We start from the raw sequence: 127,365 nt of genomic DNA, 5'->3' as shown, positions 1-127,365 counted from the left end.
GGGGGGGGGGGGGGGGGGGGGGAAGCGGTCAACGCACGAGCCGCAGAAATTGTTGCGCCGAGACCCTGGCACAATGCGAGCCGGTTAAATTATTACCGTTCTCCGCGCTGACAAACAACGAAATTATTATACGGTTCCAGAATAATTATGCGCGGTCGTCGAACGATATGTTCGCGAGCTAATTCGCAGACAATCGAGAAGAAGGGACTATTATTATATCACAGAAAGCGATCATATTTTTAATTTTTATATTTTTATTTTCCAATTCATCCCAGCCTCGAATTCTAGGATATAAAAATGATCGAGATTAATAAAAGTCCGAAGTCTCGGTATTAATTACTGAGATCACTGTTTAATCGGCGAAGTTTTCCCGGCGAACGCGTACTGTTAATTTAATTTAGCGGCATTGTTAGCCTCGCCAACTATAACTCCGAATTTAATGATCGCGAACGCTATTGTAATGTACACAACAATGCTAATAATAATAACAATAATAATAATAATAATAATAACGACATTATTACATCACAAATAATGACGACTGTACCGGCACAATAGGCTAAGCCAAACAATAATCTCGCTCTAAATATTTAATATCGATCGCGCGTAGCTAATTACAAAGAACCCTTCGAATTATTTATCGAGCGAAGGATCTTCGCGCGTCGGCGACAGAACAGAGAAGTAAACGAATTAATAAAAATTTTGCCGGTAATATTTAATTCAGTCTTCGTTACAGATAATCCGCGTGCTAAATTATTCCCTTCGTTTCCGACCGTCTGTGAAATAATTAACAGACGTAGGAATTTACTTAAACAATTCAATAATGGACTCGCTCGATCATAATGCACGTTTGCTTGAATAATTCGCCGATGAATTTGTACTTAAATAATTTAAGGACGAGCGTGGGTCCGAAGGGAACTGGCTCGATTTTGAGACTCAAGTTCGTTAGAATAATGGCGCGCGATTCTTTGGCCAATGATAATTAGCTCTCGCTCCAGAAACGGGGCGTCGACCTTTTTCCCACGTTTTCCGAAAGAGAGGTAAAAAAAAGAATAGGGGGGGAAAAGAAATTCAAGCTCCTCGGACCGCAGCGAAAACTTTCCAATCGGATTATCGGGAGGCCGTCTTTTCCCCTTGAACGAGATTCCGGTTTCATGGTGGCCGGTAATCTGGTTTCTCAAAAAATAAACACGCTCTCCCTTTCCCCCGTCGACCGGGATCGATCTATCGATCATCCCCCGAGCGGAATAAGGTTAAGGAGAGATTCGTGTGCAACGGTGAAAGTGCATCGTACGCGGGTATCGAACGATCGACGAGCGTTCGCCCATTTTTTTCCGGCGATATCGTGGAACTTCCGGCCGAGTCCGATCGACGAAACCTATCTTTTTTTAAAACACGGCCGACACGTTGCAAAACACGGGAGAAATAAGTGGAAGGAATGCAAAGTAACTTTCAACCTTGAAGATATTAAATACGACCTTAATCGAAAATCCTCGATTCGTTCATTACGGTTCAAAATCCTGGAACTTTCGCGAAAGTCGCGATATCGGGATGGAACTTTTTTTAAAGTCAAGCTAAAACATTGCGGAATAATGGAGGAATATTTATAAAAAGTCAGGAATACGTTTCGACTTTTAAATCTTTTATCGAAGCGGACCTTTCTTGAACTGTCTCGCTAATTTATCTTGTTTGAAATAATTATTTTCAAAGCGACAGAGTTTCGGTAATTTTTATTATTATTTTTCCCTGATTATACAATGTTTCAGCTGCAGTTTAAAAAAGATTCCGTCGCTCTATCTCTCCCGGATCGAAAGTTCCGCGATTTTAGCGCGGCTCAAGGATACCGCCGATCTGATCGCGAACTCTTTCCCCCTTAACGCCACCGCCACCTTTTTCCCCGCCGTTTCCCAGGGATTTTCCCCGATACCCCGGAAAGATCCCGCGAGATTGTCGCCGGGGGTGGAACGAGTGGTTCGTGTGCCGGCGCATTACGATAATTGTCGGCGGTTCCGCGTCGTTATTCGTCGCTGTTACACACCGCCTATGCCACCCCCGCGCGGGGGGTGAACAACGCGGGGACGCGGCGCCCGTTCGAAAATGATCGATAGCTATGGGATCAACTACGACACGGCCGGCACTTCTGCATACTAATCAGTTTATTATTTAATTGTCGTTTGTTTAGATTCGATTAGCATTAGCGGCGCGGAGCGAAACGAGTGGATGGCGTGCGTCGAATCGCTGTTGCCCCGGCGTACGAGAGAATCGTCGGCGCGATTGCTGATCTCGTGTCGCTCGAAATCCACTCGCGAAATGCTTATACTGCAATTTTCCCGATTATTATTACTAGCAGAATTTATTCATCATTTGATACGAATTTTAATAGTATTTTCTTTGGAGCTAGATTTTTGTTGAAATTAACGCGACGATGTCAAAACGATCCTAACTAAATGTATGCGACGATTTTATGAAGAAGGTAATTTGTTTCGAGAGAGGGTAGCTTTCTAAAAGTTATCGAGCAGACTGATGTTATTCCGGTACCAGCCAGAGTGGTGCAACAATGAAATTTCGTTGCATCGTTGGACGTGCGTCGCGCGCGGCACGGTGCCATCGCTAATAATCGATGAAGATTGCTTACCAGACAATCGTCGCGCGAGATTGGTGTAAGCAAGTGTTTTCCCATTAATTTAGTCTATACCGTCGATGAAGTCTGTTTAGAACTACCTCTAAGTACTCCTAAATGCTCGTTGACACCGTGTAGAAGGGATACGCTGATAATTAGCAATCGATTGCGCTCACTTCGCGCCCGGCGAAGAATGGAGGAACACACAGTATCATACTTATCGTGCAGTCTATTAATAGTCCCGATACCGTATACGAGGTCAAGAAATTGCAAGATTCGGTCTGATTCGCCGGGAAAAAACGAATTTCCGATCGCGTAGGGGGAAACTAATCTCCTATCCCCCGATGTTCGGTTTAATTGCCGGCGTAATTAAACGGTCGTTCGAATTTTTATCAGCCGTGTACCTTGGATCCGCCGCACAATTAATCTCCGGGGACGAGGGAATTCGTTCGGATAAGAGTTTGTTCTAATAAGAATTAATTCGAATAGGAATTAATTCGAATAGGAATTAAATCGAATAGGAATTAATTCGAATTGGAATTAAGTCGAATAGGAATTAATTCGAATAGGAATTATTTGAATAAAAATTAATTCGAATAAGAATTAATTCGAATAAGAATTCATTCCAATAGGAATTAAATCGAATAAAAATTCATTCGAACAAAAATTAATTCCAATAGAGAGCTCGAATAATTTACGACGATTAACGAATGATCGTTATTCGATAAAAAACACTTAATTCGTACAATTATCATCGAGAAACAATTTTAGGTTTTAGAGCGAGACTTGATTATTCTTCTTTCCCATCCAGACGAACAGTCGTTCCTTGTTTTTTTTTTCAATGGACAGATTTCAATTAGCATCTAATTAAGCATTTGTCGTCCTGGACGTACAATCAAAGATGCCCGACCCGGTTCTCAAAGAAATGTTTCGAGGCATAGAGAAAACTGATGTTTTTGTTCTAACATGTCATTAGTCTGTTTAAAGCAGGATTTAATTAAACGTCATCCTCTTTGGACTCGACGCGACTCTCGACGAAACAGATCTCCTCCCCTCCCCTCCAAGACATAAAGCAATTTTTTGTTCTAAGCAATCAGTCGACCGCGGCGCTTTATGGCTCGTAAAAGTTTCAACAAACGGCAGAATATACCGTTCAATCAATTTTAATGCTGCCGCATTTTTTATATATTGAAATCGCCATTGTGGAAAGCGGAACAACGCTTTCTTCTTGATGTTCCGCCGAAATAAAAAATCGTCTATCTATTTGCCGTTTGGGGAAATATGTATATCAATTTCTAATTACATTATTGGATTATATGAATATTATTATAAAAATATATACTGAATTATCAAAGCTTGACGCGCAAATAAAGAGATTTTATTTTCGGCGAAGTATGGCCCGACTTTTGACCGACCACCAAACATTCACCCTACCATTATATATAGAGACCATAATCACCCCGGAATTGATTTCGAACAACAAAACCTCGGACAGTGAAATAGAAAATAATTGAAATAAAAGACCAGTTCTATCCCGCGCGAATAAATCCGTGATTTCCGGTGTCGGGGTCCCGGATGCAATTAATCAGCGTCTTAAAATCCATCGATGGAGTCGAAGCCGGCGGGCGGGCGTCGCGTCGCCCCGTCTCCCCCGCCCGAGAAACAAGAAGTGCCGCCGCGGAGCGCGGCGGTATGGAAAAAAGGAAGACGCCGAGGCGCGAAAGCGTCGCGGTAAAAAGAGTATCCGGCGAAGGCCGAGGCGTGTTTCGCCGCGGTGTCGGCTCGGCCATCCCTCTTGCGAAAGCACTGACCACGGGCAACCCGCGCGGGGCGGGGGGGGAGGACGCGACGCGAAAAGAAGCGAGGAAGCGCAGGCGGAAAAAACGAGCAGCTCGAGTAGGAAGAAGCTCGCGGCTAGGGGAGCTCGAAAGAAGAAGAAGACTAAGACGACGACGACGACGACGAAGAAGAAGGCGAGGAAAAAGATGAATAAAACCGTAGAGAAAGATAGAGCGAGGCGAAAGAGTCGAGGCGGCCGGAGGATCGCAATAAAAATAAACCGCCAACGCTATCCTCGGCGTGCATATCTGTCTCCGGGCTGGTGTGCGGGGGCCCCCGTGCACGTGCACGTAGCCCGCGATTATGTGTGCGCCGGGGAGGGCCGGCCGGCGAGGGGAGGGTGTGGATGGAGAAGAGAGCGCGCAGCTCTCTCGCGCTCGGGACTCTCCTCGGGGTCTCAGAAGAAGCGGAGCAATGAAAGAAGAAGGTGCCGGTGCTGAAGGCGGCCAGGGAAATAAGAGGAATAACGAAAGAAGCAAATAAGAGTCTCTCTGTGCGCCTCTTCCTCTTTTCTCCTCCTCCTCCACGGCCGGCTACCACAGACCCCCCTGGCGGCCCCCTCCCCCCTCCTCCGTCCCCGTTCGCGTCATCTCGGCATCGCGCCGCTTCGAGCGCGTAGCCTCCTCTTTCTCTTCTTGGTTCTGGGTTAGCGGCTGCGAAGGCGGCTCGAACGGCGGGGGTAGGCGGGAGGGAGGGAGGGAGGGAGGGAGGGAGGCAATGAGCAAGAAGGCGAGAACGGGACCCGCGGAGGAGGGAAAATCCTCTAGCCATCGCGCGGAGAGAAAGACACACCGGCGTGCACACACACCGCGGGAGAAAGATGGTCGGGCACCGAGACCGGAGACTCGCGGAAGCGAGACCGACCAACAGAAAAACCGTAGGACCAGACGGAGATAGAGGAAAGTCTGACAGGCCTTGGCTGCTGCTGCCGCCGCCGCCGCCGCCGCTGCCTGCTGCGGTGGTTCGCCGGAGCAGAGAGCGGGCCGCGTTGCCAAGTCTCATTTGTTTATCATAGTTCGCCGGCCTGGACTCTGCTATCCGCGGAAAAATCGCGAGTCCCGGTCTACGGGCTCATCCACCATCCCCTAACTCGCGCGGGGTCTATGGACCTAGCCACGGTAGCCCAGAGTCCTAAAGTCTCCACCAGCAGAGTATCAAAGCTAATCACCTTTTTATCCTATAGTATAAGATTTTGACGCAAAATGAACATTAATTTATATTGCAACCATCAAATAGCAATCCATTCTACCATAAATGCATAAAAGCTCAACTCGACTAACGAGACTCTAGCTGCCGAGGTGTAAGGGTCTCTCAGGTGACCTCGAGGGGCACCTGTGGCTGGTTAATGCAATCTTAAAGACCTCGCTCGTGATCCATGCGACGAGGATGTTAACCCTATCGATGATAAATGTGGGAGACCGACTGCTGTTTTCGGAATCGATAGTTGATCGTAGCTCGGCCAGGGTGAAAGCGCTGTCGAGGGTGCAAGACTGAAACTCGTCCCCGATATCGACGAGCTCGGATTGCAATCGATCATTTGAATGCCCGGTCTATCGCGGTCGGAGTATCGCTGGCATCGACGTGTAAAGAAGGCTCGGAACGGGGATACTCAAAGGGCCGGGGGAAAGAGCATCACCCTCGTCATCCTGTTATAATCTGTTCATTCGGTTAGCCAGACCTCGGCGAAAGACTAATCTATGGCGTATTGAAGTCCGTTTGACGATCGAATCGGTTTCGTGACAGATCGTTGGTAGTACCGAGGTATGCGCTTATAGACACGTGAGCGTTGAATGTCGAGTGTATGGAAGGTACCAATTCTCGGGCGGTTCTGAACTTAGAGGATTGCTAAAAGATTGAAATATCGACCAAAGAAGATACTGTGCTCCGTTTCACACGTAGATAATGCTTCGAAGATTTCTGACTCTACCGGTACCAGGCTCTGCCCTCCGGAATCAACTGGTGGCATCGAGACTTTGGTCATCCGACCGCAGAAACGTCAGGTCATGATTCTCGAGAGTGTCATTTATCAAAAAAGGACCCGCAACCAGGAGACATCGACTGCTGTCTACCAAAAGATGGAACCCGCAAAAATCGTCCGCGATTTCGGCTCGTTCCGCTCGTTTCCACCTCGCGACTCGTTCCTCTCCATTGTCGCGTGGACTCGTTTCTGAGTCATCGTGCGTGCACGCACGCACTCTCTCGCGCGCGGGCGCATGCGTGCTCGGCGTGTGCACGCGTTCGTGCTTCGCACTCCACCGCCGCACCGCACGCGTATAAATATGTATAGGCGAGTGCGTGTTCCGCGCGGAGCTGGCGTCGCGCCCCGGCCCGCATTTACACGCTCTTCCTAACCCCCGTGGCCTCCCACCTTCCCACCTTCCCCCCGTGCACTACAATCGATTTGCATACAAATATACCGGGCATCTCGATGGGTGGTATGTTTATTAGCGAATCCACGTGGAAATTCTGCCGTCTTATTTATGGCCGGCCATTTTTCGAAAAGGGGGGGGGGGGGGGCGCGCGAGGGGAACGGCTTCTTTCACAGAGGAAAGCCGGGGGCCCGGTCGCGCTCCCGAGAAACAGGCTGGACCTTCCGCGGACCGTTTATAATGGTAATGCGCAGCTGGTGTGTTATAGCTCGCGAAAGTGTTCGAAGCGGATCGCCCCGCTATTCGCAATCTCGCGATTCTCGGATTACGTCGATCGCGAGAATCTGCGGACAACGGTGGCCTCTGGATTCAGGTCTGATAGCCTGAAGACCTGTGGCGCTGTTTACGAAGAATTGGTGTCGTCGTTCTATGGTGTATAGGTCGGCGTTAATGAATATCTTGGACTATATGATATTTTTTCAATGAACAAAGTAATACAGGGGATAATAATATGAGGGGATTTAACAAGAGAAGAGTAAAGTTACTTTGGCTATAGAAGAGAGCAGACGTGTTAGAGGATAAACCAAAGATTATTTAAAGAAATATAATATAATAAAACTGTACATGACAGAGAGATAAATTTCCATCGAGAAAATCTATGCAAGATCTTCTGCTAAACTCTAGTACTATTTTTGACAAACTCCTCCCAACCTTTAAAAGCTTATAAAATGGTAAACTCTTTCATGAACACAAATCTACCTGCAAGACGTCCATAATTATCCTGTTATTACCAAACTACAGCCTTTATACACTTCTATCAACTTATTGCTAAATTATTAAAGGAAGACAAAGATCTTTGAGTCACCATTTCTTATAAAGATCCACGGACCCATTAATATCTTTCGGATCGTTTTCGAGCACCGTTTAGGATCGTTCTATAGCGGCTGTTGCGCGCGTAAAATGGCGCTCGTCAGGGATTTTCGACGGGGAGACAAGTCACCGTCGTGGCAACGAACGTGAACCGCACGGAGAAAAACTGGACCGTGTATCAGCGCGACGGCGGCGCATTGTAAACGGATACGATCTGCGCGCGGGTAATCGCGTATCTCGTGTCGTCGTGTCGAAGATGTATCGATTGCTTCTTTTTCTGCGTCCTAATGAGCGCTCCGCGTTACGCGATCGAGTTTCGGCGCGCGGGTGGTCGGAGCCGCGGGCTCGAACCGAGTTTTTGCGGATCGCTGATTCTTTCGCGGATCGATGGAAACCGTCGCCCGACGAGTTTTCGTCCCCCCGAAATGGCCCGGCGAAGAAGAGACCTACATTGGCCTAATTTGGTACTGAAGGACCGATCACCGGGGCTCTTATGCATTTATGATAAAATATCGAAGACTATGAGAAAATAATACCAAAGACAATTCGAGATCTATCTATTTTAAAATGATTAATACTGGAAATATATCTCCCGGTAATTTTTATTCGCGACAAATATTTTCTCAGAGGATGGCATCGTCTAGCCAGCGCGGTCCCCCCTCGTTTCCTTCAGGTTCATTGCATTGCGAAAGCTAACGGTGGCCAAGCGACACACGAGACAATCTGTCGATCGAAAATCGCAAATGAACAGGACACCCTTGCTGCAATAAGCAAATACGATGGCTCGGGTTATTGCCTATTCCTGCAGATGCGAGCTGTGATTCAGCAGAAATTACACCTTGGGGATAGAACTTCCTGTGGAATCAAGGTCTCGGGGAAAGAATCCTCCTCTCTTTGTGTTAATCGGATTCCAACGTCGCCGAGTGTGCGCAGGAGAGAATCGTCGCCGTGAATCTCCTTTTAATTCTCTGCGAATTGGTCGCGATGCAAAATTCTTTTACCTTCGATCCTTTCTCATTCAGTTGCGATATTTAACTCGTTCCTCGCAATTACGATTGTTACAATGTTTCGTATTCTCTGTGGTACACTAAATTATGATCGATGATGATGACAGCGTCCCGCAGCTGTTCTCTCTAAGATCTTCTCTCAAAAAGGGTTCTGTCCATTAAATCGATACCTTCAAAGATTTCGGACGAGGAACAAGAAGCCGGTTATGCAAATGCAACGGCGTCGCAAAATTTCGAAGAAACGTAGCCGAGTGGCTGGACTCGCAGAGATCCCGCAGGATCCTCTCCGTTCTCCGCCCGCACGCGGAACACGATCCTAGTTTCCGCATTCCTGCGAATTACAGCCGAGCAGCGGCGTGCGTGAGCGCGAGCGCGCGCTGCGGCGCGCCGCGTCATCCAGTTTTGCATGCGGATGGATCGTTGGCTGGCCGGGTCTCCGTGGATCCTTTTGCCGAGTAACGGTTCGCCCATTGACTCTCGGCGGTGGATCGTCGAGTCGGGTCTCTAGGCCGCGTCGCGTCGCGTCGCGTCGCCGGAGGTTGGTTATCTCAATCGGCCGCGGGATGATTGGCCATCGATCGGCCGAAGCCGAGCGACGCGACGCGACGCGAGTAATTATCCGCGCGCGCGGCGTAGGAGCCGAGCGGGCGCCTGGTTCGCGCAGTCCGCGGGGAAAAGCCTGCCACGTGTGTATTGAATTTAAGATCCAGCTGCATCCATGTAAGAACGTGTCGGATTACGCGCTAGTTCCCCGGCCGGGTCTCCTCCTCCTCTTCCTCGTCCCTCTTCCCTCCTCTACCATCTCGGTGCAGTCGCCTTTTCGTCCCGATGCGATGCATCGAGCCTCTCCTCTCCTCTTCCTACCGTAGCCGAGAGACCGCTCTCTTTCGCGCGCTGTCTGCACGGCCGCGCGCTCGCTGCAGAACCACAATCTCCGAGGACTCGGTCCGGCCAACGCCGCTACGAGATATTAATTGACCCGATGCCTCGCCGCATCGTACGCGCGCATCCAGCCGAGAAACAAAGCGCGACTTATCGTCCCGGCTACGCTTGTTTCCGTAACCGTGGCCCTGTGTCGCCGGCGGGGGGAACATCGCGACGATGTTTGCGTCCGCGATAAGGTGTCCCGGAGTCAGAATTATTGTCGGCGATCAGGATGCATTTTTCTAACGCGGTCTGGCTGCTTTTCCGTTCCAGACGTTTAGCAGACTGTGAAGAGTTAAGCTTGTTGCAGGCTTAGAAGTCTGGAAGAAATATTCTTAGCTCCTTCTTTTGCAATTCCTGATACTATGAAGAAGTCTCTGCTAGCGTTAGTCTCTGTTAGATTTTAGTCTCCGATAGATATTAGTCTCTGTTAGATTTACCAGTCTCTTGAATTACGATAAAAATCGTAGACAATTTAAACAAATCCACTCTTGTCGCTGTTATAAGACAATGTACATAGGTCACTTTTAGGTAGTTCTAGGGTAAATTCTCTGTCCCCTGTCGCACGAATCGTTTCCATTCCTGGCGGAGCTGCGTCGCGAGTACAGCAGTTATTGCAAGCCGAAAGGAGCGAATTCCCGCGTGATCTCAGCTTCCCGCAAGCGTCGCAGAAAATATCGCGGAACGCCTGGTAAGAAGATCTATCTACATATCTCGCCGTTACCGTCGCTAACGCTATCCCCGTGGTCTAGTTGCCGACTATCGTCGCGGAATCTTCGCAGGGTCGGGAAGCGAGGAGAGACGATCGTTGGTAAAATTGTGCAAGCAAATTTTGCCCGGATTGACAGCAGCAGCAACACCGTGAACACGGTTCTAGAAACGAACAATGGCGACCGGGATCCCCGTTATCGCGAGACGAGACGTTCTCGCCGGTCGATCGATCGCGGAATTGAATTTTAAAATCGTAGCCGATCGGAAAGAATTGCGTCGCCGTCGAAGCGGCGGCCGTCTTTTTTTCTCTCGAGGCTGCGCCGCGCCGGTTGACAGAGCCGCGCGGCGGAGTCGTCCTCTTTCTGTCGGAGGCGATTGCCAGTGACTCCGGCCAGCCTTGGGTGGGGTGGTGGTGGCGTATCACCGCGGCCTGTGTGGCAGTAACCTTGTGCTCGCGTCAGAGGATTTTTTTTATCATATCATACGCGTATGCTAACACGCCGACACGCCGACGCGCAGCAGACAGCAGCAACGGCCGCGGCTCTGCGGGAAGGTAAGACAATATGAACGGGTTTGTCCGTGGTCAGTACAGCCGGTACAGTCCCGCGGAATATCATTTCTTTCGCTTCTCCTGCTCCGCTGCTCCGCTGCCGCTGCCGCTGCTGCAGTTGCTCAGGCCTTTGCTGCCTTTTCGTCTCTGACATCGCGTGCACCGACCGCCATCATTTTTCGCTCCGCGCCAGACCCGATGTGCTTTTACCAACGCACGCCACCCGGGCGTTCAGTAAAATGGAGGACATCGGGTCGCCGCGATTTTCGAGCCTGCTACGCCTTTACTCGATCCGGGCTGTTCCATATTTTTCGACGGACTTTTCCGATTTTTAATCGAAGACGCGGCTTTGCAAGATTTTATCTAATTTTTAAAATTCACCTTGATATTTTTGAAGCACTTTAGATAAACCTAATCGCTTTTCTATTGTTCCCAGTGTAATAGGAATTTTTATCATCGAATGAATAATTATTTGACGATTTAAATACGCTATTTAAATTATTTACAAGAATCCAGACGATTAAATAATAATACTTATACCTCCAAAATATTATTAATCCTTTATGTATCCTAATTTCTGCAATTGCGACGAGTAGACTTTCTCGATTTCAATTCTTCGCTAATAGATAAAGAATATTGACATTTATCGGAACGAATATCCGCAATTTGTCCCGATCGCGATCCGTCCGGGCTACGTCTCCGCCAATCGCGCGACAGCCTATAAAACAGCGGCAATAAGGTAACCGGAGTCGAAAGACTGTATATATCGGCGTGGAGACAGACAAGAGTTCGGCGAGCGTATCTCCGAGCGTTTGCACAGCCGATCAGCGAGGTACTAAACGCGCCGATAATCGCGCAACCTTGACCGAGTGCACGACCGATTGCTGAATCCTCGACACCGAGGGACGACCCTGAAGCCGTTCGCGTAACAGCGTACAAATCACGGGGACGAAGGACAAAGGAGAAGTTGATGTCCTTCGGTGCTGCCGCCGCGAAGCCGGCTCCGTGAATTTTCACGAAATTTCGTCAGACCGTGGTCCGAGCGAAACAAGAACACGGCGTGGAAGGGCACGAGGGTGACGAGGGGAACGAGAAAAACAACGAGGATTACGATGAGAAGGGAAAGAGCAGCGAGAAGAACGAGAAGAGCAAGAGGAAGAATAAGAATTGTAAGAAGAAGAATAAAAACGATAAGAAGAAGAAGAAGAATTGTAAGTGGAAAAATAAGAATTGTAAGAAGAAGAATAAAAACGATATAAAGGAGAATAAAAACGATAAGAAGAAGAAGAAGAATTGTGAGAAAAAGAATAAGAATCGTAAGAAGAAGAAGAAGAATTGTGAGAAGAAGAATAAGAATTGTAAGAGGAAGAATAAGAATTGTAAGAAAAAAAATTAAAACGATATAAAGAAGAATAAAAACGATAAGAAGAAGAATTGTGAGAAGAAGAACAAGAATTGTAAGAAAAAAATAAGAATTGCAAAAAGAAAAATAAGAAACGTAAGGAGAAGAATAAGAACGATCAAATGGGGGAGAAGAACGATAAAAAGAAAAACAGGAACGATAAGAAAAAGAAGCAGAACGACAAGAATAACGAGAAGAGTAGCGAGTAGGAGTACGAGATGAATTCATGAAGGAAGTGAAATCGTATCGAAAGAAAGGGTCGAGACGGTCCCTCGCGATCTTTAATTTATTTTAATAAGGAGTATGGGAGAGAGGAAGGGAGACAGGAGAGAGATAGAGAGAGAGAGAGAGAGAGGTTCGGAGCCGCGAGCGGAGGCTTGGACGGAATGCCGCCGACGCCGGCGTGTATTGTCGGAGGTCAGGTTCAGCAGCCACGATGCGCTCGTGGGTCCCTCTCTCGCTCTCTCTCTCTCTCTCTCTCTCTCTCTTTCTCTCCCTATCTCCCTTTTCCGTCACCCGTTGAAACGGCCACGCTGCCAGATAAAAGAAAGGGGTTCGAAGCCGTCCGAAAATATCGAGCCGCTCGAACTCGGCCGGCGATCGGGCGCGCGAAAAATCGGCGCTCGCGCGTGTCAACGACCCCATTTCGAGCGTGCCGCCGGAGAAACGAGCCTAACCGCTCTCCTACGCCGCTCCGCGAATGTTTGTTGCTTGCGCGCGCGCGCGCGCGAGATATATCTGTGCAACCTACATCCTCGTTTTTAGCGAATTTGACTGTGTTAGCCGGCTCCCGGAAGTTTCTAAGCTCCGCTGTAATTTCGTGAAAAACTGGCGTACCGCGGTAAACCCGGGCTCGTTTTGAAGCTTGAAGCCTCCGGTTTAACGAGACAACCTCGTTTTTTTTATCTCGGAGAAGCCGTTTTTGCGACGCGACAAATGTTTTTGCACGTTCAACGAAAATACGAGATTTTTGGAAATGCGCGGGTTTGTGTATTTCTGGAGATGTTGAAAAATTTTTTACGGGGCTTTGTATGATATGGATTTGAAGATTGGAGCTTCCCCTTTCAAATGGCGTATCAAAAATTGGTCTAGCAATTTTTCTGACCGTTTTATTCGGCTTCGAGTGAAAGGTGTATTGGACGCGTTACCAAGCCAGGCGGCGTGACTCGACTCGCTCCGCAATTTATAAAATAGCTGAGAAAAATCGTGCATCACGTTTTACGCGGTCGTTTTAAAAAGGAAACACCAATCTTCAAATTTCCTGTAAATTCAGCGTCCAAATAAATTACCTAACCGGCAATGAAATTGGATTAAATAACGAGACTACGAAAATTGATTTCTCACGGAGCTTGCCAATAACTTAATATCCACTAACGAAGCAATAAAATCTAATGGTTTTATTTTAATTCGCGGTCGTTATACGGACGCGATAGTGTCGTAATGAATATCTCCAGCGACACGCGAAATCCAGCGAAAATTCTCGACGATTGAATTCGAGGAATCCATCCATTCGATAGTCCACGAATACTTGCGCCTCGTTCGGCCGGATTGGATAGCTTAATCACCGATTCCGCGAATATCATGTACGGCATTCGATTCTCAAAGTAGCGTTAATTCTTTGCGACGATTCGCCGCGATCGCAGCGTTTTTTTCCTCCAAAGTGAAACTCGCCGACGAAACTCCGTGAATCTGTTCCCGCTATCGGCCGCGATTATTAAGTAAACTCGTAAACGAGATGGCCGAAGCGTCGGACCACAAATCGATCAGCGTGCCTACGTTATCAGGAAAATGCCGGGCCCCCCCTCTCTCGCCCCCGATGAAATCTCCGAAGACATCTCAATCGAATAGTCGCGAGCGCATACCGGCGCTCTCTCTCTCTCTATATATATATATATCGCAGTGCCGGTCAACAGAGTTTCCACGTAGAGACCTCCAATTATTTTGAGCAGTCTAGCGTGGCCGGCCGATCGCATATTAAAAGAATTTCTCCGCGGGGAATTCGCCCAACCACGAGATACTAAGCGATGAAAATCGTTCAACCCTTAACCGGACACGCGCGCGATTCGACACGTTTTACGATCTAGTTCGCGGCATTTTGTAACCAAACATGGTGCAATTTAAGTGTGTTACGGATATATCATAGATTGTAGATAGACGTAGGCAGTTATTGTGGAACGTTAAGTTAATCTTGAAGTTAGATATTGAGTTAGAATCGAGGTTTCGAGTCGAAATCTCAACTCGCAATCTTGAGTCGAAATCTTAAGCGAAAATCTCGAGCTTAAATTTGAACTTAGGATCTTTGGTTAACGTCTTAAGTTAGGATTAGACTTTAGGTAAAATTTTAAATTGGGATCCTAAGTTAAAATACGAAGTCAAGATTTTAAGTTAAAATCTGAAGTCAAGATCTTAAGTTAAAATCTGAAGTCAAGATCTTAAGTTAAAATCTAAAGTCTATATTTTGAGTTAAAATCCGAAGTTAAGCCGCTGAGTTAAAATTTAAGGTTAACAAATTGTGTTAAAATGTTGAGTCAAGATTTCGAATTGAGATCCTCTGTTAACGTTTCAAGGGAAGATCTCAAGTCAGCTTTAGTCACCTGGTTGGTTGAAGCAGCCCCACAGGTTCGCTGGTCATTGTACGCATTTATAGTTCGACTTAAAGAGGAGAGCTTATCGAGATGCAATTTGCCAATACGAGATTGCCGGCGATCAGTGTACTATCTTCAACACTACGGCTGCCATTGCAACCGTATACGGCTGACGGAATTATTCACTCCCATTTGCAAATTAACTAACACGCTGATCCACGGTATCCGCGATATCCTCGAAACAGAGAAATCTTAAAAAATTCTAATATCCATAAAAATTCTAATATATATGGTTTAACAAAATGCTGCAGCATTCCCAAACAATAAAGGTGTTCGAGGCGGCAGTCAAAGTGTTAACGACGTTCACGGTGGTCGCCGAGGATTGAAAGCCGCGCGCAAGTGTTCACAGAGGAGGCCGGTCCCTATTAAATACAGGAAACGAAGCTTTATGAACATCAATCATCATGTTCGTCATTTAAGTTTGATCGGGGCTTCCCGATCGTCGGCTTCGACTTCTCCGAAGCCTGGCAAGCACCGAATTAGGCTTTCTAGATCGGTCACCGTGAGATCGACGACTACGCCGTCCGCGATTCGTCCACCGATCCGCGGGATCGAGCGATCGCGAAAAGATCGACGACTCTTGTCTCCGCTGCGGCCGGCTCGCTCTCCCAGAAGAGGAGGCTCTCGCTCTCGGATGCTGCTCGCTGCATCCTGCATATATGTATGTTTTATGTCAGCGTGCATTCTGCATTCGCGCCGTTGCCACGTCTGCCACGTCTCTCTCCTCCCTCTCTCTTTCTCTCCGGCCATCTGGCCGTTCCTTTTCCGTCTGTCCGCGCTGCGCGCTCTCTCTCTCTCTCTCTCTCTCTCTCTTTCTCTTCTTTCCTCGCGATTCTCTCTCTAGCGACGACGACGACGACGAAGACGTCGCTGTTGTCTCGCATTTCTTGAGATTTCTCGAAGCTCGGAGCATAGGCTACGGTGTCGTTCAACTCGAAAAACCAGAGAACAGAAAAAAAACACAGAGCGACGGAAAAAATTTGCTTTCGAGATCGCAGCCAATTGGATCGCACCGGCGGCCCTCCGCTCGTTTCGAGTTCTGGGTCCCCCTCGGATCGGTGGCCCCCGTTGGATTTCCCACGGCTCGCGGGACCAAAGGGTCGAGTTTTTGCCGGCGGAGGAATTTTTCTTTGACCGTTCTCCGCCGCGATCTGCATATACTCGCGCCGCTATCTCTCTCCGTTTATCTACTCTTTTCCTACCAGCGTCCTGTTTCCTTCTACCTCCCTCCCTTTCCTCCGAGAATTCTCTCTCTCTCTCTCTCTCCCTCTCTCTCTCTCTCTCTTTCGTTCTTTTTCTTTTTGCCTCCCTCCCTCTCCCCGGAGAGCCTCTCTCTTTCTCCACGCCACATGCAAATCGCGTTTCTCTCCGTCTTAGAAGCTCCGCTCGAGACCGCTGCGAACCAGCCTCGACGATCGCGAAAAATCCCGCTGGATCCCGCGACAGCCATCTTGCCGAAAACACGGATTTAGCTGAAGTATGCTATAGTCTGTGTAGCACGACTTTAACCCTCATTTATCCCTCGTCTTAATTTAATATTAATTTTTTTAAGCTTTGAAGTATATCATTCTAGTATTAGGAAATTGATGAGTGAGGTGTATAGAAAAATTGATGTCACATTTTATAAACAAATTGTGGATTTTCTACATCATGATAGAAATTAGTAGCTACTATTAGAAATATTAGAAAATTTAATAGAATATATTGATATATTATTTTTCGATTATTAAAATGATTTAAGAACGCAGGAAATTCTCAAGTGACTGCTGTTACTTGTTAAAGACAATCTTTATTTTGCATAAAAATCCGCAGTCCATCTATCACTTTTATTCTTTTAACATAAAGTATATACATCTACCATCATCTTATTAAATATATAGCAAAAGAAATTGTTCGTTTCTAATTATATCGAATTTTTACAACAGCGTCTATTTAATATTCGAATGGCATACTAAATTGGCAAAATGGGGGTTAATTTTAAATTCTATCAGATTTTGAAAATACCACCTTGAAACTCGGTTAAAAAATACTCGGATGCAATTCGAACTTGTGAATGTTGCGAACGTATAAAACAACATATAAAAAGGTCGCGCACTAGCTTGGAAAACTGCTGTACAAGCAAATTGTTGGAATCGGTTCGCGCCGATAGGATGCGACTATGTTAATATTAGTAATGAGACATTGTTGTTACGTCAACCACTTATCACGAATTTTTTAGGAACGCCGACGCTAAGCTTCTCGCGACGGATGCAGAAAATTATGATTTTTCATAGGTATCAGCACTCTCGCGATAACCCCTTAACCATTCCGTTGCAAAAAGTACATTGACGACAATCGTGTGCACGATATCGCATTGTAACTCGGCCGACAAAGTTATATCTACTTAGAAGCGAAACATACTTCACGAAGTAAAACATACTTCTCTAGAAAATCCTTCGAATCTAGTCTATTTGCAACAAATAACTAAACCGCGAATTTTGCGCTTTAATTGGCATAACTTTAACGAGCGGAGCATTCAAAGAATTTAGAAATCCGTCGCGATGTTTGCAACGTGTTAAATCAATTACTAAAAGGAATTAATTGCTGCTTAATTTTTCTCAGTGACAATTAATATAATATTATATTAATAAGATATTAAAATATATATATGTATATATAAATATTAAATATGTCTAAAATATGGCTGACAGTAGGGCGAATTTAGTCGACGCTTTCGCGGCCGTTCCGGCAGTCCAACGACCCTGGCTCCGCGAGGGGTCCATCAGGTTCGCATTGGGCCAGGTCGAGGCATCGCGTTCGCCGCGGGCAAAGTCGGAGAGTCGAGCGCGTCGACACGATTTTTCCCGCAACAGTTTCGCGAAGAGAGTTTCGTGAGCGAAGGAGATCGCGAGAACGCGGCCGACGGTCGTTTCTGCAATTTCATTTTCGGATTGAACTTTGGATCTTACTCCGCGGACGAGGGACAAGATTGAAACAGGTTTTATAAGATTGAAGCGTTTAACTGGTTGCCCGAACCACTGGTAATTAATTTTAATTTGTGCTTGTTTGTGACTCTCTCGAGCGAACTTCGCGGCCGATACGGCGGACGTCGGAGGCGACCGTAAAAATTTTTACGAAGCCGCCAGCTTGTTCCCAGCGGCGGGAAAAATTCTGGCCGCGCGATCGCGATGCTGTTGCTACCCTCTCGCGCGTCCCGCTGGCATTAAACTTTTTTTCTTATACGTGTTCGTAATTTATATTTTCCGTACAGTTGCTGTCAAAAGCGCGCTTCGATGCGGAACAAAGAGAGAATGCAACACAAAATTCTATTAACCCCTTTTCGATTCTTCGGGGCTGCATTTCTGGTTTCCACGAACAACCGTCGTGCATAACAAGATGATGGATCGGCGTGTCGACGCGTCGACTCGACGACTCCGATCCTTTTCTTTTCCACCGCTTTTTGCCGAGTTTTTTTGCGAGGAATTTTCACGCGCGACGAGGAGACACGTCCGACGACGAAGAAAAGGAAAAAGCAGAAGGAGTCCCTCGTAACCGTCCGCGTCTCGACCGTTAGAGTCTGTTACAGTATCGATCGAGGTATAATTATCTAAATGACTGTACCCGCAGTTGAACGGACGGATAAATGGTACAGTGTTACGGTGATCGGGGAGTGACTATGCAAAGATGCACACGGGGCGCATGCAGCCAGCGCGGCGTAATGCTTATTAATAAATTCTATCTTTGCCGGGACTGGCGCTTTCGAGAAAATCAATCGGAGAGTTTCTTCTTTTTTTTCTTTCTTTCCGTGCTCGCGGACTTCGTCGACCGGGAGAGCCTCTCTTTGGTACGACGACTATACACGAATCATTTAGTATGCCGAGTGGTTAACACGCTCGCTACCACCGTCATATGCCCGATTGCGATCGCGATTTTGCGTTTCGCGTACCGGAGCCAATCAATTCTACATCGCTATTTAGAGACACATGTAGATTGGCGGACTCCAGGCACTCGAAGAATCCTGTTCGCGAATTATTAATACGACGAGCTGCTCGCGATTCGTTTGTTCGCTTGGGCGATACGTGTTCGAGGCTCTGATCGATTAACAGAGGCATTTGGATGGTTGGGTGTAGCTAGAAAATTTAGCATTGTTGTCTTATTTTTAATAAGCGAGTTGGAAGGTTTCATCTCAGTCATGGACAATCTTGCTATTTTTAATTAAGACATAAATTGATGCAGCTGTATGAACGTAACAGAGATTCTGAATATTTTGCTTATTATTCTGATTACGAATGCATAGAGATAATAATAATCGAACTGTTGTCCAACCAGGACTTTCTTCCATTTTCGAAAAATTAAAAACGGTATAAATAAATTAAAAAATATTTTTCTGTACTGTAGACTATTTTCTTACTATATAAAAATTAAAATTGTCTACTGCCATCCTCACAGTCAATTAAGAATTTTAATTCCATTAGAATGAAAGCCCACGATCTTCGATCAACCATTCCCAATTAAATCGTCGCTCTCCCATCCCAGGAATCTCAAGAAAATCGCATCGGCGAGCGAGAAGAGTAATTCCTCTCAAAGCCGCGTACGCCGTTGGCCGGCAAAATTGGGTCCAGTGTCAAAAGTGCGATTACGTGTCGGCTTGCGGCCGGCGTGTCCGCGTCGGAATGCTTTCTTTGTGCGTTGGAGCCCGAAGCACGGCGGAGCTCGATTTCGAGCGGTCCGCCGCGCGGAACGGTCTCTCCGCTGCGCGAGTCTCCGTTTCTCCCGCTGGGGGCAGACGAAAGGATCTTTCTCCCGCGAGACACGTCGGCTTCGTGTCGATCCAGTTGGCGGTGTTTCGCGCTCGAAGGAGCGCGTCGTCCTCGTTCTGGAATGCGCGTAGACCGGCGTACGGCGATTCCGCGGAACGACGCTTTCCGTCACCGAGCGATCGCCGATCCATCGAGATCCTCCCGCGAACGTCCGCGGACACCTCCGCCGTGGTTCCGCGATCATCGGAGCCACGCGACGACTCGCGGCCGTAAACTACGGGTCGCCGCGATAACAGCACGATCGACGCACGATCGACGCGAGTTTCGACACACTCCTGCCCTCTCTCTCTCTCTCTCTCTCCTTCTGTCTCTCTTTTTCTCGGGAGGTTGTGCCCGGTTCTACACGGTCCAGGCATCGCGCTGCCGACCGGGATCCAGAGGATCGCGCGTCGAAATCGGAAGCGCGACGGGTTTCGGCCGCGCGAGACACCGACGCGTGGTCCTGACCTAGGCGATGACCTAACGGAATGTCGCGCGCATGGGGCAACGTCGTCGATTCACTGTCGCAGATCGTGCTTCTGATCCTCGTGGTAGCGAGATCCGACCGGTCGGAACGAGTGCGGGACGAACCGATTACGCATTCGATTAGGACACAGCCGAAAGCCGTTTAGTAATCTCCCTTACCTCCACCTCCTCCTCCTCCTCCTCCTCCTCCTCCTCCTCCTGCTCTGTTCGCGTGCTCGCGGGTCTCTCTAGAGTAGGTGGATCACAGTTAAAACGCGGTGGTAGGAGCTAGGTAAAAAGATCACAAAATATGGCACACTGTTGCCCGAGTTCATCGTTCGGCACTCCGCGGCGCGGTCGCTAACTTGGTGGGGGCGGCGTCGGCGTCGGCGGCGGACACCGGAGCTGGATCACGGAAGACGAAGGAAGCAGAGGAAGGAGAAGGAAACAGAGGTGGAAGAAGAAGAAGAAGAAGAAGAACCAGCAGCAGAAGAAGAAGAGGAGAAGAAGAGAGAACACACACACACCGGCCGATGGCTGATGCGGGGATCCACGGGCCTGCTCGGAGTAGGAAGACACACGGGTACGCGACACCGGAGACCGAAGAGGAGAGAAGAACACACACAGGCGGCGGTGTGCAGGAGGAGCGGATTCCTCGCGCGCTGTCAGCTGTCAATGCGGCGCACGTTGTCACTCATCGTGGTTTTGTCGTCGGTGGTGTGCGCGCCGGTCCAGGTGCCTCTGCCGATCGAGATCATCCGGCGCTCATCCTCCGATCCGGCTCGTCCTTCCGGGGTGCTCCTTTCTCGTGTCCTCGATACAACTTTCTCTCTCTCTCTCTCTCTCTTCGAGGGATGAATTCGATGGGGGGTTGGGGACACCAGGGGGGGGGGGGGGGGGTTCGGGAAAAAAGGGCGGAAAGTTGGGAAAAGCTCGCGCGCGTCCCGGCCCGGCGTTCGTCGTCCCGATCGTCTCGGTCTCGGTCTCGTCTCTCGGTCCTCGGTCTTGGTTCCCGTCTTCGTCGCACTCTCGCCTCCCCGTGTGCGTGTGACGCGTTGCGCGCGTGGTGTCGCGTGAAGTTGGTCGTGCGTGCGCACCTTGTGCTTCGTTAAAGAGTCTTTTCCGTATAAAATGCTGGGGCGCCGGCGAGAATCGGCCTGCCCGCCGTCGCGTAGGCTTCACGCCGGCGTCCTCGCGGCCGATTGGCCGGATACCGGCCGGTGGGGGGCACTGGCGCGAAGGTCCGAAGGTAGAATACTCGCCTCGAGAAGCTACCAGAGCGGATCCACGAGAGCGACGGGAGTGGGGTTGCAAGTCTTGCCTATCCCGCTGAAGCGAGTCGCGAGCGGCCGTACCCTGAGCCCAGGGATGATCGCCGAGGTCTCCGGGGACCCCCCCTAAACGGTCTAAACGGCCTAAACGGCCTAAACGCCCCGAGCGTGCCGCCGTCGCCGCGTTCCGGGTCCTAGGCGACAGCTGGCGCGGGGACCGACGGACCGGGCGGCGGCGGCCCCGTCAAAGCCGCCGCGAACCGCCCACGATTCGGTAACCGGTCGTCGCTATGGGGTTCAAGGACCCGAAATCTAGAGTTTTTCAGATCGCTAGCCGCAAAGGGTGGGGGCCCGAGACCGGCGACTGGGAGTCTTTCTTTCTCCTGGCCCCTCCTCCGAGCCGGCGGCGTCTCTCTTTCGCTAGGACTTCTCCCGTTTCTCCTCTACCGCTTGTCTTATTTCTTTCTCTCTCTCTCCCTCTCTCTCTCTCTCTCTCTCTTTCCCTCTTGCGCTTGGCTCTCTTTCTCTCTCCCCCCTCGAGGCCTCACCTCCCCTCCCTCCACAGGGTCTCTCTTTCTCTCTTTCCCTCTTTCTCCCGCTCTCTCCGGCCGGCGGCCTCTCTCTCTCTCTCTCTCTCTCCCTCTCTCTCTCTGTCGCGCGAGACCGGCCAGGCTATTCACCCACGCATGCACGAGATGACGATGACGATGACGCGGGGCCGCTCGCCGCTCGCCGCGCTGCAACGTGCGCGCGCTCTCGCTCTTTGCTCTTTCGGCCCGGCTCTCGTAGGGACGAGCCGTTTCTCGCGAAAAAACTGAGCTCGAAATTCCAGCGGCGTCGGCGGCGGCAGCGCGATTGCAGATTCCTCGCGTTTCACGTTTAAACGGCTCCGGTTTTGCGCTCGCGGGTTTTATTTTCCCTCTCTCCCTTTCTCTCTCTCACTCTCTCTATACCTTTCTCTATATCTCAGACGATTTTCGGGGCCGACGGCGGATCTAAGGAGGTTTCTGCACGCGGATTCCGCTGGCCTTGCGATCTACGCCGGCTGACATTGGCACGGCGCGATTGCACAGCCCCGCTGACCCAGATTCCGGCTCGGTTATTTTTTCCACGCGGCCGGATTTTTTTATCTCTGCTGTTTCGCGCGTCGCACTCTTTCTCCCTCTCCAAAAGAAGAAAAGCGAGAGAGAGAGAGGGGGAGAGTGTCCCACCCAGATCGACCGCGAGGGGAGCGGAATTGATCATTCTCCTCCGTCTTCGCCGCTCCGCTCCGCGCCGCGCCGCTCCGAACTCGGCGAACGCTCGCTTTTTATCCGAGATAATACGCCTTTACTTTCGTCGGGAATAAACGACCGCCATCAATAATTCGGAGGCTGTGCACCGATTTAATGGCCGCGTTTTTGGCGTCGCGTGCTACGACACCGGCACCGCGGTAACGAGCTGCTTCTTTTTTCGGGGCGGAAAGAACCGGCACCGATCAAACGCCGCCTTCTTTTTTCGAGATGTACTCGATTCTAAGACGTTCCTTTGAGCCTGCGAAATCTTTTAATTCGCGTGTTTTCCGACGAAACGTCGCGGATACGTTCGCGGAAACTCGGCGAGCAGTAAACTCGTTAAGCAGCTGGACTCGCTGAATTTCTAAATTTCTAAAACTCCCATCGATTAATACGTTTGTCAGCCGGTTACGATTCCCAATAAATACATCATACTTTTCGCTAATCGTCGGAACGCTACAAGGAATCCAAGAATCTAATAATTTCATTAACTTTTGCAACGCGCGCGAAAAAGAAATCTCCGTAACACCTCGTTCGCGGTTACAAGCCTCCATTAAACGCTAAATAGCCTCTTTACGGAGCATCGAAATGTCATAAAGAACGGCCGTGCAATAAGGAAGCGTCGCGTCGACTTTTTCAAACGGAATTCGGTGTTCGAGCGAGACGGACACGGCCGGTTTCGTCGCAAATCGCGCTCGATCGATATAATACGTGCCGGCGACGTACCGTTGCGACGCGGCGAAAACTTGCATGGATCTGCAAAGAATCTGCAAGTTCGAAATTCGAGAACGTCCCCGAGAAACTAGCGCGAACCAGATCGTACGCGTCCCGTCAACAGGAGATCGAATGATTTTCGCGACGCTTCGCCGCGGATTTTAGACACATCGTCCCCGCTACTTCGTCGAACACGCACGGCATTCTTCGTTTTATCGTTTTCGACGCTGCGCAAAGAGATATCGGATATACGGAGTGTGCACGGCGGAAAAACGTTTTGCGCAGGTCGGAACACGCGTTGCGCCTTGTTTGGCAAGTTTATGCAATCGCGGGAACGCGTCATTCTTTTTATGGTAGTTTAAGACGCGAGATGCGATGTTTAGGATTTTTAAAAAATTCAGAAATTTGTCTGTGATTTTGGGGGTAATGATTTGGCAAGGATTTTAGAAGTTGTTCATGAAAAATTACTAATTTTCTCGTGGGTGAGACGCTATTTTCTCTGTTCTTTATGATAAATGATAGACAATACTTTATAGTTTGCCTATCAATTAGTTATTCATTTTGTCAGATTCCAACCATTTAACTGCGTATTTATATTTATAGTAGATAAATTCTGTTATGCGTTTCATCAATTATTCTGAGTGTAGTTTTCTTGGTAATTGTTCTAGAGTTATCCTAAAGCCTGCGAAATTTACGAATATTTAACAATAAGCATTTTGACATAAATCGTAGGAGAAGTGTATTTATTATAAGAGATAAAATTGCCATTTCCTTATGACGTTTATACACGTCGTACGCAGCTAATAGGATAAATATAGACCTTCTACATTATCGAACCCTGTGTTAGATAAAATTGCATTCGACATAGAAGCATTAAATGAATTAATATCACAGATTGAGGGACTCACTGTGAGGAACCAAGGAGCATTCTTATTAACTAAAATATGCTCTGCCAAACTGTGATTCCATTTTCTAATCGAGTAAATAATTTATTAAAATAATTCCGAGCTTAGTTAACTTCCAGCGTTAAAACACGACTCAATATTCAAAAAAATGTGATTTCTGACCAATTCATTTTTAAGCGCATGATCCGCGTCATCTTTTGCCTATCCGGCTACGAAGTGTCAAGACTATTGAATGGGCGAAGTCAATGAAAATCGGGATCGTTCGAATGGACCGTGAAAATAATTCGAAACGGGAGGACACACGCGGCAAATGGGATCCTCGGCTTTAAACCGGGTCCGTTGCCGGGGTCCGTGGTCCCGTTCCACGAAAAGGGGTCTCCCGGGCCATCCTCCGGGTCCCGTTTCGTGCGGGAGCGGCCCGCGCGGGCCGGAATCCCTGACCTAGGACTACGTTTCAGGGGAGCCCGGCGCGAATTTTGTCCGAAAGTCTCGTCGAACGAAAGAGCGGTTTCGCAGGCCTTCGAGGTCACGGAGCCGGGGAGCAGTGGGGAGGATCACGTCGTCGTCGTCGTCGGAGGAGGAGGTGGCGGAGGCGGAGGAGGAGGAGAAGGAGGAGGAGGTCGAAGAGGGGATCCGAAGAAGGTGGTGGATATGGGCTCCGGCACGGGGGAGTCGGAGGGAAGGAGAAAGAAAGGGAAAGAAAGACGGAGAAAATCGGAGAAAGAGGGAGAGAGAAGGAGAGAAAGGGATAGAGAGAGAGAAAGAGAGTGAAGGAGAGAAAGGGAGAGCCGGCGAGAGAGGATACGCTCCGGCGGAGGAGGACCAAGCGACACGGTAGAAAGAGGAGCGCGAGAGCGGCGTGTAGCCGGCAGAAGAAGAAGAAGAAGAAGAAGAAGACGGCGAGAAGAAGAAGAAGAAGAAGAAGAAGGGGGCTGATCTACCGGCAATATACACACAGAGCCGCACAGACCACGGCAAAACTCCGCAGTTTTGCTGTTCGATTTTGCAAACTTATATTTAGAAGGGCAACGATCTTTTGCCGCGGCAGCTCCGTCCATAGGAGAGGAAAGGTTCTGGGATACGCGCGCGGTCTCTCTTCCGACCGGCCGCCGAGATTTCTCGGCCGTTCTCCCACCGATTCATCGAATACCAATTTCGTGCAACGTTCTACAAATTTTTCGCCTCCTTTTCTTTTTTTTCGCCAGCGAAGCCGGTCGCGTTTTCAACGCGGATTAAACGGCGCGCCGTTCGATCGGCCGATGCCTCGCGCGTTCGGAGCGGAACCAGCACGGGTTAATGGCTGCCCCGCGTACACGCCGCGCCGACTCGTCGTCCACGGCTCGCAATAATTACCGCTCGCGCGTTGGATAACGGTTACTCGATAAGTTCGGTAAATTACACGGCGTAATCCTTAAATAGGGAGATGCGCGCGATGCGACGCCTACCGCGGCCATATACGTCGCCGAAACGCACGGCCGCGGGTAAGAGACGTCCTCACTCTTCCATCGAAAGACGAAATTGCATTTTCTCGAGTCGGACGATTTTTAAGGCAGTCGTCGATTGATTAAAAATTTCTCCAGTCTTTGATTTATCACACCAGATTTACGGAGCATTGGAAACAGCTGTTTCGTGTTAGTCCGCGAAACTAACAACGGGTCATTTAATCCGATTCTCGAGCCAGTGCTTTCGCGATGTTTCACGCGAGTAATGCGGCTCATAAATGTATCATTACGATCCGAATAATCGTAAATTAATTAGTAACCCGTCACTTTGACGCGTTCCGTGAACCCGGTGTTAAAGCCAATTACTCTTCAGCCGGAACGACGCGTAAAGCGGCGCGTTGCCATCAATCAAGAAGTAGAAACTGACTGAAACACAGGGAAACTGGACGGACACGGGGGAAAGAAACGCCTCGGTGCGAGACGATTAACAAAGATCTCCGGCGTGTTTCCGATCCGATGAATAAACGATCCGATCTGGGAGAAAACGTTCGAAATGCTTGAACGAGAAGAGGAACGCGTTCGAAAGAGTAAGACGAGAGCGAAACGCATTTCCCAGGCTCCGATATCTGTCTACTCATTGAGAAAAAGTGCGCGCGCGCGGCCGGCGGCCGGCATTCCGATTAAAATTCAGTGTCACGCGGCAAGGTGATATTTAATAAATCGCGGCGAGGCTTCTTCGCGAGAGTATTGTAATTGCGAAGGCTATTACTGCGAGAGACATAGAGCCGTGTGGTAGCGAGCGCCGCGTCGAAGAAAACCAGTATGCCGGTTCGGTCCGCGGTGGATTATCATTTCGCTAGAACTTGATCTTCGGCCGGCGCGGAGGTTCATTTGCCAAGCTCGCGTTGCTCGTGTTAACGCGTTTTACCTGGCAGCGGGCCAGTCTTTCGATCGATGATTAACAGTTATTTCTTAATCAATTTTTCAATGGACCCGACAAATCGAATCGGGGAGATCGACGAGTCATCATCCGGAGGAATACGATCGAAGAGTTTCTCAGGATTATCGGCCCGAGGAGAAGATTGTTGGACGCGTTTTTGATTGGCCGAGGTCGTTGAAGAGAATCTCGATAGATTAGACTTAGATTAATGCATCTACGACGTTTAGTATCACCGATAACGATCTCCTCCTCTCTGTCCACGTTCCTCCACGTTCCTCGCTTCTATGGAAAATTGTCCGCGGCGTTTTATCCGTTTCGTACAGTTTCTGGTATTGTTTATCGCTCGACAGAGGCATCGAGCGATGATTCAGAAATCAGAATATCAACCGATCCTCGCCGCGCAATGAGTCACGTCACTCGGAACGCGTTAATCCTCGATCGAAAGGCCGCTTAAAAAACGCCTCGCTGAAAATCCTCTTTACCGTGAAACGTTGGACCTCGAGGGTATCAGGGAGCAGACGTCATTAACCACCGACCAAAGTATGTGAAACATATAGAACCAATAGCGGTCCGGAGATCCGATTACCGCCCAGCCATCTGTTTGCCACCAGTCTGACCGGTACAACTTATAACAGTATAAATCGACTATCATCGCGCAGAAAAGGTTGTCGCGTCCGCGAATCGCTGGACGATGCCAGCAGCGTCCAATTAATCAGACGCAAAACTCGATCGCAGATCACTTTGTAATATACGCTCGAACAGATGTCTCGCGATCGAAAAGAAATTCTGTCGAGTTCCGGAGACTGTATTAGAGATGCCAGATTTTACAGATTGGAAGCTAAACGATGAATTTACGACTCAGATGTTCTGAAATTTTTATGTTACATGTAGGATTATATTATAGGAGTCAGATCTTTGCGAGTATAATCGTAGGGGATAGATTTGACGAGCTATGGTTTTTAGAGTTGCAAATCGGACGATTTTCGAGCCGAGTTTTCCAAGCATCCGGACGAAAATATTTCGGAGCCGGTGGAAGCTGCGATCGGCGATCGGATCGCTGGCCCTCGGCGAGCGGTCCGCTGCTCGCGGCCGCCGCCCCTGCGAGCGTAATCTTATCGGTCGCAGCGATGCGGCGAGCTTGTTCTCTCCGCGGCTGCAGAACGACGCGGCCCGGCTCGGCTCGGCTCGGCGCGGCGCGGCACGGAGTCAACGAACGATAAAAAAAAAGCTGCCGACCATACGCGCGACACAAAGAATAAACTCGGTCTCGGCCCTCCCGTTTTCCCCCGTTCCATTCCGTTCCCTCGTCTCGTTTCTTCTTTCGTTCACGCGAGGCCTCCCCCCCGCGCGCGCGCGCCCCTCTCGCGTTCCTCTCGCGTTCCTCTCGCGCGCGCGGTACCGATCCGCGCTGCAACTTCGCTGCGAGAGAGCCGTGTGTGGGCGCGCTGCTCTCTCTCTTTCTCTCTCTCTCTCTCTCTCTCTCTCGCTCCTTCTCTTTATTCCCGGCGTTTCCGTCCTCCTCGCCGGCTCCGTTTTTCTCCGTCGCTCCCGCGCTTTTCCCGGCAGGCCGTCACGCGGCTCTCTCTCTCTCTTTCTCTTTTTCTCCCTCTATCCCACTTTTCTCCTTCTTTCTCCGGCCGACCGCTTGGGGTAGGTCATGGCGGAACCGCGAGAGCCACGGCGAACGACGAACAAGGAGAAAAAAAAGAGGAGGAGGAAAGAACCGTACGCGGCGCGTACACGCTGAAACGCGGTTCGCTTCGCTTCTGTGTCCTCTCCATCCCGTGGCGGCTCTTTGTCGCCGTTTTTCCAGCGCCGACACGTTTTCGACGAGCCATTCGTCATCGGAATGACATTGTTCGTTCCGATACCGCGCGATTTTCACGCCTTTTACCGGCGCACCGTCACGCGACAACCATGAGACGCCTTCCCGAGAACTTTGCGACGAGGCTCTCTCTATTTCTCTCTCTCTCTCTCCCTCTCTCTCTCTAAGATCGTACGATCTTTCAGTTAGAAGCACGGCGAGAGAATTTCGAGACTGTTCAGAAAAGCTAAGATTGTTAATTAAGCTGAGATTGTTGATTAAGTCCAGGAAAGCTAAGATTGTTCGGATAATGGAACTCTCGTGGATTTGGAGCGTTTTTAGAGCAGTCCAGGAAAAACTAATTGTTAAAGAGTCCAAGAAAACTAATAGCTCTTGATCGATGCGTTCGCTCGCGAAACGTGTTCAGTTAATGGCCGGGTTCGGATAGCAGAGATCTCGCAGCAGGTACATTCCGAGCAGATGTTGCCGGGTACGTAGATCGCGAACTTTTAGCGGCGATTGGACCGGCAGGGATTATACCAATCCCCCCCACCTATCAGATTCATCTGAATAATCCTCAATTATCTTTTACATAAACGCGCGTGATTATACATTTATGTCTCCGGCGAGGCATGGATAATTAAACGTGCACATTCTTCGACTCTTTAATGCACTTTCTAATCTCCGACTTGTCGCGTTAACACGTCGAACGGCGTCTCGGTCATAATTGGATGACATAATCTCGTATCCGAGGCAGCCTGAAAGGTTCGATGTTAACCTTTCCAGCCTGGCTACGTTTAAGAAATTGCCGGCAAACCGAGCCAGAATTTTCCGGACGATTTTTGGCCCGCGTTTCGCGGAAGGGTTGCGGGGGGGATACAAGCGCGTCCAACGTTCGCGGTGACTTCGGCATCGCGTCCTGTCAATCGGCATCCGATTAATTTCTCAGGAGACACTGAAAATATCCGCCTTCTATTTTAACGCATCCGTAAACGTCCTGTCATTGATCTGGTTACTCGCCGAATCCGTGCGGCGCTTCAGCATTTTCGACGAACGCGTCTTCATTGAATGGTAATCCGCGCGGCCGCGATTACGAGCAACAACCGACGCGACACGGATTGACCTTTTTAAGCGGATCCGATTATGTTGCCGATCGGAATCTTTACCGATCGCATCGTCCGAGACCATAATTCCGATTCAACGCGTGCCTCGTTTACGCGAACGATCGATGGAGAAATCATTCGATGAATGGTTATTGAAATTATAAGTATATGTGCTTGAAATTTTTATGAAGCAATTTTAATTAAATACTTTCGATATTCTGCGAACATAGAAGGTAGGACTATATCATGCAAGAAGGTAGAATTTCATTTTGATTTCAGAGATAGGAATAATTGTTGCAATTGCCGAGTTATTATTACTAATCGCGAGTCTGGGTTTACGAAATCCGAGTTCTATTAACACTTAACCTATCACGCTGGTTTGTATAAAAATATTATATTTATATAATATTATAATTTATTATATTTTTATATATATAAAGATATTATAATTTATTATATTTTTATATATATAAATATTATATTTTCTCTTTTAAAATCGTCGCAATTATAAAGCGTCTCCTATGGGAAAAGATCTAATAAATTTCTTAATTCTTTATAATAAAAATAGCAAGATCGACGTCCTAATTTCTATAAAACAATAGGCGTCGTATCCCTTCCGTGTTAACAACGGCAGTAAATTTCCGTCTGGCTAAAAAACACCGTGAAATCAATGTCCCGTACGAAGACGATTTTCCGCTGGGACCAACAATAATCCAGAGGCCACGAAGATCGTGTTTATTAAAACGATAGTCACCCTCCACGGCGCGAATTTCTGAGAAAGCCCTCCCCCCATCCCCCCGTGGGTTTGTTTCAATTCGCCGAGGATTGCGCCGGGGTTCCGAAGATCGAACAATTCGATTAGGTGGATGATCTTGGACGACCGTGGCGCGCAAGGGGGCCGGCGGCGGGGAGGGAGAGCCCCGGCCGCGTTATTGTTAGCGATCATGCGATCTGAAAATCATAGAAAATTACTGAAAAGCTAGGAAACTTTGCGGGCGGTGGCCGGCATCGCGAAGGAACCCGGCGCGCGCGGCACGGCCACCACGGTTTCTGCCCCGTGGACTTGAGATGTCGTAATTTTGCGTTCGCCGTAACGGCTCGACGGCACGGAAGTTCCGTCCCTCCCCCCCCCCCTCCCCACCACCGCCCCTCATCATCTTTCATCCGGCGAGTTTTCTTCTTCGACTGGAAACATAGAGAGAGCGAGAGAGAGAGAGAGAGAGAGAACTCTCTCCACCCCTTTCACGTAATAGTAGAAGGGTTAGTGAAACAATGGCACGCGCGAGTACACCGTTATTTAAATAACACGGAACCGCCACGGGGCTGCGAAACGCCGAGAAAAAAAAAAGGAGATCCGTCCAAGGGGATGCGAACGTGAGAAAGACACGAGGAATCTGCGGCGGTCCTTTGTTGCCCGATCATCTGCCTGTCCCGGCTGAAACAGCTTCCGCGTCGCGTTCGCGTTCGCGGTTTCCTCGAATCTCGCGTTTTCTCTCTACTCGATGGAGCATAAATACATTTTTGAGAAATTTAAGTACTTTTTAACTCGAAGATACAATTTTGATAACAAGTATGTAAAGAGAATTTTTAGAACTCCACAAGGGGGATGTCTTAAAATATAAAACGAAATTGAAAGAAATTAAATTTAAAAAAGATAGGATGTCTTAAAATATAAGACGAAATTAAAAGAAATTAAATTAGAAAAATAAGATGTCTTAAAATATAAAACGAAATTAAAAGAAATTAAATTTGAAAAAAATAGGATGTCTTAAAATATAAAACGAAATCGGAAGGAATTAAATTAAAAAAGAAACAGTATTACTAACTCTTTCGTACACAGTGCGTTAACGCTAGGTTTATATAGTCTGTTAAAATTGTAATAATATCAGTTGAAAATCGGTAGGAATTCCTCGCGGTTACTTTTATCAAATTAACGGAAGACAGCGGCTAGTTTGACGTCCGTTCCAGGCGAATACCATCCGAACGCGGCGAATTAGTAGTATTTAGTGCTCATCATTGCGTAATTACTATTATTTAACGTGACTCTCACGCTTCTTTTCGCTCGGAAACGAAAGCCGGGAAAAGTAGCTTCCGGCCGGCACCGGCGAAACAATTGAATTAGCTTTTAAAAGAGAGGAGGATGAATCGCGCGGCGGTGGTTTCATATTCATCTGGACCCTATAACCGTCTCGTTATTAACATTTAACCGGAAAGTTTGTCAGCCACGTATAGCGCACACGGCGCCGTGTAAAATTATTTTCAGTTGTACGAACGCGACGACGGCAGGATAATTGGAACAACGAACGGCTCGCGAGTGGAATCTATTAAGACAGCGTTTCGGTTGTTTCGCGTTCCACATTGTTCCCGTCGATGGTTTCGCGCGCGCGTCTTCGAGTCCCCCTCTCATCCACGTCGTCGTCTTCCTTTTTTTTCTCGGGCGCTGCGATAGTTCCGGTTCTGGCAGCTGTCGTTCAAGATTGGGATTGCGGATCGGTCAAGGGTGGTAACGTGTGTAACGTTAGCTCCGGTTCGCCGCGGAACCGGTTTAAAGACCGGGGTGAAAGAGAGAGATTTGGAGGGAAAAAGCGGCGGTCGCAAAAAATTCATTTGAATCGGCCGGAGGGTCGGGCAGAGGTGTCGAAATAATTGGATTTTAATTTTCCTGCCGGCGAAAGAACAAAAACCGTGTTCTCCCTCTCCCTCTCTCCTCTCTCTTTCTCTCTACCTCTCTTTCTCTCGCTCGTACTCTCGTATGTACATTCTCCTCCCCGATCGGAGAGCCATGAGAACCGCTCACCGTCGAGTGTTTATACAACGTTGCGCCGCATTAATGTTTTCGACTTTCTATCTTCCTTCGCGCCCTTTGTTTTCCCACGATTCGCACCGCCGTGCGCGCGCGCGCGGTATTTTCATTGTCGCTTTCGAACCGATGCTTTCGAATACCCTTTTTGGGAAACCGAGGATTAAACGCCGGGCTCAGTCCTCGAAATTGTTATTCACGAGCGGTACTCTGCAACCGACTCTCTTCGATTCCGCGCAGCCCTCGACGTTGTTTTAACTGCGCGATCGTAATTTTTAATTCGTAATAATTCGATACAATGAACGTGAAACGTATTTTATTATTTAGACGGCCGCGATGTATAAAGATATCGTTCTCCATTTCGGCGCGCCGCAGCTTCGACTGCGGCTGATGCGTTATTTTCCTGCGCGACCGTTTGACGCACAATGCAGCAGGAATGCACAGCCGTTTGTGCATGAAATTAGATACTGCTTTGCTTCAAGCACACAATCCTTGAACCATCCAATTAACCATGAGAACTTTTAATCTGAAATAATCGCGCGCTACGCGGTCTCCGATTTGCTCGAAAAATGGTACAATTTAGTCAGAGACGCCCATAGGCGTCGACGTTCTTCGAGAAGAGAATCTCTGTGTGTCCTACGTGCTTATTGAACACAATGAGAAATTGTTATGATCGACCATAAATGTCTAGAGATTTCTTATCAATAATAGACATTCGTTTCCATCGATTCGTCAAATGATACTCGGTGAAAAATTTCTGCATCAGAAATTACCTACATTTACCTACGTTATTTAATTCCTACATTTAAGAAATGGAATGCATATAGAAGATACACGATGATTCAAAAATCGAACGACATAGTTATCTATACCAAAGCGTCCATGAAAATACGTGGACTCAATTCCCTAAATTATTCAAAGTTATTCCACGTGCTTGCAAGCACAGTGAAACTCGCCTAATCAACCATAAAAGAACCTATCAAGAGATTCACCCTGTGAAAAAATTGCAGACGTCTCCAATCGATTAATTAGCGTACAGAAGATGTAAAATCGTTAAAAAATTGTCCAGGACAGTTATCAATCTCGCCGAGTCCCGCAGAGCCGAGAATCCTCGACGATGTCCCAATAATCGCGTCCCGGTGTGTTGCGGAAGGGTTGCAAGTGTTCCGCGGACACTTTGCCCACGGTAGCACTCATAACACTTTGGCCCCCCCCCCCCCCTCCCCTTCAGCGCGACGCCGGGTATCCACGGAACGCCACAAAGGAGGCGAATGTTTTAATTAAATCCGGGGGAAAACGCGAAAACTTCGCCATCGCGCGCGGGCGCCGCGTTTTTGCGATTTTCGGAAAGTTTCTCGGCCAGGCGCGGCGCGAGACTCTCTCTCTCTCGCTCCCTCTCTCCGCTTTCAAGGTGGCGATGGACGGGCGCGCGGCGGTTTCCTTTAACCACCTCCGCCCGCCGGCTCCTCCATTCATCCCCGTTCCGCCCACCTCCCCCACGGTTTTAGCCGACGGTGGGAATAAAAGAAGAAGCCGGAGGAAAAACAAAAGAACGGGCGGCCGCGGCTACTTAGCGAAACAAATTGTTGCTTTCGTACCCGGGCGACGAGAGAATTTAAAAGTTTTCCGCGAGAGACTCTTCTCTCCTTTTTCCCGCCGCCCCTCCGCGCCACCCCCGTTCATCGTTGGTACGCCCCTGTCCCGGTCCGTCCGCGGTGAAACATCGGCTCCGGCCGTCTCCGTTCGCGGACGTTGCCTCGTTCCTTCGTCGAACGGTTAGCCCAACTCGATTCACGGCTCGTTAGCGGCGCCGCTTCCTTTTCCCTTCATTTCGGTGGCCGGCTCGTAAAAGGGACAACGGCCGTACACGCGGGGCGGACTCGCGCTCGCTCGCGAGCGAAACGCTATCGATCCTGACGGGGACCGTCCCATTAAATCGGCCAACGTCGTGCGTGGAATAGACAACGCCGCGGAACAATTAAACGCGCGGTTATTGTCTCTCGCCCGGGTTACCGTTCTCTCTCTACCGTCTTTCCGTTGCCTCGACGGCATCGGGGCGATTTCTCGCCGTGAACACACACGCTCCGAGGTGAACGCGCGCGCGACGACGTTTTCGCTTGTCCTAAAAAGAAAAGAGGATCGATCTCGAACCGCCACTGCGGTCGATCTACGAACATATGTTTTATTTTTTTTTTTTCGTTTTTCGGTACACGCTCGTGCCCGTCGACGGAGCCAACCGGACGAGAACACGGCAACGTTCCGGTGGCCGTCGACGCGTGTAAACGACAGGCAGTCTTACGCTTTAACACAGAAACATAAACCATACGGAAGCACATATACGCACGTAGAACATCATGCCAGAGCAGCGGTGAGGTAAAACAAAAATTCAAATCTCGTGTGGTCTTTTAATTGTGTCTGTCTGTGTGTGTGTGTAGGTATGTTTGTATGTCACTACCGAAACGAAACGATAAGAAAGGAGGTACGACAATACATAAAAACTAGCTACTAGCGTGTGGAGTACGTGTGCGAATCATCGAAACGATGCTTCATCGTACGGTCAACTCTACTCAGCTCGATGCAAAATCATAAGATTGACGGAAGTACGCCAAACGGCTTTTGTCCAGACGTGCGGGAACTGTGTGTGTGTTGGGTGTGCAGGACTGGCGAGAAATAGATTTGTTAAATAGTAAGTCGATTCAACGTATTTGTATCTCCTCGTGCAGGACGGTGAATAAACTTTTCGTGAAACAGTAGTCACGCATGGACATTGCGTTTTGTTAAATATCCATGCTGTAATTATTATTTCAGAGAAAATATCTTCCTGCGAAGGTACAAACAGTTATACTCTATTTACTCTTTGATAAATCAATTTTTCCCCGGTACGGCAGAGTTTGTGTGACAGGGTTCTTGCTACGCAGGAAATAATAATAATAATAATACTAAGAATGGCAAAATAATAATATGCGTATGCATACGTGCGTATGCATACACACGAGCGAGCTACTAAACGACGGATAGATACAGTGTGTGACAGGTTAGAGGAAGCTGTGCTGTGACCGGGAAGATAGAGATATTATAAAAAAGGGGTTTTCTGTGAACGGGCTGAGTGTTCAACTCACTCGTTGCAGGGTGGACCAGCATTCCTCGAGGGTGCGCTCGCTGATGTTGCCCATTCCTCCGCCTCCGCCGGCGCCTCCCGCACCGCCAAGTCCCGCCGCAGAGGCACGAGACTATCGGGCAAGACAGGAGGCAAAGTGTTAGTTTACTTTCCTGCTGGCCCTTTCCGTTAAACCACTATTACAACAATCGCCTCGATACTCGGACACATGCTTCGCCCGTGGACGGCGCGCGCTCGCGCGGTTTATCGGCCGCGCGTTCTTCAGCCGAATATACCTGTTACACCTACGAATCGTCGGTTCTTTTGTCGACCGTTTGCGTGGCCAACCTCGAACAATATGTTTTCGAGAATTATATTTCATTCGAAGAATTATATTTTTACAATTATATTTTATCAATTGAATACCTTGCACTCGATTAGGCGACTCTGAGACACCGCTAAAAAAATTGTTTCATCGCGTTGCGAAATCATTTTTAAATATATTATGTTACATTATATTTAATCTCAAATTAACAATTTTTAGTGGCGCCTCCAGTGCAAAGGGTTAAACAACTGTCGAAAGTGTCACCTGTGTCAATTTCGTCTGCATAAAATGCACTGTTTTGAATTTACAGCTGAAATGTCTACGAGTGCAAAGGGTTAATACGTTGCACTAGGATTAGCATCTCTTCGTCCTTAATAATTTTTGTTTCTTAATTTTATCTTATTCCTAAAATAATAAAAGAGTCGAATACAAGGGTTAAAATTTTCAACTTACAACTGTTCTGTTCTAAAGAGACAGTTACCAATCCGCTGAAGTTATTTTCTACACACTGATGGACATACATGAAATATATTTAGTTATCTGAAAATGGAAAACATTCTTTATGAAGCAACGCCGCTCGGCAGTTTCGGTATTAGAGCTGCGGCATTTGATCTCCGCGCTACAGAAACTTCGTCGGAAGTGGCCAGGATCGTTCCTCGAGCAGTCGCCGAAGACTGGAAGCGTTGCTTCCGAGTGAAACTTGATAATGTTGTTAACGATATCGACTGTTAATTGATTTACCGCGCGAGATATGAGGTTTCCAAGTTTATATTTTCCGAGACGGACAAAAGCGGCACGATCTTTGCTCGGTTGGTCACACAAGGTTTGAACCGACGTTTCGTTAAATCGTAGGCGTTTGCGATCGTTCAAGTTGTTCAATTAAAGGAGCAATTATTCTTGCAGAAAAATGTTCACGGGGTGCTTGAACTTTCCAACGAGAGATAGATCGGTGGTGGTGGCATTACGTATTAACGTCGGTCCTCTTGCAATTTTAATAGACCCCGGGGTTAGTGTTTAACCGCAGAAATTCGAACAAGCTCGACAAAAGAAAGTACATTCGTGCAAAACGAAGGATCTCTTGTCGCGTGCGCGACCGGCGCTAATTCCGCTGCTCCTAAATTTAGATAAACATGTCGCTCACACGGGCCCGTTAATTAACGAGTTCCTTCGAATTTCTCCTGGCCGGCGTCATGAAAAATTCAAGACGACGGAACGTCGCCGGAAAAGCGTTCGACTTGCCGCGGATTGTTTGTAATAAAGAAACGGGGGAACGCGATCGCGTTCGCGATGGAGATCGAGCCGCGTGTTCCGGCGATTCGGGACACTGAAAATTAGCCGCCGGGAAAATTGATAGGTTCGGGATACCGCGCGAATATATTTCCACATCGATCCGCGGTACATATTCTTCGATAATTAACGGAGCGGACGTATATAGCAAAACTATTTCGAAGAGTTTGGAGCGTCATTTAACACGTCGCGGCTCTTTGCAGGATTTATGGTTACTTAAATATTATACAAGCTCTGCATTATGTAACGAGGGAAAGGTGAAGTCCATTAACTTGTAAGAAGCGGCGTCAATCTTTCCAATCAGAGACTCGTCGATGCCCGAAAAGAATGGAGCACTGTCAAGACTCAATCATTGTTGGAACGGCCGGCTGCGCGAAATTCTTCCCGCGAATATCATCGTTCGTTGAATCATCGATAACAAAAGATCCGCGACGAATTACGCTCGAATAACGCAAGGAAAAGAAAAATTGTTAATAATGCTCTTCGGATAAGTTCGAAGCAATGTACAACTATTGACACACTGGTCGCCTATCGGGATGTTTAATTAACCCCTTGCTCTGCGCAATATCGTGTCAGACTGGTCACGATGATTTCGAGCATGATTTACAAAATGTTCAAATTATTCGTGTCTTTTAAATCGAAAATCGATTCTGTAGTTCCATTATCGAAATTTAATCGCCAGTGTATAGGCTGGCATGTAATAAATGTAAGTCTTTTTTTCTCATCTAGAAGTCTATTAGAAACAATGACGAGGTGCTAGTCACCGTTGCTGCGAAACAAATCGCAGTGCAAGGGGTTAATACTGAAATCAATTATGTTGACCAAAGAAAAATTGCCGAGCGACTGTGAACAGACGTGAATGTCTAAATGGAATAGCGATTAGTTGGCTGCGGACTTTGCGCACTTCAGATTCAAACAACTATTAGTAATTTATTGTAGGTTATTAATTATAGTTTATACACAAAGCCGTGAAGTCGTTGGAAGAACTGAAGGATATTTTTCAAACGCGAGGAATCTATCAAAATAATTAAAAGAGAGAAGACATTAGCATTAACTTTCTCAAAATTATTTTAGACAGCTCTTAATTCGCCTAAAAATATATCGCCTAAATATATCGACTATCAAAAATAAAAAGACGCGTTATTGCTAATAAAACCTGTCGGACTCGCCAGCAGTGACATCTTTCTTCAAATATTAACGATCCCGTCGCAATCAACAAATTACTGAATAAACGATAGATCCCTTCGTGTATCAGTGTCCAGAATCACCGGCCGGTTGGTGCAAAGTCTCGTCGTTGAAAAGAAGAACAGTGGCGGGGTCGAAAAGAAATGGGTGATTGGGTGATCCAAGTGATGGTGACGGTGGTGGTGGGGGGGTTTGGAGTGAAAAGAAAATCGTAGAAAAATTCGTTCGGTATTAGCGGTGGCGAGCGGGACCCCGAAGCGGATCCGCGGGGATATATTTACTTAGTTTCCTCGTATCGGAGCTCGCGGGGACTGCGGCATCGCAGAAGCACGCCGCGATATTTTCTCGAGAACATCTTCTCGGCGTACCGTATGACGTATGCGTATAGTATTATCTGTGTTGCGCGGGTCAAGAACCCCGAGAGACGACGTATCTGCATCTCCTCGCATCGGTGTGCGTGGGCCGCGTTTGCATTTGTGGCCCCGTGACTCTAATGTGTGCGTGCCTGCCTGCCCGCCCGGCTGCTCGCTCGCTCGCTTACTCGCTCGCTCGCGCACACGCTCGCACACGCTCGTACACGCTCGCTAGGATAGCTGCGACCGCCCGTTCACGTTCACTCGCTTGCACTCCCTCTGCCAATCTGTCTCTCTCTCTCTCTCTCTCTCTCCCCCCTTTCTCGCCACGTCTCTGTCGCACTTTGCACTTCTCCCTCTCGAGCTCCCTGTCTCTCTCAATCTCCCTCCCTCTACAATCTCTCTCTCTCTCTCTCTCTCTCTCTCTCTCAAGCTCAAGCTCCCTCTTACTCCAATCTCTCTCTCTCAAACTCCCTCTCTCCCCAATCTCTCTCTCGCTCTCCCAATCTCTCTGCCTTTCTCTCTCTCTCTCTCTCTCTCCGTCTTCCTTTCCCTCCGTCTCCCGGCAAAGTCGTCTCTCGCTCGCGTTCCCTGCCCCTCTCTCTCGCTCGTTCCCGCGGCGAACGCGTGTTGTGAAGTACCCGCGACGCGGTAAGTCAACGTATTCCGATGTGCGTGAACCATGGTCAGTGTATCTCGGGTACAGTCGCGGATTCAAACACTTCGTCGGGGCGAAATTGCCCGGCGATTCCTTCCGAGACGAACAATCGTGCCGACCGACGCGCGGCTCTCGATGACTACGGCGTCGAGCCCTTTGCCCTTTTCCGCGCGAATGTTTCAGGTAGTTCGGCGGTTTTCGGGGAAAACGTCTTGCGGAGACCCGGATCGCGCGGCCCTAACGCCCGGCTGGATCGATGCTCGTCCCTGGCGAATTCGTCCGATTTTACAGTTTTTCTCGTAGATCGAACAATCCGTTTCTCTTTTCAGAATCGAATGCTTGTTATTACTATCTACGCGCGAGAATCTCACGAGAATCTCACTCCAAAAGACAACGATTATTAATGTCGTGAAAATCGGAGAAGCACTTGAACTTTCTACTTTCGCATTATCTCGAGAAGTAACACTAAAAATGCAGCTGCGCGAGAGATTATGCTTTAACAACAATTATTTCGCCGGCAAATGTTTGCATCGTTTCGCCCGACAAACGTTATTATCGTGCGCCTCGCGCGCCTGGAATGCGGTCTTTGTCTGACGATATCGTTAGAACGGCGGCATTTTTTCACGGGCGAATCGTTGAAATCGCGTCGACGGAAACATCGCCGGCTGAAAGAATCGCGGTCGATACCGTGGGTAACCCGTTTCCGGACGGGGATCGTTGGCATAACAATTTGCAATTCGGCGTGTAGCCTCGGACGGGTTATTTCGACCGCCTCCGCGCGATTCGTGTAATCGATTGGCCAGTGGTAAGAACATCGACAAACGTGTTTCTGCAACTTTCACGAGACGTAAGCCTAGTTACTTTTAATACCGCTCGAGTGTTTCTGCCGCGAAAACCGACGGCGGGCACTTCCTTATGGGAAAGTAATGTTCTAAACTTCGACGAACGGATTCACATAGGCGACAGGGCCGCGACGCGCGTTCGCGATTTCGATCGCGTGGCGTCGATCGTCGACGATCCGCGATTCCAACGATCACCGCAAGACGAGAACGTTCGCTTCGCGGAGCGTATTTTTCATCGTCCGGCAGAAACTGTTTGGCAGTATTGTCCGGCGTCGGTCGGCCCAAGTGAACGACCCTATTTATCGGCGCATTATGCACTTTTATCGCGGTCGCCTCGTCCCAGTTATTTATCTCATCTCTCCGGGAGCACGGCCGCGCGGAGTAGGACCGCGGAGATCGAGAGAGTACAGAGGCGAGGTGATCCGTGCAAGTGCACGCGAAGAAAAGGTTTGCAAACGCGCGTACGTAAACCTTTACGTACGTACCTACGCGGGCGTGCGTGCTCGCGTTTGTCAAAAGAGAGAAAAAAAAGTAAAATGATTTGAATCGTCGTCTCACCTGTAACTCGTTGACGAGCTTCTCGGTGATGGCGTCGTGGGAGTCCTGGCTGGTGGCGCCGGGACTCAGCATCGAGTTCTGGGAGTTTTGCTGCTGGTTGGCGGACATGTTCATCCCGGCGAGACCGCCGTTCTGAGCGATGGTGCCGGCCATGTTCAGCGCCTGTTGCTGTAGGTTCTGGGTGAGGTTCTGCGCCTGTTGCTGCAGGTTCTGCGTCAGGTTCTGGGCTTGCTGTTGCAACGCCTGCTGGCTGAGGCTCTGCCCGATGTTCTGGGTGAGGTTCTGGGCCTGCTGCTGCAGCGTCTGCGACAGGTTCTGCGCCTGGCTCTGCATGTTCTGCTGCAGATTCTGGCTGGCCTGGCTGAGGTTCTGGGGCTGGTTGAGCAGCTGTTGTTGCTGCTGCGGCGACAAGCTGGGCGTCAGACTCTGCGCCAGGTTGTGCTGCAACGTCTGGCCGAGGCTCTGCTGCATGTTCTGCGAGAGCGCCTGGGTCAGCGCCTGTCCCAGATTCTGGTTGAGCGCCTGAGCCGCCTGGACCGCCTGGACGGCCAGCGACGGACTCGAGGCTTGCGACATGGTCTGTTGTGCTTGCGCCAGGTTGTGCAGGCTCTGGGCCATGCTGGACGCGATCGCGCTCTGATGGTCCGCCTGAGGGGACGGCGTCGTCGGCGCCGGGGAAGACTGATGCTGCGCCGCCTGAGCCGTCTGCTGGCTCATCGACATCGCGTGCTGCTGTTGCTGCTGCATCTGCTGCTGCGGGCTGGCCGTCGGCCCTAGCCCGGCGTTAGAACTTTGCTGGACCTGCTGCACGCCGGCCTGCTGCTGTTGTTGCTGTTGCTGCTGCTGCTGCTGTTGTTGTTGCTGCTGCTGCTGCTGCTGACCCAGAGGGCTGTGCATTTGCGGCACCTGCTGGTGTTGCTGTTGCTGCGTCGAATTCGATATCGGGCTATGCTGTATCCCCGGCGAGTGCTGAGGCGGGCCCCGTTGCGGCTGCTGCCAGTAGTCGGACATCTTGAAGACATGCTGTCGCAGCGCGTGGAGGTTCGCGGCCGCCGCGGTGACGGCCGACGTTTGAACCTCCATTGGTTCTGGCTCGTTCTCGAGGTCCCCCTCCGGCGAGCTGCAAGGGTCCTCGTCCTCCTCCTCGTCCTCTCTCTCGGTGATGTCCTCGTCGTCCTCGTCGTGGATTCTGACCCCCCTGTCGATGGGCTCGGGCCCCGGCTGGCCTCCTCCAGCAACACCAGCAACACCACCGCCACTTCCACCGCCGCCACTTCCGCCGCCGCCACCGCCACCTCCACCTGCTCCACCGCCACCTCCTCCACCTCCTATCCCACCCCCCGAATCGCCAGAGTGGAGATGATTCCCGGGGTGGTGTTGATGATGATGATGATGCTGCTGAAGGTGATGGTGTGGACGCGACTCCGGATTTTGGCCCTGCTGGTGCTGATGTTGCTGCGGCTGTTGATGCTGTTGCTGCTGCTGCGGCTGTTGTTGCTGCTGCGGCTGTTGTTGCTGCTGCTGCTGTTGTTGCTGCTGCTGTTGCTGATGGTGATGCTGTTGCTGGTGGTGGTCCAAGCCAAAGTCGGGTTGGGCTTGCGTCTGGGCACGTAGGTCCAGGGCCGCCGTCGCGTCCGAAATTTTGAGGCCTTCGCGAGAAGCCCGGGCTACCCCCTTCCGGCGCAGCTTGCCCGCTTTTTCGCACCCCTTCCGGTAAGCAGCTCGACGGCCGGCACACTTCCGCGCTCGCCGCCGTTCCTTCCTATCTTCCTGACCGCTCTATCGCGCCTCCTCGACTCGCTGCCTCCCGGGATCCGATCGTCCCGATGGGACACCGATCCTCGCTCGACGTGGGCGGCGGGCAACGTCAGTTACTCGCCACCTGCTTCGACTTCCCGGGCCTGCTGCTGCTGCCTCCCGCTACCTGGCTCATGAAACTCTTTCCCTCGGTACACACTGGCGGTCTTGTCCTCTTTCTGCGCCTGCTGCTGCTTCTTCTTCTTCTTTCTCTACCGGTGCCTTTCTTTTCTTCGCTGCGTCCCTCTCCGTGGGCCTCTCGGTTTCGTCTCTTATTTCTCGTTTAACTCCCTACCTCGCTAGATCGGATGGTACACCCCTCTCTCTCTCTCTCTCCTTCAAACGATCAGGTCAAATCCGTGGTCTCCCGTAAACGATCTTCACTCGTCGGTCACTCGTTCCTCGCGTGCGTCTACGCGGTTTCGATTGTTTCACCCTCGAACTTCTCTTAGCTACTCCTCCTCCCTGTTATGGTCTGCATTTGATGGTTATATTCGAGTGCGTACACTTATCTGCTTGCGGTGTATGGTATGTGTGTGTGGGTTCGTGTGTGTATGTCTCGTGTGTGTATGTATGCGAATCGATGCGCGCTCGAGCGGACGTTCTCCGGCACTGTGTCTTCGCGGAGAACACCCTATTTTCTTTCGTCTATCTAACTTAAAGTCTATCGTACACTTAAGTTCAGGTTAAAATTTAGGATTGCCCAGCCCGGACGGTGTGAACGAGAAGGACAGTCCGTGCGGACGCGAAATCCTCTCTCCTCTCTCACTCTCTCTATCTTCGGTGTTGAACTTGTGCGCGCGGTTTTTTTTGGTCGGTCGTTTCCTCTCGCGTGTGTGCGCGCCTCTCTCTCTCTCTCCTTCTCGAGATGGCTTTTCACCGGCTTTCGTGTCGTCGGCGTAACGAAGAATCTCGCACTCGCGGATGACACTGCTCGTCCCGTTTTGCCCTGAAGTAGTTCGAAGCCCCGTTGATGTTGATGTGCGTGTTGTATATGTGCGTGTGTGCTGGCGAACAGGCGAGCCCTTTCCACCCGTTCACCGTGTCGAATGCGTGGTGTGTAGGATTTCTTTATAAACCGGGACGGCAGTACTGTCGGCCGCTTCGTCGACGATCCCGCGCTCGTCGTTCGTCACTCGTCTTCTTCTCTCGATCGTCGCGAATAAATCTCTCTCTGATCTCTCCGTCAGATCGGCGCTTTGTATTTTTTTCTCCGCACACTTTCCGCCGCGTCGAAAACTCGTTGGAATCCCTCTTCGTCCGGTAACCAAGTTCTACGACACGACGACCACCGAATTAAACGCGCTCGGTTCTCTGATCCCCTATAACTGGAAAATCGCGTCCGGTCACGATGACTCCTCCTCGAAATGCGACTCTAGGGTATCTTTTAACTCTTTAAAAGGAATTCTATCTCGATTATCGATTAACCGCTCGTCGTTAACGATATCGTCGATGGTAGTTGTGGTTGCTTCTTATTATCGTTTAGGTTTAATAATATTGCACTTAGGTACACTCGTTTTTTGAACACACTGAAATATATATGTATGCGGCGCGAGGTTCTCTCTTAGCGAGCTTCTTCTGATTCTTCTCACTCTTCTTCTTTCTTCCACTTCTCTCTCTCTCTCTCTCTCGACTTCCTTTCGGCTTCTTTTCACTGTCCACTTTCGCTTCTTTGCTACTCTCTCTCTCTTCCTCTATCTCTCTTTGCTCTCTCTCAATCAGATTTTACTGCCACTGGTTCTTCAGCTTCCGCTTCTCTTCTCGTAATCGTTGATAAATCACTATCCCTCTCTCTCTCACTCTCTCTCTCTCGCTAACAATCGCCTCTTCTTCACTTTCCTCTCTTCGCTACTCCGAATCACTCTCGTCGCAACCCCGCTTCTTCTCGCTTTCGCTCTTCTTTTCCTCTTGTGTTCCTCCGCTTCTTCTGCTTTGCTCGTCTTATTCTGCTTCTTCCGCTTTGTCCAGTCTTCCTCTCCTGCGCGGGAATCTCTTGCTGCAATGCGTCTCCCGCTCGAAGCTGGAATTCAGAAAAGAAAAACAGACGCTAGATTTGCTGGCCGTTCACACGCGACAATTTTTTGGGGGTTCACTATCATAGGATTCATTCAAAAACTAAATCAACAGTCCTCCTCGCACTGTGTCACCACGGGGTAAAAAGCCCGGTCCGGCTGAAAGGCATGCAAAAAAACTAGGAGATATCTCGCTCGCGGTGAACCTCTCGCACTGAAGCCGATCGCCGGGTCTCTCCCTCTCTCTCTCTCTCTCTCTTTCTCTCTCTCGCGTCACCTTTTGTGCCACCTTGTTTCACAGAAAAACTCGCCGGGCCCCGGAAACTATCACACAAAACCTGTGTCGCGTCCGTCGAACCGAGGGTAATCAAGAATTGATTAGAACTGAATTAAGAATTGAGAGGATGAAAGAAGCCGTAAGATGAAAGGGAGCCGATTGACAGAGGAAGGGATTCGGGAGGTTGCTATCCATCGAGAAGCTCGCGGTTGTTCGCGAGATCTGAATTTCGCTGAAATATTTCTCCGTTTCGAATGCTGACGTTTCAGACTCGATTTGCGATGGCATTTTGGAAAGGTAATCTCGACCGGCGTCTCGCGAAACTATTTTACACATTTCCGACCCGATCCCGCGATCGCTCGACTCTCGATTCCGCGAATTATTCCTGGAAGATCGTCCCGCGGAGCACGTGAGACGCGGAGCGTTCCGCCGTCGCGTCACTCTCGACCACCGAGACGAGCTTCTCCGTCAAGGCTCGGATCGACTGTCTAACGAAAAAACGAACATCGAGACTCGCGAATGGTACACGGTATAACGTAGCCACGATCCTAGAGAACCGGAGAAACTGAGATCTCGATCGTCCATCGGAAAACTAGCTGCAACAGTCGCGAACATTTTCGGCGCACTCTCGCGAATCAATCTATCCCACGATTCGGCGGATCTCCCGACGAACACCTGGACGTTTTCGTCCTCGAGGAGGATCGGAGCTCGATCGCACGACGAAGACCCGCGGCTCGTCGCGTTTCTCGAGGGACGAGGAACGGCGTTTCACAGGAGAAAGTCCCGCGATCCTGGAACTCGGGATATCATCGTCGCCAGCCAGCGAGGCCGCGACACAAAATGCTTCCTGGTCACCTTGCCGCCGATCATCCCCATCGTTCGCGTCGTCAACGTCCCCGAGTATCCTCGCTTGGTTTGCGATCCCGAAGACACCGCCGTTCTCAGCAGATCCGCCGATCGTGGACACGGTCGCGAGTCCCGCGAACGTTCGCGCGGTCTTTCCGGCCGGTACGTGAATTCTGCATGCTCGCCGGCGGGATTAAGAAACGGCTCGATCCGTGGAGGATCGCGACGAAACACTGCAGACGACGATGACGTGCACCGGGCATGTCAGGGAGCTTGGGATGGAGGGGGTGGATCGGCGTTGGTTGGCCGAAAGAGGGGAAAACTGACCAAAATCGCGGATGGAAAAAAAAAATGCAGAGAGGCGAAAGGATCACGAACGTCGGTTGTTTTGCGTCCGGCTGCGGCGCGTGTGTTCACGTTCGTGGGGTGGCTCTCAGCGCAGCACACAAACACCCGTGGCAAGAGAGACACTTTTCCGCCTAAGTCCGCGGCGGGGGTCGCGCACTGTCGAACGACAATAACCGAGGAAATCGTCGCGAAAATCCATCAGGCACCGGGGCCGAACACCGTCCCCGCGGACCGGCCGTTCGACGTGAGAGCGAGAGGCGAGAGCACGGCGTGTTGCGAATCTCTCGGTTGTGAAAACGCACTTGATCTGTTTTTCCGCTGCACGGAGGTGGTTGTGTGACGGCGAGAAGGACGACGATGCGTTGCTCCAAGTATCCGGGTGGGCAGAGGAGTCGCGAAGACGAAGTGTCCACGGGCGAACGGTAACGGCAAACGAAAACGACGAAGGCAACAACGACAACGACTGCTACGACGACTGCTACGACGACGACGACGGCGGACGACGACGACGACGACGACGACGATAATGACGCGTGTTCACGATCGAGGAAAAAGCTCTTCTCCTCTTCCGCGTTCTCGAGTCCTTGACGGAGGAGGAACCGAAACTGACTCGGGTCTGCGGCTCGCGAGAAACGCTAAGTCCTTCTCCGTCGGCGGGGGCCGGTGGTGGCGCGCTTCTCAGACCGCGTGCGTCTGACTAAAAGCCACCCCCTCGTGCCTTAAAGAACGCGTGTTCGGGTAGGGGCGTTGTCTTAGGTGGTGCGCGGTCGCGAAATTTCTGGCTGCCTCCGACTCCGTTTCCCGGCACGGTCGCCCACGTAAGAGGCTCCGGCGGCCAGGGTCCGAAGGACCTGGGCCCCGGCCCAGGTCACCCTCGGCCGACGTCCAACCCTTGACCGGTCCTCCCACGACCAAAATCTACCTCCGAGAGGACGAAAAACTGAGCCTTCCGTAGGACAGCAGTTTTCAAGCCACCCCTCTTTTCCTTCGCCCCCACCAGGCCGGCCTCCCTTCGCCGAGGCGCGCGCTCTGTCTCCCCCTTTTCCTCGACGTCGAGGCAACCCCCTCTCGCCCTGCCGACCCCTGCCGCTCCTACGGCTCTGCCGGCGAGCTTTCCCTCCTCCGGCGGGTAGGGGTCTCTCTAATGCTGCCGACTCCGCCGACGTCTCCGTCGGGGGTAGCCCCGCGCTCTCTCTCTCTCTCTCTCTCTCTTTCTCTCTCTCTCTCTCGCTGCCGACCCGAGGGGTGAGAACGAGAACGAGAACCAGAACGAGAACGAGACCGAGGGCTTTCTCTCTTTCCCACCTTTCCACTCCTTTTTCTCCTTCTCGCGTTCTCGTCCCTTCTCCGCGTTCAACGGAGCTCTCTACTCCTTTCTCGCTCCAATCCCGCGCGTCTCCTCTGCCTTCGGTCACCCTCTCTAGCCTCCCACTCGAGAAAACTCTCCCTCTCTCTCCCTCTCTCTCTCTCTCTGCCGTTTGCGAGCCGCGGTCCGCAAGAACCCAAACCTATTCTCTCTCTCTCTCTCTCTGCTTTTATTTCTCTCCGTCCATCTCTCTATATAGTCCTTGTTCGCTCCGTTACCTGGATCGCCGATCTGCCACCCTCTCGCGCGACCCGCTCGGACCCGCACGGGAACATAAACACGCGCGCTCGCCCGCCTTCACTTTTCGTCGACTTCGTTCTTACGCGATTGCCCTTGAAAATTCGCCCACCCTCTCCACTCCCTCTCTCTCTCTCTCTCTCTGTTTCTCTCACCAACGTTCCCGCCACCCGTCCGCCCACCCACCCCCCGATGGAAATATCCGAGCGAAGACGCAACCCCCCCGCGCGCGACACCCGTCACTCTCCGCCGACGAAGTTTCGTTTTCGAAGTTCCCGCCGTCTCTCGCCACGCACGCAACGCTCTTCTACTTCTACTTCGCCTTCTTACTTCTCGCGCTTGCAACCACGGTACGTGCGAACGTCACGAACCGACGAATTCGACTGACCGAAAAATTGCTGCCGGGGGATCCTGTAAGGGGGTGTACCGGCAGTCTGAGGTACGAATAAAAAGAAGGGGACCGCGCGGCGTCGTATAAAAATGGCCTCCTCCCTTGCGCTCCGTATGGCCGCACACGCGTGACTAACCGGCACGAGGGGGAGTGTGGGACGCGCTTTCTTTTTTAATCCCTACCCACTGGATGGGACCCTACCTACGCTAGTTTCTTCCGGCCTTTCGTCCCTCCGCCGCTCGCTAACTAGATTTTTCGTTTGGTCCTAGACAATCTGCTACGAAACATTTTGTTCCCTTACGCTGCGTGGACGATGATGCTTTGAATTGCTTCTGTATTAGGGAAGTGGACTTGGCTATTGTCTACCGATGCAGGGCCCTTCTTTTCTTTTTTTTGGATAATTAATTTTATTGAATAAATATCTTTACCGAATTAAATTGGAGATATATTGTTCGATAAAAATAATGTCAGTTATAGTCTAATTTGTCTCAGCGTCTTCGCAACGGTAAAGGTCTATCGAAGTATGCAGGAGGTAGCTTTGATCATTGGCAAAGATGGTCGCAATCATGCTTATCAATTGGACCTATCGAAAGAAGAAGATGGGGACGAGACGAGGTATTCCCGAAGTGTCAGTGAACCTGTCATAGTCCTCCCGATCGAAAGATGGATCGTCGACCCCGAAGAGGACGTCGACTTTCCAGCGTAGCTCATTTCGCAGCCTCGGCTGGTCGATGGTCATCCCGCTCGTCTTACGCACCCTTCTCGTCAAACAGAGGCCCCTACCCTTCCTCCGTGCCCCCTCCCCGAGAGCACCGTCTAACGTGCGCACCCCACCATTCCCGCGAGGGAGCTTTCCATCCCTTCCCGGCACGGCGAACGTCTTTCCCCTCCACCGGTTCTTCCGCCGTCCCTCTCTTTCCTTACCCAGCTGTCACTTACTAGCGACGAGCCACCCTCCCGTCTCCCCTCCCGCCTCCCCGGTCCGACCGCTCTGTCCTTCGCCGAGCTTTCCCTTCCTTCGCCGCGCGGCTTTCCACCCTACGCTCCCACCACCCGTCGACGCGCAACAACCCCCACGCGCCGCTTTTTTCCGGCGACCTCGTCGTTTTTTCCACGTGTACGCCACGTGGAGGTGTGAGTCCGTGGGCGGAGAACCGCGCCGCGTTTTTTTCTCGCTGCAACCCCCCACCGCCGGCCGACGAGCGTCCACCCTCCGCGGCTACCTGTCACGAGGCGCGCGCCTAGGTAGACCTTGGAGACCGATACCCACCCCTTTCGACACACGTGTTTCAATCCTCCGACAATTCTCTTTTCGTCTCTCAAAAGAATCCCAAATTTTCTATCCAAGGGATGATTTTTGGCAGCGGTTGATTTCTGGCGATTCCGCTTGCCGCCGCTGTTCGAAAATTCATGAGTCCGAGCGAGGTAGATCGAGAACGTTCGATAGATCGAGTCCCGATATCTACCGGCGAATCTGACAGATGTCCGTAAAACGTGCGAGCAATTTTTCGGCCACGCATCTGCATAAACACGCGAAACGACTCCGCGCGCGCGGGGGTGTGTGTGCGCGCGGGCGCGCGCGCCCGTCGAAAGAACCGCCTGTACCACGATCACGATCGAACTTCCGGCCGCGACAGGCTGCTACCGAGGTAGGAATTTGCGGAGGAGAAAGTACTTCCTTCCTATTTACCCCGGGCGAGTCCGCTGTAATTCGTCCAGTTGAATATTCGATCTTTTCGACGCCGGGACCCTCGGACGTTTTTGTTAACGAGCGATGCTCGGGTTCCCATTCGTTGACCGGCGAATTTTCACAGGTGTCTTTTGGGCGTCTTTAGATTCTTTGAGACGTTTTTATATAATTTGGATACTTTGGACTCGGCAGAAGCGATTATGAGAATATTTAAATTGAAACAAGCGAACGTTCAGGATCGATGAACTTTAGATAGAAAGTTAGAGGATACAAATATAATCGAGCATTATTTGTAGATGTGCTATAGAGCTTAGATCATGAAATCTAGCGAGGATCAGGACCTATTAGTTGACTGATTAACTCTTTACCCTATAATATCGTGACAGAATTTTTATAAAGATTTTGGACACGATCTGCTGAATAACATTGAAGCAAGGCTTATCATACAATAAATATAAATCTCCAGTCTGGCATAGGAATTTATTAGTAACAAAACCTAGCCAAAGTAGACTATGAGACAAGTCACAGTGTAAAGGGTTACTAGCTAAAGCCTTCTTTAAACAAAAAGCTAAAACAAAAGGCTTCCAACTAAATCATCGATCCGAATACTAAACCACCTGCAAAATCTGCTACGCAACGAAAAAGCTCAAAGTTCGCGAAGTTAAATCGCAAGCAGCGAATCGCAGCTTCCAGCAGTCAGTGCCGGGACATTGTCGACAAAGAATCAGTAATCTTGATAGAGATCAATTGCGGCCGGGAAGAGTCGGGCCGATCGGCTGGCCGTGCGGAGGTCTTGGTTCGGGTCGTCGGATGATGTTCGCCGTGCAACATAGTAATCCGTAATCTGCGATCAAGAATGACCGGTTGCCCGCCGAGTTAGCCGAGGTTATTTTTCAAGTAGCCGGGCTACTTTCGCGCCGCTACGGAGGGAAACTACGCACGAATTTATGGACTGGGGCGATAAGTGCGCGGGATGGGTAAAAAGCGTCGGGACGCGGGGGCGGAGGGCGATCGGAGCAGGAGGAGGAGGAGGTGGAGGAGGTGGACGAGGAAGGAGGGAGGAGGGTGGAGGAGGAGGAGGAGAGACGCATTGGGCAATCGAGGCTCGTTTTAAATTACAAATGAGTAGCGGCAGGGTGAAAACAGGTGAGAGCCGGTGCCTCGTTCACGAAGGGTGGGTGGGATCGCGAGCCTGCATGCGCACATATGCACCGGCCACCGAGCGACCAATTGCACCTACGTACGTGCACACGTTCATGTAGCATTTTAGATCCCAATCCCGATCCCGATTCCCCCGATCCCGATCGGCAGCTGGAACCAACCGACACAGAAGAAGGATGTGCACTATACAATCCACGGACACGCGTATAACAAACACATCGAGGGAGAGAGAGAGCCGCGTAGCCCGCACACACACACGCACGCACGTAGACGGTCGTCCGACGCCGCGTCGAATCGAGTCGGGAGAGCCGAGCGCCGAAGTCGGTGCATACGACGTGCACGTGCACTTGCATCTTGGCCGGCCGGTTGTGTCGGCGCGATCCTACTCTCCTTTTCTCTCTCTCTCGCTCGTTCTCTCTCTCTCTCTCTCTCTCTCGCTGTCTCTCCCCGGCCGTGGCTCTCTTTCGCTCGGTGAATCGACTCGATCGACTCCCCTGATAGAGAACGCACCGCTCCGCGTAGGAAGACATTTGTCTTCCCGACCCTGATCTTGCCTTCTTTCTTTCGATTGTCCGCCTACCTCGCCCGAAACCAGACCCTCCCCGCTCTTTTCCCTACCGGTTCGACCGTTTCCTCGATACTCTTTGAACCAGCCCACCGTACCCGTACCCGAAGCCTTGCGATTTTACAAAGCCGATTTTATATCTCGCCGCGAGCCTTTCCGGGAACCCCTTTGTTGGCCACCGTCGCGAGAGAGCCGTTTCGGGTCTCTTTTTTTTCCGACGGGGAGAACACGGGGGCCTCGCGGAAGCGGCCGAAATTTTCGCGTTGCTGATCGTGTGAAGCCGCCTCGCCGAGCTTCGAGAAAACCACCCCGTGGCGAGGTGACGCCTGGCGGCGAGCCCCGGAACGAGGGTCGAACGAGTTCAGAAAAGGGTGACTCGTTCCTTAGGTTTCTGTCCCGGCTAAACTTCACCGGATATCGATCGCTCCAGCGGCCACGAACGATCTCTCTCTCTCTCTCTCTCTCTCTCTATCTATCTCTCTCTCTCGCTCTCTTCTCTCCGCGGCGATAATGCTCACCCGAATTTCGACTTCGCCGAGTTAACGGGTTAATTTGTTTCCCGAGTTCCGCGGGGATCTGGTCGCGGCGGGTCGCGAAACGTCGTCGCGTGTGCGAGCGCGGGATCGCGCGGCGACGAGAGGGACGACTGTCCCGCGTGCATCGAAACTGCAATCCGGATTAAGAATTCTAACGGTAGGAGTGCTATACCACTGCTCCGGCAGTAGGATGAAATGAGCGACGCGTCCGGCGCATTACGCAATGAAAGAAACAAATGAAGCTTAATAGAAAAACTGCCCGCGCTAGAAAAACCATTCCATCGCGCGCTTAGTACAGCTGCGGCAGAAAGTGCGCGGGCACGGTCGGTCTCTCTTGCCCTTTTAAACGGGACATCCTCTCGGCGACGTGCACGGGAATTTCGCGCGCGGTCTTCCGTTTGCGAACACGATACGTAGATTATTCGAAAACAGTCGAATCAATTATATTTCACGTTCAGCAAAAATCGAAGACGAATAATCACCGTGTTAAATAGAAATATTGCTTCTATTTAATTATTAATTCCCGGATGAAAATTCTGACGATTTCTGGTATCTCGCGTTATTTGGCAGATTGAACGAGCAATTAGAACTAAACGAAATTCGTTAAATAAAGACGACGGAGTGAACCAGATCTTTCAGTCGCTGTTTGCTCGAGATAAGAATCCGCTATGATTCCACTCGTCACCTGCACTTTCAAACACAATTTTTCGTTAAAAAAACGCCTCCTTTTGCTCGAACCTTTTCCAAATTTTACAAAGGACTTCGAAACGAATCGACGTTGTTCCTAAGAGCACGCAGAAACATTCGTTCTACGCTGGAATAAATACTTTCCGAATCATTGTTTAGTCGCGATAAGAATTTCGCGAGCATCTTCCGTTCCTTGTTTTTTAAGCAATATTTCAATGCCGCGTATCTGTGACAGAGTAACAAGCTAGTCGTCGGTTCGGCGAACAACGGAAGAATTCTCGAAAGAACAAGCGACTTCGCGCGACACGGAAGAACTATCAGCACGTATCTAATACTTTCGTTCGTCGCAGATTTTCTCGGAATCGTAATCCTGCCGAACGCGAAGCAAACATTCTATTTCTTTCTAATCGTGCCCCTCGCTGATCCCGCCGCGATCTACGTGCAATCAAAGCCTGAAAAGTGGAACACCGCTCAGAAAACCCTCGGTGAAACTCGCGGCTGCGGATCTCGTTGCACACATCGCGAACTTTACGTGGAACTTGGGAGTCGCGCTTCGCGTCGCTTGCTTGTAATTGTTTAAATATAAATTGTAAGCTAAATATGCGACAGGATGGACTTTTTTAACCCCTTGCGCTACGATTCCTTTGCATTAAATAACACTCAGTCGTTGTTAATATTTTATTTAAGGCATTCGCATCATTTTTCCTTTTTTCATATAAATCGGAGTATTTTAGCAATGCAAAGATAGTTTGATATATATGTATTAACGCATTCACATCGGGATATTTTTCCTTAAAGTTTCATACTTTAAGTTTCGTTTTCAGACTTTGATAGCATGAGGAATAAATTTGACTTCGATTTAAATTAAATTAATAGTATTCGCGTATTTAGTAGATCTTTCATTTGTATCACGAAACGTGTTGTTTGGAATCTCTAATGCGACTCGTCATTTATCTCAAATCATTGGACGAACAATTATTTTTACTGTCTTAGTGTCAGTCTTCAGTAACGGCTTCTACCCTAATCGAGTGGGTCAGAAACATAGAATATTAATTTACAATAAATTTTGTAATGTTCTTTTAACTGTTTGGCAAGTACTGCTAGCATTTCAAGATGACCCAGCCTAGATTTAGAAACTATCAGCTACTCTAACTCGTCGCTAATTCTTCGAAAAACTCACGTTCCCGGCGGAACCGGCGGACAAACAGGCAAATAAATGAAACGAACGTTTCCCCGGTCGAATTAAGTATGGAAATGGTCGTTTGCGCAAAGATCGCGGCCCGCTCATTACGGCGGCTGTTTACAGAGCCAAAATCAATCGGGGCCCGAGCGGGAACGAGCACGGTCGGATCGCGTACGCCCTGCGAAGAAGCGGCCGCTGTGCATCGGTGGTCGATAAATGATTCAAGAAAACGTCGGAGCCCGATAAAACGCTCGCCCGCTGCCGCAAAATCCCGCTCCCCGCCCCCCCCCCCCCGGGCCGGACCTCATGAATTTGTCAATGCTGTGTACGCCCGCGCGGGGTGGAGGGTCCGCGGGATCGGGCGGGAAGGGGAGAGTCAGTGTTGACCACGATCAACAAAATCCGCGCGATGTCCACCGTTCGAGCGCCGATTCGGCAAACATCGTTTCGTCCACAAACCCCCGGTCACAGGGATTCGAATTTAATCGAAAATTTCAACAATCGGACGCGGCGAGGCCCGCGCCCGCGCGCGCGCTCGCTCTCCCCGCGTTGTATATCAATATCGTGGACGATGGCGAAGAATCCCGCGGGATCGATTTCCTGGAGCCGGTTGTCGAAAAGGAGGACGTTTTCCCGGGGCGCGCGGCGATTCTCCTATGAATTCGTTCGATCGGAAAACGCGTTGCTCGCGCGAGGACCCGTGCACCCGCTCGCTCGCGGGTTTGTTTGCGAGAGCACCGGGGACCCCTCTGCCCCGGCACGGCGTTACGCTGCTCCTCTCGCCGGTCGGCCCCCGTCTGCGTTGTGTGTGTGCGTGTGTGTGTGTGTGTGCGTGCGTGTGTGTGGGAGAGATCAAAGTGTCGGACGAGTCTCGACGAGGCCGAGGAACGCGTCGCTCGCATTTTTCCCGACTGTACCCACCACCGTTCGTTCGTTCGTTCGTCGTCGTTGTCTCTCTGTGGCTATGTCAATAGGAGCCAATCTAAGTACATATGCACACACAGATGCGTCGCGCGACGCGCGGCACGCTGCGGCTGCGGGCACAGGCCGTGATGCAATCGCAGGCCTCGTGCCTCGCCGCGCACAGTTTCGACATTCTCTTTGCCCCGCGTGCGACCGAGTCACTCCTGGCCGAGCCCGGACTCCAACGAGTGCCGCTGCCAGAAAATTGATGCGCTTCGATTTCGGACACCGTGGCGGGCCGGGGCCTCTCTCCGCGTCTCGCGATCCGCCGGATCCTAACGCTGGGTCGACTAGGGATCCGGATGACGGGCGAACAGACGCGCGATGTCTGCGCTGCGGTTTTTCGCCGACTCGGGTACTGCTCGATAAGATAACAGGCGCGTAGCCAGGATCAAGGTGATGCCGATAGCCGACGCAGAGGCGGATTGAACCGCGGAGGCCGATTTAGCCGAAGCCACGTGGACCTAGACACCTAATTCCATTCTTCGAGGATCTGTTCCGTAATCGCGACCATTTCTCCCGAATTCTAGTTCTTTGTTATAAATTTTTGGGGATTCTAAAGCAAGGAGTTATTCAGGGATTGACTTGATAATACTGAAAGTATGAACTATCAGTGGTCGAAGACATGAACCGCCTGATGATTGCACCTAACGTCGAAGACTAATTTTTAGGTCCCGTTCTAGATCAATATGCTACGCGATTTTCTAGAATTATACACAATAGACTGGGGATATTTATATAAAATGCAAATTCTTCGTATCAATTGCAATCTGAATTACATTCTTCATAGATCTAAATCTGAAGAGACTGTAACAATATTCTCAACCTTCTGCACTGTAATTACTAGTCAGGCTCGTGATGATCGTCGTCTACTAAATATAATTATTATATTTACTTCTTCTAAATTGGAACTAAATTATCCTAAACAATAATATCTAAGAAAAGAATAAAATATTGATCTGTCGAGGGAAGCCAATCAACTCGACTATGATTTAAATCATAGTTCAAGGGGTTAAAGTCTTTTAATCTCTCACTGTTCTGCCTTTCACCTACACATTTCTATCATCAATTCGTAAAATCCAAAATCTAATAATCCTCTCAATCATCTCATCGTTTAGAAGCTATGGAAGGACAAATTGGATATGCAGATGTGGCCAACGTCGAATGTCAAAGTTCATTGTCAAAGTTCAACTTTCCTCGAACTCTATAAAAGCTATTTTATATAATTTAGACGAATAAGGCTGTTGCTGTATTATGTCGAGATCTAATTTCGGTGACAGTCATTCACGTGTCCAAAAAGAAGTCACTGATCAAGTGATATCACTGACATCAAGGATGGCCCACGATAGATTCAGTGTTCCGTAAAGTGAAGCACTAGAGACACGGTTCCCGGAGCGAAAGTGTCGAGCGGCTGGGCTTTCGATTGTCCTAATCGAGACGAAAGCGATCCGTGAACGCGGTTGAGAGACACTTTTGTGCAACAGACTCGGCTGGCAGACCGTCTGAAGGGAACAAGTGCTCGGTTCTTTTATATAGAGTGTCGGTTCTGCTGACTTGGGAGCCGCGACCAGCGACACAGCAATATCTATGTCACCGGCAACACAAGAAGTGTCTGGAGCTGATTGTGCGTACCCTAGATCGTAGCGAGCGAAACGCGACGCGTTGGTTAGTCATTGCTGACCGAACGTTCCGAAGACGTCCGCAGCATTCACGAAAACGACGTTGATTTAACACATAGGGTGACTATCCAGAGAGGAGATAATTTGGGAAGAGTGTCGGCGGGAACCATGACCAGGGTCACAGGCCTATCTCAACACGTGAGAACCGAGTACGCGATGAGAACCGAGCGGATGATGCGAACGATGACTTTGGCTAACTATGAAAGCAGCTGTGTTGGCTAATCTGAGATTTGTATTTGGCTATAGGAAAGTTTAAGAAAGCGAGTGGATTTCTAATTGTCGTAGCGTCGTCGCAGGTGGAAGAATCGTGTGTGCCCGGCGAACGCCACGGGTTCCCGCATTAAAATCCCGAGGACTCGGAAAGCCGTGGCGACGAAGCCGGGTGCGTGCGGCGGAAAGGTTCAGCTTCGTGCAGCATCGAGTTTCGTTTAAAATCTCGTGTGCAGTCGTCATCGAGCGACGGTCAACGACCCCCACGATGATTCGAGCGCGCGTACACACACACACACGTACACGTAGGGAAGGGGGGGCGAACGATGCGATTCTTCGATCGTGGCCGCGAGTCCAGGTTCCGATTCCCGTTATTTCGCGAGGGTGGAATAAAAGAGGGTGGCGGGGCGGCAGCGGCGGCGGGGTGGCCGAGGCGTGGGCGGCAGGGTGGGCCGTTAATCGCGGCAAATGCGAACGGTCTGGATGGAAATAGCCGGTCGGCCGACTCGGGAACGATCGAGTCGAAAGTTCGGCGATTTTTTCTCACCCCCGCCCGCCCCGAAACGATAGATGACGGTAGATGGGGATGGGGGGAGAGAGAATGAGAAAGAGAGGGTGGCAGGAACAACGTCGAAACGAAAACGCAGCCCCGTTCGCCGCCCGGCCCCCCTCGGCAGCCCGGGCCCGTGGTGGGGGACGAATTTTCCGTGGAAATCATCGACGTGTCCCGGGTCATCGACGAGCTCGAACCCGGAACAGGGAACAGGGAACAGACACACGCGTGCGAGAACGCGTGTGCGCGTACACAGAGAGAGAGAGAGAGAGAGAGAGAGAGAGAGAGAGAGAGAGAGAGAGAGAGAGACCGGCGACTCTGGTGGGACGGTGTGGTAGGCCGGTGTGTCTCGTACACCGGGGTGGTGGTTCCCGCATAGAACGCCGTACGACGGCCTCCCATTGGCCGGTTCGGGGGTGGCTCGCTGCAGTCATCGATTCAGGCAGTCATTGGCTGACTCGGCCCCGGCCGCCATTTTGAATGACTCCGGGATCAATACGCGGGGTGTGGAAAAAAAATGCATGCAGGCCCGCCACCCTCCTTCGCTCGCCAACCCTAGCCCGTCCCCGATCTCTCTCGCTCGCGCTCGGCCGGTCTCTCGGCACCCCCCCCTCCCTCCACCACCTTCTCTCTTGTACCCTCTCGCACTCCGGCTCACCCCTAGCAGTTCATGCTACCGCCGACACCGAGTTGCATCGCCTCCTCTTTCCACCGAGGGGCACCCTAACGCCTTTCCGTCCCTGTCCACCACCCCCTGCTGGCATTCCCCGCGCAACAACGCCGACCATCGTCGAAGCCCAGCCAAATGGGATGATAGACTCTCGCTCGCTCGCCCGCACATTTCTACACGTAAACCATGCCTGTTACCCGGCGGTGCTCGCGTGTATGGAACGCGGCCGTTCGCTACCGTCCTCCGCCCCCTCCGCGCGCGGCCCACACCCCCGCCCGGTAGCCGGCTTGAAAATCATCGAAAAAATGCCCCGACGAAGCCGCGCGCCGCGTTCCCGATCCTGCCCTGCCCTGCCCCCCTGCCCCCCCGCACAACCATTCCGCACGGACCCGCGACGCCGCCCGCTCCACCCTCCTCGCCCCGTTCTCCTCCACCCACCCACCCTACGTCGCCGTCATTCTCGTTCGTATTCGTACGTGGAATATATACCGGGTCGGCTCCCGGTGGCGTGTTGCGCCGCTCGCTCCGCGTGCAACGCGGCCGGTTTTCAGGCCTTGGCGAAATAGGAAATTTCAAATCGAACCCCTGCATGCCCGACCTCCACCCCATCGTCGCCTGCCACCCTTTTCCGCCGCCCCTTCGATCATCGGCTCCCGGGGCTGGCAACCGGGTGCGTCATCGTGGACACGGAAAATAAAATCATTTCCAGCTCGCTCGCTATTTTTCTCCGCTGCCCTTTTCTATCCGGCTCGACCGAACCCCCCACCCCCTCCCCAATGAAAAATCCGCCTCCCTCGCCGTACCCCCGCCCCTGTATTTTTTTTTAGCCCGATGATAAATCCCGGCCGGATTCGACCAGCTCGCGTTTCAACGATTTTTATCCCGCTTTTTTTTCTACGAGTTTACCCTTTCCCGGTTCGTTGCCTCGTTCGAGATTCGGGCGTGGACTTTGGTAGTTTGGAATTTCGAGACGATTCTTTGGGGTAGATTCGACAAGATTTCCGAGCAGAGAAGCAACTACGTTCAAGGCGAGGGACGGCCGTCCGGCGATCGGCCATCGGCTTCGCGCCGCTTAATAATCTGCGAATTATAATGATAATGCGCGTAATGGCAATACTGCGGGGCCACGGTAGCGATTACCCGCGTAGTTGCTATGATTACGGACACTCTCTCGCGTTTAACCGATTTACTGTAATAAGTGTTGCGCGCTGCATGCGCCGCACGCACGGAAAGCGTACAATTACGGGAGAGCGAAACTTTTGCGGCGGTCGTTCCGTACGTTCGTTCGTTCGTTCGTTCGTTCGGCTGGGTGTGCCGGTTTACGCGATGCCCCAGCGAATTTCGGTGGACCAACAACGATTTCTTAATGATCTATCGCAGAGGAATGTTTCGGATCGGCTGCGCGAGAGGTTCTCGCGTGTACGAGATCCCGCTGGATCTCTATATATTACCGAGCTGAAAAGTAGGCATGCTCTCGTGCAAAATGGTTAGTTAGTCGTACTGTTGTATATGGTGTTACTTACGTTTGGAACCGAACTAATTGAAACAAGGACATAAGGCTTCTCTTGGTAGCAACGACTTTTAGATCACATTTTTAGTTATTAAGAATTTTATCGCTTTTTTTCATTTTTTTTATCGCGCGGTTTAAAATTTACGTTTAAAATCTAAAGTTTCTCAAAACTTGTTAAAAATATACTTTAGTCATATCTTTACAATTTACTTTGTTAGGCGTCTAAAGTGTATTTTTTGTATTATTTCTTTTTTTTCCCTTAATTACTCTTGTTTCTCTTTCCCCCCTGTTTCCTCTTGCTTTGTTCCGTCGACAGTGTAAGTAATAACTCTTCTTCCTCTCCTTAAGGCAATGCTTTTTTTTGTTTCATTAAATTTCGTTACTTCTCTCTCTCTCTCTCTCTCTCTCTCTCGCTCTCTCGCTCGTTTTTCAACTCTCGCTCTCGCTTTCTCTCTCTCTCGCTCTCTCTCTCTCTCTCGTTCTTTCTCTATTTTTTTGTGCTTTTTTCACGTAAACCCTTTTTTTCAATTTTCTTAGTTAATTCCTTCCAACAGTTTTCCTCGTGTTTTCTCTTCCGCTTCTTCCTCTTCCTTTTCTGATATTTTCGTATCTTCGTCGTCTTCTGCTTCTTCTTATTCTTCTTACTTGTCGAAATTTAGAAATGAGGAACGCTCGAACGAAAGCTTGGTTTCTAATTAATCGAGTCCGGTTTCGGCAGAAACTTAAAGAGGAGTTGTTCAGACTTTGTGTTTCACAGACAGAAATCGGTGCGTGTGTTTCGGAAACGGCGAAATTAATTTTTCAATGAAATAACTATGACAACACATAACAACACAGTGCGACGCGTCTGAAACAGAAAGATCAAAGGGCCCGCGTACAGATGGGGGTTGTTCGTCGGTGATCGTTCCCGTGTCTCTTGGAAGTACTACCGACGAACGGTTCCGAGCACGGCACGACGATCTACGTACGACGGACGTTCGCGCGACCGAAGGACCGAGAATTCTCGAGAAGCCTCGACGACCGCGGATTCCGATCGGAAACCACCCTTAGCCCCGGATCAGCCCTCCCGATACAGGCACGCGAAATTCGAAATTGGAAAACGATCGATACTAAGAAGAAGAAGAAGAAGACGAAGAAGAAGTAAAAGAAGTAGAGAAGAAGAAGAAAAAAAAGAAGAAGAAGATCCCCGAAGAATGAAAAAATTCGAATCGGCGGTCGTCGATGAGATCGCGGGCGTATTCGCCCCCGCCCCTGGGCCCGGGCTCCGTGGGGTGAGAGGGCCGGTGCTCGCGAAGGGGTTCGAATTTCCCGCGGGACGAAAGGAAAAACCTTGGTCTGTAAGAAGGGGCCCACGTGACTCGAGGAACGAATGAGCGTCTTTGCTGCCCCCGCCGCGACCGTCCCCTCGCCACCCCCTCCAGCTCCTCGTTCCCCTTCTAGGGAGGCGCGCGGCGTCGCTCCTTGCGCGTCGGTGGTAAGACGCGTCGGCACGCTGTCTCCGTCCTCCTTTCTCCCGCGGGCTCTCCCATCGGCCGTCTCGCTTCCAGCCTCTTTCTCTTGCCCGCTCCTCGTGCTTTCCCGGACTTTTCTCCCCCACGTGCTCCTCGCGGCTCGCCAGTGTCTGTTGGTGCGTCGCGGGACGGTGATCTTGGCCGGGAACCGGTCTCCTTCTTCCTCCTCGATCCAGCGAGGTCCTCCTTCGAGGTCCTTCGTCCCGCGCGCTCCTGGCTCTATCTCTCTCTCTCTCTCTCTCCTTCTCTCTCTCTTTCTCTTTCCTTCTCCTTCTCCTTCTCCGACTCCTTCTCCTTCCAAGGCCTTCCAGATTCGTTCCGCAGAGACTTGGAGCCCGCTTCGCGATCACCACCGCGACGACGACGCAGACGACGACGACGACGACGACCCCCTTCGCGAAAACCCGGGGCCCTCGGTCCTTCTTTTACGACGCGCCCCCCCTCCTACCCGACCGACAACGCGGCTCCTTCGAGTATACGGCGCCCGACGGCTCCCACGCCCCCGCGACTTAGGCTCGCACAGATACCCGGCACCCGGTCACGATCCTCTTAGGCGTCGCGATTACGAAACCCGCTCGATTTCCGAAATTTTCGGTAACCTTTGATAGAGGCATTGCGAGCATCCCCGTGTCTGAGTAGCAACTGCGCCGTGGCCCCGTGCCGGGCACCCCCACCTCACCTCCTCGCCGACTCTATCGCTCCAACGGGCCGCCAACCCTCTCTCGGACGCGCGCCCCTCGGCCACCCCTCGGACCACCCCTCGGCTCGCCCTGGCTCTCGCAGCCTCTCGCTCGGACGGCCGCAGCCCTCCACGGCCGGACCTTGTCCCTCGGCCGCGGCCCACCCCGGCCGCCCCCTCGACCGACGCCCTCCGCCCGCCACCCCCGATCGCCCAGCGCGCGCTGCTAAACTGCCCCCCATGCGCTGCAGCGCACCGTGCGAGCCGCTCGTCAGCCGAGTTTGCGTTTTGCGCTGCGCAAACCCGACACCCCCCCCCCCCCCCCCCCCGCGCTCCCCCGCACTTCCCCCAGCCAGGTGGACCGAACGTCTCTCTAACGTCGTCTCGCGCGCACTCGAACGGTACGCGATGCGCTCCGCTCGCTTCCTCTTTCGCGGCTCTCGCGCTCCCGTTTCTGCTGGGACACCGCTCTCTTGCCACCTTCTTTCTCCCACCGGCTTCCGAAACTCCGCGTCTTCGCCGACTAACGGCCCTCGGTTTAGGGACGGGAACGAGGCATCTCTCGCGCGAGACGAGCCTCTCTCCGTTCTTGGGATAGGTCCGGGTTAAGGCGAGGAGAATGTATAGAGAGAGACGATCAGGGGTTTTTAAGTAGCATCGTTTTCAAAGCCGGCTCGATGATGTTGATGATGGCTGCTGCTGCTGCTGCCGCCCGCTGCTCTTTTGGTGGACGCCGAGCGGCGTCCAGCGACGCGTGGCTCGTTTTATCGATTGTTTCGATTGCTACGCCGGTGATTCGGCTCCGACGTTTTACGACGATTCGTATTTCGGTGCCCGGCGATACGACGACGCCTTCCCGCTCCGGCCAATGTGGCGACGGTGCTCGATTTTAACGCCGCCATATTTTAATAGCGCTTTTCTTGCTATCGGTGAAGTCGTCAGATTTGGAACGAATATTGGAGTCACGATGCGATGGGTCTGAATTATTTTTTAAATAAATAATTCTCTGGTTAAAGTTTAATTGGGTTTCTTAGTTTGGATGGTTGCTTGATTTTATTGTACATTGAGCCGTGATGATGGCAGCCATGATGATTCTTGGGCGGATTAAAAATTGTCTTCATCTGTTATCAGGCATAATATTTTAAATATATTTAGTATATTTCTTATTAAAATGCATTTTATTTCTGCAAACTTAACGATTTATATTCGAGCAGTATCTCCAATAAGAAATAATTTTATTGATCGAATATCCTTAAATTTCATGGTTAAGATCTCTCCTTTTCAAACGTCGTGCTCGCGTAATTTTTACGGCGATGACCGATCCGCCACGACGACGTTAATTCAAAGATAAAATTAGTCGGATCCGGAGCATAATTTCGTTCGATTTGATTTAATTCGAGGTTTAATTGAAAGTTTAAATTCGGCGAGATTGAAAATTTAAATTTAAATTGGAAAAAGAGCGAGCGATATCGATGCGAGCACCGCCTTCCGATATCCCTTGGAATGGTTATCGAATTAATTCGATCTTTGCAAAAATGTGCAACATTTAATCGTGTCGATCGACTGTTCGCGAATTAGGATCGCGATGTTTATTGTTACATTAGAATCGTAATTCCGCGCTGTCATAGAACAGGTGGATGCAATTAATGCGCCAAGTGCGAGAGTCCTCATCCCTTCTTCGATTTCACCCCCAATTTCACCAAATATTTGAACATCATCATATCGGGGTAATACCGACGCAAAAAGCAATCTACTAATCTAGGCGAAAGTATTTCATTAACGCGTGCTGCCAGCAAGTCTACCAGGTGGTAAAAATAAATAGTAATAAATAGTAAATAATAATTCGTTGAAAAATCAGTCGTGAAATTATCAAAAGACGATACCATTTTTATCAAAATAAACGAAACTCTTTAGATAAAATAAAATTGCTTGATACTGACAATTAATTTATCTAAAGCAGTACAATTTATTTTCGCAGTACAAACATATTAAAAAATAAATTGAACTAGCTAATGCGAAGCTTTAGCGAGCTATAAATATTTTTCCATAAAACCACCCCTATTTCTGACTTTACTACCAGTTTTTTCAAAATACAAAGACGTCGTTCCAGATAAAAAAATATCTTAAAAAATTGCGACTCGTTGAAAAGTTCGCAAAGAAGCCGGAATGGCGTCGGTCGTCCATTTCGAAAGTCTCCATCGCGTCGCGAAAATCGGCGCGGCGAAAGAGGGTGTACAAGCACCGTAGGAGGCCATTGTTGACCCGGTCGGTTGTTTGTACTGGGCGAACGGCGGCACCCGGGGGCCACCGCGGGCATCGAACCCGGTCGCCGTCGGGTGCGCGAATTTTTGGAGAATTGTCGAAACGGCGTGGCGCGATCGTCGCGCGATCGTTCTCGCGGCGCCGACTTTCCGGCTGTTTACGATGCTTCGTTTCCAGGAACGGTGGCCGGTTCGCAAACGACGGAGGGGTGGCCCTTCTCTATCACACCCAATAACGATTCGGAGGCGTTATCGCGGCTTTACATCCCTTTGGCCCCGGCGTGACAGTAAGGTTAGCACGCCGTTGTTGCGTACACGCCAGAATGGACTTCAACGTTCGCCATCACGTGTGTTTCGAATCCCGGCGGAGACCGCAACCTCGCCTCGTCCTCGCTTTATGAAGGGCGTCGAGCGTCCTCCGCCCTTCTGATAAAAGAATTTCTAAAGATCCACTCGCCGGGAAAAAGAAATTTAAGGTGGACGCATAGGCGTCGAATTTTGCCGGAGACGTTCGGTTAGAATTTGTGGCGCCCTACGTCGCTGAAGTCGTGATTAGGTCGAAGGGAATTAGGTTGTATATACCTTGAGAATTCAGGGCGGAGGACCTCAGCGTTACCTAAACGTTTACGTTCCTCAAGCTAAATACCTTCTATACCGGCGGAATTGTTCGGCGATCCCATAGAGAAAGTGAAATTCGATCTTCTCGTTTCCTAAACGCGCATTTTACATAAATAAATTTTCTTTCGGCATTTTCTCCAGTGTTGTCTTCCGTGTTTAATAAACGTTCTAGAATCTGATAAAAGTTCTAGAATTTGATAAAAGTTCTAGAAATGCGAGTTAACTGATTTTTTTAAATTTAACTTTTAAAGTTCTATTTTTAATAAAGAGTTAATTGCGTTTCCACCTCAAGAAATTACACGAGCACTCCGTTAATTAGAATTCTCGTACAGTGGAAACGCATGTATATATATGTATGAATTTATTAATCATTTTCTTTGTTAATTGGATGCCACCTGTCATTCCATTCGATTCACAAAACATTAATGTAATAATTGAAAGGTTAATTACTGCTCGTAGATTTTCATTATTTCGGAACCACTGTGCTGGCTTTCGGGAGACCGCAGCTGTTCGTGCGGTTGCCATACTTCGCGAAAAAGATAATGTAAATAAAAATAGTAGAGATAGATGAATGATATTATTTTTACATTATAGAATTTTTGGAATATTACTGCGGCGAGATTTTTATTTAATTTCACTGTTATTCTGTATTCAGGGGATGATATAGTATATTCCAATTATAACCCTTTGGCTACGTAAGACATATACATACCCCCTGTCAAGTTTATCAATGTAAGTATACAGAAGGCGAAAATATACGTCATATTTGTTAACTCTTTATGTTAAATATATGATCGAAGTAATTTAAAAATTCACGCACAATTAAACGATTAAATTCTTCGTGGAAAAAAGACCAAGAGGGCTTAAAATTATTACTTAAAAAATTTCTTCTCGCATAAATAAAAAGCTGAAATATTTTTCGAAGAAAAAGAAGTTTACAATTTTTATTTTAAAAATGCATTTTTGATGCCAAAATGATATCACCTCTCATTTTTCGAATTTAAAAAAATCTTTTAAAAACTGCTTTTAAATGAACCAGAATTCGAGTCTCCCAATTTAATAAATTAAATTAAATAGAATAAATCGGACTGAATTGAACAAATCAAATTAAATTGAATGAACAAGTGAAACGTAATAAATCGTCGGAGACTGGAAGAAAGCTAGAGAGAGGGGGGGTGGTTTAGATAGCATCGGCGCCGCGAAGAGAGTCGCCCGTTCAACTTTTCGGAATTCCGGCGGCGGAAGATTTCGCCGTTTCCACGTCGTGGCAAATAGCGATCGGTGGGCGTTAGCGCGACGGTACGTGCCACCACGCCATCCCAACGATAAGGTTAACATAACATCGTTGCGTACGCGACGTAACAGAGTACGTACACCGTCGTATTTCGAATCCTAGCGGTGACCGCAGCCCGCTCCATCGCGTTTCCACGGGGGTTGATCGACAACCCCCAGAACGGCGTGCCTCGCCTCTGGAAATTCTCGGCCGGCATTCCCTGGCGCGAGCCTTTCGACGATAGACCAGATCTTATTACGATTGCCGGGGCCACGGCTGCATACCTGCGAATCGTTATGCAACCGCAAATTCCGATTTTTTCAACCCCCTCCCCCCGCCCGTTCCGCGCTATGTAACCGGGTATTTCGGAAAAAATTCACATTTTTTTATTTTCTTCGTCCCGCGTCCCCGCGAATTCGACGGGGGGACACGTTTGTAAATTGATTCTTCGGCCGATGGCATGCGCATCCGTACCTTCACGGTACACAGCGCATTAATAAAGTTACTTTGACGGAACTTTATTGTCGATTCGAGTTAATTTCAATCGGGCCAGGAATTTCATTCGATTCCACGAATTTTTACAATTTGCGATGGAATTCTGTTGCACGCGCCCGTTGATGGTTGCCGCGTCCTATCCGCCGTGGAATTTTATTGACAATTCATTGTAAGACGATATTTGAAACGGTGTATGGAAATATATTTCGGCCGCGATTTTAACTCGTTGCACTAGGACTATTTTCACGCTGCGTTGATTAACACTTATTTCTTCCTTAATAGGAGCAGATAATTTTTATTTCTTCTATTTTCTTTACTTAATTCCATTTCTAAACTTTGATAACGAAAGAATTTATTTTTTATTTAAATACAGAAAAAATTAATGATATTCATATTTAGTAGATCTTTAAATTTGTTATTATAATTAGAAGGGTTAAACGACTGCCCTAACCCCGATCCTCGCGTCGTACTTCGAGCGACGCATTTTTTTACTCCGCCACTTCGAAATAAAGCCGACCATTCAATCACGGTATTCATTAACAAAGAACGCGAGGAGAACCTTCACCGATGAAATTTCGCTTATCAAAAATATCGAGTGCCTGCAAACATTGAAATGGTCAATACAACTTTTTTTTTCTTTGTTAATAAATACCAATCAGGTATTTTCTGTTAATCAATATTTTACAAAATATTCGCGTTCATCGAAACGGTGGAGGACGCTCGCCAAATACGTTCACCGCCATTTTGTTTCTCGCATACCTTTGTGCATACCCGTACACGTCGATCGTAATGTAATAAACAACTGTCAACGGTGCGGCGATTTTTTAAAAAATCGTAATTATTGACGATAACTAAAAGAAAATTTTTTTATTTAATTCGTCCCTTCGGCCTGTACATTTTTAAAGCAACGCGATATAATTATAACACATGTTGTATAACATGAATAATGTTAATATGTAAGTATAATCAGAGCGCAAATTTTATTCAATTTCGTTTCGTTCAGATCGAGCAGCGAGATTAAAAATAAAATGCTGCGGACCATTAAGTATTTTTATATAGATAATATTCACGATAATTAATTAATTAGTGTTTCTGCAAAACTATTCTCGAGGATCCAATAAAACTTTTAAAAGTGACCGGTTTAAGGGATGACAAAATTTAGGTCCGATGAAATAAAAATCTTTCCAGCGGATCTCAGGTAACTAATTGATTCTCAGTGGTCCATTAACGAGCTCGTAGGTCCGAGCAAACAACGACAAAGAGTTCTCTAATGGGGCGGCAATCTAAATTCAATAAGATCGAGTAAACAGATTTTATTCGGCTACAATGGCGGCTGGAAGGCTCCACAGGTCCGAGAGGATCTTTCGCACCCTTTTTTTGCTCGCGGAGGAAGCAAGGGCGACTTTATCGAAGAAACAGAGGGACAGAGAAAGAAAGAGAAAGAGGGAGGGAGAGCACTTGGCGAGGGTTGGCCAGGCGGAAAGAGCGATTCAACCCCCGAGCGTCTTCTGTAGCGTCGATGGCGGTTCTCTCGTAATTGTATCGATTGTCTTAGAGCGACTACTGTCCCCGACCGTTGAGCGTGTCCCGAAAAGGTGAATGCGGCCATCCCGGGCCACCCCTTAGCCATTCTCCTAACGGGCCAGGCTTTGACCCTTTTGTTGTTCCGTTGGCCAAAAAATAAAAATTTCTAACCGGATGAAAGTTTGACCTGGATCCTTTTTGTCGTCGAGTGCACGGGGTCGGGGGGGCTGGGTAGACAATGGTCCCGTGAAAAATTTGCATACGAGGTGGCCCGCGTGACACGTGGTTCATCAGGAGCCAAGCCTCCCCTTTTCATCCCAAAAGACGCGCCCGAAGAAAAGAAAATTGGATTTCGACGTCTCTTTCAAGCCAGAGACCCTCATCCCTTAACCTAGAGAGAGAGAGAGAGAGATTCGCCTTTTTCTTCCCTGATTGCGCTCGGAAAGTGGCCCCGTGTCTGTTGGAATTGGGGATGATGAAACCGTTCCGAATCCTCCTCTCTCTATCTATCCCCTTTCGGCGACCCTTCGGCCTGGATAATCATAATAAGGACAGAAGGACCGGTTGACCAGCGGATAGAATCGTCGGGGGTAAAACAATCGGGGCTGATTTTTTGTCGGGACAGCTGCGCGGCGGACCTATGTCGATTCGACCGATTCGAAACCGCCAACTGGACGCGCGTCCCGGTCCTTTCGCGGACCAGCACCTTTTCACGCGGCACTCGCCGAGGACGATTGTTCGCCATTACCCTTCTAGGCGGATCGTCGACCGGGAACGTCGAGCATCGCAAATGGACAGCTTTGTAGCCAGGGTAGCTGCTGTAGGCAGGGGGGGTTTCGCGCGCGTGTGCATCTCTGCGCGATCCTTTCACCACGTTTTATCTTCCGGCACCCTAGGATAAATTTCATGAGAACTAAAAAGTTGTTATTTAAGATGGTAGACTTTCTTTCTGTCATGAATTGGCACTGTTCATTTTATTAATTAATTGACTAGGTTCCTAAGGTTATACTATCCTAGTTCATAAATTGGCACTGTTCATTTTATTAATTAATTGACTAGATTCCTAAGGTTATACTATCCTAGTTCCTAGTATCCTAAGGTTATACAGTCATAATTGCTTCTGTCATAAATTGATTTCTTTTGAAAATAATATTACAAATAAGTCACCATTGTCTCAGTTAAATAAAAGATCGTCGTGACAATTTATCCGCCTTAAATCCGAATAAACAATTAAACTGAAGCTTGAATCTAACTTGAAAATTATTCGATGACCATTCTATGACAGCCATTTTCATCAGAAACCGCCATGCTCTCTCAAAATATAAATTACTATCGCTCAAACGAACCAACGAGCCGATTAATCGGCGAACCGAGGAAATTCTTAGCAATAATCTCCGATGGACAATCGAACCCGAAAACCGTGCCCGGAGACGAACAATGGTTTCTCGGCGAGTGTTATTTAAAAGTCGTGAAAACGAGCGAGGACACCCTCTTGGCCGGCCGCCTAATGATCGACGGCCGCGACGGACTGAAAGAGAGGACTCTCTCTCTCTCTCTCTCCCCGTGGCGGCGGGTCTCGGCGGAGCGGGGCGGGGGTGTACGTCGGATGGCTGGCTGGTCCGGGGGGGTAATTAGTAAAAACAAAGGAGAAGGAATCGTGGAATGGCCGCTCTGAGAGGAACATAAGAAAACCGGCGCGCGCGAGCCGCTCCGATAAAATCTAAATGAGAAAGTAATCCCTGCAAGTCGTCGGGCTAACGACGACGAGGACGACGGAGGGAAGAGGAGCTGCAATAGGCGGGCCGGGAATAAAAAGCTGCGGGGGTGGAGGCCGGGGGAGATGCACGAGATGGAAGGATCGCGGAGTCTGGCAAGAAGAAGAAGAATAAGAAGAAGAGGAGGAGGATTCTTTACGGGACTGTATTTAATCTTTTAGGATGAATTTTGCGCGGGGATGTTTGCGGCAGAGTGAGACGCCTGTTGTGAATTACTCTGCGATATGAGAGAGGCAATGCTATACTATATGCAAGGATATTCGAATAAGGCTATTCTTGATAAAACTATTTTTCTTGAGGATTGGGTACATATAATTTTATCTCAAGTAATTATTTTAGTAAGTGATAATAGAACTGAGTGAAGCATGAAACATCCTAAGGGTGTGACTTTTAAATCTATCACAGTAAAATTATTGAGTCCTCATTTTACAATTGTAAGAGTTATGAAATAAATTATATTATTAGAGTAACTGTTCGAAGGTAAGAACAGCAGTGAATATATCTATCACTTGCACTGCTCAGTAGGTCTATTGTTAATCGCTGGCGCTCCGCAGAGTGTGAAATTACTGGTGAAACAATTATCCTAGAATTTTTGCATCCTTTACCAAGAAAAGGTGTCCTATAGAAGCACTAAAAGTATCGAAGAAAATCGCGAACGTAGAAGCTTGCAGATTCGATGGTTTCTAAGAGGGTGGTGGAGAAATGATTCGAACTGAGGGATAAAAGTGGACGAGGGCTTAGAGGACAGTAGAATGATCGAAGATCCGCGAAGAGGACGGCGAAGACGCGTCAGAGGGTGCAGGAATAAAGGGGCGGAAGGGGGCGCGCGGTGTAGAAGAAGGCTAGTAGCCCGATGGGGTGGCGGAAGCGGAAACAGGATTTCGGGCACGCGACTCCTTTTTCGCGGTAGGTCATGGCACCTGGGTATCCTCGCGTGGTCTTCCCCGATGTAAACACCTATCGCGGCGATGTGACCTAGCGGCGCTATCGGGCTAAGCGCGAGCTTAACCTAACCCAACCAGCGCGCGCGCGTCGACACACAGAGCACACGCTCGTCGCACGCGCGCGCCGATCTTCGACGGGGGGATATGCCCGGCGTGCGTGCGCGAGTGTGGGTGGGTGGCCCCTATTGATTCCAGCCGGTGAAAATAACGGAATTCTCGTGGCGCGCTTTCGCCAACTTCCGCGCGCCCTCCACGTTGCTAACCAGCCGTTTTCCACCCCCGTGCCCTGGCAAAGAGAGAAAGAGAGGAACAGTGAGAGAGAGAGAGAGAGAGAGAGAGAGAGAGGAGAGGGAGGGTGCTCCGGCCCTGCCGTGGAACGCCGAGCCAGACCCGGCCGCTCGAGGTAATCAAATGAAAACAAAAATCACGGGCCGACCTAGCCGCCGAAGAAAGTTACGCTCTCGGCAACTTTTACCTTTTTCGCCGCAATTTGCGGACGATTCAACCGCACAGATATTCTTCGGCCACTTCTTCTCCTCAACCCTCCTCCTCCTCCTCCTCCTCATCCTCATCCTCCTTTTCCTCCTCATCCTTCTTCTTCTTCTTATTCTCATCCCTCACCGACTCCCAGGTTCCGATGGACACTCTACTCGAAGATGCTGGAACCGGAGATAGGATCGTTGCTCTTCCCAGTCTTTTTTCTTCCAGTTCGCGGGAATTGTTCTTCTGAAGAGGGTGCTCTCGCTTATAATTACTGGTTTTTCTTTGCTCTTGTTCTAGGGGCGGTTCTTATCGCGCTCTTCCGAGGGGTGGGCTTGTTGTTGTTGCGGCTTGCCGGCCTCGAACAATTGTTTCTGCATTGGTGCTCGTTGCTTGCGCTTTTTATGCAGTTGGCGCGTTTATAGATTAGGCATTTTATACAGTTTATGCATTTTGTACAGTTTATGCATTTTATACAATTTTTATATAGTTGGTACGTTTATAAAGATTATGCATTTTATATAGATTAGGTATTTTTTCAAGTTTATGCATTTTATATAGATTAGGTATTTTATACAGTTTATGCATTTTATACAGTTTATACAATTTTTATATAGTTGGTACATTTAGGCAGATTAGGCATTTATTCAGATTAGGCATTTTATACAGTTTCTGCATTTATATAAGTTAGACATTTTATAAAGTTTATACAATTTATTAACTTTATATATTTCATTTGCTTTACACGCTCTGTACAGTGTAGGCACTCTACACAGTCGCTCCACGTCGAAACCCTGTGCGTGGCGATTACATTTAAGAGTGTTTATGGCATTGTTTAGGCTAGTAACGGGGGTGGTTGTTCCACCAAAAGTCTCTTCGGTTCGCTAAGAATATAGATTCGTTATGCCACGGCTGTCGAAAATTCCGGCGAAAATGTATTATTCTGTGAACACGAGAGTAATTAGAGATGAATGTTCGTTCATAGTATCATTGTTGGTGAATTGCTTGATAGCAATAGTAATGTTTGTTAGAAACATTGATTAGTGTTCCCTAAATTGCTAATGAGAGTAGAATATTCAATTGATTGCCGGGGCAATTAGAAATTGAATATTAAATTATATACGGAACTGTTGCGGCCGAGTGTTTTAACAGAGAGCGAACGCGGCGCGATCGAAAAAGTTCCTCGCTGCCGCAATTAGTTCACTGTGTTCCGAATCGGGTAACGATTACACTATCGGCCTTTGTGCAACTCGTGAACGTTTGTCGCGCCTGATCCTCGAAAATTCTACACCGATCTAGATTATTATTTGCCCCCCCGCGAAATTAATGTTTAAACAATCTCCCCCGTTTATCCCGCAACTTATGTCACTCGTTTCGATCGCAGTTCTTGCAGAATTTCATTGTTTCTAGCACTTTTAATAAACGTCATTAATTAATATACGGGAATTGAATGCGACGGGGCGGATTAAATTGAAAGAGAAGGGAAACACGAATTTCGTTCTACCTTTTATTCATAAAAATGAGGATTTGCGTAAGCATCCTCGGCCGGGTCCCACTCGTTACACTGTCCGCGCCCGCGCGCGCGCGCACACAAATATGCACTTAAAATCTCAACACACGCGGATTCCCCAGCCTTCCCTTTCAACAGCCTTCCGAGCATCCCGGCATCCCTGCCCATCAAAAGAGTCCCAGCAGGTAGCTTCTCACTACCTCGACCCAAACGATCCACCCCCGTACCAAACAAACCGGCGGACGATTCAACACGGGTCACGGTTAAGGGCAATTCAATTAACCCTTTAAAGTAGGATATTTTTAAGACTCCTTAGCAGCCACTCAGACCCTCGTCAACTTTTTCGAAAATATTTCCAAACATCCATCCTACGCTTTTATCAATCTCCGTTTTAGCAACTAGAGAGTTTAGGACGGAAATAGTTAACAATTTCACTTGGCAACTATGATGGTCGAGAGTTAGATGACCTATTAATAGTATAGTCAGATCCTCGGTTGTTATTCAGTTGTTTACGAGACGTTGTTAATAGGCGAAAGAAGCTAAGAATAGCTAAATGTCTTCAGAGTGACCATTTAATCTTTTAAAAATATTTTTCAGCCCCTTCTCTCGAAATTAGCACTGATTCTGCATCTTTAGTCCTGAAATATACATCGTATATTTTATACGAAGCACAATAAGGAATGACGAAGTTAAAGACAGCTTCGATATACCCTTAGTAATTTTTAAAAAAATATTTCTCAACCCCTTCCCTCAAGATAATCACCAGTCCTATATTTCCACTACTTAAATACATATTTCGATTAAATATATTTTATATAAAGTCCAAGAAGAAATGAGGATGCTAAGAACTTCTTCCTACCCTTATTAATTGCTAAAAAATATTTTCCAACCCCCTCCTTAAAATCACGATAAATGTAGTTCTTATACACGATAAATCTAGTTCTTATACCAAGGTTTGCCGACACTTGAGAACAAGAATCGCGAGCAGATCGACTCGCCAGACGATATCTCTAGTCGCAGCAAAAGATTCCGCCGACGGCGTTCGAAGGTTGTCTTCGGGGTGTCGTCGATCATGTGATCGGTCGCAGCGACTCCGTTCATCGGCCGGTACAAACGAGCAAATAATCCGTGTAGCACACCGCGAGGCAGGCCAGATGTCCATTCTCCAAGGTATACGCGTAGCATGTGGATAATCGGAAGAGCAGCGGCGACCGTACGCAGCATATGCCGGGCACGGCTCCGTTGAGCAGCAGCTGCACACTCTTCGAGGCATCGCGATTACCGATGCCGCCGCGTGTAATCCCGCGACTCCGGAAGGGGAGGGACCCCGTTATCATGCCGGGATTTCACCCGGGCCCCGGACGCGTCCGGCCCCGGCCGTGATTCCACGGGGCCCGTCGTTTCTTGGGCCGTGCTCGCGCGAGCGCGAGCGCGTTTTGCCTGGCCTCGTTTTTCGCGCGCGCGCTGCCGAGGTCACGCCGCCCGTCATGTTCGTTCCCCCATCGGAGCCGCCTCGATTGTTCCAGCCGCTTCCCTTTGTACTCGCGTGTCTGCACCGCCCGTCCTCCGGTCCTCCTGTGTACCCCCCCGGTCCGGGGACAAAAGAGACGGAAAAAGGGAACCGGAGGACCCAAGGAACGCCATTGTCCCGTCTCGCCGCGGACCTAGCTGCGGAAAGTAAGCGCGAACTAATTTCTGGGTACGCTCTTCGGCTCTTCGGCTTTTCGGCGGGAGGGAGGGAGGGAGGGAGGGAGAGACGGGCTGAAGTGGCGCCGGCTGTCCTTGAGCATCGGGGACCCGGTCCTCTGATCACCTATTCTTCTGCCATGATTTTTAGGAGATACTCTCCGCTCGGTGCTTCTGCTGTTTTTCGACCGACTTGTACTATCGCGTTTGCATTACCTCCGGGTCCTCTTGGAGCTCTTCTTTCTTCCGTCTTTACGCAGTATGAATTTTCTTCCCTTATCAATTTTAACACTAAATTTAATTCACTCAGATTATATCTATTCTCTCTCTGCATTTTTATTGCAATATATATGCTTAGCTTTGAAAATTTACGAATTACTCTTTATAAAATAGTCTTTGTATTTTTACTATTTTAGTACTTTACAAGCTTTATACTCAAATGACAGATATACTTAACGAAAATATAGCTCGATATACCTAGCATTATTTCTAGCATTATTCATCAATTATCAATTAAATTAATTGCTTGTAATTTCACCTAAATATTCAAATAACAATAGTCTTAGAATCTAAGAGAAAAATTTTGTAAAGTATTTTCAAAAGGTAGATTTTACAGTCTTTTATTTTAATTATTTTTATAAGCGATGATTTATTCAAAGGATTTCAAAGGGCTGTGTCTAGCTGGAATCTCGTCAAAGGCGGTTTTCCTTTCCGTGTTAGAAACATTTGGAAACCGGCTCTAATGTCGCCCGACCATTCGGGTTCGATTTATCGATTATCGCCGAAGAGACTATATCTTCCTCCGTATGTACGCATATGGTGTATCAGATACCTATTAAGTACCCGCAGCATTATTCACGCACAAATTCACACCCGCTTTGCCGTTTTACAGGAACCAAACCGTAATTGATCTGCTTCTACGGATACCGTTTATCCCTCCCCCTCTTTTCGCGTTACTTAGACGATTTTGAAGGATTGTTAAACAAAAAATATCATAGACGAATTCCTCCCATTTGTTATAGACAATTATTAGGAATAAAAGAGGCTGTTCAAAAATTTAATAGATTGACGCTATTTAATAATAAATATAATTTCGTTCAATACATTTTCGGTATATATTTAATCTAAATCAGCACTGTATCGTCGTTGGTTTCGGTATAAATAACATTAATTTTCTCGCAGATATCTTTGGTTCTATATTTAACTTAAAGCAGCACACTATATTTAATGAGCCTGCTATAAATATCAATTTTGTTGGATACGTTTTCAGGCTTGTATTTAATTTAAATCAGCACTCTATCTTGATCAGAGTAGCTGTAAATACCATCAGCTTTCTTATACTAATTTTCAAATTTATTTAATCGAAGATCAGCTTGATACTTTAGCTATAATAAAAATTGTAAGCAATCGAATCTAGTTATGAGAGAAATCAACTTAAAATGGCGAAGAATTGACTGTAGCTATCGGAAAATTCGATTTACCCAAATAATATTATTAAAAAATAAAAATAAAATATTTCGAGCCTCCTTACACCTTCCCAAAAGCCTATATAATTTCTATAATTACAGTATAATTATCTATAATAAAATATCCTTAATATCTAAATAGCCTTTTAGAAATATTGAATAATCTGATATTGATAAATTCGAGTTGACATCAGTGAACTGATGTAACAAAAAGATTTCTCGCGGGCAGCTAGTTTCGGCGACTCGGTTCGGTATATCTCCGCGGTCTCGTCGGGCGCGGTTTAGCGGCTGCCCCGGAACAATAGGGAAACTTTTTCCCTCGTCGTAGACGTCGCCGTCGACTGAAGAATCGCGGCGCTGATTGCGTCTCTCTCACCGTTGGCCCGCGAGTTTATTCAGTTTTTCGCGACGGTGCGCCGGGGGAGCAACAGAGTCCGGGGGCAATTCTGTGGACGCGATATTTCGGGCGTCGGGGGCGGTGTCGCGGCGGCGTCGAGTTCCGCGGCAACATGTTAACTTTGTTTATCTATAAAGTGCGGCCGCTGATTAAGTCGCCGGAAAAGTCGGTTGGGGTCCGAAAACAGAAGGAGAACGGGCGAAATCCCGGGCAATATTTCAACGGGCCGCGATGTAAAGCGGGCGAACCGCAACTTGGCTGCGTCTTATCGCTGGCCGAGGAGAAAGGGGGAGAAGGGAGAAGAGAGAGAGAGAGAGAGAGAGAGAGAGTCGCGTGGGCGAGCGACAATTCTAATGAAATTTCAGCGCGCGCGCGCGCGCGGGAAGGAAGTTTTAAAAGTGCAAAAGTGTCCGGGGGGACAAAAGGTGGCGAGGCGGAGGGAGGCCGCAGCCGAGATTTAGGAGGATCATAAATCGAGGCGACGTCCTCCTGCCGCGAAAATCTCGAGATTAGAGAGCCACTCTCACTCTCCCGCGAGCCCTTTCTCCCTTTCTCTCTCGAATCGGCCTGACGAATTTCTGAAAAGTCTCGCGCCCGAAGAAATTCCGCCTGGGACGTTCAGATGTTACTAGATAATCGCTGTCGCGTGCGAACAATCTTTTTTAACTCGATTTGCAATGGCGCAGTGATTCCATTTTAACCCCTTTAGGTATCTGGTATTAACCTGTTATTGCTTCTTTTTCAAACTCTTATAAAAATCTATTGTCTTATCATCCTTTTAGCTATGAAAATAATGGTGCGAGGTTAATTGATAATTCATAATTCTAAATAATAATTTCATGTGACAAATAATTATATTATTTCTGATTGCTATGATCTTTTTTTGTTTCAGATTAAGACGTGGACCAGGGAAACTTCATTGCAGTTTATCAATAGGTATTAATCTTCTATATTACTCTTCTATATTATTATTGCTATTTTTATTACTATTTCTCGCTATTTTTATTACTATTATTCTTACTATTTCTATTACTATAATATTATTCCTACTATTTCTATTACTATTATTCTTACTATTTCTATTACTATTATTCTGCTATTATAACGTTAAGTTTTTAGAGGAAAATTAATAAGGTGTTCCTAGACGAGTTAAATTCAATTAAAAAATCGCGAGGACCGTTGCCGGAAAACGGCGACACCGACACGTTGACACTCTCGACGCGCGGAGTCACGCTCTCCCCCGAGCAGCGCCATAATTTTCACGATCCTCTAAGAATAATTTTGCAGCGAGTTTCCGCCGTCTGAATTCTCAAAGTCTTAGACACATTCCCGGAGCTAAACGAGCCCTCGGCGAAGCCGCCTCGATATCCCCCCCTCCTCCGACGTTAATCCGTGGGACTTGGAAACACTTGATATCTATTCGCGGCACCGAAATCAACGACATTGAAAACGAAAATCGGCCCGAGGAATCCCACCTCTGGAGGCTTAACACCCGATATACCGTCGATCCACCGGCGCGCTGTCCATCGGCCGTTGTCCATCGTCGATCATGATCGTCCGTCCTGCCGCGAACGAAACAAAATCATTAACTCGCATGAACGCGGCGGAACGCGGCTTCACCTCCTTCGCTTCGTTTATCTGCAGATTCGTCTGCCCGTATTCTTACGAGTGACCTCAATTGAAAGATAAAGAACCCACGAGATCTTTATAGATCGTTAAACGGCATCTTTCTCATTCTTGATGCGCGTTCAATCGCCGCCGTGGGCTTCCCATCGATGGAAATTAGCCGCGCGTGCAGATTTTATGGAATTAAATTCTGATTTTCTTCGGTGACGTTTTGTAAATCTTCGGCGCTGTTCTTTTTAATTTTTATTAGTAATAATATTTTTATTACTCGGTAATAATATTTCTATTAGTCGCTAGTAATATTTTTATTGCATTTTTATGTGCGATTTATTCTGACTTCGTACATAATTTATCGATGCTTTTATTCTCGAATTCCACTGAATTTTAGATGATCAAAAATTTTAGGTAACTATTTTCTATTTTATAATTATTTTAATTGGTAGAAGAGGTCTAAATAATTTCGTTCTCTTAGGTAATTATTTTTAAAAATAGAAAAATAATTAGCGTAGAAGTAAAGAATGTAACAAAGTAAATAACAAGACAACAAATGTAAAAATTCAATATTTAATCGTCCTATTATAAATCGGCGAATATGCTAACGAAAACACCCCAAATGATCGCGGCTCCTTCGAGGAACATTTTCCATTGTTCCTCCAATGAAAATTTTCCACCGTCTTGCCACTATTATTTTAAATTAGCAATTTCCCGGGTGGCGGCAAGGGCTCGCACGATCAGTTCGATCGGCAAGACACCGCGCGGAGCCCGGCCGCCAGTATTTCGGTTTTTAATTGAAAGCAAAGTCTGTAGATTTTTAATTAAGAAAATTCAAGATCGACCGTCGCCGCGGCCCATCCATCCATCCAGCCATCCATCGGGGCCGCGCGGCGCTCGCTGCTCGACGGAGTCTCCTCAAACAGTTTTATAATTGATTTCATTTTCATTTATTTTCACGCGGACACCCCCGCCGCGAACCCCATCTTTCTGTCTTTTTCCCCCGCCCCTCCGCACGGCCCCGGAAAGACGGTGCCCCCTACCCACGGAACGGGACGCCGTCCTCACGCCGCAATCAATTTAATGTTTTAATTAAGAGAGTATCCGTGAAAAATTAGATTTTAATCGGATCGCGCCTCTCAGTGTCCCCCGGTCTGTTTACTCTCGAACCGGGGCGCCTTTTAATAAATAATTTTAATTGACCGACCCTGTCGCGGAAGCGCCTGACAGTAGAATCTGCCTCTTCTTTTTCAGTCCGATTCTACAACCCTTCCTTTTCTTCCATTTCTTCGGTTTCGATTCCTTCGGCATATCTCTTTCTTTTTCTCTCTATTTTGTTCTGTCACTCTATTTATTTCTCTCTCTCCCTCCCTCTCTCTCTTTCTCTCTTGTTATATCTCTCTCTTACTCTCTCTGTCTTTTGTTCTCTCGTGGTTTATTTTTCCTCGACGAGTTCGTGATTTTTGAGCGCGCGAGTTCAGAGCGTGAAGCGGCGTTTCGCAACGAGACATCGTCGTTTGGCTAAAGCAGCGGCTCCGATAGCCTCTCTAGAGCCCTCCAAAAAATACCCGACATTTTGCGAGCTATTTTCGAGCCGGTCCCAGTTGCGCAACACGCGATCGCAGATCGGAATCGCCGCGGCGGAATCTTTTCGAAGAACTGCCAATTTTTGCGGATTTACGACGCGAATAGTTCTCTCGCCTTCGCGAACACCGCTCGCTTCTGCGAAATTAGACGCGCTCGCTTGCGACCGTCTCGATCGCTTAAAAAAAAAATGCGGTGCCAACAGTTTTTAATGTATATTTTTAATCGTAATTTTTCCCGGCGATCGGAGAGAATATTTGTGCGACGAAAAATTCGAGATGCAAAAATAATGCTTTTATTACTGCCGTGATACACGTTCCGTAAATTCCTCAGTGGTATATAGTACCTGTAAAACATTGTACGAAAATTGATTCAGGGTCAGAGTTAATTTTAATAGTACCTGCACGCATCCGGCTAAAGTTGTATCACTTCAACTTCTTCAACTGCTTCTTCGTTATTGAGAAATTAAAGGGTTGCTGCCACGGCCGCTAACCTCGCATTTAATTGTTCCCGCGAAACGAAGACGCGCGAGTTGAAATAAAATAATACTGCGTAAACTGAATTAAATAAAACTGGATAAGTATAAAACTCAGTCAAACTAAATAAGTATAAAACTCAGTAAAAATAGATCAGTATAAAACTCGGTAGAAATAGATAAACACAAAACTCAGTGAAAGCAGATGCCTTAAACCGAAGATATATAAATAAAATAATAAGCTAGAATAAAACGAGAATACATCGATTATGATAAAATGAAAGTAGATCGTTTAAAATAATACGAAGACGCACGAATTAAAATCAGACGAGAGCGCGTTAATTGAAATGAAATAAAAACGACGCGGAAATAGAAGCACGCGAACGAAATAAAATGAAAACTGGTAAATTGAGAGAAAATAAAACTGGACAAATTACAGTGAAACGAAAGGTTGAACTTGATTCTCCGCTGCATAGACTGCGCCAACAAATTGATTATTCAATCCTCGGAGTCTCGAGCATAGTGATTCGTTCTTGCAATTTTTGCGAATAGCGGGGCGTCGTGGATGCAGTCGCCGGCGTTTTATATTTAATCCGCGCAAAGAATAGTGTTTCGCCTGCCACGAAAGTTCACGGATGTTGCGGTTCCTTGGGTAACGGCGCGGCGGCGCGGCGGAGGAGGAGGAGGGGGGGGGGGGGGCGGTTTCCCGGTATTGAGACGTAAAACGGCCCCGCGTAGACCGAAAAAGAAAAAGCTAGCCGCGAGAGAGAAGGTCCACCATTTTCCGATGCTATTCTAGAGTGTTATGCAACCGCCGGCCAATGCATTTGGCCGGGCAGAGCTTTATGGCCGAGCCTCGCACGCGCAAAAATGTTTGTTTTAACTCGTCGCCGCGGCCGCACCCCTACCCGCACCTTGCCCTCCCGCCCCCCCTCGCGCCCGGATCCCCGGCCGAAACGAGACCTTGAATTATTCGGAATGTGAGAATATTTTGTAAAATTAGATCTTCCGCTTTTCTAGCCGACCATCTTGCTATCTATCGCCTTCATTGTCCCGTTGCGACGATACCGGGCGTTATCGAGGCGACAGTCGACGTTCTCCTAACGAAACTTGGGCGAAATTCGATCTTAATCCAGTCAGAAATCTTCGAAACATCGCCTCTAAGCTTATCTCTATTTTTTTTAAATTTTTTCTAGATTTAAAATGCATTAAATATCTCTAATTAATCAAAGGACGAATTCAACCCTTATAAAATTCCTTTATTAAAGAATTTCGACGATTCTCACAGTTTTATAATTAAATATAGTTTCTCCGATATACTTGTCACAGGTGATTAATATTTCTTGCGACAATATACACTTTGAATAATTACATAAAAATATCAATTTGCAGAAAATGTCGCAGGTAGAGATTAAAACGATCAAATGTCTCGGGAGGTGTTCCGAAGGGTGCAGGGCCGAATTAATTTTTCAGCACGCCGATGGTCGGTCGCGCGGCTCGTCGGAGGCGATTTCCATTTGTAAATCGCGCGGATAAATAACCGGCAGCGTCCCTTTTTGCGGCGCTAATGGAACAGTGTCTTAAAAAGTTGCCGGGACGCCCCGGGGACGCGGAATTTCGCGGAGATCGGCCGACAGCCGTATTCCCGCTGGATAACGGCCCCGAAAAGGAGTGTCGGCTCGGTTTGTCGGGGGTGGGGACACAACCGGGAGATACCCCATACCACTCCTATTTTTCACCCTCCATTTTTACGCCATCTTTTCCCGGCTGTCGGTCCACCCTCCCTACCAGAAGTCTGTCGTCGCCCCCTACCACTCCGCCGGCCCTTTCTACCTTTTCTCTGGCCGTCGTTCTTTCCGCTTTTCCCTCGAATGTCGCGTCACCGCGCGGCAAGAATTCTCTTCGATTGTTCTAATCAATAACCCTCGCGCTCATCGTAACCCTTTCCTTTTCACGAAACTGATTATTCTCCGGCAAACACCGCCGCTAATTTCTCACCTGCGTTTGTAGAAGATGATGGAGAATTTTTTGGAATATTCGCGAACTGTGGATTTCATTGTTTGTTAGTTATTTGGTAAGTATTTATTACATATTGATATATTCATTATTTGGTATGTATTTATTACGGATAATGATAGTGAATTTTTTGGAATATTCGCGGACTGTAGATTTAATTATTTGTCAGTTATTTGGTAAGTATTTGTTACGTATTTAGTCATTATTTGCTACGTATTTATTACAAATTTATTATGTAATTATTACTTTAAAATTCGGTGTTTATTTCGTATATATTACTTACTTAAGAATTTATTTCGTGTATATTATTCACTTATTAAAAATTTATTTCGTACACATTACTTACTCATTAAGCACCCGTCACGAATTCATTCCTAATTTGTTATTTAACCCGTCTGCTTCGCAACAACGTTCCCAGCGTTCATCGTTAGTCGCCATATTGTCAAGATACAACGGTGCAATATCGAGCGTTATTTTTGCAGTTTATTGAAACGTAACGTTTTGGGAAAATATGTTTCCACCTTTGGCTGCTGCGCGCGCGGGGACGGGTTGAACGTGCGCGCGCGCGCGCTGTTCACGGGGAATTTGTTAATGAATTGCGCACTTGATTGAATGTTGAAATTCGAAGTTTGACGGAAGGGGGTGGAGGGAAGCACGGGGACGAAATCGTCGGCCATCGGATCGAGGTTTGGCAGCGCCGGTTGTTCGGAACTTTTATAGGGTAATCCGGCGATAAGAAAACGGCGGAGAAGTTTTTGTCGCCTAAAAAGGAACGGGGGCGATCCAATTTCCGCGGTGATGATTGGCCGGCTCGATCGGTCGTAAAACGATAATAGAATTCTTTGGGAACGTTTTTTCCGTTCTTTCCGCGCAAATTGGAAGCCCATTGTTTTCGCGGATCGATACGCCGTGAAGCATCGTCACGGGTTCCCTACGCTGCTCCTTTCGATGCGGCGTGCAACAACCGTGACTCGTTCGATCGCGAATAAAAGTGGGCGCGACAGCGAATTAACAAATAAATTCTCCGATCGCTTCGTCATTTCAATCTTATAGAACTGATGGATTAATACTTATAGAAATGATCTTTTAGTATACGGAACTAACCTTCTGTGTAAGTATGATTATACAATGCATTTTATTTAGGGCGTGCAACGTTCTTCAATTTATAAAAATATTTTCGCAGTGAGGTTATGGAAATAATGAGCGAGGTTTAATACAAATTTTAAATTCAATTATCATTAAATGTAGATATATTTGGGATAAGAGATACTGTTCTATAGTTGTTATAGAGAGAAGTTTTACATTTTTGTTCGTCTCGTAAATTAATATCGTGCCCGACGCTGGTTTTTCATTGCTTTAAAAATTCATTTTTATTCCAATAGTTTCGAACAAATTGAATTGAACTCGATCGTTTAACTCGCCAAAGGATTAAAATCGAAATAAAATACTATGAGACACGTTGAGCCCTAATTTTCTAGTTTCGTCGTAACGAATCGAATTACTTAGATTTCGTGGAAATTTAGGGGTAGTATCGCATCGCCGTACGCGTCGAATGAAATTAAACATTCCCCAATATCCGGCGGCCAATTAAACGATCCCCCGATCAGAAAGACAGCGTTTTTTCTACTCGGCCGTGAAAATATTCCACCCCAAGCCGCAGCCGTATTCCCGCGGTTTCCGGCACTCGCCTAACGGGGCAGTAATTATTTTTCCGGCCCGTCATCCTTACGACGCTCTTCTATACCCTCTTCCACCCCACTCTCGCCCGACGGCCCCTCGAGATTTTTAACGTCTCGCGAACCCTTTAACGTTTTCCTACGGCGTCTCGTGGACGACGGCGGGGCGAGACGCCGGAGAAACCAAGGGGTTGCAACCCCTCGCGGGGTTCACAGCGGAAGAAAAGAAATTAGCGAAATTAAACGAGCCGCCGCCGCTGCAACACAGCAACAGCAGCAGCCAGCACGGAATCGCGGATCGCGTTTTTAGGGGTGGCGTCGCGTCGTGGCTCTCGCGCGCGCACGCCACCCTCCCTCCCTCCCTCCCTCCCTTCCTCTCGCGCGCCGGACCGGGCTTCCACGGAAAACAGCTATTCGCGATTAATTATTCGCGCGAGGCGCAAAACGAACGGCGGGACGGGACCCCCGGGGAACGGGCTCAGAAGGCTTCGAATTCTTTCGTCGCCAGATCGAACGTTATTGCATTTCGAACTAATTTCTGTTGCGATGTTAATTGCGCCGCGCGCGCGCCGCCCCGCCTGAAATTTGGAAAAGCTCGGATCGATCGTGTGCATACCCGGTGTCCCCGGATATGTTTATCGGCATTTCCAATTAACTGGTTGTTCGCCGAATTCGAAAGACAGAGGGGCGGAAAAGTGTCGCGTTTCGACGATTAACGAGGAAAGATGCGACTTTATCGTCGACGAGAAAAATTATCGATTAGATTTAAAAAATTATTTTCACGACCTTAAATTCGCAGACGATGAAGTCAGAAAATTTTCAGGGTAAAAACATTCGATTTCGAAAGGGTGAAATTAGGGTAAATTAGTTTTATCGTCGACGAGAAAAATAATCAATTTAATCTAAAATATTATTTTCACGTTCTTAAATTTGCAAACGATGAATTCAGAAAATATTCAGGGTAAAAACATTCGATTTCGAAAGGGTGAAATTGGGGTAAATTAGTTTTATCGTCGACGAGAAGAATTATCAATTTAATCTAAAATATTATTTTCACGTTCTTAAATTCGCAGACAATGAATTCAGAAAATGTGCAGTGCAAATGCAATCGATCTTAAACGTGACAAAATTCAAGAAAGTGATAGGTAGACTGTAAATTCTTAGGAAAAATAAAAAAATGCATTGCAAGGCAGAAAATCTCTTAAATAAATTTATGAGAACTACAACGATCTCATCCATGATTTATTAAATTATTTAAATGGAGTTAATGTAACTTTGGGGTGAATGTAATTTTTGTATAAATAATTAGTTAAAATCGAAGTGATCGAGCTTATAATCAGACACAGTCCAGCGATCGAGACGCCATTAAACAAGCTTCCGATAAATAAATCGCGAATAATTCTCTGACGAACCGAGAACAAGCCGCGAGTATCTTTAAATTCTCCGAAATTATTCGACGCGCCTATTTTTGCCGCAAACGCGTAACATCCAGCTGTAATAAATACGTTCAAGATCCGGAAGCGTTTGAGCCGACAGCGATCCGCGCGTTCCAGTAAAAACAAGACTGCTTTTCTATCGCCCATTCCACGGAGCTCGAATAAAGAAAATCGAACTCGCGCGAGATCGTTTTCGCAACTCCGCTATTAATAAAAATAAGCAACGCCCGACACAGTGGCAGCATTTCGATCGTGGCCCGGCTCACGACCGAAAAACAGAAAAAGAAGAAAAAATAAAAAATCACCGGAGGTCGTGGAAAAAAGCGCGGGAAAGCGCAGCGGCGTCGGTCGAAAAAAATATTAGATCCATCGCGTAAACGAGCCGGGATTTCGATAAATATTTGCCGGCGTGGCTGCGAGCAACGATGGAACGAGCGGGTGGAATACGAACGACAAACAAAGCAGAAAATAAAAAAAAAGGAAAAACTATAGCGCCGGGGGTAGAGAAAAATAAAGCGAGGGGGGATAAAAAAAAAGAGAGAGGACGAAAATATATATATATATATATTTTCGCCCGGTCTAGCTGCCGGGGGCCGCTGTTGCCGCGCGGAATCGCCGTCGAGCTGGAAATGGAATTAATCTGTCGATGCGTACCGTGCGCCCATTTAATATCCATCACTTGTTCATCACTGCAGAAGCGATCGGCCGGCCACGTTGTTCACGCTTCTCGCCGCGTTTCCTTTGCCCCGCGGGTCCCACTCTCTCTCTCTCCGATGGCCGTTGCTCCGCCGTTTGCCTTCCATCGGGTACCAGCCAGCGCGGCGTTTTATGGGGGTGGTTGTTCGCGAAACGGCACTCTTGCACTCTCTCTCTGCTCACGTTCCACGGTGGGGGGAGGCGGGGGGGTTCCTCGCGCGCGCGACCCCGCGCACACGCTCGAGCGGACACACGCGGGTTAATTCTTTCACGCGACGACAACGACGACGACCGCGAACGATGGCACGCCGTCCTTGAGGAATTTTGAGCGAAGCATCTTAATGCGCCGCGCGCCCGTCGAAAACTGACCCCGCAGCTGGCCGCCTTGAAAAAAGGGGGGTGGCGTGTACACGGGGCCCCGGAATGGAAGGGCGAACGGAGCCCGGTCGGCGTGATGCCCCGTGTCCAGAGAGGTGGGGGGGGCCGGGCGGGCGAGAGACCGAGAGAGAGAGGGAGGGAGAGAGAGAGAGGGATAGAGGGAGAGAGAGCAGAGCTACTACCCCTATGAGCAATATTATCTCGTTTCGTATGGACGATGACCTGGACGCCGAGGTGACGCTCCCGGCTCTCGGACCTGTTTAAGGGTTTAATTTTAGGGTCGCCGGAGGGGAGGGGCACCCTACAGGGGACGCGTGAATTGCGACATTGTCGCGTTTCCAGCCAGGTAAATTTAATCGCTGCGTCTACTGGGACCTCTCACGTGGAGCCGCCTCGATGTCCGGTAATTATTTCTTCGGAGTTTTTAAACTATTCCTCGATGCAAAGCGAGACGATGAACAATGTTCGATCTCTTAAAATTATATCTTTTATTTTACTCTGAGGATTTCTTAAATCAATTAATTAAAGTTCGCCTCTTTTAGCCATTATTTTCTAAAGAGAATATAATACAGTCAGGAAGGGGTGATTTGGAATAAATTCATTTTAAAACGGTGGCCTTATTATACCTCGTTTAATTATTACTTACTTGAATTCAGTTTTGATACGATCTTCCAGGGCCGGCAATTATTTCTTTCATTTTATTCTGACACAGTTTTAACACGTTCAGTGCCGGTAATCGACCACTAAAATCCGCACACAGTTAAAGCGAATCTAGAATGTTAATATTTATCGTAGCAGGTGGCATTAGAAACATTCTAGTAAAATTCAATTTGTTCAAATATATTATAATAGAAATGAATTTTCAAGATTGGCCAGAAATTAGTGTCACCCATGTTTGAGTGACGCGGCGCTGAATGTGTTAAGAGTTTTTAATATATTATCGTTGGGAAGAAGCGGGTTGAAATAAATTCATTCTGCAACGCCAGATACATTGAGCCTCGTTTAATTATTATTTCCGTTTACTTTGCCTCGTGCATTAACGCAAGCATCTCGGCTTTGGGGAATTATTTCTTTATTTTCTCTGCCATTCATTTTTATATAAGTACATATGCAGAAAGGGTGAGTCGAAGTTTGCATGAATTGTTTTATATTTACAGCGTTTCGTACAATCAAATATCGTCGACCCTTTGCGATCGAGCGACGCTAGGAATTGTTACATCAAAATAATTTTCACGTCGTCGAATCAGCTTATATTATTTAAAATTTGTTAGTCTTCGCCTGTGATTTATATAAAATAAGAATATAGTGTATCGATTGAGCCTTGAGTTAGATTAGCCTCGAATGCAAAGGGTTAAGATTTCGCACTATTTTTGACACAACGTAAATAAGATAATTTGTACAATTTTTAACGACATCCCTGAAAACAACCTCACGATTGCGGTTCGAGTTATTAAAAAATAACAGTTGGAATAATTTTTTTATCTTGTACCACGTATAACGACGTTAACCTCGAAAAATTTGCGCGGCAAATAAAGGCTCGAGCCGCGCCGATATCGGCCGGTCGGAGCTTCATTCACGATCCGACTTCGAGCGCGTTCATACGGTATCCCCCCAAAAACGCTTCCCCCAACCCTCTCCTTACTCGACGCTAAACCTCCTGAAATCCCAGGCCGATTAATCCTCGACATTTCCATAAACGAGCAATCCTCTGCCAAATAACGCGGGATCGATGGCTCGGGCGTACGAGGCCGAAATTCCGTCATTAAAAATCGAGTCAAACGTAACAATCGAACCCGTCGCGCGCGCGCGCGCGCGTGTCCATTCTCCTTTTATTCGGTGATCGATCAAGGTCCGGCAATATTCAGCAGGGGTTTTAGCCGGACGAACAACGGGAACGACAGCGGGGACACGCGCGCGCGGAGAGGCGAGCCCGCGCGCGACGGCTTCGAAAGTGCAGGCCCGCCGCAGCCGTCACCGTTGTTTCATTCAATTTTTATTCGATAATGCACAATACATGCACCGGGGCTTGTTTATTCATACGCCGCGCGAACCGGGGGCCGCGTCGCCTCGCTCATCGCCGCCGATACACTTTATTTATCCTATATTATTTATCGGGCCGGCTGCAATTCTGCGCATTGTTTTCCAAAACTCCGCGGCTAATCACCGCGCCCTCCCTCTTCTTGTTTCACGTCGTCGAAACCTCCGCGCCCATCGAAACTGGTAAAAAATATCCCCCTACGTGCTAGTTGTATATTTCTGTCGAACTTTTTATTAAGAGAATTTATGCACGAACTGTGTCTATAAAGAAAAATGCGAGGACGAGGTACAGAGACTGTGCGAGTGATGGAGCAATTGTGAGATCGTGGGAAGCGATAGTTACCATTCAATGGCACTAAATACGCAATAGAATTTTAGCAAATGTCTCTTGAAAATTGAAAATATAAATATCGTACATTTGAGTCAACAAAAATTTATATTATTAAAATATATAATAAGAAGATTAATTAAATCAGGACGACAACAGCACATTTTGTGTTACATGTATTTCGAAGGTGGATTCTTTGATACCATATCATTATGTTAATAATTATTAAGCGTGGAAAAAATATGTTACATTTTGACTGGGATGTTCGGGTAATTTTCTCTTTAATTTCGACGGTGGGGACCTCGCACCGCGTTCGGGCGTCGTTTTAATGCGCCGATTCGATCGACGATCCTCGGTGGTTTTCCCATCGATCGTTTTCTAATCGACAACGCCGTGGAACGTGGTTCGGTTTCGCACACGATTCTCGACGAAGCAGTGGAAGAAAGCAGACGATTCGAAGCGGAAAGAAGCGGTTTCGGGGAGGGTCTAAGTCCGGGCCCAGGCCGTTCTTTTCTCCTCCAATCCCGCGCGGGCTTTTCGGTTTTGTTAGTTTTGCGGCGCTAAAGCGTGCACCGGTCACAGACATCTCTGCAAGCAAGCAATATTAATAGTTGTTAGATCCCAGCGCGACAGAGAAAGAGAGAGAGAGAGAGAGAGAGAGAGAGAGAGAGAGAGCCGGACCGTGGCCTGCGCACGATCTGACACACAAGTGGAAAAAGCGTTAATTTCGTCGGGCTGATCGATCGTCGATCGGCGTCGACCAGCGCCTTCCGCGACGCCACTGTGCACACACCAGCAGAAGCTTTGGCCGTTGCCCAATTTTTGTCCGCACGGTTAGAGACGGAGCTTCTCGCTATCTAGACGGTATTCGCGGCTTTGGAAACCAGATGTATTTATTTTAGATCATTTTTGTCGGCAGGCCCGAGGGCCAGATCGCCGCGTTGTTTCTATCGCGCGGAAACTAAGTCGCTACGATTTATTTGTGAGCAATTGAACTCTAGGAAATATCATTCGGAATTTTCTCAGCCAATTAAGAAATCTCTGCGATGGAAAAATTATGGAAAGTTTTTATTTTTGAAGAATAGAATCGCGAATGTACTGTGAATAATCTATATAAATCTATATAAATTATGCAAAAAGTTATTCATACTTAATATGTTCATATCACGTTTTAAAATCATTTCTATATTGTCTAGAAGTTTGATTTAAAAAATTTTCGAGAGTCGCACTGGATTCAATTTCAAGCGATGCACTCGGCAAAATCGAAAGAAAAATCCTGCGTTCGAATCCCGTGCATCCTTTTCAGGATCGTGTATCTCGATTAAACACAACAAAAGACCGGATCGTTCAGTTTTCCCCGTTATCGACGTCTCTGACACAGTCCCGTTCTCCTAGGAAAACGGTCTCAGCAATTTAACTGATCCACGTCGGCAAAAGGGTTAATAGACCTGCTCTTTATGCATTTATAAACCGGGCTTCCGTTTAAACGCTAAACGCAGCGCGCACTAAAAGCGGACTGATTTGTCTAATCGCATAAAAGTTGCAAGATTAGACGTGCGTGGACCCTCGTGCCCGCTGTTATTTCAGCGTGCGCGACGTACGAAGCGATTCGGTCGATTATTCGAAGCGTCTTTACGATCTCGGCGATCTTAAAAATGTGAAACTGGAAACCGGTCATCCTGGCGCGGTAGGTTTGAGATTAATTCTGAATCGGATGCGCGGTGGAAAGAACAGAAGGATGTCGTTTGTATTTGAGACGTTTCGATTTTGTCGAGGAAACGGTGCGGGGTGCACAGTGGTTCGCGTTAGCCAGCCCAAAAGCTCCCAGAGTATCAGAAAGAGAAAGAGAGAAAGAGATAAAGAGAGATAGAAAGGGAGTCTTTACCTGAACTCGATTCGCTCTCTACCAGCCTCTCCAGATCACCGCGTTCCTCTGGCTCGTCTCCGTCGTCGCCGTCCTCCTCATCCTCATCCACTTCGAACAGCCCGTGCGTCCAGTTCATCCGACACTGTTTTCCGCGGAAACCGAGCTCGGTGTCGCGTCTCACTCACTCGCGGCCGATCGAACAGCCCCCAACCACGATCGGCCCTGAATCAAGAGGGCCCCTCCCCCGCCGGGTGGAAGAAAGAAGTCGGGTTCAGGCGAACCGAATCGCGGCGAAAAAAGAGAACGAAGGGGGAACGCGGGCGGCCAGGTCGCGGCGCACCTTCCGCGGCCGCGGGATTCTCTTATCGACGGTCGGCCGCGCGATCGCACGAACAATCGGGCCGGTCTCGGCTCCGCTGGACCGTGCGCGCCTATTCTTCCCACTTTCTCCCTTTCGCGTGTGCGGTTCTTTCGTTCAAAGTACGCTCGGCGGACGGGCACTGATCGCCGCGTGCATCGCGCGCTCTCCGGGCTCGCTCGCGGTTCCGCTCGACGCTACGTCGAGGACGACACTGTGTAAGCGCGCGGGGCCGACAGTCGCCGCTCGGATCTCGTCTCCTCCGCGTCTTCTTCGCGCGAAAAACCGCGGAACGCGGCCCGGCCGCTTCCTACGATCGGGCGCACACACGCCGGCTTTTACCAGGCCCCCGAAAATCAACGGCCGCGCGACGACGACGACTTCCGGTTTGCCTGGCCGATATTCACCGTTTCGAGTCGTTATCAGACGAATACCGGATCGAGATTCTCCGTTTCACCGATGACTCACCGATCAGCTTAGGCTTTGTTACAGTTCGACGGACTCCCGTCTAAACAGGTCGAAAGACAGAGTGTCCTCTCCCGCGAGTATTGCTCCTCCGGCTGCTCCGACTTCCCGGAAGGTGAACACAAAACTCTCAGGCTTCGCGAGTCCCGCCTTCGATCTAGCTGGTCTCGGCTGAGAAACCTCGGAAGTGGAGGACGTCTACGACGCGTTGTTCACCGATTCACTCTAATCCTCTCACATGCGACGTTCCCTTCCGCGGGGTGTCTTCCTTCGATCTGGATGTCCCAGAGGACGCGCGCACGAGACCGGAGGATCTCCACTAAAAATAAGTCACTGCGATCTCTTCTAGCCTCGCCGATGCGCTTTTCTCTTCCACGCCTTCTCGGCGCGTCTCTTCGTCCCGGTGTCGCCGAGGACGCGAGTGCACGGTTCACTGTGGATCCTCGTGGTCGCCCGGTGATGGTAGCCGAAGTTCGTTCGTTCGCTTGGTCGACGGTGGCAGAGGCGAGGACGCCGGTTTTCCAGGGCGCGCGACGGTTCGGCCGGAGCTCGCTCGCGACGTTACGATTTTCAGCGCACTGAAATCCGCGGCACGCCGCGTCCGCAAGTGGGAGGGACTGGTTCGCACGTGACTGCTCGGTGCGTCGTATTCTTTTCTTCTTCTTCCTCCTCCGAAACGCTGCCGCATCCGCGACCGGCCCTTTCCCGTGTGTGCAAGTAACAAGAGAGTCCACGCGGCCGGCGCACACCGGTAACCTTTGTCACTTCCTGCCCGGCGCGGCCCGTCTCATCTCGCCACTGCTTCGGACCGCTTTCTTGGACTCTGCCGATCTCCTGACCCACTGCGAGAGAGAAAGAGAGAGAGAGAGAGTGTGTGTGTGTGATAGGAAGAGAGGGAGAGAGAGAGGTACAGGCGATACAGCAACCCCTAGCAGTCGAAACCGGCGTCGATCTTCGGGACGTCAGCTCGCACGTGGGCCCGGTCCCCGATCCTCTTCCCGATTCCTTCAACTTCCCTCGAGTTTCTTCTCTTCTCTGCTACCACCTCCCAATCTCCACGCTGCGTCCAAGCGAATCGTTCGTGTTCGAACCGTGGCAAACCAAGATCCTCCGGATCCTCCTCCTCCTCCGGCTGGTCGAAGATCCAACGTTGTTGGTAGATCCCGCGCGTCACTTGGGCCACGACGACGTTCGTTACCGAGGGTCTCGAGGGGCCAGGCGGGCGGGCCTCTCTCGGCTTCGATATTTCTGCGATTTATTGCGGCGCGACTTAGAAATGCATCTAATGCGGTGCACGCCGCATAGAATGCATGCATGCACCTTGGCGGCGGGGAGGGCGAGCCACGGAGAGCCGAGGAGAACGAGGGCCGTCGTGGCGAGTCGAGAGAGTCGAGAGAAGCCGCGGCGCACACCGCGCGCACACCGCGTCCGCGCATGCGCACACCAAACGGAACGTGTGTACTCTACTCGCGCGCGCGGCTAGGCGAGCTAGCGCGAGCTCTAGCGAATATGAGTGAGCGGATCTCGGTGCCCGCTCCGCCACCGCCGCCACCGCGCGGAGTATCTTCGCTACGTCATTCATTGGCGTGGAGAGTGAAAATCAGAGCTACCAAGGCCTGGCCGGTACCGGAGAGACTCTCTACGTGCAACTGTACCGGGAACGGTGAACCGTCCCGATCGACGACATCGTGACTCCGTGATCGCTCGGTACCGGAGAAACCGTTTACGCCGGACCCATTAGACGTACGCCGGCGATCGGGTTTTGATGCTCCCTCGAACCGTAATGGAGGGACGGAGGAGACTTTTTGATCCGTTTCGTTCGAGGAAGGTTCGCTTTTAGCTGGCACGCAGGAATTTTTGCGCTATCTTTGATTCTCTATACAGCAGACTTGCAGAGCTACTTTGCAATGTATAGTCGATCAACATTTGAATATAGCTTTTCGTGATTTTCATTTTCCTTAAGGATATTTTCACATCGATCTTTTCCTCTCTAAGAACAGAATCTAAAAAGACTAACCCTTTGTCAAGGGTATAGTATTGGTCCCTTGGGTTTAATTTGCTAGCCGACGACCAGCTAGCAGACGTTTCAATGATTTTGTTATACCTAAATGCAAAAGCTCTGTTAGAGTTCCTTGGCTGACTAGGATTCTCCGAGACTACTTTATCCAAAGTCCTTTTCAAGCCTGATAATTTTAAACTCAATCGATCTGATTCACCAGCTGATGCTCCGAAGATGGTCTGAAACCTCTTATATCGAAGCCTATCCCAAGTTTAATAGAATACTGCATCATAATTTTACTTTAAAAAATAACTAAGTCCAATAGAGGCTCGAATAACGACTACATCTCAAAATGCACTTACATAGTCGCTTACTATAATTGATCGGTAAGACAATTCTTTCTCCGTTGACAGCAGGGTTCTGCCGTCTTGCCAGATAGTTGTATACGAAGCTCGAGATCGACGACGTTGAATCGCGGATGCGGGGAGCAAACAATTTCGGCGAAACTTGGCAGTGCTTCCGATGCGAGCCAACTAGCCTGAAAGTCTTGTAACGTCGTAGATAAGGGTTACGTTCGTCAGGTTACAGGTGGAGAGAGGACAGTTGGTCTTTGGAGCAAGTTTCTCGATGACCACCCCCTGTGATCTCGAGCCGAGCGTTAGCACTTGGACAGTTCGATGATTCTGTGAGAAAATCGCCTAATCGTTCGATTAAACGATATAAGATAAAAATCTTAAAAAATAAGACTTGGAAATAATTTAATAATAATTTTTCATATCGTGGAAATCGAGATTAGAGATTCTACGCTTTTTGGGAAGCTTGGAGCTTTGCGACCGTCGCAGAGAAAATTCTGTCCAATTCTCTGACTATGAAAGGTGCACCTGGGATGAAACCTGGAAAAAGGATTCCGCGGAATGAACCCTGTCCTAGAGCCTCCAATTAGCGGGAAAGTATGCAGCGAAGAGGGTTCTCCGATGTTTTTCCTTCGCGAGCGTAGTAGTTTTACGAAAAGGGGATGATCCTCATCATCCTGGATCCGAGATGCTCTCACTGGAACTATCCGAGCACGTATGACGATCATGATATTTTCCATTGAAGAATTTTTAGAAAATCTGTTATTAAAAATACTTTTATATAGTTTCAGTAAAGTAAACAAATCAACGAGTAATTAAATATTATTTAATTAGGTAAAATAACCTGAACTAAAAAATAAAACCATCCCTCGTCTGCCAGTTCTCCGATTGGTCCACGTTTTTCCTCAATATCTCGTCAACAAATCCACAGAGGCAATTTTCACCGTAAATAAAACGATATCCAACGACCTCAGGGATGACCAATAATACCTCTCGATTCGTACATTTCCGCGCCACCCTGTATACACGTACATCCTGTATATCCCGCGTTACTTTTGCCAACAGCCGAGACACGTAGCGATTCCACCGACATCGTCAACAACGTCGCTCCAAACTATTTCGAGCAACATTGTCTAATCTCACCGTTCCGATTGTTGTTCAAACGCCCTATTAATAAGCTGTTCCGGTAGGCAGATCGTCAAGGCGATCTTCGCACCCCGCGCATGATTTCCTGCCCGCGGCGGCGGCAGGCCTCGACGCTGCTGATCGTTCCCGATCTAAGAGGATCGAGGCGGATCGAGAGCGTTCGCCACTTCCCACGGCCGCCGGGTAAACCGGGGAACGGGTGAAGGCGCGCAAAGGGGTGTCGGGGATCGGTCCGTCTCGTTTCCAGTTCGGCTAGTTGTTAATAGGGGATCGTCCGGCGCGATCAACAAAAGCTCTGAAATATCTTTCCTCGGCCGCGGGAGAACTTCCTGCCGGGGCGCGAGTTACCGCGCCGGTAAATTCTCGCGGTAACGTGCTAGCCCGGCTAGCGAGTCGGCGCGCAGCGGGTACGAACACGGGGAACTTGCGCCAAAAAACGAACGAATTTTCTTCGGTTAATCGAACGATTATTTCACGTTAAAATTGAAATGGAAAAGCAGGAATAAAATTGGAAGTTTTGGTATTTGCCTCAGTCGCAAGGAACTTGTGATTTATTCAGTATCATGCACAGTTCGACTTCTTTTTTAATATGACTTTATACAGAGTTTAGTACATCGTTTATACAGTTTACTATAATTTTTGTAAATTTATTAGGATTTCCAAGGGCTGCGAATTTAATTAAAGAAAGTATTCCTGTTTTATGAAGTGTTCTAGGTTTATGATGTGATCATAGACAGAGACTTCGCTTAGTATTTTGATGTAGTAATATTAATGAATTAATTCAGTCATTTGTTGCAAGCTAGATTACGCAATATGGGCAATCCGGCGATAAAAATTCTGTAACCGGTGATCGATCGACCGGCACGGTGGGTTCGGCGCGAGATCGACTTTTAGGCGAGTTTTTCGAGGCGAAACGGTGCAGCGCGCGCGCTCGCGCTCGCGTCGGTGCATCGAGACCGGGCGCTCGCTCGCGCTATGCACGCGGGGTCTCGCGTGTGTGTCTGCGTGCACATTCTGGCGTTTCCACGTCGAACGTAACCGCATGGCCTATCCTAGAGCCGCTCGAGCGGACCGGCGAGAGGAGGAGATCGCGAGATCCCCGTACGTCGTTTCCTTCTCGTTCTTCCCGGGCTCCCTCCGCTGCCCTCCGGCCACCGTCCCCCCTCCCCCTCTCTCTCTCTACACCCCCCATCTTTGCTCCCCCACCTTCCGCGACGCGAACCGCGCACCGCCATCACGGGTGGGAGGAGGCAGAGCGTGTGCCCCCCGCTAGGTACGACACTGCATGATTTTTTGACGACCGATGAAAGTTACTCGCGAGATATTCTATTTTAAACTTTCGGCCGGCAGCCGCACCGCGCGCGCCCCCGTCGCGCCACCGCCACCCCCACCAAGACCCGCTCTCCCCCGAGAGACTTCCTACATCGCGATAATTCCTGAAAAGGAGGAAGCCATTTTGCGCGGCTACACACGCTCGCCGCGTGGGACAAAGTACCAACCGCTCTCAGCCATTACCCTCTTTTCCGCCTTTTTTTTCTCTTTTCATCCTTTTTCCCGCAGACCCGCGGATGACGGATCGCCGCGGTGTTAATGCGCGGGGCTATTTCGGCCCCGTGGAATTTCCGTGACCCCGGCGATTTCTTTCGCGGCGAACGCCGAGATCGGACGTCGTCGACGATTTCCGGGTGGCGCGACAGTTTTGGAGAATTGTTTTTGAGAGGAGGAAAGCGACGGCGGAATGCGAAGAGAAATTTTGATAGGAATTTTGGAATTGGAAATAGATCTGTGTTGGTGTGAAAGAGTGGATTATGGTCGGCTGAATTGTTTTATTTAGTTAGTATATAATTGCCAGGAGAGTAGCAGGCGATTACTATTATGTAATTAATTCTATTATATTCTTCTAATATGGCGTCTCCTATTTTGTAGAATTTAAGTGGAGAGTTATTTTACTTTCCTTCGATTTTCTTGTTCTGTATATTTATTTATATATACTTAATATAGCGAAATAAATTAATATCGAAAAATTAAGGGTGGAAAATGAACTCCAATAAATTTTATATCATTACCTACATTTATATTTTAATCAAATGGTTTAAAAAAATTACTGTAGTTACAAAGAAGTATTACCATATTTAAAATAATTTATGCAATACTTACACATATATAGAAAAATTAATATAGCACTGGCAAGAGCTAGAAAATCCCTAAAACAAAAAATTCTCCCTGCGAATAAAACTCGCCTTTGCTTCGATTTTCTTTTCTCATTATTTTAATCTACCGCAACAATTTTTACCTGATCAAAAATTAACACTACCTGCGTTATTATCATATGAATCTGTCAGATTCGCCTGGTCTACAATTGACACCAGTAGAATAGGTAAGTCACGGACAGACGCGTCGGCCGCATCAATACCGCGCGTTGCACGCCGAATTTCGCGGTCGGATTTTTCTCGCGAAACAAAAGGGGCGTCGGGACGAGTGCAAATCTCGCGATTGTTGCGCCGTATTTCCGCGAACGAGTTATTCCGCCGAATATAATAAACCGTGGATTTTACAATCGGCAGAAACACGGACCAAAAATTCTGTCCACCAAAAGACGCTTTAAACGCATTGCGCGCGCGCGCGCGGTCAACGCGTCTGCAGAACTCTCGCGAGCGCATCGAACGTAATAAGCCGCTCCGCCGCGATTTAATATTGTTTTTTTTTGCAGCGCCGTCGCGTCGACGACAGCCGTAAGAAGCTAAAAGGTAATTCGCTCGCGGCCGAGAATAAAGCTGTTTATTATAACTAATTGCGTCCTGCGCGACCATTATTTCCGAATGTTTCCTAGAAACAATGCACGGGCTCCGTACGTACAATACGTTATCTGGCGAGCCGCGATCGTAAATCAATTCTTAACAGACTTGCCGGACGCCTGATATTGCCCTGCCCGATTTTAGAGAGCTTAGAAAGTTAAACAAAAATCGATCTGATTAAAAATACAGAAAATTCTGCTGAAATATAGATAATAGAATTTTGGAAAAATTTTTGTAGCATCGATCAATTTTATATATCGAATCTAGAATCTACTTGACCATAGAGCAACCACCATTTCAACCCCAATTTCCGTTGATACATTCGATTAATAAATCGAAACTAATTATTTGCAAAATTTGCGCATCTGTCGCAAATAAGCTATCGCTAATCTCTGTGCCATTAGATTGTAACCAAACCCGCAGAAATATTTAAATAAAGACAGGATTCGAAGAACGAGCGTTTTCATAAATTTTCTGAAATTGTCGCACGATATATTTTTACACAGCTGTACTATTTTTTTGAAAGCGTTTCGCGTGCCCGGTTCACGCTAGGCCATTCTTCTAGATCGCCATAGCGCGTCGCGTTTGCACGCGGACCCCGGCTGTCCCTGTTTATTTCAGTCGCTCCGCGGCGACGCCGTGGTTTTCTCAATGGAAGATTTGGAGAACCGCGCGGGCGCGGAGCGTGGAACGAGTAGAAATTCTCCGCTCGGTGTAAATCGCGAGCGAGGAGCCGATGAGACCCGAGGAAAGATACTTTTATCTCCGGCCACAGCTTTTCCCGCCGCGCCGCACGGATTATCGCGGCCTAATGAGAACGATGAATATTTAAAAAGCACTTCGCCCTTACTCGTTTATAACTTTGTCCTATATACTATAATAACTATCGTTAATGTACCAAATTTTTATAAACAATTCGCACCGTTCGCGATGAAAAATTCCCGACAGAAAATCTCGCGTTATTTTAGGGTCGAATCTATCCTTCGTCCAATGCCTAATTAAATCGACGCAACGCCTCGTTCCGGCCACGCGCTGCTCCATCATTTATTTATAAGCCGGCCGGCGGAAAAAATCGCGACAAGTTTGCATACGCGCCGTCCGCGAACGTCATAATAAATGCGCGAATATTCCGCTCGCAGCGATCAAGATAATTGCGGCGGCCCCGCGAAGGTGCACGGCGGTCCCCTATTCGCGGACGTGTTGCTATTACCGACCACTTCTCCGCCGGTGTTGTTAAAAACTACACGTAAACTTTTCAGGTGAAAGTATTTCATTTTACAATTCACTAATTACTGGCACGGTCGTTACGTTATTCACTAACACGTTTAATTAATGCGGAAGTTTTTCCTATCGCTGTGTTCTTGTTCGCGGACCGCGCGCCGCGCACTAATAAGGATCGGACCCAGGGGCCCGCCGCTCCATCGTACAGTCGTTTATTCGCGCTCCATCGTTGTTTTGCGGGTTAAATTCGAACGTAAATTCACACATCGATTAATTGGAGCGACTTAATTGTCCGTGCGACGGAGAGAAAGAAGTACCGGAGAGGTTTTCGTAGCTGAACTTTCGATGGAAATAGGTAAACGACGATGGCTAGTGCAGGGTTTAATTGTCGTTTTTGCAATTATAAAAGTAAATGTACAAAGTGATTATTTCTTCGCGCATTTATTGGTAAAAAAATTTAAAACCGTCTCGATGTCGTCGCTGAGCAATTAATGCGTTCAGCAGGTATACTATGATAATTAATCCTATATTTTTCGTTGATATTTAATTCGACATTTTTCATCAATATTCAATCCGATTTCTCATCGATATTTCCTCAAATATTTTTACCGATATTTAATCAAATATTTTTCATCGATATTGAATCGGACGTCATTTTTACCAATTTCGAAATTATTAAGTGCACTCCACTCGAGGTTTCAACATAACTAACGTCGCAATCGAGGTTTCTCTTCGATTAGAAAAATGATCGTCTCGCTCGCAAGTTTTGTGCAATTGCCGATCGGAGCAGTTCTTTATCCGACAAACTTTGCCAGCAAATAGGAGGACACCTTCACAGAATTGCATCAGTTCGTACGAAGTGCGCGGCGCGGTTCTAACGCAGCCAGCATCACGATTTACGTTCCCCTTTAATCAAACGGTAGCTATAGAAGTGGCACGTTTCAATTTCGCAAATACAACTGTCATTTGTACCGTGGAAACTCCCGGCATCGGGGACAAAATTCTCCTAATGCATTTTTAACAACACCCGCGGTTAACGCCGGCGCGTTATACCGCAAATTTCGTCAAATTTCATTCCGCGCTCAAAATTCTTCTTCGACCGGAAAAAGAATAGAAAACGTCCCTGAAATCGCCGTCGAATCAAAGAGAGAATCGTCGTAAACGCGTGTAACAGTTAGCAGCTTACGGAGTGCAACGCGCAGCAGCCTGCAACGAAGGCGACTGCATAAGCGACGCTGCTCTTTAATCGGAGAAAACAGACGAAATTCTTGGGTTGGGGAACAAGTTTGTAGCGTTTTTATATTTTCCTTCGTTTTACTTTTATTTTATATTCATTCGATAAATCTGTTTCTGCTCTACAAGACTGTGTTAATAGTTATAACAATAAATTAATCCATTATTTACTATTTCTTTTTATTACGTGGAATTAATAAATAAATAAAGGAATAATGCAATTTCTGTCATTGCATGCGTCAAGGAATGTTACTTTTCATCAAATCCTTGAAATCTGCAAGCAGACAGCTCGAATGGTTATTACGGTCGCTACAGTCTCAAAAGTAATAGCAAATTAAATGACTCAAAAAGACGATTAGCACAGTTTTGTAGAACAAAATCAGCTCTATCGAATGAATATTATACACTTTATCAAACACCGACAAATCGTCGTAAAATAAAAGAAAATTCAAAAACGCTACAAACTTATTCACCAACCCAATAGCTAGCAATTTTGTGCATTGCACGATTATTGTTAATATAAAATAACCGCGGAAGAAAAAATCATTCGGGGGTTCAAAACTGCAAAAAACTGAAAGAAATTGCATACGAAAAACTGTAAGAAAATGCACTCGAAAAACTATCAGAAAATGCATTCGAAAAACTGTAAGAAAATGCACACGAAAAACTGCAGCGCATGATAGATTCCAGGGAAGCTAACATCGGAATATTAATCCCGTTCTCGAACAACAAAAAAGTCCATCGCGATGTCCGCCTTGCAAATCCCGCTTCGAGCAGCGGATTCCAAGAACACCTAGACGAAGAACTGTCTTACAAAAATGGGAGATTGCATGAAGATCTGCATTGTGCTAATCGCGTGCTCGCGTGGTGGTCGCGGGGTCGCTAACCCCGTTGATTTTTCAAACGGTCTAAAAAGGCGTAGAAAAACCGCGTGGAAAAGCTGCGTCAGTGTCGGCTCGCGGGCCACGTTAACAAAGAGAGAACGCGAGAAAGAGCGCAAGAGAGAGAGAGAGAAAGAGAGTGAGAGAGAGAGAGACTAAGAGAGAGTGAGAGAGAGAGAGAGAGTAAGAGAGAATAAGGGAAGAGAGAAAGAAGAAGCGAGGCAAGGAGAGAAAGAGGAGCGAGGCGAGGCGCGCATACGCGCGCGCGGATCATCCGTCCCGCGGTGCCTTTTTCTTTTTTCACCCCCTCCTGCTCCGGGCTCTCCCACCCCATTGGCCAGGCCGGCCACCCTGTTCTCCGTCCGGCCGCGGACTCTGTGTCCTCTCCTCTTGCCTCTCGCCGCCACCGCCGCCACCTCCTCCTCCTCCTCATCCTCCTCCACCTCCTCGCGGCCGCTTTTGTTTTCCTCTATTTTCCGGTTTTTCCGGGCGGTCCACGCGGGCCGCCGCGCAACAAGTAGCAGATTATAAAAATCAGCGTCGGGCGACCGGCGCGGTGTGCACGCGCGGGGAGAAAAAACGCGGCGTCGGCGCGGAAACAAGGCAAGAACGAGCCCGGGACAAAGAGCGAAAAAAATGCCGCTCCGGCTAACGTCCACGCGGCGGATCGACGAGAGAGAGAGAGAGAGAGAGAGAGAGAGAGAGAGAGAGAGAGAGCTGGAACGAGGAGAAGCGAGCTCGGAGCGGGCCGGACCGATGGAACGCGCGCGGCGCGAGAAGGACGGGGAGCTGGATCGAAAAAGAGAGCCGACCGGCCGCCGAACGGGATGGAAGTATCCGGCGAAAGAGATGTGGGAGGAACGGAGCGAGTGGTGTCGCGCGGGACGGGGGTGGCGCGCGAGAGAGAGAGAGACGTAGTGAGAGAGTGAGGGAGTGAGAGGGAGAGCGGTTCCGCGCGCGAAACGGAGACAAAAGGCCGCGAGAGTGAGACCGACTCGGTGGGTGCACATTTACCCATACATATGTATGTTTCCCCGTCGTACCTCCCCGCGGCCACCGGTTCCCTCTGTTCGCCCCGTTCCTCTTCGCCGTTCCCTCGCCGCCTGCCCCTCTCTCCCTCGTACGGAGCATCCCTCTCCGTCCCGCGGACGCGCTCGGCCCGTGCGTGGCGATTTACATTAAACGCTGGTCCGTTGCCTCCCGTTCCGCAGAGACGCGCGAACGTTGCCGAGGGGGCGAGAGCCGCGCCGAGGATCCAGCGAAAGCAGGACGGAAGAAATGCGAGGGTGGTGGGGCGGTTAAACGGAGGGACGGGGCGAGACGAGTTGCGGCCAGGACGGGGGAGATGCGCGGGGAGGGTGCTCGCGCTCTTACAGTTCGCGGGCAGAGGAGAAAATCGTCCGAAAATACGCGGATGTGTGTACGAAACGCGGCGAGAGGAGCCGATACGCGCGGCGGCAACGCTCGCGCGCGACAAAAAAGATTTCTCGATCCCCGGGATTCGATCGGCAAACCCGAACGCCGCCGCTCCCTGCGCCCTTCCCTTCCCACCCGCTCGCGACACCCCCGCAATCGCACGCAACCCGCGCTCCATACCCCCCTCCCCCCCTCCCCCCTCCGCCCTCCCCATCGTGCGCTGCTCGACGCATCGGCCTCGGCCAGCGAACCAACGCGTTCCAAGGGAGCTTTCCCGGGCTTTTTGGGAAATTCATGGGACGAATCGGTGCACTCGATGCGCTCGTCCATTTTACCTTTGCCAGCGCTCGACGCTTTTTCGGCTTTGTCCACGGAAATGATGGGCGGGCGGCGGCTCTTCTTTCCTCGAATCTGCGCACGGCTGACGGCCCGCTATTTGCGTTAGTTTCTACGTGTATGGGTTTTCGACGAAATTATTGGAATTTTCGGGAAGGCGCGACGCATTTTGTTGCCGTCGCTCGTCCCGGATTTTATTTTCCCGCGATCGCGTTTCCGACCGTGTTGCGGATCGAATTTCTGCACGGTTTTGGTCAACGTGTCTGCCTACGAGGCGCTAGATTATATTTTAGCTAGTTTTTAGGCACTTTTTAAGTGAAGTTCAGTGCTGGAATTTTGGGAGAGGCTTTGTAGATTTTATTACCATTTTGATTGCATTTTTGCCTGACGAATTTCTTCGCGTCAATTTGTAGGTACCTTTTAAACTTAATTTATGTAGCGGTGGATTTTTTGGGGAGATTTTATAGATTTTATTACCTTCGTCCTTTTTTATTCTGACTCACCCTTCGTTTTTAACACCGTAATTTAAATCATGTTTTTAATTACCCCTTCTTTTTTAATTAGCCTTCTTTAGTTTAAGTTCGCTATTATTTTCCTTACTTTATAAGTGAATCTTATATTACCTCTGCTACTATAATTTTCTATGATATTAAAATATGATAATTATTATTTTCGAATTTCATATTCGCAATTTCGATAGAATTTATAATTTGAACAAGACCTGCTCAGAATTCTTCCTGGCAGGAAACCCTTTTTTGCATACCCTTTGAAGCAATAACGTGACATTCCTTCAGGAATGTCTGCAGTTGGCTCCGTTGTGGAGGCTGCGGCTACTACACTACGTAAATTAGCTTCTATTGGAATCGACCGTCAAAGAAGTCTAATCCATTCCGGCAGGTATTCGCCAGGTTACATATCGTCGGTATGAAATCGACTCGGTTGAATTTCTGAGCGAGCTAACCGAGATTTAAGCGGAAGGAACTGTTTGATCCCTCCTTTATTACCTCTCTTTCACCCATACTGTCTTATCACGTTAGGTAGCTCGATTTCGAAGGGTTTTTCTTCATCCCTTATCGCTCAATTTACCAAAATTCTCATTCATGTATTATCGTTCTCAAAATTCAGTACAATTACAATACTGTATATTTTCTTATTTCCATTTGATTAATTTCAGCTTTAAAGGGTAAATATAGTATTACTATCTTAATAACTCAGAATATGATAAAAGTAAAATCCATTTAAAAAATCATCACTGTTCAACCCTCAAAATTCTTACACCTGAATATTTATTAAAGAATTTTTAATACGTACTATTAATAACGTAGTATCGATAAAAATACATGGTATTACAATAATACAGTTTCAATTACATAAAATCCATACTGATAAAAATTAAATTAGTAGAATATGTCAATCATCAACCTACAATCTTCACACACTTATTTATTAATGAAATCATTTATACTAAAAAGTATAATATAGTTTTACTAGTCTCAGTCTTGAACAGTAGTCAAAGGAATAAAAAAGTCCTCTGCCAAAAAGAAATCATCCCTCTCTGCGAAAATCACTCGTTCCCTGAAAACTCGAAACAGCTTCCAAAAACCACCCCATTCGCCGCCACCGTTTCGCAGGCATTTTTGCGCGCGCCGCATTTTTTCCCGCGTCTTTTTTTCCGTCGGTCGTCGCGCAGGCGGAGGAGCCACGCCGGCGAAAAAGTCTCCCGGCAGGGTGTCTCTCTCTCGGCGCGGGACGGTCACGTCCGCGTGCAGTTTGAAAACACGTTTCGTTATTAGCGGGATTGCAATTTCTACGTTGACCCTCGTCCTTTCTGATCTCGAGTCGATCGATTTCCCGTGAGGTCGCTGACCCTCCTTTCGCTCCCCTCGCACGCCACGCAAGAAGAAACGAAAGCGCCGACTTTTGCCGATAGCAATCGTCCTCGACGGACACCGACAACTCCCTGCCCCCGCCTCCCACCCGCCCGACCCCGCGACCCGCGCCATATTTATTGGCATATTAGGATACACTAGAACGCGCTAGTGCGAACTATATATTTACTACGAAACGATCAATACTCACAATTCTGATGGGACTCTCTCTCTCTCTCGGCATGCATGCACACGCATCGCCGAGCGAGCAGAGCAGAGAGCGAGCTCTCTCGTACCAGCTAGCGAGCGCGCGCGCGCGCCTGTGATATTTACACAATGCGTTAAATAAATTTTCCAGGCCGCTACTTCCTGCCCCTTGAAATATATCGAATTGAATATTTTCGTTCACGCCCGCGCCCCCGCGTGCCCCCCCGCTCGTCCAGCCTCCTCCCGATAGAGAGAGGGGTGCCGGACCCACCACCCACCCCAACCCCCCTTTGCCGCCGTCATTTTGTTCGGCCCCGGAGTTTCGAATTCCGTTCGGTCGCGAAAAATTAAACAAAAATCGGCTCGGCAGCCCGGGGAGCCTATTAAACGATCAATTTTACGAACTACCGAGGGAAAAACCAGGGAAATGCTACGCGAACAGCCGGGAAAAATCGCGCGGGGCACGCGCAGGTCGTATACGGTTGTACGCCGTGATACGCCCGCGATATAATTATACCGGTGTATTCAATAATAATGTAATGGAACATAATCAGCGCGCAATGCGCGCGTTCCAGGTTCGTTATGCCCTCTTTGTTATTATAATTAGCTGGCGCCGTGTCTTGCCCGATAATCAGGAAACGTTTGTTTCGCCGACAGGATTTTTTTCAGAGGCCGTTTCGATTTTTTAGTTGCCGCGGAATTAATACAGCGATCGCGGCGATCGTTGCGATATTGTTCAATTTTGTGGATTTAGAGGGCGAAAGGAATAGGTTGGAAAACTTCCGCTGTAATTTTCGTTGGAATTGATGTAATTGTCAGCGAAATGTTAAGTTGGGTTTGTACTAATGATGGAAACTGTTTGGGATGCAAGGGCTGGCGAGAGTTCAGGCTCGCACGTGCTGTTTTGTACCCGCGGCGTTCTCTGCGCCATTTTTCTGGCGCGGATTCTCGCAAAATTCGGGCTCTAAATTATCTTTCTGTTACTGAAATTTATATTTTATATTATTTAAATTTATTCGCTAGTCGATCTTGATAGGATGTATCAATTTTCAGTACCTTGTATTTCGTGTATTAATTTCTCTTTTAATAATAATATTCGCAGAGTAATATTCGCAGTTCAATAGAAAATTCGCAGCTTCAGACAATAATTATAGTAATCCTTTGTTCTATGATTGTTCCAAAAGATATGGTTGTTTAAACGATCTATAAAGTAAAAGTTGTATTTATTACATACTAATAGAGAATTAATGTGTCGCTTAGATTTCACAGAAATATAATTGACGTTCTACAAATTCTGTTCGAAATGTTCGACTGACACACATTGCTCCTCAATGACGAGAATATAGCATCGATTCGAATCTCGCGCGAGTTTCGTTCCAAATGTTTTAGATAAATATCTAAATATTGCTTTTAGAAATTCGTATAAAAATCTGCCTTGCTCCAACAATCTGCCTTTCCTTTCCAAAGAAAATCGTAAATATTCCGATCAGTATACCGGTTCCAAGAAAATGATTTCGCGAGAATAGAGTCGATAAAACGATGTAAAGAAACCGGCGAATATTCGTCGAAAGCTGCCACAATTCAATCACGATCCCCTGTCCGTCGCGAAGAAGACGGCGCGCTGACTAAGCGGAGCAGATTCGGACACCGGTCGCATCAAAGCGTCCGCTACATTGACTCTGCCGAACATGTTTTCGTTGGTGGCGGAGCTTCCTGGTCGCAAGCACGACATTGTTGCGCGTCTGCCAACCGGTCTAACGTAAAAATTTCCGTGGCGGATGACTAAACCGTGGGCGTCGTCCGGCGGCGTAGCGGGTCCCCGCGCCCGTCAAAAAGTTTTCATCTGGCGTTCGCCGGGCGATATTTTTCGCGGTCACACGTAAGAATAAATCGGCGGCGAGAGTCCCGCACCCGGACGCGCGGCTGCCAAGACCCGGAAAAAGGAGAGGCGGGTTTTCTAGAACGGCCAAAAATAGCGGGCGCGCCTCGTGAAAATAAAATGGCGCGCGCGTCGCGGCGGCGCTCGTTCGGAGAAGAAGAGGAAGAACAAGACGGACGAGGACGGGGATGATGGCGAAGAAGAAGAGGATGATGAAGAAGAAGAAGAAGAAGAGGAGGAAGAAGAGGAAGAAGGAGGACGAAAAGCGTCGCGGCGCGGCCGGACGCGCGGACGGCGACGCGAGGGAAAAAAAGAAGGAGCAAAGCATCTAAAATTGGCGGGACCGGGTTTGCCAATACACCGGGGTTTCTCTATGCTTGCTCTTCTCGGCTCGAGGCGAGGGGAACAGGCAGCTCGCACATTCGCCGAAAAGCTGGACAACGCTTTCAACCTTGCGTAGATACTTTGTTAAATAATTCACTAAATCGTAACATCGTTAGATAACGCTTTAAAGCGATCGAAACGAGTCGACTTTCATTTTTGCCAATTCGAGCTGCCCGAAGAGTAATGCAGCGCATTGCCACTTCATTTAACCATTCGCAGTCGTATTATGTTTGCGCATAGGTGTGCTGCTGGAATTAATTTTCGTTGAATGAACAGTGGCACATAATGAGGGAGATTGAAAAGGAAAAACGAAATTTATTCACTCTTGTTTAAATTTTAGATACATGCCACAGCTGAGAGTAGATATACTTTGCAATCTACGTAGCATAAAATACCTACTTCACCTTAAACATTATAATACTATCAGCTAGTGATCTTACAGTTTACTGTTTTATTAAAAAAACTATTACTTATAGAATATTGAATTACTTAAAAAATTCCTTCTTCGTTAGATCCGTAATCTACGACTTAAGTAACGACGATACAAAGCGTCTTAAAGGACGGTCTTAACCCTTTGCTTTAGAATTTCTTTCACGCTGTGTTAATTAGAATTTAATATCTTCTTTAATAGAACTAAATAATTTTTATTTGTTGTATTTTAAAGAATGAAATTTACTGTAAATTAACTTTGAAGAATTAAATTTACTGTAAATCAACTTTGAAGAATTAGATTTACTGTAAATTATCTTTGAAGAATTAAGTTTACTTTAAGTCAACTTTGAAGAATTAAGTTCACTTCAAGTCAACTTTGAAGAATTAAATTCACTTTAAATTGACTACGAGGAATTAAATTTGGCTTCGATTTGAAATAAATTAATAATATTCATACTTAGTATATGAAAGATCTTTGCGCGGCTCGTTATTATAGCGTACGGGGTAAACAAGTTTCTAACGTTTCGTATGCCTGTCCAGCGTTTCGGCTCGCCGTTGCGCGGCCAGTGGCACAGTGAGACGAACGGATCGGGAGGAAATAGCGGGGAATGCACCCGAAACCGCGCGAACAACAGGAACACAGAAAGTGCGCCGGGCCGGCGATGCGCCGCGGAAGGAACAAGCGAACGCGCGTCCCATATTATTAGACTATCGATATTCTCGAGGCTTACGCAATTCGCGGAGCCCCGTGTAATAAACGCCGAGGAGCCGAGAGATACGGGGTTGCACGCGTTGCGCTCGCCGTTCTCCTTTCTCTATCGCGCGCGCGCGCGTGCGATCTCGCTCCCTCGCAGCTCGCATCCCCCTACGGGTGCAACGGGAATCGATGCACCGGGATATATCGTTCGCGAGGGGTGAATTTTCAGCCGGCTACGAGGAGGACGCAACAAGAAGGGAAGGAAAAGTCGATGATGGCGGTTTCGGGCTGCGCTACGCACCACGGGACCCCGTTTTTCGAACCCCTGCCAGCGGCCATCTTTCGATGACTCGCCGGATATTCGCTGCGATCCCGCGGCCGGAAATAAATCATTTTCTACGGTGCCTTAAAAGAGGTTTCACTCTGCGATCGTTCAAACTATAGAATAATAACAGGTCTTCGAATAATTTTAAAGAAAAATATGCTTTGCAGATTTTAGAAACGTGTACCGTGAAGACGCGTTAGGGGATGATCGGTGCGTTCAATACCATTCAATTAGGAAACTGTGTCAAACGAACATTCGATTCTCTGTTACTGTAATAATCGAAGGTTTAAGGAGTTCGAAGAGTTTGCAAAATGTTCGATCCGAGGCAAACGAATTATTCCAGTAACGCGACGGCTGGATGGCGATACGGTCTAACAAAATTGCGAGTATAAAATGATTCGATTATTAGCTCTCGGATACCGGCGCGGTGAGAAGCATGACAAAGTATCGTCTAATGAGATTGTATTAGTGATGCAACACCGCGAAAGCGAGATTGACGAACGGGATAAAACGAACACTGTTTCTTCGCGCGAAACGCACCAGTCCGCGCTAACGTTTAGTACGCAACATTGTACCGTGCTGAAACAATAGAACGAGCTAAGGCTGCCTGGGACTTGTCTTATCCAATTAATGTCAATCAAGGGGATAGTCGATAGAAATCCAGCACAATCACTGGATTTTATAACTCTTCGAATGGAACGGATTGCGCAATAACTGGCTGCGAAATGAACGATAAATAAGTGTCGCAGCGAGGCGCGACTCTTTTGGTATATCGGTTAACAAAAGTCTTGATTCATGCTGATTCGGTTTCACCGTTAGCGCGACGTCCTTTATAAATAATTGACGTTTAGTGCAGAGCGTGTAGTTTATTGTCTGACTTCTTTTTTGTAGGAGACTGTGACAGTGGGGAATTGAGTAATAATGATAGAGAGAGTAGGTTATGGTACAGAAATTTGAAAATCAACCCTTAGCATAATTAAAGGTAAAAATCTGTAGCTGTTAAATAATTAGAAAATCGAGAAGTTTACACAGTAGTTTTAAAATTAATTTTTGAACGTCTATACCTTAAATATATTTATTATCTCAATTTTTCGTTAACTATGTAAACTAATATCTCTGATACTACGACGACTGCGAAAGCGAAAGCTGAGTTATAGCAAAAGCAGAATTCCTCTATTTTCGATTAAACCGAAGATGAACAATTCTCCAGCACTAAGAAAACTGGAAAAGTGAAAAGCTTAATACAATTATCGGAAAAAACAGCGCCCGGCATCGCACGCTTTCGTAGAAATCGTAGATCAAGCCCCGCAGCCGGCGTCTAGTTTCGAAATTCGATTTAAAGTTCCGGAGGACTTCGGTGGCCCGCCGAAAGGACGCGGAAAATAGCGAAGATAATTTTCCCCGGGAAGCGATAAGAGACGCTAAATCACCGTGGAATTCTTGAATGATCGCGGGCGGGCTTGCAGAACTTTTCTGCGTGCTTTCGGCCGTGTCCGTGGCGCGGCGACGCCAGAGTTAAAAAGAGTTTAGCGGGAGAGGGATGAAAGGCTGCGGCGCGCACACGGTCGCGAAAGAACGAGAAAGAGGCCGGGGAAAGGTGGAACAAGGAGGGAACATCGGCGACCTTGATGAAAATAACCCGTCGAACTGACCATACCTTCTACGCGCGAAATTAAAAAGTCCCACTCCCGCGAAATATATCCTTCTCGCTGCATTCCTCACCGCGTACTGCGCACTCCCTTTCCCTTTCTTGGACGGATGCATCGCCGAACTGCGTGCATTTTTTTTTCATTGAAAAACCTAATCGCGCGATCTCTTGATCAAAAATTCCCCCTTGCGACTGTGACCCTTCCGTTACGGGAGATTACGGTGCCTAACGAATGTACAGTATATGACAGCTACGTATTTTTCAATTGAAATAATCGAGGCACTGAACCGGATCATTCATGCTGGTCGGAATTAATTTTAGTTGAGGAAATAATAATACATAATATGTTAGACTATAGGTTAACTGTAGGATAATAGGTTAACAGTACTAATAAATACAGCCACGCACAGTAATTTACAAATTAATTAACACCAGGATTACCGAGCCCTAAAAATAGCTCTTATATTTCTCTAAACTTTCGACAATTTTTATTACTAATAACTAAAACTCAAATCCTCATATCTTCATAACTTTAATAACTACAAATTCCAAAATTTATGGTATAAAAATTGTGATCCTAGTGTTAAAGAATTAATTGCGAATGGATTAATAAAATTGCTTCGTTCGAATTTCAAAGCGGATATTTTCGGTTTGTTAGGTGAATAATGAAGAGGACGGATTCTCTGGCGAGAAAGGATTCCTTGAGGCGAGCGTGGGTGGTTCGGGGGGGCAGGATCGAACAATCCTGTTAGATTGGACGAGATCCAGCAACGATCCCGTTTTACCGACCCGGCAGACGGTGGTTCGGAACGCGGGATCGAAGCGATCCGTGGCGCCCTCGCTACCAACTGATGATCGCAGAACTACAGTCCTTCCATCGCGCGGGAACTCGCAGGTTTGTTTCTCGGCTATTGTCTCGCATCCCGCGGGAGTTTAATCGGCCGGCTTGATTACAAATCAATCGGCTTCGTTCGATTGTCTCTCCAGCTCTGTTACAATGGAGAGAGAAGAATCATTCAGGAGAAACGACACGTTGACTACACCAACACGATGAATTTTTCTACGTTCGAGATGCTGTGCGGTGAGTACTAACCTTTTACAATTTTGTGGAGACTTGGAGTCATCGTGCCATGTTTCGATATAATTATTATCAAATTTATTTATATATAGACAATTGTGGACAGCTGTTATCTGTTCCACGAGTCGCTAAATATAATTCTGTAATTTATAAAATTTCTAGGTTACATACAATGGAAAAGTCATAAGTCTGAACAAATAGGTTATGCCTATTAACAAGGTGTTAATAGTGATTATGGACTGGCTTTACCTAGGTTAGGATTATGATTGACCGAAGTCTTAATTTGGGAAGCAGCTGGAATTCAGATTGATGATTTAATCACGGTGATTTTGATGACAAGCTTCTGCAACTTTCACAATGGATTTGCATGTGTGGCTATACATTTGTACAGACTATGAAACAGAGATGACCCTAAAGATACTAGAGGGCTTGAAGTGATTCTTCTGTTACAAGAAATGGTCCGTCTGTCGCAACTCAAATGTTAATATAATTATTAAAATATATGTATAGAGATTTTATTTTAAGGCTGTTTAAATTGAATTTAGCATTATTAGTATGTATTTATATTAATTCTGAAAGTATTGGACAACCCATTTTTGCGATGTTGGTCTGATAAACTATTGTAGATATAAAGAAAGTTAATTTGATAAATAACAATATATATTCGTGTCCCAAAAAGGACAATGGCGGGTATTGGGTTAATAGATTGACGAGTACAATTAAACAGCGGGTGGTAGGGGCAGAATTGGAATTATTATTCTATGAGGTCGATGAATGTTCGAAAGCTAATGGTTAATTTTAAATAAGGTTCGATCTTTAATATGGAAAATCAGTTGCTCGCAATTTAAAACAGAAATATTTAGGATCATTAAAGAGTGGAAATAGTTTCTCCTCGACTCGCGATTTAGATAATTTATACTTTATATTTGCAATAAAAATCTCGAGACCGAGTAGAACAAATATCCACGGTATATAGTAATTACTATTCGCTGTTCGATCGAAAATTTTCACAAAATCCAATGCATCGTAAATACCAGGGACACCGTTCAATATTTTCCAAACAACGAGAAGATGAGAATTATGAAAATCTGTGAAAATCGTGGTAGCCATTGTGCGACTGAAAAATGAGAAAAAAAAACGAGACTGCCAGCTCGGTGGCGCGATCTTCAGGCGTACGAAGCGCGCAGCCGTGCCCCGCCGAATTATTTATAATCTTCGCGGGATCGGAATGAAAGGCGGCATTGCGTGGCGTTGATTTAATCCCGGGCAACCCGGAACAGCCAATATTTCTTCCCGGTCGCGTTTCCACGAGTGCGGGGCTCGTCAAATAGCGCGAAATAGGCCCCCCGACCCCCTCCCCCCCCGTTAAAATCCCGGCCGGCACCGGTGTTTGCCCGGCCGATGGGTTTTTACTATCATCAGTCAACAGCCGGATGCGCGAGATTTTATATTTACCGAGCGTTTCGGACGAACGCGTGCATCCGCGCAGATAAATCATCATCGTCTGGCAGCGGCGTGCCGTATAAATATAAGCACCGTACCTGTCGTCACCACTCTCGCGCAGGGGGATGAACGAATTTTTTTTTTTTTGGTTTTCCGTCCCGTCCTGCCCTACGCAAAACATTTCGTGCCCGCGCCCTGCATCCCTCCGGAAAAAAAAAACGCGTCGGTAGGGCTGTCGAAAAAACCGCAGACAAAAAGGCGCGATTAGTCGTCGACAGGGGGGTGGAAAAAAAATAGCTTGTTTAGGGTTAGGATCCTCGCACCCCTCTGTTTTTACGGCGTGATTTTTTGCCCACCTGTTCGAAAGAAATCCGGGGGGGAGATCCCACGTGGGGTGAGCGCCACTTCTGGGTGACCTACCTGCGACGGATCGCCCTTCTTTTTTTTTTCCTACCGCCGAAGGGTTAAGTGCATTAGGGCGCCGCTTTTTTGTCTTTATTTTGTAGACACTGTGGGCAGCGCCCTTGGCGGCAGGGTTGAACCGTGGCTAATGCTTGGATGTGGAACATGGGGTCAGAGGTGCGGCCTAGTTGCTTTTTTTAGCGGTCGACTAGAGTGTTTTTGCTCGACTTTGCTCGCTATTCAACTTGTTAAATATATCAAGAATAAAACTGAACTTTTAATTAACTTTGTCCGGTAACCTAGGTCCAGTTATTACTTACTTCTTCGTCCAAAACCACGGCTCAAAAGTTATAAAAAAATCCTCCAAGGGTGATGGTCCACTGTTCGAATTAACGACGGTATTCTCGAGGAAGAGGTGGAAGAGGTGGTTTCTCAGGTCCGCGTTCGTCTTGGCGGTGCATCGGCCACGTCGAAATTTCGGCATCACCAGGGGGGGGGGGGGGGGCAGCCTGTTGTCGCGTCGCGTACTTCGCAAATTAAATAACATTGCGATGGGTTAACGAAGCGTAGACACACCGTTCGCTCGGACGCCTATCGGGAGGGCACCCTCCGTCCACCCCCTTCGCCAACGTCACTTCCGCCCGGCCAACCCCTCCTTCGGCCCCTCGATTTTAACCATCTAAGTGTCACCCTCCCGCACCGTCCCCCCCACCCCGCGGCCTATTTTACCCCACTTTCGCGTCTTTTCCCCTCTTTCGGTTAACGCTGGCCATCCCACTCATCCTGCCGCCTTCGCGACTTATCCCCACCAACCCCCTCCTCACCACTACTCTCTCGCTCTCTCTCTCTCTCCCCCCTCCCCCCCCCCCTGTCCGTGGAAAAATAAGCCGCCGGACACCTTGCCGGGCCTCTACGGCTACACCATTGGCTCTTCCTTAAGCCGTGGCTAACTTGGATTTCAGCTTGTCTGCGGAAAATTCGTCGTTCAAAATGGTATATCTCTCTGGCGTATACCCCCGTTCTCGAGCCACGTTCTACACGGTGTTCCCGCGAGGCTAATATTTGTGTCGTTGTCGCGCTATGTCCGCGACTCGGCTGCATAAGGCTCGCCACTCGAGTATCGATTATGCTACGGGGAAAAAAAGACGCGCATATGGCGGCACCGGGATCATTTTCTTCAACCCTTGGATAGTTGACCCGACGAAACTAGAGAGTGCTCTCCTGATACTGATAACTTTTTTTTTATTAAAATTGTTGCGATTTTCCGGATACTTTATGTTAGAAATGATTGAGTACTCTTGTCTTTTGGAGTAGAAAAATTGCAGGAAATTTAGCTTGACGATATTGAATTATTTTTATAAGAGAAGATAGTTGCAGTATTGGTGTGTTAATATTTTTCGATTTTATTCAGAGAATAAATCGTCTTGTTTCAGTCATTGCATTTACCCTCTATTAGGGTGAATAATAGTGTTTTAAAAATTGTGACTGTATTGTTTATTTTTATCTAAATTTTTTCGTAGCAGAATGTGCATCAGGAAAATTGTTAACAGAATGATTATTTTAATTAAACTGCAGATTCTATGCTTGTCTAACAAAGATGTGAATAGACAAATTTAAGGACATTATTTTCAGCAGATACAAGTAATTACCATTACTATTATTATACACTCATCCTCGACGATAAAAAATAAATTAAATTAAACAAAAAATTTCCTCAGACCCTCCTCCTTTCACATAAAAAACCACAGTCTGATTACATTAAATATTAACTCAAAATCCTAGTATAAAACATCCTAAAACTATCACCAACCCTTAAAATACCTGCATCGAATTTCCAGTCCCGAATAAAATATAAAAAAATACCCATTGCACACTGACCATTAGTTCGATCCGAGATCCGTCCGAAGAGATTGAATTCGCCATTAAAAACAAGCATCAAAGAGCAAACAGAGTGCAGGGTGTTCGAGCGATCGCGGGCCGATCTCTTTTCGGTCGCGACGCGCCTGTCAAATTCAGTCGATTGTTTATCAGCGCGGGGGAGGGGCGGGCTAGGCGGGAAAGAGCGCAGCCATAGAGGAGCGTGTGCCGCGGATTTATTAAACGCTAATTACACGGACGGCCGTGCAACAAAACGCAAACTGTTTATCGCTCGGTAAACGGTGTTTGGCGGGCTGCGATACCGCTGCCGCGCGCGCGGTTCCCAACACGCCTCTCTCTCTCTCGCTTCGGGTCTCTCTATGATAAATACACCTGTTTGCGCGCCGACAACTTTTCTTTCCCGGCCGGGGTTTTAATACCGGCGATTTTACGCGAGCCCCGATTTTTACCCAATAAATTTCCGGTCTCGCCCGCGCCCGGATCGCTGTTCCGCGACCGCGGGCCGCGGAGGGCGGGCAGGGGGGAACGCTTCCGCGGCGACCGACCGTAAAATACAACGGGACGAGGCGGAAAAATTATTGTTACTTCCGTGACGGTGTCGCTGGTTAATTCATCGCCTAGGTGGGCTCGTGTGTATTGATTTAGAAAAGCGGCGCTAAATGCTCGGTTTTCGGGATTCGTTCCATTGAGGGTAAATTTGTAAGTGAGTCTATAAGTGTTGTAATGATTTAGTTCTGTAAGATGGAATTATGTGTAGGGATTTAATAATGCGTTTTTAGGTGGAGGTATTTGGTATTGCTGATTTTATTGGGATTTGTGAAAGGCGGGGGTGGATACAGTGTTTGGAGTGACTTTTGATTTTATTAAAGGTATCGTGAATGTATGACATAAATTTTCTGAAAAGATTGAATCGTTAAGGTTATTAATATTATTGATATGGTTAATATCGTTAATATGATTAATATCATTGATATCGTTAATATTATTAATACTATCAATATCGTTAATATCATTATTGCCATTAATATTATTATTATCATTACTACCATTAATATAATTCATATCATTAATACTCACTAAATTGCCCAAATGCTCCACAAAAACCGCAATAAATTTTGTTCTCCATAATGCATAAAAATCATCACAGAACACTTCAATATCCAAGCTTCTACTACACAAAACAACCACTATAAAATATCCAAAATATTATTTTTACTTTCGCAGGAATATTTCCAAATGTTACACAAATTCTGGCAAGCGACAGCCGCAACAGCAAAGATACAATTCGTCCAAGACTTAACGCAACCCCAGACGATCCTACATTATTTCTAAAAAATAACCTAAAATGCATTTAACGACAGTTATTATAACATTTACCGCGAGTAATCAAATAAATCGAACAAACAGATCTGATAAACGCAGTCGGAATAATCGCGAATTAAAAAATTGTCGGAGCGGTCACCGCGCCGAGCGACGCAAACATATTATTCATCAAGCGCGATAAATTATTTCGCAGCCTCGTGATCGGCGTTAATCGGCACTCGGAGGTGGGTAGCGGCCCGTCCTCCGGCCGACCAGGTAAATAACGAGAGCCGCACACGGGTTTCGCCTTTTTCCGGGGGCGGGTCGATCGAACCCGGTGGGTTCATTAGCGAGCGCGGTAAGCAACACGACCGCCGCTTGTCGTCGCTTTAAAAGCCTCGGTGTCGTCTTTTTTCGAGGGCCGCAAAGTTCCACGGCGATCGGCGGTCCCGGGGGTGTGCACCCCGGAATCAATGAGGGTAGATCGGGGTGGGGTGGGTGCGGGCCGACAGGGTGCGCGTGGCCAAGTGATTTTTTGCGGCGGTGGAATCTCTCCTGCCGGTCCTCCTCGTCCTCCGGCGTTCTCCCGGCCTTCTCCCCCATCCCCCGGACCCCGCGGGGGTGGCGGCGGCGGTGGTCGGTCGGTCCTCTCGAACCTTTTTCCCGAGCGCCGCGGCCGTGCTTTTTTCCTCCCTGTTGCTGGCGAGCGCGACGCGCGCCACGGGACACATTATTAGCTTAATAACTCCGGGGGACCTTTTTTAATCCCGCCGCACCGTTCTCCACCCGGGAGCCGCGGATGGCTTTAATTAAAAAATAAACAACCGGCCGGCGCCGAGCAGCCGGTAAACGGGCGCGAGAGATTTAAAGCTGGACCGGCCCCGGGACATTTGCATTTCGATTCTGCCACGGCCCGCCGGCCGTTTCTTTATCGCCTGGCCGCCAGGCGTGTCAAGATCTCGCCCCGTAGTGTTGCGGATCGACGACCATAACTGCGTTTTAACCCTTTTGCGCGTCCACCGGCGTCTCCGGGGCGACGCTAAAAATTGCTACGCTGTTAAATTAGGTGTGGGTAATGTCGGGTAATGCGAGTCTTCTGTAAGCATACGTCTTTAATCTCACATGTAGCAAATAAAAATAAAGTAATAAGAGTTAAATAATAAAGCAAAGGTCTTCGTTTTAAGGATAGGAGAGACTCGAGGGCAAAGGGTTAATCGGGACAGGACAGGGACTCGTCTTTTCGTGCAATGCTTCCCAAATCTACGGAACTCTTCGTGCTTGATATTTATACTACGGATTTTATGCACTTATTGTAAAAATTAGTAGGCGATATAACAAGAATTTTTTTACTATTTTTAAGCTATTTTCAACTCGTCGAAATTATTAAACAGGACGATTTGCTTTCATTTAATTACTGTTCTTTAAAATCGTCTTGGAAAGCAATCATTTTGCACGAAGATCCCTAGTGATAGCGTATTAAAAATTACTGTTGAACTAGAAATTGTAATGAGACAGTTACCACAGGCCTTTGCTTAATAATTAAATGGAAGATGGTATTTAAAGGTCCATTCTCGTCAGAGCCAGAGTAGCAATATTGTAACAAAGCCATCGCGGTTCTCATCGGTGCCATCAGAAAGGTCAGTTACGTAACTCGAACAAGACGTCGCCTTAATACGTCTCCCAATAAATTGAATAAAATCTCCAATCTCAACAGCAACGACCACATTAAACCTACGTTCATCCCACTACCATGAAAAATAAAAAACAACATAGGCGCTCAACAATAACTCTCAGATCATCTAAAAAGTATCCAAAGCACAGTAAGCGAAGCCGACAATCAGTTGGCTAAATAAATAATCAAAAGATTCCAGCGACGTTGGCTCGTAGAATCCGATCGCGCGAGCTCGTTCGTCGCGAGATTAGTCAGCTCGTCGTCGGTGCAGAAGACCGCAAAGCCGAGAGGCAGAGACACGCGGCGCGCACTTCACTCGACGCGAACGCGAAGTCGCCGTGGCGGAAAAGTAGGCGTCCGCTAAAAAATAATCAGCCGCCGGACTTATCGAGGCGGCATGAATGGAGAGAAGAGGCTCCGCAGGGAGGGCTCCGCAAAAAGGGAGGGAAAAAAAAAGGAGAGCGGATAGGCAGAAAAGAAGGGTGCCGGTCGGTGTGACGCAGACGTTGCGGGGAGAAGCGAGAGGAGCGGCGTCGGCGGCGTCGGCGGGCAGAAAAGAAAATGGAACGTCGGAGGCGTCGGAGGGTGAAGCGGCTGCAAAGAATGGCTGGAGGCTGTGGAAGGATGGAGGAAGGAAGGTCCGCTCGGCTCACCCCCTTAGAACCATCCAGCCGCCCCCCCCCCCCTCTCCCCCTGCTCTCCACCCCCCGTCCGCCCGCCCGCGCAAACCCCTTTTCCTGTTTCCCCGCTCCTCCTGCAGGCACCCTCCTGCCTCTTCCTGGCCGTCATCTCCTGGGCGATTTTCCACGGCACCTAAGAGAAGGGGCCAATGAGACGCTGGGCGTCGGTATTGATCCGAGGCGTCGTCCAGGAGACGCCCGCTCCAAGACGCCCGGCTTGCCCGGCGCGAGAGAGCGGCACCGCAGTTCCAGATAAAAGGACGAAAGCCGTTCCTAGAGACGAACCCGAGAGAAGCGGAGACCCCGACCGGCCGCCATCCAAACCGTTCCGGCGCAACTTTCATGGAAACCTTCTAGGATTTACGCCGGACACGGTCTCGCCGGGTCCGGCTGCGACGACCGTTCTGCCAACGACACGGAGAGTCCTGCCAATGATCTTCGCCGATCCGCTTGACCGGCGTCCCGTCGATTCCCAGGATTTTTTTCGTCGGGGCTTCATGGATCTGTGAGCTCAGTGACGCTCGTCTTTGGAGACCGACTTGCATCTAGGCTCATCGTTGAGCGAAGGACATGTCGTGCAGGATGTCTTTCGATTTTTATTTTCGGAGACCTGGATTTTTATATTAAAACCCTTTTCTAGATGGAATTTTTTCGAATATGCAATCTTTGCTAGCTTGAATTTTATGGCGATATTTGGTAGATTATTTCTTTCGATTTTATTGTTTGATAGTTTTATCCGAGAAAAATTTTTTATTTGAGAGACTAGGATTTTTAGGTTGCATTGCTTCGTTGAAAACTTTCTTTTGTTGTAGATAAATAAAATTCGCAGGTTAATGATTAATGATTTTGTCTTGTAGGTTTAACTCTCTGCTAAAAGGGGTGACTTTGAGGCAACGCTATAATTTTTATATCACGTTCCAACATGATTTTTATATTGCTAAGGTTTGAATTTAAAAAACTGTGTTGCACGAATTGTAAGAATTTCATATGCATAAAATGAACTTTGTTGTATAAAATGGATGTATTATAAGTCAGAAAAATTGTTTCGGATTTATAGATAAAATGGCTTCGAGTAGAAAGGGTTGAAGACGTGTCTGCTATAAAATAGAATTCTCGTACCAAGTAATATTCTATTACCAAATAATATTCTACTGTAAAATATTTTTTCACTACAAAATAATATTCTACAATGAAATATTATTCCACCATAAAATAGTGGGATATTTCCAACTCATTATTTTTTTATCTCTGAACAATTCGTTCGATTTATCAACGCTCCACGGGACTATTGTTTTTGTCGGAACGCCAGACGCATATCCGTCCTTCCCACGCTGCCCACGCCGGCAACATTTACGAACGCGCGTCTTGGAGAGCCGACCCCGGGGTCACCGTGTTTTCTAATTTCTTGTCGTCGCAACTGTTCCATCTAATTTCTGACGCTTCCGCTTTGTTTCACAATCACACGCGCCACCCTTGGTGGATTAGTCACGAGCGGTTTTTGCGTGGGCGAGCGAGCGCGCGCGCGCGCGCGGCGGTGCTCGCTTGCACGCCGGCTAAACCGTGAATTATCGAACAGTCATTTCCGGGCGACGGGGATCACCGATCAGTCGGAATGAAACTCGGTTTTATGCATGGGAATCTTTCGTTCGTATCGGAGATCGCCTCTCCCTCTCTCTCTCTCTCCCTCTCTCTCTCTGGTTTATTCAGAACAATAGATGACGAACAAACGCCGTCATAATTCATGCTTTTCACTTGTCGCTGGCCACCGATCGGATTTTCGCTGCCGCGTCGTCGAACGAACGGACGCCGACGAGCCCCTCTAATTTTTTCATGGCGAGAGCTGCTCCCGTTTCGGAGACCGCGAATTAAACAATTCCAAACGGCAACGAACAGTGTCGGCTATTTTCGGTAAAACAGCCCGTCGGTAACTTTGTAGACAAAATGGCGAACGGGATCGTTCGGAGATAAGGCTGATAAATGTCACCGGCAATTTTTAGCAATTTATCATCTCACTCTCTCAACAATATCATAAAATTAAAGTATTATTTCCAGCCACTGTAAAAGTAATTTCTATCTGTAAACCCGACGTTATCCAATATTTCGTCGAATTGAAATCGAAAAGCTAACGACGCCGAATTAATTCTTCAATATTCGACAAACTAAGGAATCATAGATAGTATAAAAACGAATAAGAACAAATAATTCACCGTTGCTTCTGCAGGCAAACTTAATAAACGAAAAATAATGCATCAGCTTTCTCAAGTCTTTAATCTTCTCATTATTCCGAATTCCTCGCGTCATTTATTAAAACATCGAATTCGCAGTCGAATAATTTATATTAGATTAACGCGTTAAAAATTAACGTCTATCGAAGCGTTAGTTACTTGCTTCTCATTCTCAAGTAGCAAACAAGGCGAAGAAATATACGCTCGCGAAGCCGTGCAAGAGTTAGAATAAATAGAAAGATGTTTCGCGAGGGGGATGACGGTAGGCGGGGTGGTGGTGGAGGAGGAGGAGGGGCGGTTTAGGACGCTTCTCCTTTTATTTTCCTTCAATTTCCTTCCTTTCAGCTTTCCCATCAGCCTTTCCATTAATATTAAAACGGTAGCGTGGCCTCGCGAGGGCTGTTTCAAAGAGGGGTGCCGCTGTATACCAGGCTGCGCTCGCTTTCCCCCGGAGGAGTACGGGGGCGGTGGGCGGCTGAAGGACCACGCCGCGAGAAGGGGGGGAAGGAGGGGGCAGCGGGGCTGTTTAGCTCGTTTTTCATCTTGATCTTCTAGAGTTACCAATTTGAACCCGCTGGGCTCCCCCCCGCCCCCGCCGCCTCCTTCGCCCTCCGCCTCCTCGCTCGCTCGCGTCTCGAACGGGCTTCCGTGGAAACGATTCGCTGCCCGAAGAAGAAAATGGACGTTTAACCACCGTGCCACCATGGCAGACCGGCGACGCTAACTTTATTAAACGAGTGCCATAGAATCGCGGTGACGCAAGCGCGAGATCCACGAAAATTTGCGCGTCTGAATAATATTATTAATCGCGAGTTTATAACGACAGCGTTGAAAATAATATCGCGGAGTGTTCCGAAGGATAATGAATCGCTCGTTATCATCGAACCTGGTCATTCGCCGGCACGGGTCTCTGTTGCGACTAGAAGGCCTGTCATTCCCACGAATAATCGCCCAAGAATCCTATTCACCCTCGGCCGGCGCTAAAGTAATTGATATAAATAGTCCGGGCGCATAATCATTGGTAGCGGAGTGAATAGACACCTATAGAAAACGCATCGCCATTGTCAGAATCTTCGTTAAGGCACACCCGAAACGACTAATTGAATGTTCGGTCGCGCTCCTCTCTCTCTCTCTCTCTCTCTCTCTCTCTCTCTCTCTCTCTCCGTCTCTCTCTTTCTCTGTCTGTCTGAAACCCAGCAGTTCGAACTGATAGCGCTGATAATTAGCCGCATCCAGTTAAATAGATGACGGTAATAATAATAAAGCCGCGTATGGGAGGGTAAGAATGCTCCCATAGTAATCCCTGGTTGTCGTAAGAGGACGGGGCGCCGGGAGGGAAACCCAGGCGAAGCAGACGGAGGAAACCCAAAGACCAGTTCAAAGTGTTTTACAGAGTAGTCAAAGTATAACCAGCCGAGCTGGGAAACGCGGTTGGCGTGTACGTTGGCCTGCGAACACGAATGAAACGCGTTACGCGGATCTCTTGCCTGTTATCGCGACGATAAAAATGTAACCGCGCTCGAAACGGATGATTCTTTAAGCATGACTTCTTCCACCAGCCTTGAAATTATCATAGAAGATCGATTCGATATATTTTATTGCCCTGATCGATCGAGAAACCTGCGTTGATATTCAGAGAGTGGACCGTTTGCTTAGAGAGGGTTGGATATAATTGTTACTCATTTTTCTTGGAGAATAGGATAGGCTCTTAAACTGACAGATTATGTATTTAATTTCTGATGTGCTAGTAGTTCATTATAATTATTATTAATGTTAATTTTATCGCTGGATAAGGAATATCAATTCACGAAACTTCCCTTATTTTACAGAAAATTTTAAAGAACCTAGAAGGGTAGTTTTTCTAGTTCGCGAAATATCAGATTTATTTTTACAATATCTCCATACTAAAATATATTATCTAAACATTTCATTCTTCAAGCTCATTATTACCTGCTAATTTATTAAAATATATATATTGTATATTTATATAGTACATTTTAAACAGAGCTAAATAAAATCATCAAATTAAATTAAAATGGACTCAAACAGCTTCAATTGAATAGTTTTCTAAATACAACGATTGGTTACCAGAATGATATAAAAATAAATTGAGTAAATCTTTGCTATAAATCCTGGTGGACGATCACGGTGTCCCGCGATGGCAGTTGAACGCTGCAATGTCTTTCGGGGGTGCCATCTGCCTGGAAAACGGTCGCGCGAAGAAAAATGCGCTCGTGGGAAAGCCGGCGCGGCCGCTCCTTGAGCGAGTCCTTTTTATCGTGACCCGGTCCTTTTCTTGCGCGACCCTACTAGCCGCGAGCAACCCTTCAGGGTCGGCCAACGGTCAGCGAACCCCCTGGCTTTCGGCATTATGGGAACCGGTTTTTCGGACGGCGCGCGCGCGGCCCGGAATTTTTCCATCGAATTTTTATCGCGAAACCCGTCTGACCGGTCAGCTCGTCCAGGTGGTCACTTCCTGACCACCCCGGTGCTCGGGTCACTCTCTCTTTCTCTTTCTCTTCTGCCCCCCTTTTTCGACCGACGTAACCGGCCCCTTGTTATGTCAAACGGTCGACGCTTCTTAATTCGGCGACACGTTCCTCTGCCGCGCCACAATGCTCGAAACTCTCTATTTATTGCGGCCGCTGACGTCCATCTGCGCCGGTTTCGTCGCGATAATCGCGCCATTGATCCTAGAAATATGGCGGAGGAAAGTAAAAAGGGTACTTTACATGGGGAAGACACTGGCGTTTTATGTTTCATTGTGGTTTCGTCGAGGTGAATTTTTCCTGTCGATTTTAAATATTTAGTTAGGTATTTTAGTGATAACTGTACAGTTTTCATCATTTTTCATCTTTGGTTCTAAGGCGGGGAAAAATTTTATGTAGCCAGTTTTTATGGTGAATATGCATTGGATGTGTCTAGTATTCAAAAATTAATTTTCCTTACGTCGAACAGTCGTAAAATGTATTATAATAGTTCCTTATAGCAAGGGGTGGTTCGAGAAATCTTCGACAAAAATTGACCATTTTTGGAAGCCGATAACTCCGCGAAAAATTATCTTAGAATGACGAGATTTTTTTTGTATTAAAAGTTGAAATATCTATTTTAAGATAGTAGGCATAGATTACCAGTTCGATACCCTTTTACAACAGTAACCCATTAAATACGAGCCCATGTTCGTCACACTAAATTTACCCAACTTTGACAAAATTCCCAGGTCTTATAAAATTTTTTCCGCAGATGCCGTTTCCAGAGGAATAAAGTTCAATCATTCACCTTCAATTCAAAAAAAGAGGGACCTCGCTGCGATTTTTTCTCGCAAAGTTACAGCAGTTTAAATTCCTCGAATAAATGTAATCATTTCACAGGCACCAAAGGGGTAGTTTTACGAAGCCTACCAACCTTCTCACAGCAATCCAGAATATTTCTTAATAAAAATAAAGCACCGATTAATTAAAATATTCTTTAGAAGTTCAATGAAACCTCGAGGAAATATCATGTATGCTAGTCAGTTCGTAAACCACCCCTTAGACTACCATAAACGCTCATCCACGACGAGCCGCGATCGTCCGAAAACAATCTCGAAGTGTCGGTCTAAGGAGCGTCCATCAGCCGCAAGATCTCTTCCAGTTCGAGACTCGTCTCGCGATCCACCCTCCAGCGCCTGTGATTAATCTCGATCCGAGGGCGTAATTCACGGCGGTTTTTGCGGTCCGAGTAAACTCGCGACACGGGTTCAAGTAGCGTACAGCTCGCCTCTTCAGTGTTTTACATTTGCATTCGATGGCAGGTCTTCCGGCTTCGCCGCGGCGAAAGGGGTGGTGCGCGCGAGGGAGGGGGAGGGCAGAGAGAACGCGCGAGGGGGGAGGGAGGGTGATGTTTTGCAAGATCTGCTCGAGAGACCATTCGTCTTAGTATCTGCCTCGGGAGGGGCGGTGAAATATAAGCTAGATCTACGGGAAAGATAAATGAATCCGTCCTCCTGCCCCCGCTTCGCCGCCGCCGTCGTCGTCGTCGTCGTCGTCGTCGTCGCCACCCCCCAGCGCCCTCCGTGCTCGGCTCGCAACAGAAGAGAAAATCAGCCGCAACAAGAATAGCGACTTCGCCCGGGGTTTCGTTTCGGCCGTCGTTTCCCGCTCGCGAAAGAACGAACCCGGGGCGAGACAATCAGAGGACGCGGAATCAGTTTTATCGCGTATCGAATTAACCCCCGCCGCACGGCGCCCGCTGAAATATTAATCGAGCTGCGGTAATTGTTGCACGGCGAGAAAGAGAGAGAGAGAGAGAGAGGCGGTTGCGCGCCGCGTTTAAGCTCGCCCCTGAATTTTACATGGCCGCTTCTTTTCCGGACTCGCACGCGTCCTTTTCGTATCCTACGCGAATCCGTCCCGTGATTGACGCCGCTTGCCAAATCTTTGCGCGCGCGGGCCAAAGGTCGCCTACAATTAGACGATTTAGCCGATACGCTTCTGTTCCGTGTTTTCGAAATATCGGGGCTATTCTTGGCCGAAATGTACCTGGAAATGGTATTTGAAAAATTGTACACGACGAGAGATTTTGTCAAATTAAACTCGGATGGCAAAGCGAAGTTTTAGGATACGTTTTCTTTTATTTGTTATACTGTAAAAGGTATGGTACTATTGGCAAGGTAATTTATACTCTGTCAATTAATATGGACGAGTTTTGAATCTCTTCGATCACTTTAAAATCTGTCTGAACGATCGCTCTATCTCTGTAGATAATTATAAATAAATTAATAATAAGCTGTTGTAAACCTATTAGATTTTAGAGACGAAATGTGGATACAATGTTTATTAATTCAGTAGCGAATTATGGAAACGATAAAACGTTAATTTTTCCGTCACTCTAAAATCAGTCTGAACGATCTCTAAAATCCCTCTAATTAATTATAAATCAGGCAATCAATTTTGCAGGCTTTTAACAATTACGGATCTACTTTAAAACGCGGAATGAAATATTTTCACGTGCCCTAATCCAGCAGCGAATATATACTGCGTGGAGATGGTAAAACACGGTTTCCTGGCATGCGATTTTAGCAACTGCCTTGTCGATAAAGAATTATTATTGTTGTCGCGGGTGGGGGTATAATGATCGCTGGCACAGGTTCTTTAGATGTCGAGGAGTTACGACCGGCTAGAAAAATACACTCTCCTTGCGAACGCGGCATTGGAACACGGTTGAAAATATATTCCCCGGAGCTCATCAGCCGGCTCCTATTTACCGTGGTATTCGCACTACCCAGTAGGTTTCTTTGTTGACAGAGACAACTCGAACGCTTCGCCATCGAATCCAATATACTGAAACAACACACTCGCCAATATAAATAAGAATATTAATTTCGCTCCATAGAAACGTCCCTCCGACCGCGCGACCCGCGGATTTAATTATACGGGAAGACGTGTCACGTATTTATGGCTGCTATTACCTCGCGAAACGTGAAATTTTATCAGGCGCAGGATATTAATAGGAATCTCTGTTCTTTTCAGAAAAGGCTTCGGAAAGTGTCGCCGATATTTTTGTTAGTTAACGAGTTAGTTGAAAAATTTTAAATAGCGAGGTTTTTTTGTTCTTTTCGAGGATAGGTAAATCGCGGATTTTTCGTACTCGCGAATATGGGAAGACGAAATGCCAGCGTCAAATTAATTTTATACCGTTTCGGATATATTGAAATTATAAAGGCGAGAGGAAATTAATTATGAATCTAATAATTAGATCGAAACGTTTACGGGGAACGAGATCGAACGGCATTTTTATTTCGTGACAGTTTATAACAATTTTTGTCAAAACGACGGAGATGAAAATTGATTTATAATTTCTCAGTTTAGTGATTGTAATTCCAAGGAGTAGTTTAAAATATCACTGCGAAATGATGTAAAAATTCTTGAGCAAGAACTGAGCTCCCATTATTAATTAAATACGTCTATATGTACGTTTATATTTTATTAGCTATTTTGAAATTTTGTGCACACGTTTCCTCCGTATGAAATTAAATTCTGTCACTACAGGTACATTCTTAATAGTTCTAAAAATATGATCAAACAATGTTTAACTAATATTCAAGCAACACGAATTATGCAACGATTTTTCGATGGCGCCTTCGTCAGGTAGGAATTAAATACCGAGGGAGAGGAGAAAACTTCGATGAATATTCGTGGTGAAATTGGAAGAAACTCGCGGGTGAACGAGCCGAAAGTGGTGTTCCGCGGCGAGGCCCGATTTCGTCGGTGGGACCAGTGACCAGAACAGTTGTTGTCCGGTTAATTGATCGATGGGCCGAGTGGACGGTGGCCCTCGGCCGCAACAAATAAATAAGCGAACGAAACGCAGCGGGCCGGTAAGAAGGAATCGCGTGCGCATAGGCGACACGCAAGGTGCGCGGCGGCGGCGGCGGTGGCCGCACGGCTATGCACACCGGAGAAAGGTAAAAGGGGACACAAGATTAAGAGGGAAGACGGCCGAATGACAGAAAAGAAGCGGCACGCCAGAGCGGTGGAAGCGGGGATCGTCGGGGGGCCACGTCGGCATCTGCAAAGTCGTCGGCGCCTTCTCTCTTTCTGCTCCGCCGGATAAGCATCGCTTTGCATACGATCGCCATTTTGCGGGGAGCATAATTTAAATTTCGTTCCATTGTTTTGTCGCTCTTCTTACGCCCCTCCGCGCCCACACCCCCACAAACCGTAGGAGCTCCGTTGTCGCCGGCGAGAAGGGGGGGGGGGGGGGGCACCGCGACGCCGACCGACGGACGCCGATTAAACGGCGCGATTCTCTTCGCCGTAATCTTCGCCGCTTTTTGCTGAATTCGACGAATTAATAATTAGTGGAAAAAGTATACGCGTAGTCGAAGCGAAATATATTTAGACCGTGGATGGT

The 127,365-nt window shown here is 48.0% G+C and overlaps 2 protein-coding genes across 2 annotated transcripts; both read right to left on the bottom strand.

Moving 5' to 3' along the window:
* Positions 1-35,543: 35,543 nt before the first annotated feature.
* On the bottom strand, positions 35,544-42,078 carry LOC144468840 (uncharacterized). Its single transcript, XM_078178602.1, has 2 exons — positions 40,739-42,078; positions 35,544-35,663 (listed from the first exon to the last, which is right to left on the bottom strand). Exons 1-2 carry the CDS (start codon positions 41,819-41,821, stop codon positions 35,544-35,546), a joined length of 1,203 nt encoding a protein of 400 aa, XP_078034728.1. The 5' UTR covers positions 41,822-42,078.
* A 19-nt stretch (positions 42,079-42,097) lies between these two features.
* Positions 42,098-91,728, bottom strand: LOC144468842 (uncharacterized). The gene is made up of 2 exons (XM_078178605.1): positions 90,167-91,728; positions 42,098-44,555 (listed from the first exon to the last, which is right to left on the bottom strand). The coding sequence occupies exons 1-2, from the start codon at positions 90,282-90,284 to the stop codon at positions 44,332-44,334; spliced, it is 342 nt and encodes a 113-aa protein (XP_078034731.1). The 5' UTR covers positions 90,285-91,728; the 3' UTR covers positions 42,098-44,331.
* Positions 91,729-127,365: the final 35,637 nt, after the last annotated feature.

The sequence above is a fragment of the Augochlora pura genome, chromosome 4 (genome assembly GCF_028453695.1).
Source record: "Augochlora pura isolate Apur16 chromosome 4, APUR_v2.2.1, whole genome shotgun sequence".
Taxonomy (NCBI): Eukaryota; Metazoa; Arthropoda; class Insecta; order Hymenoptera; family Halictidae; genus Augochlora; species Augochlora pura.
This window is presented reverse-complemented; position numbering and strand designations above follow the sequence as displayed.

What these genes read in the sequence shown, in the direction of transcription:
- LOC144468840 (XM_078178602.1), bottom strand. Translation starts at nt 41,821, where the DNA reads ATGGAGGTTCAAACGTCGGCCGTCACCGCGGCGGCCGCGAACCTCCAC. An exon ending in AGCTCGTCAACGAGTTACAG is followed by an intron (nt 35,664 to 40,738) that starts GTGAGACGACGA and finishes CTTGCCCGATAG; the next exon opens with TCTCGTGCCTCTGCGGCGGG.
- LOC144468842 (XM_078178605.1), bottom strand. Translation starts at nt 90,284, where the DNA reads ATGAACTGGACGCACGGGCTGTTCGAAGTGGATGAGGATGAGGAGGAC. An exon ending in AGAGAGCGAATCGAGTTCAG is followed by an intron (nt 44,556 to 90,166) that starts GTAAAGACTCCC and finishes TCTGAATTCCAG; the next exon opens with CTTCGAGCGGGAGACGCATT.